The 112,172-nt window shown below is 41.8% G+C and overlaps 4 protein-coding genes across 9 annotated transcripts in view; 1 reads left to right on the top strand and 3 right to left on the bottom strand.

Moving 5' to 3' along the window:
• Positions 1–13,101: 13,101 nt before the first annotated feature.
• On the bottom strand, positions 13,102–19,114 carry LOC133611018 (uncharacterized). The gene is made up of 5 exons (XM_061967864.1): positions 18,931–19,114; positions 14,948–15,114; positions 14,783–14,872; positions 14,543–14,710; positions 13,102–14,031 (listed from the first exon to the last, which is right to left on the bottom strand). The coding sequence occupies exons 1-5, from the start codon at positions 19,112–19,114 to the stop codon at positions 13,858–13,860; spliced, it is 783 nt and encodes a 260-aa protein (XP_061823848.1). The 3' UTR covers positions 13,102–13,857.
• A 1,241-nt stretch (positions 19,115–20,355) lies between these two features.
• Positions 20,356–66,516, bottom strand: styk1a (serine/threonine/tyrosine kinase 1a). Its single transcript, XM_061966879.1, has 10 exons — positions 66,476–66,516; positions 63,454–63,512; positions 54,290–54,472; positions 46,246–46,473; positions 45,982–46,163; positions 45,667–45,735; positions 30,243–30,448; positions 30,133–30,173; positions 21,285–21,381; positions 20,356–21,214 (listed from the first exon to the last, which is right to left on the bottom strand). The coding sequence occupies exons 2-10, from the start codon at positions 63,509–63,511 to the stop codon at positions 21,019–21,021; spliced, it is 1,260 nt and encodes a 419-aa protein (XP_061822863.1). The 5' UTR covers position 63,512; positions 66,476–66,516; the 3' UTR covers positions 20,356–21,018.
• Positions 66,517–67,877: 1,361 nt separating this feature from the next.
• LOC133611019 (chloride channel protein 1-like) lies at positions 67,878–100,420 on the top strand. The gene is made up of 23 exons (XM_061967865.1): positions 67,878–67,952; positions 75,234–75,522; positions 75,597–75,728; positions 75,815–75,943; positions 76,020–76,231; positions 76,301–76,379; positions 76,473–76,598; positions 81,395–81,479; positions 81,568–81,669; positions 81,733–81,817; positions 84,569–84,721; positions 87,730–87,799; positions 87,861–87,971; positions 88,226–88,439; positions 88,500–88,633; positions 88,710–88,822; positions 89,042–89,104; positions 96,164–96,245; positions 96,394–96,464; positions 96,530–96,574; positions 96,672–96,776; positions 100,027–100,113; positions 100,211–100,420. The coding sequence occupies exons 1-23, from the start codon at positions 67,902–67,904 to the stop codon at positions 100,418–100,420; spliced, it is 2,748 nt and encodes a 915-aa protein (XP_061823849.1). The 5' UTR covers positions 67,878–67,901.
• An 11,435-nt stretch (positions 100,421–111,855) lies between these two features.
• The window catches only part of LOC133610530 (uncharacterized), a 33,361-nt gene continuing 33,044 nt past the window's right edge, over positions 111,856–112,172 (bottom strand). For all 6 annotated transcript variants that reach the window (XM_061966878.2, XM_061966875.2, XM_061966873.2 and 3 more), the window contains one exon: positions 111,856–112,172. This exon is cut by the window's right edge and continues 268 nt beyond it. The gene's annotated coding sequence lies outside the window, so the exon portion shown is untranslated.

Below are 112,172 nucleotides of genomic sequence, written 5' to 3'. Positions count from 1 at the left end.
AAACGTCTAAGTGGAGGAGCTAGAAAAAAAATTCAGCAAGAAAAGAAAAAAAAGGAATCAGTTTTACTTGAGAGTGTTCCAAATATCTCCAGCTTCTTCAGTACAAAGACATCTGCTGAAAGCAATTCTATAAATGCTACTGCAAATTCAGCTAAGGTTAGCAATGCACCTGAGCTAGCATGTAGCTCCCAAGATCCTGAGACCACTACAAGTGTACGCACTGAACCAAATGCTTCGGATGCTAATGATTCAACCAACTCAGCAGTAGCCAGTTGCTCGGATGAATGTGAGGTCACTGCATCTCTGGACAGCATAGAAAATGAGTTGAATCTTTCTTCAACACCATCTACAGCAGTGGTTCTCAAACTTTTTTTGTCATCCCCCACTTTGGACAAGGGCGAGTTTTCAAGCCCCACCTGCCCCCATCGCCCCAACAGAACGCTAACGCCAAGCTTAACATTTTCAAATTTATTGAACATCAAGTAACATCAAGTTGTATATATTCAAACTCAATAACATAAAATAACATCAAGTTCAATAATAAATAAAATAACTGTGCAGCTGTGGTATAACTTGCCCATCCATCCATTTTCTACCGCTTATTCCCTTTGTGGTCGCGGGGGGCGCTGGAGCCTATCTCAGCTACAATCGGGCGGAAGGCGGGGTACATCCTGGACAAGTCGCCACCTCATCGCAGGGCCAACACAGATAGACAGACAACATTCACATTCACATCCACACACTAGGGCCAATTTAGTGTTGCCAATCAACCTATCCCCAGGTGCATGTCTTTGGAGGTGGGAGGAAGCCGGAGTACCCGGAGGGAACCCACGCAGTCACGGGGAGAACATACAAACTCCACGCAGAAAGATCCCGAGCCCGGGATTGAACCCGAGACTACTCAGGACCTTCGTATTGTGAGGCAGATGCACTAACCCCTCTCCCACCGTGCTGCCTGGTATAACTTGCATCAAGTTCAATAATAAATAAAATAACTTGCATCAAGTTCAATAATAAATAAAACAAAAGTGTTATAACTTGCATCAAGTTCAATAATAAATCAAAAAAAGTGTTTTTACTTGCATCAAGTTCAATAATAAATCAAAAAAAGTGTTATAACTTGCATCAAGTTCAATAATAAATCAAATAAAAGTGTTATAACTTGCATCAAGTTCAATAATAAATCAAATAACTTGCATCAAGTTCAAAATAAATAAAATAAAAGTGCCACTTTGCAATCTTTGCAAAAAAAAAAAGGAGGAGCTATGCATTTGGGAAGACAGGGCAAGTGACAGCACTTTGCCCCGGGAGAGCCACCTTGCTTCACTGTGAAACACATACTTGCCAACCCTCCCGGATTTTCCGGTAGACTCCCGAAATTCAGCGCTTCTCCCGAAAACCTCCCGGGACATATTTTCTCCTGAAAATCTCCCGAAATTCAGGCGTACCTGAGTGACGTGTCGACAGCATGTTTTCACGTCCGCTTTCCCACAATATAAACAGCGTGCCTGCCCAATCACGTTATAACTGTAGAATGATCGAGGGCGAGGTCTTGGTTTCTTATGTGGGTTTATTGTTAGGCAGTTTCATTAACGTCCTCCCAGCATGGCAACAACACACAACAACAGCAGTCACGTTTTCGTCTACCGTAAAGCAGTTCGTCTGCCGTAAACAGCAATGTTGTGACACTCTTAAACAGGGCAATACTGCCATCTAATGTACATGCATATGTGACATTAACATCTAGGGCTTTTAGAGAGTGCAGTGCACAACTGCGCACACAACAAGGAGACGAAGCATAATTCATCATCAGAGAGGGTGTTCAGCATGGTTAGAAAAATAATGACAGAGAATAGAACAAGGATGGACAATTCAACCCTTAACTCAACAATGAGTAGATGAGTGTTATGTGTGTGTATATGTGTAAATAAATGAACACTGAAATTCAAGTATTTCTCTTATGTATATATATATATATATATATATATATATATATATATATATATATATATATATATATATATATAGCTAGAATTCACTGAAAGTCAAGTATTTCTTATATATATATATATATATATATATATATATATATATATATATATATATATATATATATATATATATATATATATATATATATATATATATATATATATATATATGTGTGTGTGTGTGTGTGTGTGTGTGTGTGTGTGAAATACTTGACTTGGTGAATTCTAGCTGTAAATATACTCCTCCACGCCCCCACCCCCAACCGCGCCCCCCACCCCCACCTCCCGAAATCGGAGGTCTCAAGGTTGGCAAGTATGGTGAAACAGCACGGCTGTATGATCAGCTCCCATTTCCTCACACAGTGCAGAGAATAGTCGCGCTTTCAGTGGTCGTGTTTTGATCAAATTTACCGCGCTCACATCTGTTAAAACCTCATTGAGTTCGGGGCTGAGCTGCCTTGACGCGAGTGCTTCCCAGTGAATGACAAAGTGTGTCCAATGCGCATTTGGCGCAACCCTCTTTATTAGAGCCTGCAGCTTGTTTCTTGACCCTGCCATCAGAGCAAAAGCCCACACAGTTTTCCCATTTAAGGTCGTGTTCTTTGAGGAAACTGTCCATTATCTTGAACAGCTCATCAGCAGAGGCTCTATTTTTGATGTATTTGCAAAACAGCAAATCCTCGCACAGTGACTCGCCATTCACAAAGCGGACGTATGCGATGAACAGGCAGTCTTTATTGCTGTCAGTAGCTTCGTCCACTTGTAAAGCAAAACGACTTTATTTTCATTTGTCTCCGAGTTGTTCCTCAAGATCACTTGCAATGTCGCATATACGTCTCGCAACTGTGTCGTTTGACAGTGGGACAGCTTTTCATTTTGCTGCGCTTGTCTCGTCAAGTTTGTTCCGCTTAGCCCCGCCCCCATTAGTTACTGTTGCTATGTCTGTCAAACTTTTGCTCCTACCTAGAAATGTAAAGCCTACAGGAAAAATAAGTAATTTACATTTATTTATAAAGCGGATTTCACAGACAGAATCACAAAGTGATTTACAGTGTGTATAGAAAATGAAAGCATAGTAAAAAAAAAAATCTAAAAAAAAAAAAAAAAAAAATGTAAAGTGAAATTCCCTCCCGTTCCTCGCGCCCCACCTGTCATGTCTCTATTCCCCACCAGTGGGGCGCGCCCCACACTTTGAGAAAGGCTGATCTACAGTGACAACTCTACCTAGTGATCCCGCTAAATGGGCTGATACCCTCACTGAGTCAATGAAGGAAGTTCTTATTCAAAGAGGTGCAAAATCATTTCACAACCGTCACAGCCATTATCCAGCTTCTGTGAGGAACAGTGGGCTAGGAGGCAAAACCCGATGCCTAAACAATGAACATTTTACTTCACACCTGCCCAATGGACAACGAGTACAAAGAGAGTGGATGATGTACTCTCCCTCTACTGGTAATGTTTACTGCTTTGCATGCAAACTGTTTTCCCCAAAAACGCATTCTTTTGTGACAGGCTATTGTGATTGGAAACACTCAGAAAGATTTGGTGAACATGAGCGAAGTGCTGAGCACATAACCTGCATGCAAGCAGTCTTGAACCGCGCCACAGGTGCCACAGTTGATGCAGACCTGTTCAAACAGTTTCAGGCAGAGAGCAGCTATTGGAGGCAGGTGTTACAAAGAGTTGTTGCAGTCATTAAATTCCTTGCAGAAAGGGGCCTTGCATTTAGGGGTAAAAATGAATCGTTAGGGTCTCCTCTCAATGGGAACTACCTTGGTATTCTGGAGGTCCTGGCTGAATTTGATCCCTTTCTAAAGGATCACATCAGAAAGTTTGGGCAGATGGGTCGAGGTAATACCTCATATCTGTCCTCCACCATTTGTGAGGAATTCATTGAATTGATGGGTGCAAAAACCAAACAGGCTATAGCAGATGAACTGCAAGCAAGCAAATACTACTCTATCATTGTGGATTCAACCCCAGATTTATCTCATGTGGACCAATTGACATTCATATTCCGTTTTGTTAGCAAAGAGGGCAGTGTTGTTGAACGCTTTGTGGGTTTTGAGCCCATTACTAGCCATACAGGTGAAAGTTTGGCTAACTGTGTCATGTCTGTGTTGGAAAATCTAGGGTTAGAGCTGTCAAATTGCAGGGGGCAGGCTTATGATAATGCCAGCAACATGTCAGGGAGGTATAATGGGTTGCAGGCTCACTTAAAGAAAAACAACCCATTAATACACTATATTCCATGTGCAGCTCACTCTTTGAATTTGGTGGGAGTCAACAGCATTGACAGATGTGGAAATGAAGTCTCTAAGTATTTTGACTTGATTCAGTCTATTTACAACTTCACAACTGCATCCACACACCGATGGGACAGGGTATTTGGCAATTCCAACATAGATCTCACACTTAAAGCTTTATCCAACACGCGTTGGAGTTGCCGTGCAGAATCTACCAAAGCACTGTGGCAGAACTACAGTAAAGTAAGAGCAGCACTACAGGGTATTTCCACTGATGACACAGAGAAACGAGACACACAAACTGAAGCTGACAGTCTAGTGCGGAAGCTGGATTCACTTGAGATGGCCTTCATGGCAGGCTTTTGGGACACTGTTCTGTCCAGATTTCAGGCCACAAGTCTGCAACTTCAAAAAGCAGACATGGACCTTGGTACAGCAGTTAGATTGCTGGAATCTCTGCGCACCTTTGTTCTCTCCCAAAGAGATCTATTTGATCATTTTGAGCAGAAAGCCTTAAACATGTTGGGTGGCACCCCATCTTACAGGGCTGAACGGACGAAGAAACGTAAAAAGTTTGCTGATGAATCAGCATCCCCAGATGTTGTGCTTGAGGGAAGGCAACTGTTTCACATAGAGACATTTATTGCCTCTATTGATCAACTGAGTTCAAGCCTTAATCACCGTCTGGAGGCCTACAAACATCTGAACAATTTGTTCAGTGTCCTTTTCTCTTTGGATACAGAGTCCAATGCTTCAGTCCTTCACAAGGCCAAGATTCTCACTGAATCATACTCATCTGACCTCAATGAAAGTCTTGGACAGGAGCTTATACAGTTCATATCTTTTATACAGCTCAACAACACTGATGAGGAGAGGACCCCTTCAGGACTGCTCAAAACAATAATACATTTTGGACTACAGCCTACGTTTCCTAATACATACATTGCGCTACAGATTTTTCTCACTCTACCGGTCAGTAACTGTGAGGGAGAACGCTCATTCTCTCTTTTGTCAAGAGTCAAAAATGAGCTGCGCACAAGAATGACTCAGAAAAGATTAAATGCGTTATCTCTAATGGCAATTGAGAGTGAGCTGACAAGAGAGTTGGACTTCAATGATGTGGTGGATGATTTTGCGAAATTGAAAGCACGAAAGAAACCCCTTGCTTAAAGGTGCACTGTGTAAGATTTTTAGGTTGTTATTTCCAGAATTCACCCATTCACTAATGTTAGGCTACCTGTTTTCATGAATACTTACCACCACCATAAAATTCTAAGTCTCCATTATGACTGGGAGAATTGCACTTTCGCCATTTCTGGGAACTGTCTGTCACCTGGATTCTGAAGATAGGATTGACTTTAGGCAGAAGCTTGGTGCTTTCTCTGGCAAACTGAACCTCAAGCTTCATTCTCTGCAGCTTTGCATTCTTGTTCAGACTTTCATCGACAAGGAACTTTTCAACTTCCCCACTATCGTGAAGGGGCCACCAAAAGATTTCAGTGTGTCCAGCATGTCTAGTCTCTTCTTCTCCTGTCTTTGAGCCATCTCTTGTTTCTCGTCAGCCCAACTCTCGAATTTTGCCTTCATGAGTTTACTCCAGTTGAGTTCAACCTCTCTTTTTGCTTGTGCTGCTGCCTTGAAACCTCTGAAGCTCCCGGCTCTTCTGTAAAATTATTGACCTATTGACTGCGTTCAGTGTGCCCAACTTCTTCAGTCTGTAGTCCACCTTGCCACATTGTCTCTCCATCCCAATGTTGTGCACAGGGGTGCCATCAATGTTACTAGCCTGTTCACTGACAGGGTCCATTGGGAAGGTCTCCTCATCCATCCCATAGTCCATCCTCTGCCTGGCCAGGACAGTCTTCAGATGGGGCAGCATGAGATCTGTCAGCTGCTTCACTTCATCCAAGTATTCGGCAGCCACGTCTGACACTGAGTTCAGGACATGTCCAGTGCCTGTCCAGCCACTATAGCATTCTTGCTGTCTACATCCAGATCCACCATGAAACTCTGTAGCACTTGCTCCATCTTCATATCGGCCTCCGCCCTACCGCATCACTTTATTCATGGCACTGCTGAAGCCCAGTGTAGTGTGGGTGCCACAAAAGATCTGCCCTGCTGGTTTTTCCAAGTTGTTCATCTCTGCCAACAGCTTTGAAAAGCCTTTGTTGTGCTCTGTGCTGTCAGTCATATGTGCATCTACAAGTTTATAAACATCCTCCACATTGACTCCTCTGACCGACGCCAGTATTTCGAACCCCATATCCACTTGCATTTCTATGTCCTCAGTGGTCTCTCGGTGAATGGGTAAGACAGGCAGAGGAAATGGGCTATCTTGACCTGCATGCAGCCCTTGTACCATGAACTGGCCTACACCTTTCTTTGTGGTGCTCTCCGATGCATGTGTTATCATTTTACCTTTCTCCTTCTCCTCCTCAAGCTTTCCCACAAAATAGATACAGACTTTGAGCCTCAATTTGCTGCACAGCTGCCGTTATGCCAAAGTGTTTTCCTAAGATATTATTTTATTTTTAATGATAGAAGGGAGGAAAAGGGGGCAAAAATCATGTCCAATTTAGTTTTTTGGGTGGGGTAGGGGGTTTATTTCATGATAGGTACCAACTTCCAATACATAATATCTCTCAAATGACCCAATGCACCATCACTGAAGTGGGCGTAATCATTTTCCAAAATGTTTATTTTTAGGCCATTTATCCCCTCCCCCTACCTGTGTCTGTGTGAAACCTGTGCTTGTCTGTGTGGTATACCTAATAGTGTGTGTGCAGTATGTGCACTCTTCTGTACAGTACAGTGTGCATGTCTGTTCACAGTATACAGTATTTCTTGCATAGTGCGTGCGTGTGTGTGCGCGTGCACGCGCGGGGTTGAGGGGCCAAGACCATGTCAGGCCCAGGGGGCCAAAATTTCTTAATCCGCCCCTGGGGTCAAACCATCATGGCATGGGGGAAACTCTGGGTTTATGGTAAGGAATGGAATAGCCTACTTAATTTGATGTTCAGTTTATGAACTTACATTACATTACATACCCCCAGGGGTGCGCGTACCCCCATTTGAGAACCACTGCTTTACAGCATGGTACACCTTGCACAGCTCCGCAGCGGTTATCTTGTAATCCAGGGGCGACGAAACTTCACGAAAAAATGTCCTCATTGAAGAGGTACCTGCCGCATGTTTATTACTTTTATGTTTATCCGCGCACCCGCATGCCGTTCAATTGCAGCATTCCCCTGACTACTTACGTCGACATCACATCGACAAAGTGTGCAGAAGCCATGGAATGAGTCTCGACTGCTTTTCGTTATAAATTCGTTCTCTTTTATCCATTCAGAATTAAACGAGGTCTTGCGTTTTGGCATGATGCTAACTTTCTGTCAATGTCATGTCGCAACAGCACATGGACCCTTGTTTACTTTTTTAACCAATGATAATCAGATTTGTATCCGACACAGCTCTTAGCCAATCATTTGATACGTTACTGCGTTGGGGGCATTTTTCACGGTCTTTGATTGGCTATTGGGCTGCAGCCCAGCAAAGATGAAAGAACTCCGCTCTTCAAGCCTAGTGCCTCAAAAAGGAGGACAAATACGTGTCTGGCTTGATGCTGCGCCGGACGCCGGACAGGGCATTAAAAATCCGGACTGTCCGGCCTAAATCCGGACACCTGGTCACCCTAATTCACACGCATTTGCTCAGATTGTAGTTCTTTTTAGTTTAGTGCAGTTATTTTCAAACTGTGGTCCGTGTACCACTAATCACTCCCCTTTATATGTTAGACTTAAACTTAGACTTCCTTTTTATTGTCATTCAAATTTGAACTTTACAGCACAGATAAGAATGACATTTCGTTACATAAGCTCATGGTAGTGCAGGATAAAAAAGCAATAAGGTGCATATATAAATAAATATATATATATATATATATAAATATATATAAATAAAGAAAGAAATTACTGTACAGATAAATATATTGCACTTTCTCACGTGTCCACGTTTATGGATGTATGTTATATTGCCTTTATATTCCAGCGAGTTAATCCATTTTTGGGGGGAGTTGAGGGGATAATTTAATTATGATGCGTTCAAGAGTCTTACGACCTGAGGGAAGAAGCTGTTACAGAACCTGGAGGTTCTGCTTCGGAGGCTGCGGAACCTCTTTCTAGAGTCTAGCAGTGAAAACAGTCCTTGGTGTTGGTATATGTCCATCTCACACTGCCTGTACTTACGGGATTTTTGTTTGCTGCACGCGACAGTTGTGGTTTCCATTTTTTGCCACTCTTAAGTGTCAGGAAGTGGTGGCGACAAACCCCAAGATGCAGAGATGGCAGGCTTGGTGCTGGAAAACATGGTTGTAATGTCCAAAAAAATGCAGGTAAAACACAAACCAGGAACCAGGAGACAGCAAACAGGAACAGGAATCAGGAACCAGGGAATAGTTCACAGCATACAAGAAACAGCAAACAAGAGAAGAGGAACCAGGGAGAACTGGAGACAGCAAGCCGTCCACAGCATACGGCACACAATACTCCAGCCCTGACTGGAGGGCGAGGCAGGTATAAATAGGAGCCTGATTGGCAATTGCCACCAGGTGCGCCAGACTGCCAATCAGGTAAAGGTGAGGGAAACAAGCGCTCAGGGAGACATGCAGGAAAAGGAACCAAAATAAGAGCGCTGACAGGAAATAAAACAAACACACAAAAAAAAAAACATAACTCAACAGTCAGTGACAATCCTGACATTAAGACTTTCTTGCTGTTCGCCACCGACGACTTTCATGCTTATTCAAGCCCTGTTTACAGTAACTTTTCATGTTTGCTGACATTACAACATTCTTTGTGATTTTGCTAAGCTGAGGTTTCCTCAAGCTTTTTGTGCATTTCGAGGGGCACAACCTCTTTTTGTATTTTGCCACGTCACTGGAATAAAGAGGGCAGCACGGTGGCACAGGGGTTAGTGCATGTGCCTCACAATACGAAGGTCCTGAGTAGTCCTGAGTTCAATCCCGGGCTCGGGATCTTTCTGTGTGGAGTTTGCATGTTCTCCCCGTGATTGCGTGGGTTCCTTCCTCCCACCTCCAAAGACATGCACCTGGGGATAGGTTGATTGGCAACACTAAATGGACCCTAGTGTGTGAATGTGAGTGTGAATGTTGTCTGTCTATCTGTGTTGGCCCTGCGATGAAGTGGCAACTTATCCAGGGTGTACACCGCCTTCCGCCCGAATGCAGCTGAGATAGATCCCAAAAGGGACAAGCGGTAGAAAATGGATGGATGGATGGACTGGAATAAAGACTCATCTTGCCTGCTGATTCCTGTCCATCCGCAACGTGAGAACACAAGTTCAATAGGTTCCTCTCTTTAAAAACCACAATGGCCTACTTCTGTTGTGCCCATGAAACATGGGAAGACTGGCATGAACACTCTATGAACCACAACTGGCCAGACTGAACTTATTTCTTTGGACAAACCCCAACAAATCGCAGCTTTCCAGGACCTCTAGCATGTTCTGTCCACATCAACAACAGTTATTAGGCTTGCATAAGAAATAAGGCTGCAAACTGTTTGTCCCTTACAGAGAATACTGAAATCCTAATGCTGTGTGAATTTGCATGAAATAAGTGTGGCACTCCTCTGTCAACAAGGTATCTTGTGTCGTTTTGTCGCTGCTCGTCTCTCGGTCAGCTGCTGCGAGAGTGCAAACTTCACTCCAAGACTCCCAGGGGGGCCGGCGGGCTTTTCAGGGACGGTGAGTGTGTGAGGGAGTGACGCGTCGGGTCAGAGGCCGCATGCCAACATGTTGACATCATGCAAGCTGATATAAAAGGGGACACTTTAGCTCTTAATACATGCTCGCGCTCCTGCTACGCTTCTAGGATCCTGCCAACGACGGCTCGATTGCATCTTCAAAATATTTGGACTAAATAAAGACAAAAATGCTAATACTAGATTATGTCCAACTGTTATTCGGAGACACGTTTATGATTGGGGCAATGGTCAATAGGGAGCGGTGTTCTACCCCATTGCTGATGAACTGCTACTGCCACCTGTCCATCATTTCTTGTTACTACAAACTAATTCACTTACACCTTTTTCCATCCATCCATCCATTTTCTACCGCTTATTCCCTTTGGGGTCGCGGGGGGCGCTGGAGCCTATCTCAGCTACAATCGGGCGGAAGGCGGGGTACACCCTGGACAAGTCGCCACCTCATCACAGGGCCAACACAGATAGACAGACAACATTCACACTCACATCCACACACTAGGGCCAATTTAGTGTTGCCAATCAACTTATCCCCAGGTGCATGTCTTTGGAAGTGGGAGGAAGCCGGAGTACCCGGGGGGAACCCACGCAGTCACGGGGAGAACATGCAAACTCCACACAGAAAGATCCCGAGCCCGGGATTGAACCCAAGACTACTCAGGACCTTCGTATTGTGAGGCAGATGCACTAACCCCTCTGCCACCGTGAAGCCCTCCTTTTTCCATCCATCCATTCATTTTCAATAGCACAGGTCAGGGGGTAGAGGTATTCCATTAGGGCAGGGGTTGGCAACCCAACATGTTGAAAGAACCATATTGGACCAAAAATACAAAAAACTAATCTGTCGTGAACCGCAAAAAGTTAAAAGCCTTATGTAAGTGCTATAATGAAGGCAACACATTAAGTAAGTGTCTCGGAGGATTAGATAACACCTGGAAAAAACTATGTTAAAACTGCCAAATGTATACATGTGTGTGCCCAAGTTAAAGGAAAGGACAGGCTGTCTTCTTATAATGGATTTATTACAATCTTTGCAAGTTGGGTAACGTTTGCTGTGGTCCAGAACAACATGGTTACGTTTGCTGTGGTCTAGAACAACATGGCACACAATCAGACATACAGATAATGTGTCATGAGACATGCAAATATAAATTAAATACACAGAGGACATAAGTAAAGGAAATTAAATGAACTTAAATATACCTACCAAACGAGGCATAATGAAGCAATATGTACACACAGCTAGCCTAAATAGCATGTTAGCATGGATTATTAGCACTCCAAGCAAGTCAATAACATCAACACAGCATAAAACGTTTGGTGGACAAAATGAGACAAAGAAGGAGTGGCATAAAACACGTCTTTCTGTGGCGGCGACTGAGAAAGTTGTACATGTAAACCAGGGGTTACCAACCTTTTTGAAACCAAGAGCTACTTCTTGGGTACTGATTAATGCGAAGGGCTACCAGTTTGATACACACTTAAATAAATTGCCAGAAATAGCCAATTTGCTCAATTTACCTTTAACTCTATGTTATTATTAATAATTAATTATATTTATCTTTGTGGAAAAACTGATCATCTTAATGATTTCTCACAATAAATATATATAGAAACAGATAAATATCAATATGCAACACTTTATTTTTATATTTTCTCTAAGTGCACATTTTTCAATATGAACATTTTCAAATGATCACTTCGGGGCAGTATAGCTCGGTTGGTAGAGTGGCCGTGCCAGCAACTTGAGGGTTGCAGGTTCGATCCCCGCTTCCGCCATCCTAGTCACTGCCGCTGTGTCCTTGGGCAAGACACTTTACCCCCCTGCTCCCAGTGCCACCCACACTAGTTTAAATGTAACTTAGATATTGGGTTTCACTATGTAAAGCGCTTTGAGTCACTTGAGAAAAAGTGCTATATAAATGTAATTCACTTCAAAGACAGTCTTGTGAAATCACAATATCCCATTTTAACTAGCTAGCCACTAACATTTTTTTTAACAAATCATGAATTACTTTGCACCATATTTGTACAAATAATAACTCATGTAAAATACAAAAGTCAACTCTCAAATGTTTAAATAAATCATGTCACACTTTGAACTGGACACCAAATCTGTTATCTGTTTCTTTGTCAGTTAGTGAAGACCAAGTCTTTAAAATATTTTCATGGATTTTCAAATTCTATTTGAGTTTTGTCTCTCTTAGAATTAAAAATGTCGAGCAAAGCGAGACCAGCTTGCTAGTAAATAAATAAAATTAAAAAAATAGAGGCAGCTCACTGGTAAGTGCTGCTATTTGAGCTATTTTTAGAACAGGCCAGCGGGCTACTCATCTGTACCTTACGGGCTACCTGGTGCCCGCGGGCACCGCGTTGGTGAACCCTGATGTAAACCAACTACGGTCAGTTCAAGGACTGCCAAAATTAGTAGGACAAAACGGCGCTGGCCAAATACTGTCATCAGTGAAGCATAAACACAAACATATTAAACTAAATTATGTTTGTCCTCCTACAGAAACATTATTAAAACAAATGTTTTTCCCCTGTCTTTTTCGCGAGTTGCTGACCGCTTCCTTAGGGATATTAGCATGATCGGTGTACGTGTTCAGTCTAGTCCAGGCAAAAATGGGGAAAATAGAGCAAAAAGGAAAAGCATAAACAGGGTTGTTATTTTTTAATTTTTACAAAACTAAAAAAAATATATACGAAAATATCAAAGTGTCTAACATCCACCAGCTCTGTCACGGAGTATGGAAGAGGATTCCAGAATCAACCTGGAAGCCTTGGTGAAATGGAAAATAAGGGTCGCCATACAAAATAGTGATACTCAATTAGGGGTGTACTCACTTTTGTTGCCAGTCAGTTTAACAATTATTATCTCTGTGTTGAGTTATATTGATTAATTTGACTCCTGTCATACAGGCTGCACACTAACTACTTCACATTATCTCAAAGTGTTATTCCTTTAGTTTTGTCCTATGAAAAGATACACTATTGTGTTGAGGTACTTATAAGGCAGACAAAGTTGTGTCTTGCAAGAATGATCAATAAAACTGTGGTGTATTCAATGACTGTCGGAAAAAGTTTGAAATCTCAGTCCTTTATTTACATGTAAATTTAAACAAACAAATAAATATGTAACATGTTTATTAACTCCATGAAAAAAACATAAATAATACATAATATAAAATTATTAAATATCAGACGTGAGATGCCGGCATCTCTGCGTCGCCATAAATAAACATCAGTATAAAAATATCACAATTGTTCCAGGCACCGTCATTGCAAACAGCTTTGCGTAACGACTGTATGCAAATGTAACATAGTTTCCTTATTAAAACATACATTCTGTTGGTTGTCTGAGGTGACGGAGTTCAGTGTAAACCAGGAAGTTGCTCTCTATTATTCCAGCATTCGGAGTGCGTACGTGCGACAAAATGCAGTACGCCGCCAGTACCTGAATGTTGCACTCAACAGGCCAGGGAGTAAGTGTGTAAATATTGCGATGGTCATTTCCGATAAGTGCGCGACGGATGGATATAAGACCGTCGAAAATCAAGCCCTCAGGAATGAAGTACACAGTAAGTGTAAGTGCGCTATTTAGAAAACAGCCCTTGTTTCTCTAACTGCTTCGCTGGAGGTGAGTTCAAGTACACTTTCTTGTCTCGGTCGTGTTGACGCTGAGTGTGAACATGTGTGAATTGATAGAAAATAATGAGTGATAATAGAAGACAGGGGCTGTGTCCAAAAGGGAAAGTTGAGATGCCGGGACTTGAGGTCACACGTGCAAGCAGTGGTTTCCAGCGAGAAGCTTCCGTGCTCGACCGTCGCCCAGACGGCTCATCTTCGAGGACAGCGAGATGCTTTCTGGACATGGCGAACGACTCGTTTCGACCAGCTGCAGAAGACCTTCAAGTTCTGAGACACCTCCACTGAGTATCGGAGCGCCTCGAATGCCGTGGAGACGACCGGGAGGGAAGGGGGACGCATTGGCTGAGGGACGGGCTCTTTCACCTGAAGACAGTGTTCATGTTTCTTTAAATATCTCTTATTCCATTTCAAGCTGTCATACATCGCAAAAAGCCGCTGCCTGACCAGGGCTCAGAAATTCTGTAGAGACTACTCCCACCCCCACCAAGGACTGCTTTCACTGCTGGACTCTGGAAAGAGGTTCCGCAACCTCCATAACAGAACCTCCAGGTTCTGCAACATCTTCTTCCCTCAGGCCATAAGAGTCTTGAACGCATCATAATAATCCCCTCAATTCCCCCAAAAAACGGATTAACTCGCTGGAATATAAAAACAATATAACATTCATCCGTAAGCATGGATGCATATGCAAAAGTGCAATATATTGATCTGTACAGTAAATCTATTTATATCTGCACCTTATTGCTCTTTTATCCTGCACTACCACGAGCTAATGCAACAAAATGTTGTTCCTATATGTACTGTAAAGTTCAAATTTGAATGACAATAAAGGAAGTCTGAGTCTAAATATGTCGAGCTACAATCATGGTCTCACCTGGTGCAGGGACACCTTGATGAGGTTGGCCAGCTGCAGCAGCTGAGCGCTGGCGCCCCCCGCAGCCTCGGTGGCCAAACTAACATTTTCTTGGACCGTCTTCAGCCAGTCCACGTGCGCTTTGAAAGTCCGGGTGTGCACGTAGAGCAGGGAGAGAGACTCGTTGACCTGCGGGGACAGACGGCGGGCACACTGAGAGGCGATGCTTGACGTTTATGGTCAGGACTGCTGAGACGTTACCTTCAGTAGGTGCAGCTGAGCAGCAGTGGTCTGAATGACGGGAAGACTTTCCAATCTGTCCTCCAGCAAGTCCACCAGAAGCTCGCTGGACTGTGGAAACAAAGCAAAAAATTTGCTTTTGCGCGTCTCTCTTGGAGAAAAATGTGTGGCGATGACGGGGCTCACCAGGTCGTGGAAGTGACCGGACGACTTCACCAGCTGGTCCAAATGAGGAACGGCGGACCTGAGCACGTTGCACAGGACGACGTTGTGGGCGGGCCGACACCACGAAGGCCGCAGCAGCCCTACCAGAAGCAGCAAGGACAGAAGATTGGAGGCGGAGTCACGGGTCGCTGAGGAGGAGAGCGAAAGAGAAGTCGCTTTCAGCATCTCGGCAGATGATTGTGGTTCAAAAATGAAAAGTGGCGATAAGACTTGGCTTTGTGGATGTTCATCAAAGTCAACAAAAGACAGAGGTTAGTAACAAGAGGGGGCGTGGCCGTCTTGAACATGCGATGTCATGTTCAAGACCCACTTTGGATTCTTTAAGTATTAATGATTGATTGATACAAATAATTGAAAATGTAAACATAATTCTGAAAAGATGACACACATGACATCTCATAAAAATGTAAATTAAAAAACAGGAGGACAGGGGACGCGTTCACACCTGATGAACAGATCAATTCATGAACGACAGCATGCTTTGTATGAAATTGTACTGCAAATGTATTCCTGGGCCCTTCCTGCTCTGTCTCTGATAGGACTATAATGGCAAATTTCTCCCAATATTCTCAAAGGCCGGGGGTCAGCAACTCTTGAGCCGCATGCGGCTCTTTAGTGCCTCCTTAGTGGCTCCTTGGAGCATTTTTAAAAAAGGATTGAAAATGGAAAAAGACGGGGGAAAATTTTTTTTTTGTTTGTCTCATTTTGTCCACCAAAAGTTTCATGCTGTACGTGAATGCACAAAGGTGCGCTTTGTTGATGTTATTGACTTGTTGGAGTGCTAATCAGGCATATTTGGTCAGTACATGACTGTAAGCTAATCAACGCTAACAGGCTATTTAGGCTAGCTGTATGTACATATTGCATCATTATGCCTCATTTGTAGGTATATTTGAGCTCATTTAATATCCTTTACTTTTATCCTCTTTGTATACAATTTAGTTTTGCATGTCTCATGACACATTATCTGCATTTCAGATAGTTGTTTGTGTGCCATGTTGTTCCAGACCACAGCAAACATTACCCAGCTTGCCAAAGATTGTAATAAATCTATTAAAAGAAGACAGCCTGCTGTTTCCTTTAACTTGGACACACACATCTATACCTTTGGCCATTAAATGCCAGTAATTTCCAGGGGTTTTCTCACCTTCGGAGTAGCCGTTGATTTACTAATGTTTACCAATGTTGTAAAAATGTGTAGAATAAATATTACATTTCAACATTTCTGTCAATGAAGATTTGCGACATGTGCCTGCGACACATAGTCATTTTGATAGTAGGCTATTATAGCTAATATAGACATTTACGTCATGTGTTGCCTTCATCATTTTTTGCGGCTCAGACAGGTTTGTTTTTTGTATTTTTGGCTCTTTCAACATTTTGGGTTGCCGACCCCTGCCATAGCCGCACAGCGTTAGTGCTCAACTTGAAAGACAGTAGTATCAAAGTTTTAATCTTGGTCAAAATTGTCAATCAGTCAAAGTTTTATTTTTACCGCCCTTAATCACAAGTGCCTCAAATGGCTTCACAAACCACAATGACATCCGTAAATGACCGCCATAACCACAACACCAGAGGGAGCTCCACTAACCACGTTAAACCCCGATTCCGAACTAACAGAGGTCTTAACTCATTCTCCTTCTATGCCACATCAATATGGAATGCACTCCCAACAGGTGTAAAAGAAAGGGCATCTCTATCCTCCTTCAAAACCGCACTAAAAGAACACCTCCAGGCAACTACAACCCTAAACTAACACCCTCCCTTCCACATCATACTTCTTCGGATTGTAAATAATCAAATGTAGACACTTTTTCTTATACTTTCTGATCTCTCTCTCTCTCTGCCCACTACTTGCTGTACATATCCTACCAAGTCAGTCCTACACTGTTTCAATATCCATTTCTCTGATGATGCAATTGTTGATGACTGATTGTTGATGACTGTGTTGGTATCAACCAAACCTAACCCCCCCATATCCCATACCCCGGATTGTAACTAATGTAAATAATTCAATGTATATACTCTGATGATTATCTTGTGTGATGACTGTATTATGATGTTAGTATATATTTGATAGTATATATCTGTATCATGGACCCCGACTTAAACAAGTTGAAAAACTTATTCGGGTGTTACCATTTAGTGGTCAATTGTACGGAATATGTACTTCACTGTGCAACCTACTAATAAAAATTTCAATCAATCAATCAATCCCCTGATCTGAAACCCACATCCGGGCAAGGAAATACAATTTAGCCTGGGCGGCCCCGTAAGTCAATAGTAATTAGCCTAAATGAAAAAAAAAAAGTCTCAAAAGCAAAGTGACTGATGCCTGAAACTAGAGATGTCCGATAAATGCGTTAAAATGTAATATCGGAAATTATCAATATCGATTTTATTATTATCGGTATCGTTTATTTTATTTATTTTTTTATTAAATCAACATAAAAAACACAAGATACACTTACAATTAGTGCACCTACCCAAAAAAAACTCCCCCCCCCCCCCCCCCCCATTTACACTCATTCACACAAAAGGGTTGTTTCTTTCTGTTATTAATGTTCTGGTTCCTACATTATATATCAATATATATCAATACAGTCTGCAAGGGATACAGTCCGTAAGCACACATGATTGTGCGTGCTGCTGGTTCACTAATAGTACTAACCTTTAACAGTTAATTTGACTCATTTTCATTCATTACTAATTTCTATGTAACTGTTTTTATATTGTTTTACTTTCTTTTTTATTCAAGAAAAGGTTTTTAATTTAATTATCTTATTTAATTTTATTAATATTTTTTTTAAAGTACCTTATCTTCACCATACATGGTTGTCCAAATTAGGCATAATAATATGTTAATTTCACGACTGTATATATCGGTTGATATCGGTATCGGTAATTAAAGGAGTTGGACGATATCGGAATATCGGCAAAAAGCCATTATCGGACATCCCTACCTGAAACAGGTCACTGTCTCAGCGCACACACGCACACGCACACACACACACACACACACACACACACACACACACACACACACACACACACACACACACACACACACACACACACACACACACACACACACACACACACACACATACACAGACAGAGAGAGAGTTCGTCTTTGCTGAGTCAGGACTGCACACAAACGTTGGACTTTCCACATTTCTGCCGCTGGATTTTTACCTGATGACCAGCCAAAACAGGAAGTGGTCCTCAAGTTCAAACATCTGGGTTCAGCTTTCAGTGCCGAGCTGAGTCAAACTAAACTAGAACTTAACCAGGACTGAACTGTCAAACCTTACCGAGTGCGACAACCTGCTTTGAGAACACTAGACCGACACACGTATTATTTCGAATTATTTTGTTTTCATTTGACTTCCGGATAGTCTGCGCTGCAACCGAACACTTCCTGACCTGACATCGACCAATCAACTGCTTGGCAGCCGAGCGAGGCCCCGCCTCTCGCCCAATAGCGGCGCGGTTCAGACGGTTAGTAAAAGTGCACGCGGGCTTGCAGTAGTCTTAAAAAAAACAAAAACTTGATGACGTCACAACGAAAGTGTGACTACTAACAACACACTACTTCCTGTTTGAAGACGAGATACACGCGTACAGTAGAACACACTGTAAGTGTACTATTATGTATACTACATAGGCTACTGGACGTGTTACAACACTTTAGATCTTGGATGACATCACAAAGATCTCTTGTCTAGACGTTGGAAAGGCTTACACTCGGTGACCTACTAATTAATGTATTCATGAGTGTGCTCAGAGTCTATTACTGATGATGTGACGTGATGACATCACTGTCTGCTAGTAACACACGCACACACACACACACACACACACACACACACACACACACACACACACACACACACACACACACACACTGTCACATTCACGTCAAAAAGGGGTGTGTGGCTGACAGGCGCCAGGAAGAAAAGGTAGCGGGCCAAAGCGTGAATCATGTTGGCCCTCTTCTGACAAGAACACGCCCACACATGTTGTTAGTATGTCTGCCTCCTCTAAGCTCCGCCTACAGCGCCATGTGACTCTTGAGTCCTGGGCCTTCAGAGGTGGGTCAACAGTCGCCGCGGACACGACTCCCATACCTCGAATGCATAGCGGAGCAACGCCGAAGAACCTGTTGAGTACTGACGACAACGAAAGAGTACGGGGGTCCCACCCGAGTCACAGGTTTTAACCCGTGACCCCTGACCCCGATGGTACGACTTCGGTCTTGTAAAGTTATAATCTTACATGCTAACATTGCTACAAACATTGTCAGGCAGTGTGACACAACAAGGGTGTGTGTCTGCTGTAACATCACATCACCAACGCCCCCCAACCCCACCCCGGACCCCCCGCCCCCCTCTCTCCATCTTTTCATTCATTCTAACATCCTATTACACACACACACACAGCCGCTGAAGGCATCCATCCCAATAAAAGCATAAACTTACGTCTCATGTTGTGGTAAACAAAGGTGTCCAGCTCCAATGTGTGGTCCAGTGTGTGTGTGTTGTGTGTGTGTGTGTGTACAGTAAGTGTGTGTTTGAGTGTTTGAGTGAAAGTTCCCCTTTATAGCGTTAGACTATGACACATCACCTGAGTCATCAGCCACCGTCGCCATTCAAGCTCTACGCCCAGCCCCCAACACACACACACACGCACACACACAGACACCCCCATGACCCTCCCCTAGTCTGACAAAAAAAAAATCGACATTCTTAGTTTTTAAATCCAGTAAATCCCAAATAAAAGTAAAGTTGAGTGAAGCAGAAAATACAGTGAGTAATATCCCCGCCGCCACCCCCGGGGTGATGTCATGGCCTTGCGCCCCCCGGCTTCCATATGATGCAACCTAGTAAGAAAGTGGAAAGTTCTTGACTCGCCAGCCTGCGCAGCGAGCGGTGAAGGGACACAAAGACAAAAAGGAGGGAGGGGAGGAAATGTCACTTCCTTTGACGTCTCCAGAGTGGACGCACTCGCGGAATTTCTGGACAACGTAACGTCGGACGTCTTTGTCATGCAGGAAGTCTCCGACAGCTCAGCAAGTTTTGGTTTTCCCTTACTTTGTCATACTTTGTATTTCTCCTACGGAGGGACAACATCCCCAAAGGTCAGCAAGAACAAAAAAAAAACCCCATAAACATGACATGTTCCACCCCAACGCAAGTGGACTGGAACACCTGCGTTTCCCACAGTATTTACGGCAGTGGGTTACGGATGGTGTGTGCCCGTGTGCATGTACTTTTTATGGACACTGTGAGCGCAAAAAACATGAAAAGCAAAACAAATATGTTTAAAAACAAATTAAATGTTGTTTTCTTCATGATCACATGCTATGTCTTTTTATTCTCTGGCAGACAATGCAATCTATTGTACAGAAAATCTCCTTACACAGACAGTCCCATTATAAAGTGTTCATGAGCGAGATAATCAATGTGCTGCCTTGGCGGAGGTGTGCTTTTGTCATTAAGAGTGCGTCATTGTGACAGGACCCTCGGCCACATGGGTCAAAGTGCCAATAAACGACGGTTCGGCGTTTCTCGAGAAGCAGTCTGGTTTCCGGCTTCCTGAGAATTATGCGGCCGTTAAGCCCATCCGACTGCAGAAGTGCTGCGTGCTGATAGCAAACATTTCTGAAGGCCACAAATAGGGGCGGGGCTTCTGTCTACAAGCGGTTTCATCACTTCCTCAGCCACCCACAGACCGGATACGTCAGCCTGGAAGCATTCTCCCCAAAGTGGCGGGGGGGAATGTGAGGAATGTGTACAGGGGCGAGGTAGCAGGGGGTGGAGGGTGCGTAGGGCTAAAAAAAGAACTTAAACAAAAAGTGTGACGCTTTCATTCCTGAAGCTCCTCGACCTCCCGTGACATTTTGTGATTTTCTACAGTTTATGATAAATAAATATATTTAGGATTTCATATACAGTCGAAGTCTGCTGTGAGATCTTCCTCTTCTATCCACACTATGTACAAGTATAAAAGTGTCTAAAACTGTCAGCCAATCACAGCACAGCGTAGTTGTAGGCCTCGCCGTATCCGGCCTCCCGCAGGTACTTCCCCGTGTCCAGGGGCTCGGACACTCGAATGACCGTCCTCCCGTTGGCCGACCTCTGCCCCGCCTGGAGCTTCCCGACGAGTGTCGCCACGGAGACGCGCCGCTGGGGGCTCCAATGGCAGCACGACGTGATGATGGCGAAGCTGTGGGCGGAACGCGTTGACTCGTTATGCTGTCCTGCGGCCATGTTGTCAGCGTGTTGCGGATACTTACAGTGAGCCGGAGCAGCTGGGCGGACGTTTGAGGCGTCTCCCTCTCTGGAGCTGCTGCAGGAGCTCTGTGGTCGGCAGCTCGGCAAACGGTGGATCACCTGAAGGCATAGAGTTCTGTTTACTTCAGCTCAGAACCAGAACCACTTCATGTTTTACTTGGAGAAGCACTGCACCGGGAAATGCTGCCATCAGGCCACCGCTAGGTGGAGCCACAGCACAGCATTTGAATTGAATTGAATAAGAGATGAAACTTAAGCCCTTAATTGTCCCTGAATTTTCTGTCTTCTTCAGTTGTCTTATTTGTGGAACACTTTGCACAAAAGCTTAGAGTGGGTCCAACATCAGTGACCTTTGACCCCATGAATAGACACAGTCCAACAACTTGTAAAAAGTCCAGAAGAGCCACACTGACCTAATTGCATATTTAATAGAGATGTCCGATAATGGCTTTTTTGCCGATATCCGATATTCCGATATTGTCCAACTCTTAATTACCGATTCTGATATCAACCGATACCGATATATACAGTCGTGGAATTAACACATTATTATGCCTCATTTTGTTGTGATGCCCCGCTGGATGCATTAAACAATGTAACAAGGTTTTCCAAAATAAATCAACTCAAGTTATGGAAAAAAATGCCAACATGGCACTGCCATATTTATTATTGAAGTCACAAAGTGCATTATTTTTTTTAACATGCCTCAAAACAGCAGCTTGGAATTTGAGACATGCTCTCCCTGAGCAGGGCCGGCCCGTGGCATAGGCCGTATAGGCAAATGCTAAGGGCGCCGTCCATCAGGGGGCGCCACGCCAGTGCCACAAATGTTGGAGAGAAGAAAAAAAAAAAAAAAAAAAAAATTGGTACTATTATTTCTAAATACAAAAAAATAATCCCACGTTAATTAAAATGTAAAGTAAAGCCTATTTAATAGAAATATTATTTGTTACAACATTACGCCCCCCCCCCCCTTCCCCCCGCACGGTGCGCCCCTCCCTTCCCGTATCATGACTCGGACGTCACCACATCAAAAAATCAACACAAGATGTCAAAACGGCCAAAACTGTCAGGTGCCCAGGGAAGAAAAAAGAGAAAAGAAGAGGAGGAGAAACGAGAAAAGACAGAGGTAGCAGGTAGGTAACGTTAGCCTACATGAAATTATTTGTCTGTTAAAGAATGTGATAGTAACCTGCTTTTTAGCATTAAGCTAATGTTACATGATTCGGCAATTGCTAATCAATAAATAGCTAGTTCTGTTTTAACGTCGGGTTAATATTGTGGAGGGGGCTAAATTGTTATGGAAAATAATAATGTAACGTTAGGTAATTACAGTACTCCCACCTTACATTCCTCAGGGACGTTTGTATTAGATCTTTTAAGCAGGTGTTTTTTGTTTACATTGTTATTGCCTTCTGGTTAGCTAATGTTTGCCCTGCAGGTAATAGTCACTTTTCCACCCCTTTATATATTAGGTATAGTTGTAAAACGAGTTGTTAAAGTGCACATCAATAATGTTAATTAAGCAATATCACATGAGAGGGAATGCTGTTTTTTAATTTAAGCACTGCTGTGATTCGGTTAAAGATAATCATAACATAACATTCTCATATAATATATTATACTGTTACTTTGCATTCTGCTATTCAGCATTTCACTGTAATGATGACAATAAATTGAATCTAATCTAATTTGCATATCAGTTAACATCATACATATATCTCTTTGGTTTTTCATCTATATTATATCATTTCATTTTTATTCCTGGAATCATATGTTTTTATTATTAAACTGTAATACTCAATGGTGTCACATACTCCTCTCTTCAGATGCACTGTTGAAGTTTCTAAATCCCACCCCTGGGCCATCTACCACATCTACCGCTGCTGCCTCCACTTCAGCAGCACAACCCACCAGTGATGCAGCATTAGCAGCACAACCCACCAGTTTTGCAGCAGCAAAACATACAGCCATCTCTTCACTTGATGAGAGATTTCAGAGCTTTGGAGAGGTGAATGACAAGTTTGGAGTACTCCTCAATTCCACAACTTACAAAAAGAAGAGCTGCTACAGCCCTGAGTACTACTCTGACCCATGACAGCCAGCTGGACATTAATGGCACAGAACTTGCAATGGAAATGCAGAATTTCCCACCATTGCCATCAAAGAACATGACAAACATGGAACTCTTGACCTTCCTGCATGAGAAGAAGCTGGCAGAAATGTACCCCAACATGTGGGTTGCTCTGAAAATCTCTATTAAAAAGCACACATAGAGAACTCTGTAGGATCCCCTTTTTTTGTAATATAGTTGTTAAAGTAATACTAGTTTGATATCTTGTTTTGTGCAGTGCCTTATTTATATTGTATTTTTAATTTATTTTATGCAACTTGTTGACATGTTTTATTTTGTGTTTATGTATGTAAAAAATATTGTATTTCATATATTCATTTTTTATTTTTTGTATTCATTTATTTATTCTTTTTTTTTTTTAATCTTGTTAACTATTCTGATTGTTAATTTGCTTTCTTTAAGTAAAAAAAAAGGTCAAAGACAAAGCTATTCGGTTTCTTGTGAGTATATACACTTCACTGCCGATGTGGGGGGGCGCCACCTAAAATCTTGCCTAGGGCGCCAGATTGGTTAGGGCCGGGCCTGTCCCTGAGAGAGTATGAGGAGGTTGAGGTGGGCGGGGGTGGGGGGTGGGGTGGCGGGGTTGAGGTGTGTGTGCGTGTGTGTGTGTGGGGGGGGGTAAGCAGGGGTGTATATTGTAGCGTCCCGGAAGAGTTAGTGCTGCAAGGGGTTCTGGGTATTTGTTCTGTTGTGTTTATGTTGTGTTACGGTGCGGATGTTCTCCCGAAATGTTTGTCATTATTGTTTGGTGTGGGTTCACAGTGTGGCGCATATTTGTAACAGTGTTAAAGTGGTTTATACGGCCACCCTCAGTGTGACCTGTATGGCTGTTGACCAAGTATGCATGGATTCACTTGTGTGTGTGTGAAAAGCCACAGATATTATGTGACTGGGCCGGCACGCAAAGGCAGTGCCTTTAAGGTTAATTGGCGCTCTGTACTCCTCCCTACGTCCGTGTACACAGCGGTGTTTAAAAGTCATAAATTTTACTTTTTGAAACCGATACCGATAATTTTGAAACCGATACCGATAATTTCCGAAGCATTTGAAGCATTTATCGGCCGATAATATCGGCAGTCTGAAATTATCGGACATCTCTAATATTTAATGATTATAATTTAAAATATGAATTTAAACGACCTTGCACACTTCTTGCCTGTCCCCACTTCCTAAAGAAAGACTCTACTATTAACTATAATCATTTAAATCACAGATGTAAAATTGAAGGCCCGGGCGGCATATCTTGACCGCCACATTGTTTTATGTGGCCCGCAAAAACCTGGAAATAATGTGTGTCAATAAAGCACTTCATCTAGGTAGTATCTAGGTACAATTTTGGACAATAAATTGACCTTTCACGCCAACACTGACCGTATTTGCAAGAAGGCCAATCAGAGGCTGTTTCTCTTGAGGAAACTGAGGGGCTTTCAGGTTGATGGGAAACTGATGAGGATGTTCTATTCATCTTGTATGCAGTCTATTTTAACTTATTCTATAACTTCCTGGTTTGGTAACCTCAGTGTGGCCAATAAAAACAGACTCAATGTTATAATCAAGATGTGCCAAAAGACCATAGGCAGTACCTTGAACCCCCTGAACCAGATCTATCAGGCCAGAGTCATCCAGAAGGCAAAGGCCATTCTGGTCAACCCTCGGCACCCTCTCTTCTCAGAGTTTAGATAGGAAGGCCAAAAACAACATATACACAAGATCCTTTGTTCCCTCAGCTGTTGACTTTATAAATGAGCTTCTTAAACAAGCTCAGCTGCTATGCACAGTCACTTTAGTGGGAAGCGACGTGTGATGATTAGTTTTTATTGTATTACAAATGTTTTTTAGTTTTTAGCTCAATGCTTTCATGATGGTTTGTATGTTGTATGTATTTTTTGTAACTTGTTTTTACTGTTGTACCTTGTTTTTAATGACTACTGCTGCAAACCAAATTGCCCCTCGGGGACAATAAAGATTTTCTAAGTCTAAGTCATCTTTCTTACTTATATTCATATTCAAAAAATTGCTTGTACTGCATGCAATTGAATGTCTTTTAACTTTAATATTATCTAATCATGCAGCACACATATATTCCAAATACTTAAATATCTTCTTGTCGCCCTGACTCATTAAATCAAAGCAAGTTATCCATCAATTTGTATGTAGAAAAACACAATGAAATGCATAGGGAATTGGGTAATAACATCATTCATATATATAGCCACTGTTACAATGGGCCATCTGAGGGCAGCCACTACTGCGACGGGGCCCTCAATGATTTGACACCCCTGATTTAAATCAGAAATATCCATCTCTACTCTGTAAATATTTTTCTTTAAAAAAACAACTTAGTTAAAATTCATACTTAAGTCGTATCCCTGGGGTTTCTACTCGGCCTGGTTACTGTAATAGATTCTCTGAAAAGTGTGGGATACTCCACAAGTCACATGTTAAACAGGAAGTTGCATCTTTTAGATCAGGGGTCTCAAACACGCGCCCCGCGGGCCGTATTTTGCGGCCCGCACCTTAATATGAAAATTTAATGTTAGTGCGGCCCGCTAGTTTTATATGAATGGCGCTTGACAGCGTCATACTTGTAAACCCTTCCGATTTTTCCGGGAGACTCACGAATTTCAGTGCCCCTCCCAGAAATCTCCAGGAGCAACCATTCTCCCGATTTTCACCCAGACGACAATATTAAGGGCGTACCGTGACGGCACTGACTTTAGCATCCTCTACAGCCTGTACAAACAGTATGCCAGCCCAGTCACATGTTGTATTTGACTTTTGTAGACACACGTAAGCGACTGCAAGACATACTTGATCAACAGCCACACAGGTCACACTGAGGGTGGCCGTATAAACAACTTTAAACTTTAACACTGTTACAAATATGCGCTACACTGTGAACCCACACCAAACAAGAATGACAAACACATTTCGGGAGAACATCTGCACCGTAACACAACACAAACACAACAGAACAAATACCCAGAATCCCATGCAGCCCTAACTCTTCCGGGCTACCACCAAACCCCACCCCGCCCCGCCCCGAGTTAGGGCTGCAAGGTGTTCTGGGTATTTGTTCTGTTGTGTTTGTTGTGTTACGGTGCGGATGTTCTCCCGAAATGTGTTTGTCATTCTTGTTTGGTGTGGGTTCACAGTGTGGCACATATTTGTAACAGTGATAAAGTTGTTTATACGGCCACCCTCAGTTTGACCTGTATGGCTGTTGATCAAGTATGTATGGCATTCACTTACATGTGTCTGCAGAAGCCGCTTACAACATGTGACTGGGCCGGCACGCTGTTTGTATGGTGAAAAAGCGGACGCAACGACAGGTTGTAGAGGACGCTAAAGGCAGTGCCATCACGGCACGCCCTTAAAGGGGAACATTATCACAATTTCAGAATTGTTAAAACCATTAAAAATCAGTTCCCAGTGGCTTATTATATTTTTCGAAGTTTTTTTCAAAATTTTAACCATCACGCAATATCCCTAAAAAATGCTTCAAAGTGCCTGATTTTAACCACGCGTCCATTTTCCTGTGACGTCACATAGTGACGCCAACACAAACAAACATGGCGGAAAGAACAGCAAGGTATAGCGACATTAGCTCGGATTCGGACTCGGATTTCAGCAGCTTAAGCGATTCAACAGATTACGAATGTATTGAAACGGATGGTTGTAGTGTGGAGGCAGGTAGCGAAAACGAAATTGAAGAAGAAACTGAAGCTATTGAGCCATATCGGTTTGAACCATATGCAAGGGAAACCGACGAAAACGACACGACAGCCAGCGACACGGGAGAAAGCGAGGACGAATTTGGCGATCGCCTTCTAACCAATCTATGTGTTTGTTTGGCATTAAAGGAAACTAACAACTATGAACTAGGTTTACAGCATATGAAATACATTTGGCAACAACATGCACTTTGAGAGTGCAGACAGCCCAATTTTCATCAATTAATATATTCTGCAGACATACCCTCATGTCAGCAGGCCAGGAAAGCTAGGGTCGATATTCTTCTCTTGATCATCTTGGGACGGTGTGAGCCAAGACATCCAGGGGGGTTTAGCTCGCTCGTCTGCGGGAACAAACTGCCGCCATTGCTTGCCGTGCTACCGAGGTCCTTTGTCCCTGAATTGCTCACACACTCCGGCAGATTCAATGGGGGTCTGGCGGCAGATTTCTTTGACTTTATCGTTGGAAATGCATCTGCTTTGAGTGTCGCAGGATATCCACACATTCTTGCCATCTCTGTCGTAGCATAGCTTTCGTCGGTAAAGTGTGCGGAACAAATGTCCAATTTCTTGCCACTTTCGCATCTTTGGGCCACTGGTGCAACTTGAATCCGTCCCTGTTCGTGTTGTTACACCCTCCGACAACACACCGACGAGGCATGATGTCTCCAAGGTACGGAAAACAGTCGAAAAAACGGAAAATAATAGAGCTGTTTTGACCCGGTGTTTGAGAAAATGGCGGATTGCTCCCCGATGCGACGTCACGTTGTGACGTCATCACTCCGAGAGCAAATATTAGAAAGGCGTTTAATTCGCCAAAATTCACCCATTTAGAGTTCGGAAATCGGTTAAAAAAAAAAAAGATCTTTTTTCTGCAACATCAAGGTATATATTGACGCTTACATAGGTCTGGTGATAATGTTCCCCTTTAATATTGTTGTCCGGGTGAAAATCGGGAGAAATTCGGGAGAATGGTTTCCCCGGGAGATTATCGGGAGGGGCACTGTAATTCGGGAGTTTCCCGGAAAAACCGGGAGGGTTGGAAAGTATGTTGCTAGGGCTGGAAAGCCATTCAAAGAAGGTGAATTCATTAAAAAGTGCATGTTAGATTTTTTTAAGAAATCTTTTCTTGCGGCCCAGCCTCACCCAGTTTCTGCATCCAGTGGCCCCCAGGTAAATTGAGTTTGAGACCCCTGATTTAGATGCTTTGCAAGTCATGGCAAGGACAAAAGTAATTTCACACTGTTCTGTACATTCTATCTAGGGATAGGTATTGGTACTTTTATCCACATTATCGATCAAATTATGTTGCTACTACCAGGTATCAATTGACAGAAAATCAAACGGTGCTATATTTCAATACCTTTGTTGCTCATGATGTCATGTCCGGTTGCAGACTAAACACTCAAATACTTGGCAGGGAAACAAGCACTCAAGCAGCACTCAGAGCAGACTCAGCCAAACTGCCCTTAGTTAATCTTGCAATTTTCAACGTCAACAATGCAAGTATGCCCGTTCGAAAACGCTCAAATTTGCAGTAAAGCCCGACTTTCCGAAATGCGCTAGCTTGATGCTAATTTATGTTAGCTTTTCCAAATACATGTTACCGATTAGCATTAGCGATTTATCATGGCGATCTAAACACCTCAACATTTGGTAATGAAAACAACAACCAAAATGTACGTTACAATCAAGTGTGTAATAAATACAATACTTTGTGAAGTGAAGTGAATTATATTTATATAGCGCTTTTTCTCAAGTGACTCAAAGCGCTTTACATAGTGAAACCCAATATCTAAGTTACATTTAAACCAGTGTGGGTGGCACTGGGAGCAGGTGGGTAAAGTGTCTTGCCGAAGGATGGCAGAAGCAGGGATCGAACCTGCAACCCTCAAGTTGCTGGCACGGCCGCTCTACCAACCGAGCTATACCGCCCCCACTTACAGTATAAACACTTCATAGGACTCAACTAAAGACAAGACTGGCACATTCAGCTAAATGGCAAATGCTACATGTTAGCTAAGCAATGCACCAGAGTCTATACACTACTGCCATCTAACGTCTTGGAATTGCAACTGCATGCACGGACTACTATATAATGCTAATAACAACTGCTCAGTGGCCTTGTGGTTAGAGTGTCCGCCCTGAGATCGGTAGGTCGTGAGTTCAAACCCCGGCTGAGTCAGAGCAAAGACTAATAAAATGGGACCTGTTACCTCCCTGCTTGACACTCAGCATCAAGGGGTTGGAATTGGAGGTTATATCACCAAAATGATTCCCAAACGCGCGGCCACCGCTTAGGCTCACTGCTCCCCTCACCTCCCAGGGGGTGGAAATGCAGAGGGTAAATTCACCACATCGTGTGTGTGTGAGACTATCAGTGGTACTTTAACTTTAATAATACTTGCAAATGAGACTCTGAAATGTAATAAGAAAACAAAATATAACACCTGGACAGCACACTTACCACAATCAACAATTATTACATGCATTAAAATTGGGATTTTAATACTAAACAATTAACAGTTAACAGAGTACCAGTATCAATTCCCAGTTACTGGTAATTGGTTGGTTCAAATGTAAAAGGTACCTATCCGTATTTCTATCATACTATTTACCGGTGCCTATGACTGGGGGGTTAAAAAATGTTTCAGCACAGTCCTGTTACCAAAATGTTATTTTATTTGTATATACATATTTTGTTTATTCACTGCAATGTGCTTAGTGACAACATGCTGTTAGCATATATGCCAGGTGCAATATTTCATGTGTTTGCTAGTTTTATGCTAAGAACTCCCCCCTGTTACTTTCAGTCCTGTTACTCTTTGGTTTAGAAAACTTGTAGGAAAATTAAATAGATGGGCATGACACATTTTGAGTGGTTCAATATGTATATTAGAGTTGAAAAAATATGAATGTAAATTTATGTTGAGTTACAACAAATGATATAGTGAAGATGCTCAAAGAGTAGGTGTCTCTTACCTAACGTGACCATTTCATAGAGCAGCGTCCCAAAGGACCACCTAGAAGACAAAGTTTCAACATCAACAAATGTCTTTTTGCGCTTTAGAAGGACGAATGAAGTCACTCACACGTCGCTGCTGGCACTGAACGCTCTGCGCGTCAACACTTCCGGCGCCTGCCACTTCTTCAGCTCCGTGGCTCCGCCCACATCAACCTGGGCTTGCCGGTGGTAGGCGGAGCCTAAACCCCACAGCTTGGCCGTCAGGTCGCCGCCCACCAGCACGCTTCGCGCTGCCACGTTGCCATGAACGCAGCGCTGACCGTGCAGATACTCCTAAAGATTAGTAACATGTTTAGCAACAAAACAAAACAAAACAAAAAAACTATTAAGGATGTGACTCTTAAAATAACTCACGATTCGATATGATGTATATCAATATAAGGCCTCCCTACACAAGACTCCTAACGGGGCCCCCATCCCACCCAACGTCGTCACCACCCATACACACACTACCAGGGGCGGATTAAGAAATTTTGGCCCCCTGGGCCTGACATGGTCTTGGCCCCTCAACCCCGCGTGTGCACGCGCACACACACGCACGCACTATGCAAGAAATACTGTATACTGTGAACAGACATGCACACTGTACTGTACAGAAGAGTGCACATACTGCACACACACTATTAGGTATACCACACAGACAAGCACAGGTTTCACACAGACACAGGTAGGGGGAGGGGATAAATGGCCTAAAAATAAACATTTTGGAAAATGATTACGCCCACTTCAGTGATGGTGCATTGGGTCATTTGAGAGATATTATGTATTGGAAGTTGGTACCTATCATGAAATAAACCCCCCACCCCACCCAAAAAACTAAATTGGACATGATTTTTGCCCCCTTTTCCTCCCTTCTATCATTAAAAATAAAATAATATCTTAGGAAAACACTTTGGCATAACGGCAGCTGTGCAGCAAATTGAGGCTCAAAGTCTGTATCTATTTTGTGGGAAAGCTTGAGGAGGAGAAGGAGAAAGGTAAAATGATAACACATGCATCGGAGAGCACCACAAAGAAAGGTGTAGGCCAGTTCATGGTACAAGGGCTGCATGCAGGTCAAGATAGCCCATTTCCTCTGCCTGTCTTACCCATTCACCGAGAGACCACTGAGGACATAGAAATGCAAGTGGATATGGGGTTCGAAATACTGGCGTCGGTCAGAGGAGTCAATGTGGAGGATGTTTATAAACTTGTAGATGCACATATGACTGACAGCACAGAGCACAACAAAGGCTTTTCAAAGCTGTTGGCAGAGATGAACAACTTGGAAAAACCAGCAGGGCAGATCTTTTGTGGCACCCACACTACACTGGGCTTCAGCAGTGCCATGAATAAAGTGATGCGGTTGGCAGAGGCCGATATGAAGATGGAGCAAGTGCTACAGAGTTTCATGGTGGATCTGGATGTAGACAGCAAGAATGCTATAGTGGCTGGACAGGCACTGGACATGTCCTGAACTCAGTGTCAGACGTGGCTGCCGAATACTTGGATGAAGTGAAGCAGCTGACAGATCTCATGCTGCCCCATCTGAAGACTGTCCTGGCCAGGCAGAGGATGGACTATGGGATGGATGAGGAGACCTTCCCAATGGACCCTGTCAGTGAACAGGCTAGTAACATTGATGGCACCCCTGTGCACAACATTGGGATGGAGAGACAATGTGGCAAGGTGGACTACAGACTGAAGAAGTTGGGCACACTGAACGCAGTCAATAGGTCAATAATTTTACAGAAGAGCCAGGAGCTTCAGAGGTTTCAAGGCAGCAGCACAAGCAAAAAGAGAGGTTGAACTCAACTGGAGTAAACTCATGAAGGCAAAATTCAAGAGTTGGGCTGACGAAAAACAAGAGATGGCTCAAAGACAGGAGAAGAAGAGACTAGACATGCTGGACACACTGAAATCTTTTGGTGGCCCCTTCACGATAGTGGGGAAGTTGAAAAGTTCCTTGTCGATGAAAGTCTGAACAAGAATGCAAAGCTGCAGAGAATGAAGCTTGAGGTTCAGTTTGCCAGAGAAAGCACCAAGCTTCTGCCTAAAGTCAATCCTATCTTCAGAATCCAGGTGACAGACAGTTCCCAGAAATGGCGAAAGTGCAATTCTCCCAGTCATAATGGATACTTAGAATTTTATGGTGGTGGTAAGTATTCATGAAAACAGGTAGCCTAACATTAGTGAATGGGTGAATTCTGGAAATAACAACCTACAAATCTTACACAGTGCACCTTTAAGCAAGGGGTTTCTTTCGTGCTTTCAATTTCGCAAAATCATCCACCACATCATTGAAGTCCAACTCTCTTGTCAGCTCACTCTCAATTGCCATTAGAGATAACGCATTTAATCTTTTCTGAGTCATTCTTGTGCGCAGCTCATTTTTGACTCTTGACAAAAGAGAGAATGAGCGTTCTCCCTCACAGTTACTGACCGGTAGAGTGAGAAAAATCTGTAGCACAATGTATGTATTAGGAAACGTAGGCTGTAGTCCAAAATGTATTATTGTTTTGAGCAGTCCTGAAGGGGTCCTCTCCTCATCAGTGTTGTTGAGCTGTATAAAAGATTTGAACTGTATAAGCTCCTGTCCAAGACTTTCATTGAGGTCAGATGAGTATGATTCAGTGAGAATCTTGGCCTTGTGAAGGACTGAAGCATTGGACTCTGTATCCAAAGAGAAAAGGACACTGAACAAATTGTTCAGATGTTTGTAGGCCTCCAGACGGTGATTAAGGCTTGAACTCAGTTGATCAATAGAGGCAATAAATGTCTCTATGTGAAACAGTTGCCTTCCCTCAAGCACAACATCTGGGGATGCTGATTCATCAGCAAACTTTTTACGTTTCTTCGTCCGTTCAGCCCTGTAAGATGGGGTGCCACCCAACATGTTTAAGGCTTTCTGCTCAAAATGATCAAATAGATCTCTTTGGGAGAGAACAAAGGTGCGCAGAGATTCCAGCAATCTAACTGCTGTACCAAGGTCCATGTCTGCTTTTTGAAGTTGCAGACTTGTGGCCTGAAATCTGGACAGAACAGTGTCCCAAAAGCCTGCCATGAAGGCCATCTCAAGTGAATCCAGCTTCCGCACTAGACTGTCAGCTTCAGTTTGTGTGTCTCGTTTCTCTGTGTCATCAGTGGAAATACCCTGTAGTGCTGCTCTTACTTTACTGTAGTTCTGCCACAGTGCTTTGGTAGATTCTGCACGGCAACTCCAACGCGTGTTGGATAAAGCTTTAAGTGTGAGATCTATGTTGGAATTGCCAAATACCCTGTCCCATCGGTGTGTGGATGCAGTTGTGAAGTTGTAAATAGACTGAATCAAGTCAAAATACTTAGAGACTTCATTTCCACATCTGTCAATGCTGTTGACTCCCACCAAATTCAAAGAGTGAGCTGCACATGGAATATAGTGTATTAATGGGTTGCTTTTCTTTAAGTGAGCCTGCAACCCATTATACCTCCCTGACATGTTGCTGGCATTATCATAAGCCTGCCCCCTGCAATTTGACAGCTCTAACCCTAGATTTTCCAACACAGACATGACACAGTTAGCCAAACTTTCACCTGTATGGCTAGTAATGGGCTCAAAACCCACAAAGCGTTCAACAACACTGCCCTCTTTGCTAACAAAACGGAATATGAATGTCAATTGGTCCACATGAGATAAATCTGGGGTTGAATCCACAATGATAGAGTAGTATTTGCTTGCTTGCAGTTCATCTGCTATAGCCTGTTTGGTTTTTGCACCCATCAATTCAATGAATTCCTCACAAATGGTGGAGGACAGATATGAGGTATTACCTCGACCCATCTGCCCAAACTTTCTGATGTGATCCTTTAGAAAGGGATCAAATTCAGCCAGGACCTCCAGAATACCAAGGTAGTTCCCATTGAGAGGAGACCCTAACGATTATTTTTACCCCTAAATGCAAGGCCCCTTTCTGCAAGGAATTTAATGACTGCAACAACTCTTTGTAACACCTGCCTCCAATAGCTGCTCTCTGCCTGAAACTGTTTGAACAGATCTGCATCAACTGTGGCACCTGTGGCGCGGTTCAAGACTGCTTGCATGCAGGTTATGTGCTCAGCACTTCGCTCATGTTCACCAAATCTTTCTGAGTGTTTCCAATCACAATAGCCTGTCACAAAAGAATGCGTTTTTGGGGAAAACAGTTTGCATGCAAAGCAGTAAACATTACCAGTAGAGGGAGAGTACATCATCCACTCTCTTTGTACTCGTTGTCCATTGGGCAGGTGTGAAGTAAAATGTTCATTGTTTAGGCATCGGGTTTTGCCTCCTAGCCCACTGTTCCTCACAGAAGCCGGATAATGGCTGTGACGGTTGTGAAATGATTTTTCACCTCTTTGAATAAGAACTTCCTTCATTGACTCAGTGAGGGTATCAGCCCATTTAGCGGGATCACTAGGTAGAGTTGTCACTGTAGATCAGCCTTTCTCAAAGTGTGGGGCGCGCCCCACTGGTGGGGAATAGAGACATGACAGGTGGGGCGCGAGGAACGGGAGGGAATTTCACTTTAAATTTTTTTTTTTTTTTTTTTTTTAGATTTTTTTTTTTACTATGCTTTCATTTTCTATACACACTGTAAATCACTTTGTGATTCTGTCTGTGAAATCCGCTTTATAAATAAATGTAAATTACTTATTTTTCCTGTAGGCTTTACATTTCTAGGTAGGAGCAAAAGTTTGACAGACATAGCAACAGTAACTAATGGGGGCGGGGCTAAGCGGAACAAACTTGACGAGACAAGCGCAGCAAAATGAAAAGCTGTCCCACTGTCAAACGACACAGTTGCGAGACGTATATGCGACATTGCAAGTGATCTTGAGGAACAACTCGGAGACAAATGAAAATAAAGTCGTTTTGCTTTACAAGTGGACAAAGCTACTGACAGCAATAAAGACTGCCTGTTCATCGCATACGTCCGCTTTGTGAATGGCGAGTCACTGTGCGAGGATTTGCTGTTTTGCAAATACATCAAAAATAGAGCCTCTGCTGATGAGCTGTTCAAGATAATGGACAGTTTCCTCAAAGAACACGACCTTAAATGGGAAAACTGTGTGGGCTTTTGCTCTGATGGCAGGGTCAAGAAACAAGCTGCAGGCTCTAATAAAGAGGGTTGCGCCAAATGCGCATTGGACACACTTTGTCATTCACTGGGAAGCACTCGCGTCAAGGCAGCTCAGCCCCGAACTCAATGAGGTTTTAACAGATGTGAGCGCGGTAAATTTGATCAAAACACGACCACTGAAAGCGCGACTATTCTCTGCATTGTGTGAGGAAATGGGAGCTGATCATACAACCGTGCTGTTTCACCATACTTGCCAACCTTGAGACCTCTGATTTCGGGAGGTGGGGGTGGGGGGCGCGGTTGGGGGTGGGGGCGTGGAGGAGTATATTTACAGCTAGAATTCACCAAGTCAAGTATTTCACACACACACACACACACACACACATATATATATATATATATATATATATATATATATATATATATATATATATATATATATATATATATATATATATATATATATATATATATATAAGAAATACTTGACTTTCAGTGAATTCTAGCTATATATATATATATACATAAGAGAAATACTTGAATTTCAGTGTTCATTTATTTACACATATACACACACATAACACTCATCTACTCATTGTTGAGTTAAGGGTTGAATTGTCCATCCTTGTTCTATTCTCTGTCATTATTTTTCTAACCATGCTGAACACCCTCTCTGATGATGAATTCTGCTTCGTCTCCTTGTTGTGTGCGCAGTTGTGTACTGCACTCTCTAAAAGCCCTAGATGTTAATGTCACATATGCATGTACATTAGATGGCAGTATTGCCCTGTTTAAGAGTGTCACAACATTGCTGTTTACGGCAGACGAACTGCTTTACGGTAGACGAAAACGTGACTGCTGTTGTTGTGTGTTGTTGCCATGCTGGGAGGACGTTAATGAAACTGCCTAACAATAAACCCACATAAGAAACCAAGAACTCGCCCTCGATCATTCTACAGTTATAACGTGATTGGGCAGGCACGCTGTTTATATTGTGGGAAAGCGGACGTGAAAACATGCTGTCGACACGTCACTCAGGTACGCCTGAATTTCGGGAGATTTTCAGGAGAAAATATGTCCCGGGAGGTTTTCGGGAGAAGCGCTGAATTTCGGGAGTCTACCGGAAAATCCGGGAGGGTTGGCAAGTATGTGTTTCACAGTGAAGCAAGGTGGCTCTCCCGGGGCAAAGTGCTGTCACTTGCCCTGTCTTCCCAAATGCATAGCTCCTCCTTTTTTTTTGCAAAGATTGCAAAGTGGCACTTTTATTTTATTTATTTTGAACTTGATGCAAGTTATTTGATTTATTATTGAACTTGATGCAAGTTATAACACTTTTATTTGATTTATTATTGAACTTGATGCAAGTTATAACACTTTTTTTGATTTATTATTGAACTTGATGCAAGTTATAACACTTTTTTTGATTTATTATTGAACTTGATGCAAGTTATAACACTTTTGTTTTATTTATTATTGAACTTGATGCAAGTTATTTTATTTATTATTGAACTTGATGCAAGTTATACCAGGCAGCACGGTGGGAGAGGGGTTAGTGCATCTGCCTCACAATACGAATGTCCTGAGTAGTCTTGGGTTCAATCCCGGGCTCGGGATCTTTCTGCGTGGAGTTTGTATGTTCTCCCCGTGACTGCGTGGGTTCTCTCCGGGTACTCCGGCTTCCTCCCACCTCCAAAGACATGCACCTGGGGATAGGTTGATTGGCAACACTAAATTGGCCCTAGTGTGTGGATGTGAGTGTGAATGTTGTCTGTCTATCTGTGTTGGCCCTGCGATGAGGTGGCGACTTGTCCAGGGTGTACCCCGCCTTCCGCCCGATTGTAGCTGAGATAGGCTCCAGCGCCCCCCGCGACCACAAAGGGAATAAGCGGTAGAAAATGGATGGATGGGCAAGTTATACCACAGCTGCACAGTTATTTTATTTATTATTGAACTTGATGTTATTTTATGTTATTGAGTTTGAATGTATACAACTTGATGTTACTTGATGTTCAATAAATTTGAAAATGTTAAGCTTGGCGTTAGCGTTCTGTTGGGGCGATGGGGGCAGGTGGGGCTTGAAAACTCGCCCTTGTCCAAAGTGGGGGATGACAAAAAAAGTTTGAGAACCACTGCTGTAGATGGTGTTGAAGAAAGATTCAACTCATTTTCTATGCTGTCCAGAGGTGCAGTGACCTTACATTCATCCGAGCAACTGGCTACTGCTGAGTTGGTTGAATCATTAGCATCCGAAGCATTTGGTTCAGTGCGTACACTTGTAGTGGTCTCAGGATCTTGGGAGCTACATGCTAGCTCAGGTGCATTGCTAACCTTAGCTGAATTTGCAGTAGCATTTATAGAATTGCTTTCAGCAGATGTCTTTGTACTGAAGAAGCTGGAGATATTTGGAACACTCTCAAGTAAAACTGATTCCTTTTTTTTCTTTTCTTGCTGAATTTTTTTTCTAGCTCCTCCACTTAGACGTTTATGATCCATATTTCCCTTCTTTCTGTGCACATTGGCTCTTTGCCTATCACAACAGCTTAACCAACTATGTGTGTGTGTGTGTGTGTGTGTGTGTGTGTGTGTGTGTGTGTGTGTGTGTGTGTGTGAGTGATGCAATTTTCAAAACTAGCAATCTAGCATTAACAGTCAAAAGCAGAAATCAGCTGATTTCTATAAGAACTGATAACAGATTTCCAATCAATGCTAAACTCAGACAGCGAAAGTCACTAGATGACGTTTTGAGTCGCCAGTCATGTATGGCCAAAAGTCTCTAAATCGAATGCCAACGTTGCTTAATCGCCAACACACTGGGACTCACTGAAGGACTGACAGTGAATAAAAAAAGATGATTAAGTTAATTGTGTACTTTTCTCTTCTGATATTTTCACTAAGGACCCCAAGCTATCTGCATGCAGCAACAATGTCTGACAGACAGGAGAGCGGAGTGGTCAGTGATGAATGGCAAGGGAACAGACTGATTTGTACTGAGGAGAAAGAGAGAGCCAATTACAGTGAAATAAATTCCAAAAGAGCCAAGTGACTAGCTGAAGGCAGGGACAAATGCCTTGGAGTGACCAACAAGAGTGCAAAGTACCAAATGGCAAAATGTGGGAAGACCAACAGGCAGATCTGCTTTTACCACTTATCTTCACAACCAAAAAGTCGCTAAATGATGTTTTCAGTCGCTAGCCAGGTATGGCCAAAAGACGCAAAATCTAGCGGTAAAGTCGCTCAATCACACTGACAGTGAAACAAATAATTTTTAAAAAGATAGTAATCGTACAATGTCTTGTACTTTTGTCTTCTTTCTTAATATTTCTCAAAGGACACCAAAATGTCGCTATCTGCAGGCAGCTTGCTAGCTATGATGGCAGCAACAATGTACCTTAGAGTGACTGACCAACAAGAGCTCAAAGTACCTAATGGCAAAATGTGGAGAGACAGACACAATAAATTGCATTAAGATGAGGAGAACTGTTGCTATTATTAATTTTAACAACAACCAGAAAGTCGCTAAATGTCACCAGCCAGGTATGGCCAAAAGTCGCTTAATTGGCCACACACAGTAACAGAGAAACAAACAAACAAAAAAAAGATCATAAAGATAATAGTTGTACAACTTTGTGTACTTTTGTCTACTTTCTAAATATTTTCACAAAGGACACCAAAATGTTGCTATCTGCAGGCAGCTTGCTGGCTATGATGGCAGCAACGATGTCTGCCAGACAGGAGAGAGTGGTCAGTGACGATCGAATCGAGAAAATGACAAAATGGGTCAAAGACCAAAAAGTTATTAACTGACAGCAGTGACAAATGTCAGACTGTAAACTTTTTTGAAAGAAAAGGACAAAATGGGAAGATGCTGATAATAACAGCAAAATGGAAAATATAAGAATTTCCAAGTAATGCTCAACTCAAGTGTGTGTGTGTCGTGTGTGTGTGCGCGTTAAACTTCTTGTGGAATGATTTCAAATTATCTCTGAGTCTGAACTGAGGGAAAGGAAACCAAATTTTGAGCAGTCACTCACGAGTTCAAAGTACCAAATGAGGAGATTCTAAAAGAACAGACCGGTTTATGAAAGACTCGATGGGGGAGGGGCACAGCTAAGAATACTTGAGTGAGATTCTGTGATCCAAATTCGAGATAGAGCTTTTTGATAATGATCATTTGTCAGAGTAAGGTTGTGTAATCAAAATTTGAGAATGAGCTTTGCCAATCAATCAAGAATATTTGCATTAAGTTCTGTGATCAAAATTCAGAAACAACCTTTAATAATTGATAAAGAATATGTGAGTGAGGTTGTGTGATCCAATTTGAGAATTAGCTTTGATAATAATGATTGAGAGCCTCTGGCCCTCTGTGGATCGTGGCCGCGGGGCCAAGTTGGCCTGGCCCCTTGGGGCCTCGACCCTATATGGATCGGGGCCAAGTTGGCATGACCCCTCGGGGCCTCTGGCCCTCTATGGATCGTGGCCGCGGGGCCAAGTTGGCCTGACCCCTTGGGGCCTCAGGCCCTCTGTGGGCCGCGGCCGCGGGGCCAGGTTGACCTGGCCCGTTGGGGCCTCTTACCCTCTATGGATCGTGGCCGCGGGGCCAAGTTGACCTGGCCCCTTGGGGCCTCTGGCCTTCTGTGGGTCGCAGCCGCGGGGCCAAGTTGACCTGGCCCCTTGGGGCCTCTGACCGTCTATGGATCATGGCCGCGGGGCCATGTTGGCCTGGCCCCTTGGGGCCTCTGGCCCTCTGTGGGTCGCGGCCGCGGGGCCAAGTTGACCTGGCCCCTTGGGGCCTCTGACCCTCTATGGGTCATGGCCGCGGGGCCAAGTTGGCCTGGCCCCTTGGTGCCTAAGATTATTATTTTTGCAAAAGTAGTTTTGCATGCGTCGCGGCCGTGGGGCCAAGTTGGCCTGGCCCCTTGGGGCCTCTGGCCCCCTGGGCCTGGGCCCGGTAGGCCCGTTCATTAATCCACCTATGCACACTACTGTTATATTTACATTCACTAATACAAATTAATGCATGGATTTGATTGAAATCTGACTTTTAAAAGACTTGTAAAAATTCTAATTAAGTTTTTGCCTTTTAAAAGATGGGATTAACATATCTAGAGCATATCTACACAACCCCCCCCCCCCCTAATTAATCTGGTTTTGTTTTTTATTTTTTCCCAAAAGGTGCCAACTAATTGTGGAGTGAAGTGAATTACATTTATATAGCGCTTTTTCTCAAGTGACTCAAAGCGCTTTACATTGTGAAACCCAATATCTAAGTTACATTTAAACCAGTGTGGGTGGCACTGGGAGCAGGTGGGTAAAGTGTCTTGCCCAAAGACACAACGGCAGTGACTAGGATGGCGGAAGCGGGGATCGAACTTGGAACCCTCAAGTTGCTGGCACAGCTGCTCTACCAACCGAGCTATACCGCCCCAATTCAATTGAAATGTACCAGAATAGGAATTTAGATAATAAAATAACCTGTCATTACTCACTTTAATACAACTACCGGGTATACATTTCTTCTCTACTTCCGAGTATAAAGTACTAGTAACCTAGTATCATAATAGTACATCATTATTAATGGTGTTATATTATTGTTATTGTTATTAGTGCATCTCGTGGGAATTACATTTCCCTATTTCTTTAAAACCTAGAGATGTTTCTAACTTTAATTAAGGGTCCTTGAATGCACCACAGTTTAGGGCAATGAGATGCAAAAGTAACTTGTACATAACTTTCTCCTATGCTGCCACAGATAGATTCCCTATATTTTTACCTTTTTTCCACCACCGCATCCTTGATGCAAATGCTGGTGCTCTGTGTGAATGTTTAAATTTGAACTTTGATGATGTCTGTCAAATTAGGTTTTACTGCTATCTAGCTGGATAGACTATAGGGCTGTGAATCTTTGGGCACCACACGATTCAATTCGATTCGATTCTTGGGGGTAATGACTCGATCACGAATCAAATGTATAAATACATATATATATATATATATATACCAATGTGTGTGTGTGTGTGTGTGTGTGTGTGTGCGTGCATGCGTGCGTTGCGTGCATCCGTGCGTGCATATGTTATATTTTTTAATTGATTAAGAATCGTTACAAGTAAGAATTGCAATTTCTTCGAAAATCTTTTTTTCCTGACAACCTTAATAGACTACTTTCACTCATTATTCATTTGATAAAAAAACAACAACTATACTGTCACAGCTACAACAATTGTATATTAACATTTATGACATCCTTTATAAAATTAACATACTCTTCATCGCCATCTTCAAACTTAACAAAAGCCCAGAGCAACATCCCCACGTATCCGTCCCTACTCTTCGACACCTCTACAGGTTAAGAAAGCTTCTCTTGGCATAGATGGCCTAAAAAAATACTTAAAAAAAACATTCTTAAAGGGGAACATTATCACCAGACCTATGTAAGCGTCAATATATACCTAGATGTTGCAGAAAAAAGACCATATATTTTTTTAGCCGATTTCCGAACTCTAAATTTTGGCGAATTAAACGCCTTTCTATTATTCGCTCTTGGAGCGATGACGTCACAATGTGACGTCACATCGGGAAGCAATCCGCCATTTTCTCAAACACATTACAAACACCGAGTCAAATCAGCTCTGTTATTTTCCGTTTTTTCGACTGTTTTCCGTACCTTGGAAACATCATGCCTCGTCGGTGTGTTGTCGGAGGGTGTAACAACACAAACAGGGACGGATTCAAGTTGCACCAGTGGCCCAAAGATGCGAAAGTGGCAAGAAATTGGACGCTTGTTCCGCACACTTTACCGACGAAAGCTATGCTACGACAGAGATGGCAAGAATGTGTGGATATCCTGCGACACTCAAAGCAGATGCATTTCCAACTGGACTGGACAGATCAGCTTTCAGGAAAAGAGAGCGGATGAGGGTATGTCTACAGGATATATTAATTGATGAAAACTGGGCTGTCTGCACTCTCAAAGTGCATGTTGTTGCCAAATGTATTTCATATGCTGTAAACCTAGTTCATAGTTGTTAGTTTCCTTTAATGCCAAACAAACACATACCAATCGTTGGTTAGAAGGCGATCGCCAAATTCGTCCTCGCTTTCTCCCGTGTTGCTGGCTGTCGTGTCGTTTTCGTCGGTTTCGCTTGCATACGGTTCAAACTGATATGGCTCAATAGTTTCAGTTTCTTCTTCAATTTCGTTTTCGCTACCTGCCTCCACACTACAACCATCCGTTTCAATACATGCGTAATCTGTTGAATCGCTTAAGCCGCTGAAATCCGAGTCTGAATCCGAGGTAATGTCGCTATTCCTTGCTGTTCTAGCCGCCATGTTTGTTTGTATTGGCATCACTGTGTGACGTCACAGGAAAATGGACGGGTGTATATAACGATGGTTAAAATCAGGCACTTTGAAGCTTTTTTTAGGGATATTGCGTGATGGGTAAAATTTTGAAAAAAACTTCGAAAAGTAAAATAAGCCACTGGGAACTGATTTTTAATGGTTTTAACCCTTCTGAAATTGTGATAATGTTCCCCTTTAAAAAATATGAATCGATTCAGTACTATAATGAATAAGAAACGTGACTAAGACTTGTTAGCAGTGGCGGGCCGTGCGTTTCTCACTCAGTTCGACTTCACCTCTCAAAATACTGTAATTTATGTCACCACATGGACACGGCTGGAGATACTACACAGAAACCCCGCTACTGAGCATTTGTACAACAGTGTACAAAATGCTAAATTTTTTGGCGCATTCAACATTCAATAAACTCGCATCAGCAAATAAAACATATCTTACGTGGTAATGTCAAAATGAGAAGAATTGTATAAAACAAATGAAACATAAAAAAAAAATAGAAATGTAAGATTTGAACTCACAATTTGTAGTACCCATCCGACGCCGTATAAGCCAGTGGTACTGTCATAGTCGTTTGATTCGTGTGAAACGGGCGGGTAAACCATTTCACCAAAATGTGATTGCCTGTCAAAAATGTATTTATTCGCGGGAGTGCGCACCGCTCGCTAAACCTGCATTGCTTGTCTGTCCACAGCCAATTACTAGGTGTAAGACAAACACTTTATCTTCGTGGTTCTTTTACTGGTGAGTTTTCTGTGGCTTTCTATGGCTCGTATGGCTCTGGTGCCACTTCCTGTTTTCGCAACTTGTGATTGGATACTCACTTGGGACTCCCAAGTGAGTATCCAATTACAGGGCACGTAAATGTCAGGGCCAGCTAGAAGGCCTTACCTATAACAACTTGTGTTCTGATTGGCTATTGCAACTGTCTATCAACAGTATGCTGCCGTTCACTTACAGTGCACAGACGCCCGCATTGTTGATTCTGAAGGCCCTGGGCAGATTTCGCACCGCATGGCAACATAAGTGTGAGAATAATTATGTGTTATGATCACACAACTCTTATGCTTAAAGGCCGTTGCTATAGTTATTATCAATTGTGCTGAAGTTGTATTTTTCTATCTGTGCAAAGGGACAACTTGCAATCTTGGATTGCGAGTCGTCTCGTATCAGTGTTTGTGTCCAGAACATCGAGTACCGTGACGCAGACAAAGCTGAGACAGGGCGATATCACGAGTGTCAGCACATTTCCATTTCTGAATAATCATATATTGTGTCTAACTGGGGCTGCTGAAATTACCCCCCTCAGTGATGTAACCAGGGACCTCCCAAATAAATAGTGGAGCACGTGGAGCGTAGGTTGGAACTGTAACTAAGTGCACAGCCCAATACGTCTCTCCTCATTGGGCCAAATTTAACTCTGTCGCTGCATGATTCCTTGCTTCTTGTTTGTTTAATAGATGTCATCAGTGTTTGAACCTGACAATAAGCTATCTGAATTCTGATTGGATACAAACTCTAACCCATACTTGCCAACCTTGAGACCTCCGATTTCGGGAGGGGGGGGTGGGGGGCGTGGTCGGGGGGTGGGGTGGGGGGCGTGGTTGGGGGCGTGGTTAAGATATATATATATAAAACATATTTGACTTTCAGTGAATTCTAGCTATATATATATATATTTTATTACATATATATATATATATATATAATAAATTATTATTTATTTATATATACGTGTATATATATATATATATATATATATATATATATATATATATATATATATATATATATATATATATATATATATATATAAATAAAAGAAATACTTGAATTTCAGTGTTCATTTATTTACACATAAACACACACATAACACTCATCTACTAATTGTTGAGTTAAGGGTTGAATTGTCCATCCTTGTTCTATTCTCTGTCACTATTTCAGAACACACACATTATACAAATATACATTATAAAATCAATAAGAAAACGGGAGCTCTAATTTGGGAGTCTGAATTAGGATCAAAAGTTCATATATAAACATTGCGTACTCAAGTCGCCATTTTGTATTGATTACTGCAGCTGTGCACTGGATTCATTCACAAATACAAACTACAACTCACAAACACTTTAGAGTTAGGCTCCACCATCAGAATGTGTACTTAAACTTATAAAGATCACATGGATATTATTCAGTGAGTTGATTCACCAAAACTAACCTGTTATACAGGAGGAAAAAGCACACAGGACGTTTCAGTTGTTCACAGACTGGTCGCTCTCATCAGAATGACAAGACACTTCCGGTCTGCAGGTGATAGCATTCAATTGGGAAGAAACGCCTACTGCCCCCTACTGACCAATGTGAATACTGATAAATGTGTAATGAAAGCTCCAAAAACGAATTCAAACCACAAAATAAAATAAATAAATCAACACAAAAATGTGACACATTATGGGTGGGTCACATATGCATGTACAGTAGATGGCAGTATTGTCCTGTTTAAAAGTGTCACAACATTGCTGTTTACGGCAGACGAACTGCTTTACGGTAGACGCTGTTGTTGTGTGTTGTTACCGCGCTCGGAGGACGTTAATGAAACTGCCTAACAATAAACACACATAAGAAACCAAGAACTCGCCCTCCATCATTAGCTGTTTAAATTGTGGGAAAGCGGACGTGTGAACAGATTGTCAACACGTCACTCAGGTCCGCATGGAGCTGGAGGGGGCGTGGCCTCCAGCTCCGCCTGAATTTCGGGAGATTTTCGGGAGAAAATTTGTCCCGGGAGGTTTTCGGGAGAGGCGCTGAATTTCGGGAGTCTCCCGGAAAATCCGGGAGGGTTGGCAAGTATGCTCTAACCTAAAAACAACAGTATTTGAAGGAGCATGTTATGACATGAAGAGAATATGAATATGTTTAGATATTTAGGGAAAGTAAATAAAAAATTACTTTTATCTTTAATTATAATCATGATTTCTGGTTATGTTAGGCCAACAGAGAAGGCCTTGCTGGCCCTGACAGCACACCACTGCTTGTTAGTGATCAAATATATGAACCAACCAGAGCAGAAGCCACTTGTGTTGCCATGGTGAAGACTATCCTCTCCGTCATGTCACATGCCGACTCACCCTTTGACAGGGAAAACACATATTTCTGTTAGTGCACGTTTCATAGTAGGAATACTTTGTCTGCTCACTGGACACAACATTGGGTACACCTGCACAATCTCATGAGATCCAATATGAAAAGAGACAATAAAAGCTCTTTCTAATAAACTTTAAAAACGTAGCGTACAATTAGAAACACAACGATCTCATTCGACGGTGTACCTAATGAAGTGGCCAGTGTTAACACTGTCATGAGTGTATAGTTGACCCGTCTGCATCTCCACAGGAAGCCCAGCAGGTCTCGGTGGCGCAGCTCCTCCATCACCATCACCGGGGGCGAAGAGGCGGTAACGACCCCCAAAAGAGCGGGGATGAAGGGGTGGCGCCCGAGTCCTGACACAAAGGAGGCAAAATCCAGGAAGCGTCGCCTCTCGCCGCTGTTTGCCGTGTCTGCGAAAGAGGCCAGGTGGCAAGTGCCGTCACTTGAATGTCACGCTTTGTGTTCGCACTAGAACGTTCCGTTGAAACCCACCTTTGAGCACCCTCAGCACCACGTCCCTGTTGTCCATGCGGGCCTTGTAGATACCCACCATCTTATTGGTTTTGATGGACAGCGTCTGGGGCAGCACGGTGACCTGCTGGAAGGAACCAATACGTCCCCCTGTGGTCACCTGTGGTACTGCTTTGCGGGAGCGCTGCTGGGCTTTATGGACTGCCATGGGAAGCTCCTCATGCTCCAGAGGGTCAATACCAGGGGGCGCTAGAGAGAAGAGAGAATGGTTATGACCACGAGTCACGAAAGGAGTCTCAAATGCAATTAAAGCTGTAAGCACCCTTGTCCAACTCGGGGTTGATGCAAGTTGACGGGTCACGTCATTCCCAATGCTAAGACCCACCATCAAGAAATTCAGGAAAATTTAAGCATGTGGAAAGAAGTTGCGACTGTTATACATTTCTTCCACAAGGCGGTGATACTGGTGTCGATATTGATGTCTTGTCATGAATCTGTTCCCGATCGAAAAGTCCCATATCAGTTTGGAAGTAGCCGATCATTTAAAGTCAAGTAATGACAGTTTGATAAATGGTAAATGAGTTATACTTGTATAGCGCTTTTCTACCTTCAAGGTACTCAAAGCGCTTTGACACTATTTTCACTTTCACCCATTCACACACTGATGGCGGGAGCTGCCGTGCAAGGCCCTAACCACGACCCATCAGGAGCAAGGGTGAAGTGTCTTGCTCAAGGACACAACGGACGTGACGAGGTTGATAGAAGGTGGGGATCGAACCAGGAACCCTCAGGTTGCTGGCACGGCCACTCTCCCAACAGCGCCACGCCGTCCCCTTGATGGTTGATAGTCAGGAGCAGTTGTTTTTAGCCAGGCTTTGCCCAACCACGAATAGGTACTGACCCATCTGGAACTTCAAGGTGCCCTAATCATCATTTGAACAAAATCTTCTCGAGATCTGAATTTGTGGAGCCGAGTTACAAATGTTGAAAATGCGTGGCGAAACCATCAGATCAAAGTTTGGCATCATGCCACGCCAACATCCCATAGTGTAGGCAAAATTCCTTTGCAATTTACTACTGCTCATCTGTCTAATATTTGTCATTTTAACTAGGGATGTCCGATAATGGCTTTTTGCCGATATCCGATATTCCGATATTGTCCAACTCTTTAATTACCGATACCGATATCAACCGATACCGATATCAACCGATATATGCAGTCGTGGAATTAACACATTATTATGCCTAATTTGGACAACCAGGTATGGTGAAGATAAGGTACTTTAAAAAAAAATAAAAAAAATAAGATAAATAAATTAAAAACATTTTCTTGAATAAAAAAGAAAGTAAAACAATATAAAAACAGTTACATAGAAACTAGCAGAGGTGGGACCAAGTCATTGCTTTGCAAGTCACAAGTAAGTCTCAAGTCTTTACCCTCAAGTCTCGAGTCAAGTCCCGAGTCAAGACAGGGCAAGTCCGAGTCAAGTCCAAAGTCAAGACTGGAAAGTCTCAAGTCAAGTCCCAAGTCCTGCATTTTGAGTTTCGAGTCCTTTCAAGTCATTTAACCACAGACTAATATATTTACACAGATTGTGTATGCTTTTAAAACGCTGTATTTATTTATTAAAACAAGTGCATTTGAAATTGCAGGGAAAAAGATAGTGCTGACATTGCACTTCAAAATAGCACTATTAACCAGTCATTTTAAACATGTAACTCATTCCTTTACAGAATAAACACATTTGAAAAAAACAAGTGCAACTGTACTTATTTGCACAAAAGTGTTAACATTGTATTTCCATGGCATATTGCATTGTAACTAGTTCCACAGCAGTTTCTATCCTGTTCTTACCTTATCTCATTGATCTCATCTCATACTGTATGTGTGTTTATGTGTGCGTACACATGAAAAACATAACAAATATATGAACATAACAATGAACAGAGTTGTACTTTTTAGATGTCAGGACCCTATGCAATATGTACACATATTCTTAATACAGTATACATTTTAACTGACCTTTATTTGACTGTTTGTCTTTTTGTAGGTGGCTAAAATACGCGGTGCTGCTGACTGCCGTCTAACGTTACGTTACTGTGTGTGATACATTGACTAACGTAATGTTACTGTGTGTGATACATTGACTAACGTAATGTTACTGTGTGTGATACATTGACTAACGTTACGTTACTGTGTGTGATACATTGACTAACGTTACGTTACTGTGTGTGATACATTGACTAACGTAACGTTATGTATAGGTACCTCATGAAACCCTGCTTAAAAAAAATCACTTGACAAAAAGTATGAATAAGGTAGCAAACTGCAGTGGACGCAACAGATTGCCGTGTTTGCAATGACGTTATAACCATAGACATCTTATAAGTAGACGCAGCATTGGTTGCTGTGACGTGAGCAATTTGCCCGCCATCTTGAAGTGCTGATGAGGAGCCGGCGAGCAGCCTAAACTGACAGTTGACAGGTAGAAAACAAAGATGGTGTTCTGCATTTTCCTGCTCAAATGAGCGGACTGTTGAAAATAGGAATCGGGGGATTACTTTTCACAAGTAAGATTTAACATTAACGTACTATTGGTTGTATTTTATGAAAATAATATTACCACAGAGTTGAGAAGGATCAAAGATCTTCAATATTTGTATGTGAAAATCACAAAGAAATCTTCTGGGGGAGGATGACGCCCCTACAGGGGTTTGGTTTACAAACTTTCAGCCCCACCTAAAACAAAATTCACCAGCCACTACTGATTATGATGCATTCTCATTTTAGGCAAAGTATAAGACAATACTTTCTTAACAGTATAATTGTAACCAGGAATCAGTCTTCAAGTAACAATATTCAAATACTAACATTGTTGGGTTAAACAGATTTTGGTTTTATTCTGAATCCAGTGAAACAGATTGGTGGTTTTAGCTGATATGAAGACTTTCAGGTGTTTATATATGTTGAAGTATTTGGCAGACGCTTTTATCCAAAGCGACTTACATAAAATAATACATATAAAACAATCACTGCAAACATTATCATTTAAGGGAAGAATGTAATAGAAAATATCAATACAAAGTGTCAAGACAGAACAAACTCTCTGCTGCTGAAGCAACAGAGATACAGTCTATAAGATATATAGATATCTAATGTATTCATACATTGTTTATGTAGCATGTATATATAACCTAATCATATTGTTTCTTCAATTTAAAAATAGCTTACCGTTTTTTTTCCCCTTCTCTGGGATTATATTCCCAGTTTTGATCTCGGACGTCTGGTCACTTATAGCGTATAAGAATATTATATTACTGTTAAGCAAACTATGAATAATAAAACACGCCAAAACATGTGTCTGTTACACACGTATGACAAAAAAGCGCGTGAAAATCAGTGGTATTCAGTGAGGTAAAATGAATTAAATGCGCTGACAGTTCATTGCTCCTGCCAAATGAATTGCACTGAGTGGAGCGGATCACCACTCCAAGATGGCGGCCCCGCGCCTCGTCTGCGCCAGTAGGCAGTAGCGCTCTATGCTGCGTACCCTTATAAGATGTCTATGGTTATAACGTTAGCAGTGAGTTTGCAGCCTCACTGATTTAACTACACAGCAAATAAAAGTCACGTTACTTAGCCAATAAATAAATAATATTCGAACTGCGTGATTTGCATACGGCAATTCGTTTTTTGTTGACCAAGTCGTAGTTTTTATACCCGAACGAAACCAACTTTAACATAATTGTTTATCACTGGCACGTTGTTGGACCAACTCTTGTTCATTGGTTGTCCTGCAATTTGATTGGATGAATGCTGTGTGATGAAAACAACGTAGTTCTAATTTGATTGGCTGTTGTACTGACAGCACACCAGCTGACAGGAATAACACGCTGATAGACAGACGAAGAAAATGAAAAATACGAAGCGCTCCCAAATAACTTTTTAAGCTTTGGATTTTGGGGAAAGTGGCAAGTCATGTCAAGTCATGTCAAGTCAAAAGGCTCAAGTCCAAGTGAAGTCACAAGTCATTGATGTTAAAGTCTAAGTCGAGTTGCAAGTCTCTTTACATTTTGTCAAGTCGAGTCTAAAGTCATCAAATTCATGACTCGAGTCTGACTCGAGTCCAAGTCATGTGACTCGAGTCCACACCTCTGGAAACTAGTAATTAATGAAAATTTGTAAAATTAACTGTTAAAGGTTAGTATTATTAGTGGACCAGCAGCGCGCACAATCATGTGTGCTTACGGACTGTATCCCTTGCAGACTGTATTGATATATATTGATATATAATATAGGAACCAGAATATTAATAACAGAAAGAAACAACCCTTTTGTGTGAATGAGTGTGAATGAGTGTAAATGGGGGAGGGAGGTTTTTGGGGTTGGTGCACTAATTGTAAGTGTATCTTGTGTTTTTTATGTTGATTTAATAAAAAAACCAACAAAAAAAAACAACCCGATACCGATAATAAAAAAAACGATACTGATAATTTCCGATATTACATTTTAAGGCATAATATCGGCATTATCGGGCATCTCTAATTTTAACCAAGGTTTATTTGGTAAAAGTCCCTAGGAGGAGTTTGTTAAAGTACAACCCCTGATTTGGGCCTAAAAATGGCCGACGGAAACCAAGATGGCCGACTTCCTGTTTGTTTTCAAATATCCAGCGATTTTCGTGACAATGCGTGAAACTGGTGGCAGGGGCTAACTTTTTCAAATCATCAAAGTGGAGCTAAGAGTCATTTTTGACATTTCGTGTATAGGACCCTGAAAATAAATTTAAAAATCCCCGGACCGGACGTCCTAAATTGGTGAGTTTTTGTACATGCAAAGTGCATGGAATTGGTTGAATAAGGATAAACAAAGCAATTCCAATAGGGCAGTGATTCTTAAACTGTGGTTTGTGCACCACTAAAGAAAATCTTAAACATAAATCTTATGACATTGCTTTTTGTAATTAAAGAATAGTTTTGGCAATAAATAAGATAGTAAACATACTAGACAACTTCTCTTTAGGTCGGGGGTGTCAAACTAATTTTAGATCGGGGGCCACATGGAGAAAAATCTACTCCCAAGTGGGCCCGGTGGTGAATTCACGGCACAATAACTTTTAAAAATAAAGACAACTTCAGATTGTTTTCTTTGTTTAGAAATAGAACAAGCACATTCTGAAAATGTACAAATCATAATGTTGTTGGGTTTTTTTTTTTACACTTACATGTTGCGGGTAATAGTATTCTATCTTTATTTGTCGTCATTTATACTTTCTAAGTTATGTGGTCATTTTTATCAGTCAACTCATTGGTGTTAATTTTCAATCCATCAAGATAAACAAATAATATCAAAATCAAATTACAGGTTGTTATTTATGTAGTTTGCTAATTTTTCTCAACTGGTGCACTAGCATATGGTTTATTTTTTTTACATATGCAGCATAATCTACAAAGATACAAATAATTGCTATTGCGACATCTAGTGGACACATTTAGATCAGCAGTTTCTTTCATTCAAAAATTTCGGCTCATTTTTATACTCAGCAAACTCATCACAGATAAATCCGTACGTTTGACACCCCTGCTTTAGGTAGTACGTAAGCAAACAAAGGCTCCTAATATGGCTGCTGAGTGCTGACATATGCAGTAACATGGGTCATTTCCCATATTTTGTCAAAATTAGGAAGGACAAGAAAATGGTTTATTAATCTACTTGTTCATTTACTGTTAATATCTGCTTACTTTCCATTTTAACATGTTCTATTTACAATTGTGTTAAAATGTAATAATCACTTATTCTTCTTATTATTTGATACTTTGCATACATTTTGGGTGATACTACACATTTTGGTATCAATCCAATACTAAGTAGTTACAGGATCATACTTTGATCATAATTAAAGTCCTCCTGTGTCCTGGGATATATTACATGGGTTTATAATCAATAAAAAAGACAAAAGATTTTGTGTCAGTAAAAAATATCGACACAATCATTGTATCGACTATGTACGGCTCTTGTACTTAGTATCGTTACAGTCTATGTCTGTGTAGACCCACCCTCGGCATTTGTTTACATGCTGTTAGCGGTTAGCTATAGCATCCTCCTATAGTGTGTAGTGAAGTATGTTTAGCTTTTCCTCGTCCTGCAGGGATGATACTTGTAGGAAACTTCCTTTATTTGTCACCATGGCGTCAAAGATTAATGATTTATAATAATAATAATAATAATAATGGATTAGATTTACATAGTGCTTTTCTAGACACTGAAAGCACTTCACAGAGAAGTGAGAACTCATCATTCATTCACACCTGGTGGTGGTAAGCTACATTTGTAGTCACAGCTGCCCTGGGGTAGACTGACGGAAGCGTGACTGCCAGTTTGCGCATTCGGCCCCTTACGACCACCACCTTTCAATCATCATTCATTCACCAGGGTGAGCGGCACTGGGGGCAAGGGTGAAGTGTCCTGCCCAAGGTCACAACGACAGCGATTTGGATGTCAAGAGGCGGGGAGCGAACCTGCAACCCTCAAATTTCTGGCACGGCTGCTCTATCCACTACGCCATGCTGCCCTGACTTGGAAGTAGCTAAAACACCAGCGACTGTGGATGCACGTTAGCTGCTAGTTGGCTAATGACTAACAAGTAACAAGAGCAAGACCTAAGCATCTCAGTGTTTATAACTTCAACGTTATCGTTAGTTTTTAAGCCAAAATGCGTCCATTCTCCCTTTTTTTTTATCTCCACACTGTTTCTGCTTGTTAGTACTCCATGCGTTGCCTAAAATGCGCCTCTGCTCGTTTTACCAGCAAAGTCACAACGTTACGACGGTGCGGCGTCATGTCTGAAAAAAAAGAAAGTACCAGTATTTTCCAGAAGTTGTATTGAACCGTTTTAAATTCATTAGTACCGCGGTGCTTTATTAGTACCGGTATACCGTACAATCATAATTTGAAACAAAATGTTAAATAACATTAATTAACTGTTCAAACTGTGTGTAATGTTACAGTGGCCACAAATGATGAATACACTTCCATCCATCCATCCATCTATCTTCTTCCGCTTATCCGAAGTCGGTTAGCGGGGGCAGCAGCCTAAGCAGGGAAGCCCAGACTTCCCTCTCCCCAGCCACTTCGTCTAGCTCTTCCCGGGGGATCCCGAGGCGTTCCCAGGCCAGCCGGGAGAGATAGTCTTCCCAACGTGTCCTGGGTCTTCCCCGTGGCCTCCTACCAGTTGGACGTGCCCTAAACACCTCCCTAGGGAGGCGTTCGGGTGGCATCCTGACCAGATGCCCGAACCACCTCATCTGGCTCCTCTCGATGTGAAGGAGCAGCGGCTTTACTTTGAGCTCCCCCCGGATGGCAGAGCTTCTCACCCTATCTCTAAGGGAGAGCCCCGCCACCCGGCGGAGGAAACTCATTTCGGCCGCCTGTACCCGTGATCTTGTCCTTTCGGTCATAACCCAAAGCTCATGACCATTGGTGAGGATGGGAACGTAGATCGACCGGTAAATTCAGAGCTTTGCCTTCCGGCTCAGCTCCTCCTTCACCACAACGGATCGATACAGCGTCCGCATTACTGAAGACGCAGCACCGATCCGCCTGTCGATCTCACAATCCACTGTTCCCTCACTCGTGAACAAGACTTCTAGGTACTTGAACTCCTCCACTTGGGGCAGGGTCTCCTCCCCACTTGTTAAATAAAATATCTGCCTTGTTTTTAATGAATACTCAGGCCTACTACGCTGCGGGATTTGCATGTCAGTCCTTACGGTGGTACTTGGAGAGCCAAGTGTTTCCTGAGGTTTCAAGAGCTTTTGCTGCTTCCTCAGTCAACTCCAATTGGTACATTTAATTAAACTACATTTTAAGCGTAGTGTTATCCAAAATCCTTCACTGTTGTTGCGCAAATGACTTCTTATTCTTCTCTCTTTTTGATGGAGCTTTGAAGCAACAGCATTATTTACACATCTGGGTAGTGCCAGTGCACTGCATTTTGCTGTACACTGCACTTGAGCACTTAAAGGTGTGTAAGTGAGGAAGAAGCAGGCATGTTGTTAGACTCACCATCAATGCCCTGCAGGCGGCGTTCTCGCCTGTGCACCGAGCTGCTGTAGCGGGCCGGGACTGTGGTTCTGGTCCGCTTACGGGACAGGTAGGTGTTCACGATCATGAGCAGCGCTGTGATCAGCGTGAACAAGAGAAGCAACGTCGGTACAATAATCAGCGCCTGTTGTTCAGTCCGGACGACTGCAAGAGGAGAGCAAGTTTTCAGTTTGGAGGGTTTTACACACCCTCTAGTGGTCAACGCTGTTTTTCACTTTGCACACTTCTATACTTGCACTTCAATACGTATACTACGCACCATACTTAGTTCCATCCATCCATCCATTTTCTAATCGCTTGTCCCTTTCGGGGTCGCGGGGGGTGCTGGAGCCTATCCCAGCTGCACACGGGTGGAAGGCGGGGTACACCCTGGACAAGTGGCCACCTCATCGCAGGGCCAACACAGATAGACACACAACATTCACACTCACATTCACACACTAGGGCCAATTTAGTGTTGCCAATCAACCTATCCCCAGGTGCATGTCTTTGGAGGTGGGAGGAAGCCGGAGTACCCGGAGGGAACCCACGCAGTCACGGGGAGAACATGCAAACTCCACACGGAAAGATCCCGAGCCTGGGATTGAACTCAGGACCTTTGTATTGTGAGGCACATGCACTAACCCCTGTTGCACCGAGCTGCCCATACTTAGTTCCAGACAGCAACAAATATAACAGTGTGGTGCTGTCCTAAATCCAATATGCCGTTGCACACTTCTTCTCCTTCTCTCCTTTATAATTGTGGTTTGCAAACGCTCCAGTTAGCTCCTCTGTTGAGTACAACATCCAGGTACTGCATTTTGCCGTACTTGTCAATGTGAATGCACTTATGAACTCAAAAAGCCAAGTGTCAATGTGGAAGAAACACAGCCCTGAACTCTAAACAACTAACTAAACTGGGGGTGAGGGTGAGATAACTCCTGGAAATTGCTAGCTTAGTATGATAAAGATGTATGTGTCCAAGTTAAAGGAAACGGCAGGCTGTCTTCTTGTAATGGATTTATTACAATCTGGGTAACGTTTACTGTGGTCTATGACGGCACTCAGACAACTATCAGAAATGCAGCCAATATTACATACAGATAATAGGTAATGAAACATGCAAATATAAATTAAATACATCAAATTATTTTAAATATACCTACAAACAAGACATAATGATGCAATATGTACATACAGATAGCCTAAATAGCATGTTAGCATCGATTACCTTGCAGTCATGCAGTGACAAAATATGCCTGATTAGCACTCCAAAAAGTCTATAACATCAACAAAGCTCACTTTTGTGCATTCACGCACAGCATCAAAAGTTTGGTGGACAAAATGAGACAAAGAAGGAGTGGCATAAAACACGTCTTGCTAGAATTTTAATTATTACCTTCTTAAATGAGGTTATGTTTTCTCCAGGTTTACTTTGTTTGTCTGTGAGTTAGCAACATAAATACCTTTCTAAATGCCCCTTTGGATATCAAATAACGCTGCCATTGTAGAATTGCTGTTTTTTTCCTCCCAAAATGCCAGGGTTTGTATGTGACTTAGCAACATAGTAGGAACAGATTTTGATCATATTTTCAGAAAATGTCTGAAAGAGGTCTTTGAACAAGTGCTTTTGTAGTTTTTATTATTCCTAAATGAGCTTGTCAAAGCACTTATTGTTGGAAGTAATTTTCGCCACCGTACAGTTGAGACCAGACCTGGGCAAATTAAGGCCCGGGCCCCGCATGCGTAGCTGCCATTATGATGTGCATAATAATAATGTGCATAATAATAATGATGTTTTCAAATTACCGTAAATCTTGAACTATACAAAGTATTTCAATGATACGAATCTGCGCTTTTGCATGATGTACTAGTTACTATGGTAATCTAAGTCACAGCAGCTCAGACTAGCAGTGTGGGTGGGTAGCTTTTCCACAGAGTGTTCCCAGAGCGGCCAGCCTGGGTGTCAGGGACAAACGCGGAAGGAGATATTTACAACAAAGTTCTAAAGCTTAGTGATACATCAGATATATCAGATCGTAGGTGGGTTTATTTTTTACCCTAAGCGTTCATATTTCGATGAGTTTGTTGCATTTTTGTTGCGTTTCGCTTTATTGTAAAGTATGTCGATCGAGAGGGGGTGTGACATTCATATGTTGTCAATATTCAGTGTTTTATCGTGAATAGTTAATCCCACATTCTTCATTTTCATGTACATTCTGGGTGTCTCAATCAGTAAATAAAATTCAAATTCCATTCCGTCATTATTGTTTTTAGCATTCAATCAGACATTGTTGTGAGGTTTTAGATATATATATATATAGATATACCGGCCCCCAGACAAATTTTTTTCTCAAAATTTGGCCCCCCGAGTCAAAATAAAAGTTAAAGTTAAAAGTTAAAGTACCAATGATTGTCACACACACACTAGGTGTGGCGAAATTATTCTCTGCATTTGACCCATCACCCTTGATCACCCCCTGGGAGGTGAGGGGAGCAGTGGGCAGCAGCGGTGGCCGCGCCCGGGAATCATTTTTGGTGATTTAACCCCCAATTCCAACCCTTGATACTGAGTGCCAAGCAGGGAGGTAATGGGTCCCATTTTTATAGTCTTTGGTATGACTCGGCCGGGGTTTGAACCCACAACCTACCGATCTCAGGGCGGACACTCTAACCACTAGGCCACTGAGTAGGTCTGAGTAGGCCTGGCTTAGACAAGCAACCGTCCATGCATTTTAGATTAATCAAGGTTTATACAGTTTTTATCTTGGTTTGTTTTCTTGAATGTCAAATAATGCTAAAAATTACCACAATAAAAGTGTTATTTATTCTTATTGTGCAGAGGAAACAGATGATCTGATCTATGGTCTTCTGCTGACCTCTGTTGGCTAATGGCATATGCTGTTCATCAGTGATGCTTTGGCGCAAGTTTGCACTCTCTGAGTGTATTTCTAGTTTAATAATTAACGGTGTAGAAAAAGCACATTTTGACAGGCATATTTAACCATCAAATAACGCCCCTACGACCTCACCGGATATTGGATAGATTAAACATGGGACAAAATCAAATCAAGGGAACTTTATTAAGGTAGTGCAGCGGCGAGAACATGCTGCCCAGCTGGTGGGAGTCGACTAGAGCTTGGTGTCAATAGCGCAAGTGTGTCAGCACGCTCTTTTGCGCCATAAAAAAAACTAAACAAAATCAGTAGAGGACGGAGCAAAAACAGCAAATATGTATTATGTGTGGGAGGATTCTAAGACTCAACAGTTAACTGTCCGTTAATATACAATGTTAACCACCTCACGCTATAATTGTCTACAAAATGTACAAACCCCGTTTCCATATGAGTTGGGAAATTGTGTTAGATGTAAATATAAACGGAATAAAATGATTTGCAAATCATTTTCAACCCATATCCAGTTGAATTCAAACTGATAAAGATTTTTTTTTTTGCAAATAATCATTAACTTTAGAATTTCATGCCAGCAACACGTGACAAAGAAGTTGGGAAAGGTGGCAATAAATACTGATAAAGTTGAGGAATGCTCATCAAACACTTATTTGGAACATCCCACAGGTGAACAGGCAAATTAGGAACAGGTGGGTGCCATGATTGGGTGTAAAAGTAGGTTCCATGAAATGCTCAGTCATTCACAAACAAGGATGGGGCGAGGGTCACCACTTTGTCAACAAATGCGTGAGCAAATTGTTGAACATTTTAAGAAAAACATTTTTCAACCAACTATTGCAAGGAATTTAGGGATTTCACCATCTACGGTCCGTAATATCATCAAAGGGTTCAGAGAATCTGGAGAAATCACTGCACGTAAGCAGCTAAGCCCGTGACCTTCGATTCCTCAGGCTGTACTGCATCAACAAGCGACATCAGTGTGTAAAGGATATCACCACATGGGCTCAGGAACACTTCAGAAACCCACTACAGTTGGTCCCTACATCTGTAAGTGCAAGTTAAAACTCTCCTATGCAAGGCGAAAACCGTTTATCAACAACACCCAGAAACGTCGTCTGCTTCGCTGGGCCTGAGCTCATCTAAGATGGACTGATACAAAGTGGAAGTGTTCTGTGGTCTGATGAGTCCACATTTTTAAATTGTTTTTGGAAACTGTGGACGTCGTGTCCTCCGGACCAAAGAGGAAAAGAACCATCCGGATTGTTATAGGCGCAAAGTTGAAAAGCCAGCATTTGTGATGGTATGGGGGTGTATTAGTGCCCAAGACATGGGTAACTTACACATCTGTGAAGGCGCCATTAATGCTGAAAGGTACATACAGATTTTAGAGCAACATATGTTGCCATCCAAACAACGTTACCATGGACGCCCCTGCTTATTTCAGCAAGACAATGCCAAGCCACGTGTTACATCAACGTGGCTTCATAGTAAAAGAGTGCGGGTACTAGACTGGCCTGCCTGTAGTCCAGACCGTCTCCCATTGAAAATGTGTGGCGCATTATGAAGCCTAAAATACCACAACGGAGACACCGGACTGTTGAACAACTTAAGCTGTACATCAAGCAAGAATGGGAAAGAATTCCACCTGAGAAGCTTCAAAAATGTGTCTCCTCAGTTCCCAAACGTTTACTGAGTGTTGTTAAAAGGAAAGGCCATGTAACACAGTGGTGAACATGCCCTTTCCCAACTACTTTGGCACGTGTTGCAGCCATGAAATTCTAAGTGAATTATTATTTGCAAAAAAAAACAAAGTTTATGAGTTTGAACATCAAATATATTGTCTTTGTAGTGCATTCAATTGAATATGGGTTGAAAAGGATTTGCAAATCATTGTATTCCGTTTATATTTACATCTAACACAATTTCCCAACTCATATGGAAACGGGGTTTGTATATTCCTGTTCAAACGGTGATTAAAACAAAAAAGGTAAATGTAGAAGATATTTCAATGCAATATAATTTAAAATGACTACTTGTGGAGGAATGTATACACTAGGGAGCTGCTAGTTTCGATGGGTATTTTGTTCAAGGACAATAGGTGAAATATTTGCATTTGTTGCAGTGGGTTGCAGCTATCGCTGGCTTACAGACATCGACACAACACCAGCAGGGTTACCAACACAAGGCAGGCGTGGACGGTAGTGTTGACACACCTTGTTGGAATTATGGCCACGTCCACTCGATCACGGATACTTAATAAACGCATACTTATCTCTACGTTTAGGCCTCTTGTCCACATGCAAACACATACTTTTGTCCTTAAAAACGCAGACTTTTGCAAACGCTGGCCAAAGTGGAGAGTTCTAAAACTCTCCGCTTAGCGCGGGGGTCAGCAACCCGCGGCTCTCAAGCCGCAAGCGGCTCTTTAGTGCCGCCCTAGTGGCTCCCTGGAGCATTTTTAAAAAAGGATTGAAAATGGAAAAAGATGGCGGAAAAATACTTTTTTTGTTTTAATATGTTTTTTGTTTGAGGACAAACATGATGCAAACCGTTCCAATTGTTAGAAAGTCCACTGTTTAATATGTTGGTGTGTATGCTTCACTGATGAGACTATTTGGTGAACATCGTTTTGTCTTACTAATTTTTGCGGTTCCTGAACTCTGCATAGTGTGGAATGTGACGCAACAGTTTGTTTACATATAAAATCTTTCACTACTTCTTTGTCTCATTTTGTCCACCAAACATTTTTTGCTGTGCATGAATACACAAAGGTGCGCTTTGTTGTTGTTATTCACTTGTTGGAGTGCTAATCAGGCATATTTGGTCAGTGCATGACTGCAAGCTAATCAATGCTAACATGCTATTTAGGCTACCTGTATCTACATATTGCATCACTCTGCCTCGTTTGTAGGTATATTTGAGCTCATTTAATATTCTTTACTTTACTCTTTATACATCATGTAGTTTTGCATGTCTCATGACACATTATCTGTATGTAATACTGGCTGCATTTCAGATAGTTGTTTGTGTGCCATGTTGTTCCAGACCACAGCAAACATTACCAAGCTTGCCAAAGATTGTAATAAATCTATTAAAAGAAGACAGCCTGTCATTTCCTTTAACTTGGACACACACATCTATACCTTTGGCCATTAAAAGCCAGTCATTTCCAGGAGTTATTTCGTCTTCTGAGTAGCCTCTGATTTACTAATGGTTTCTAATGTTAAAATGTGTAGAATAAATATTACATTTCAACATTTCTGTCAACAAAGATTTGCTTCAGCCTGCGACACATAGTCATTTTGATAGTAGGCTATTATAGCTAATATAGACACTTACGTCATGTGTTGCCTTCATTATAAGACTTATACACGGCTTTTAATTTTTTGCGGCTCCAGACAGATTTGTTTTTTGTATTTTTGGTTCGATATGGCTCTTTCAACGTTTTGGGTTGCCGACCCGTGGCTTAGCGTATGTGTGCGCACGGCACAAACAGAGACTTGTGATGACGTCACTGTTGTGCCCTGTCATTTCTAAAGCTCAACAACACTGCCCTGCTGGCTTTACACCATGTAAAAGGACTTAATAAATGTTTGAACGTAAACATGCTGCTGTTTTCACTCAACATTAATAAAAAAAAGACACCTCAAAATGGGCTTTGCATCACTATGCCAGGTTTTTTTTTTTTTTTTTTTTTTTTTTGGTCATAAAAAAATACAATCATGTGTGCTTACGGGCTGTATCCCTGCAGACTGTATTGATTTATATTGATATCTTGAGTTTTTTATGTTGATTTAATAAGAATAAAAAAAATTTAAAAAAAAATGTATTTATTATTTTTTCAATTTATTCCTTGTACGGCCCGGTACCAATCGATCCACGGACCGGTACTGGGCCGCGGCCCGGTGGTTGGGGACCACTGGTGTAGATGGAGCCAGGCGCGTAAAAAGCGACCGAGTAACTGTAATATATTGTATGTATCGATTATTAAAGCTTATTTATATAGGCACTTAAACATGCAAAAGGGTTTCCTTGGCTCCTTAGTGTACATAGTGTATATACCCCCACCCCCCCATTTTTTGTATATATTATTTTTCAAATCACCTGACATGTATATTGTGTATATGTACATCATTTATCCATTTTTTTAATGTAGTTTTTTATATACATGTTACAGGTTATACATATTTTATTATTGAATGTATCAAATGTGATGCATATTTAATGGTCCACAATGGAAACAAACCTTTTGGCTTTTCGTGCCATCCATTTGCCTTTTGAAAGCATTACATGGATTCAATTATTTAAGATGTCAATAAACTTCTCAATCAATCAATCAAAGTATGTGCTGATTTTAGAAATAATGTACACATCATTGCACATGTAATATCTCACCATGTTACAGTTTAATTCTTTGAGTTTTGGGTTTCAGCAGCACAGGCGTGCTTGCAAGCTTTAAACACTGGCAAAAAAAGATATATACTGTTCCCAGGGCTCTTGTGTAAGTGCAGGCTGGTTTTAAAGATAATGTACATGTCGATGTACGTCTAGTATATCAAAATAAACATTATAATAACAGAGGTGTAATACCACCAAGTCAGGCTTCTGATTGGACAAAATGTGCATGACAGCAGGTGTCTGCATTTGTGTGCAGACAGAGACAGTTTTGAGACCACACTTGTGTGGATGGAGATGGTTTTAACCTTGGATATGCGTTTTTCAAACTCTCTGTGTTGGTGTGGACATGGCTTAAGGCTTCTGTGGTTGTTCGAGGTTAACAAAGCAACAACAGAGCATATAGCACTACCCACAATGGAAGTGACCACATATCCAACGCTGATTGAGAGTTAGGTCGAGCCCTGGGCTGTCAACTCATGGTTCGGCGCGGCTCTTAAAGGGGAACTGCACGTTTTTTGTAATTCACAATCCTTGTGTAAGACAAGAAAACATATGTTATTACTTTTTTTAATGCATTCTAAATAGTAAATCAATGCAATTAAAAGTATGCTTACAATAGAGCGTATGTAAGTCGCTATATTTTGCCTATAAAACGCTTAAAGAAACATCCAAACATTTCCATCAAGGTTTTATTTACATATATGTAATGTAGTAACGGGCACATTTCATAATGACATTTAATATTTATGTATTTTGCTCATTTTAAGCATATGCGGCGCGTTGATTTAAAAATTGCATCTCTTAGTTTGCTTTTTCCTACAACATCACTGTCCTACAAATCTCACTGTCCCTTTATTTAAACTGTCCACCATGGGTGCCCGAGCTTTCAGCCGCTCTGCCCCACATCTTTGGAACTCTTTGCCACCAGACCTTCGTAACTTACACTCAATATCCCTCTTCAAATCAAGACTCAATACACACCTATTCCTGACTGCTTATTCATTGTAATAATCTTTTCTTCTCTATCTTTGTTGTAGTTATTATTGTTGTTTTTATCCAATTTGATTTTATTGTTTTGATTTTGTATGGTGTCCTTGAGTGCCCAGAAAGGTGCCTTATAAATAAAATGTATTATTATTATTATTATTACTCACTGCAGACTTCGTGAGAGCCAACAAGCGTAACAAAACATCACTTACTGTTTAATGTCTGCTCTCACTGGGATGCTGACTGCTGCAATGTTGATATATTCCTATTTAAATGAAGAATGACTAAAAACAAAAGTGGGGTGGGGTGAAACCAAGCGGTGAAACAAAGTCTTTCTTGCCATTTCTTGGATGTCAAAGTTGACAAACTTCTCAGATTATGTCCTGATCCTTCTATTATGCAGGTGAGAGACATTATTCATGATCTAGAATTAACTAGTTAAATTTGTCTTTGATCACAGCGCCACTATGGATAGTTTGTCTGCGTTAGCGCTTATAATAACAATATCACCAATAGTTGGTTAATATTCAAGTCACAAAATGTAAATGGAGTATTGTTGGCGCTTTTTGGGTGATTATTTGTATGGGCGGAAAAAAGGACTTCCCATTGACTCTGTTGTAGGCAGACTTTTATTTACATTTATTTACGATTTAGAATTTATACAAAAAAATACATTCTTTTTTTTGGTCTCTCATAATGATTGTGAGTGATAGGTAACAATTTTTTTAATGTGCAGTTCCCCTTTAAGGCGCCGGGGAGTGACATACTGGTGCATACAACATACTGGTGCACATGGCGCTCATTACACAGAGAAAGGCAAAGAAGATGATGATGAAGATGAGGTCTTACTGCACAGGTTGTCGCCAGTTGCACACGTGTCACTCGAATTTGTTGAGTTGTTGGCCATGCTGGAGTGGACGACAAAAACATGTTAACAATTGTCAAAAAATAAAATCCCATGGCGTTAACATCAAGTTCAGCAGGATATATTTTTAATATATTTATAGGCTGTAAATATAGTTTTAATTTTATAAATTTTATGTGGTATTGTTTTCACATTTATTTTAAGTTACAATTTCTTTTTCCGGTATCTATTATTAAAATGTACATTTGACTCTGTTGTACATTACTTTTAATCAACCGATAATAAAAAAAACGATACCGATAATTTCCGATATTACATTAATTTATCGATATTACATTAATTTATCGGCCGATAATATCGGCCTACTCTAATCAGGGGTGTCCAAAGTGTGGCCTGGGAGCCATATTTAGCCCATGGCTCTTTTTCTTTTACTGGCCACTGCAATATTCTTAAAATAGAATACATTCATTATCAGTGTTGGGACTAACGCGTTACAAAGTAACGCGTTACTGTAACGCCGTTAGTTTCGGCGGTAACTAGTAATCTAACGCGTTATTTTTTTTTATTCAGTAATTTAGTTACCGTTACTACATGATGCGTTACTGCGTTATTTTACGTTACTTTTGATGTAGTATCGGCTAGAAACAGAAGCGCTGCGGTGTCGTTCTTCTGAATCTTCCTCTGTCACAAGCCGGAGAGAAGAAAAGAGGCGCGGTCTATGTGTGTGTGTGTGTGGGTGTGGGGAGGGGATGAGGCACACAAGTTTTTTTTTGTTTCATACATCAAACCGCGGATCACGTGATCCGCGGTTTGATATATGAAACTAAAAAAAAGTTGTTGGCACGTTCAGTCCACACACAGCGTGGTCATGGCGAGCGGAGTAACGGAGGAGCTTGAACGCCCCCGCCATTGAATCGGTGTGTTTATAAGTGCAGACTCGGTTGTGCAAAACGAGGGTTTTAAACACATGCTGAACGTGCTTGAACCACGTTACGACATCCCGTCGCGCACCAACTTCAGCAATAAGATTGTGCCAGATCTTTATGAGCAGGAGAAGAAAAAAGTTGTGGATGAACTATCCCGAGCATCATCTGTTGCGCTCATGACAGACGGGTGGACGTCCAGCGGAACTATAAGCGCTCACTTCATCACAGCAGACTGGGAGATGAGAAGACACGCCCCCTCTACGAGAGTCACCTTGCGCAGGTACTGACACAAGCAGTGGAGGAATGGAAGATAAAGATATCCCAGTCACACGTGATAATGCCAAAAATCAAATAATTACAGAGAATGAGGCAGGACTGGGACCACAGATAGGTGCTTTGCACATGTAGTGAATTTGGCATCACAGAAGGGAATCTCAGTCAATAGGATGGAGCGCCTCTTTGGGAGGATCAGGAAGGTTTCTTACTTCCACCCAAGCACAACAGCTGCTCATGTGCTTAAGACAAAGCAAGAAATGCTAAAGCTGCCTGCTCATACATGATGTCCCAACGAGGTGGAACTCCACTTATGATATGTTGGAGCAGCAGGCAGCTATATACTCTGCATTGACCCACAACACCCTGAAGACAAATGTCACCCTGTCTGATGATGATGTGAGAGTGGCAGGTGAGGTCCTCCAGGTGCTTAAACCCCTCAAAAGTGTTCCATCTCTACTGAGCACTGAAACTTCACCATCTGTGTCAATGATCCTGCCACTGAAAACAAGTATTCTACAATCCATGGCTCCAAGTGTGGAAGACAGCAGCATCACTCCAGATGTCAGGCTTTATGTTTCAAGGAAGATGATGTGCCTTCTTATGTTGCACTTTAACTTGTTTTTTATTCATGGTCATTGGTCCAAGTTTAAAGAAAGGAGGAATGCCTTTTTATGTTGCACTGTTTTTCATTAATTATGTTAAAAGGAAAATAAAAATGTATGTCAAGTTGATCAACAGATTGTATTATTCTCCAGTGCAATAACAGTACTGAAATGAAGGCAAAAAGGGCATTAATGGGAGCTTTAAAAAAAAAAGAAGAAAAAAAGAAGTAACTAAATAGTTACTTTTCACAGTAACGCATTACTTTTTGGTGTAAGTAACTGAGTTAGTAACTGAGTTACTTTTGAAATAAAGTAACTAGTAACTGTAACTAGTTACTGGTTTTCAGTAACTAACCCAACACTGTTCATTATTAATTATTATCCAATATTACAGTTATAAACAGCTTAGCATTCATTGACATACATTGGGGCTGGTTTTAGCATTTTCCACAAAATGTAATTGTTATGTGTACAAAGGCTCAGGAGACATCTCTACTAAAAAATTAATACAAATCAAAATATTATTAATGTCTCATACTAGTTCAAAAGCCGAGCGTAATAGGGGAGTCGGCAAAGGATTGAAAAGTGGACAATCATAGCAAAAAGGAAATATTCAATGGTCCCCTTCTAACCCCGCCCAGTGGGACAACACAACATGTCTCACTCTAACATTAGGACACAAGAAAGTTTGTCAATGTAATCTATTACAGGCATTCGTTAAACCTTTAGCCTTGCCTCCTGCAATTTATTTACCACGATGCATTTGTGTTGGCATAAATACTGCCACATTTCTTCCTGACTAGTTTCCTCAATGGATGTGACGGAACCAGTTTGCCTGCCGCCTTCTCTCACGCTCATTAGTGCATGAGCTTACACAACAAGAGACGAGGCGTGCCACACACATGAAAACACACGCCAGACGAAACTAAACCCCTCGTTGAAAGCAGCGAGACGCAACAAAGTCAAGCATTATGTCCCTCGTCCCGCGTTGTTGCTCAAACAAGGGTGTCCAAAGTGAGGCCCAGGTTCCAAAAAAAAAACATTATAACCAATATCTGAAGCAAATAACTTGAATTGTCTTAGTCCATCAGATATCCGGGAAAACATGACCTTGCTGAGCTTAATCATCAGGTGTGGTTGAGAGTGGAAGAAGACATAATAATGACGCATTAGTAGGGGTGAACAAGAGCTCGCCATCTTACCTGTGCGTCCACTCAGGTGTCAAACATCGTTGTCTGTGCTCATGTTGCGTCCACACCGGCATGTATTGTCACTGTGCTTGGCCACGCCCCCCCTCCTCATCAGCTGAAGACCGAGCCGACTGCTGATTGTTAGGCCGCGTGGTCATGTGACCTTTTGAGTCACGACACACCCGAGGCAGCAGTATCACCACAGGCCGGTTCCACCACATGCTGGGATTGATTGAGTGAAGTCCGGTGAGTCAGCCAAAAACGTGAGGGCTCTCTTGAGCAAGGCAGTATAGGTGACATTTCTGTTTAGAAGCCATAAAATAAAATAAAAATGTGCAGCTAATATTGTGACAGTGAGCTGAGCCACGATCAACTACTGGAACAAGATGATTATAGCATTCTGATGTAATATCCACTCTGTGTGTGTAGAATAGAATAGAATAGAATAGAATAAAACGTACTTTATTGATCCCTGGGGGAAATTCAGCACAACAGTTCGCTCACAATAGACAAGAATAATAATAAATATAATAATATAATATATATAATATATTATTAGGGATGTCCGATAATGGCTTTTTGCCGATATCCGATATTCCGATATTGTCCAACTCTTTAATTACCGATACCGATATCAACCGATACCGATATATACAGTCGTGGAATTAACACATTATTATGCCTAATTTGGACAACCACGTATGGTTAAGATAATGTCCTTTTTTAAAAAAAAATAAAATAAAAAATAAGATAAATAAATTAAAAACATTTTCTTGAATAAAAAAAAAGAGAAACAATATAAAAAACGGTTACATAGAAACTAGTAATTAATGAAAATTAGCAAAATTAACTGTTAAAGGTTAGTACTATTAGTGGACCAGCAGCACGCACAATCATGTGTGCTTACGGACTGTATCCCTTGCAGACTGTATTGATATATATTGATATATAATGTAGGAACCAGAATATTAATAACAGAAAGAAACAACCCTTTTGTGTGAATGAGTGTGAATGAGTGTAAATGGGGGAGGGAGGTTTTTTGGGTTGGTACACTAATTGTAAGTGTATCTTGTGTTTTTATGTTGATTTAATTAAAAAAAAATATATAAATACAACGATACCGATAATAAAAAAAACGATTCCGATATTTTCCGATATTACATCTCTATATATTATATATATAATATATAGTGTATAAATAATATAAATATATTCTACATATACTACATATACTCTACATTTAAGTGCAGTCAAGAAGGAACATATGCATTATACATGTATGTGTGTGTGTGTGTGTGTGTGTGTGTGTGTGTGTGTGTGTGTGTGTGTGTGTGTGTGTGTGTGTGTGTGTGTGTGTGTGTGTGTGTGTGTGTGTGTGTCCGGTCACATTGAGGCGGTCAGTGCTGAGGTTTATTTTAGACTCAGTGACGGCGTGTCAATGGCCGCAGATACATCCGACTGGAAGGGTCTGAGATACAAACCAACGCTGGTCAGTGTTGTTGTTGTTGTTGCCATTGTTGCCAAGATGAGACGCCATGTTGGAAACCATCCTTTGCATATACTTGAGCAAAAGCTGCATGTCATTCTCGCACGGCACTCCTGCGCTTGCAAAACTACTGAGCCTGTTTGACTTGTTGCTGTGTGTGTGTGTGTGTGTGTGTGTGTGTGTGTGTGTGTGTGTGTGTGTGTGTGTGTGTGTGTGTGTGTGTGTGTGTGTGTGTACAGTTGGACTTCAGCCCGTCTTAACATCTTACATATCCACATGACACACGCACACACAGTCTAGTTGTTTCCTTCTGTGGCCTCCTCCAGCTGCACCTTGTTTCCTCTTCAGACTTGCTGAAGAGGAAACAAGGTGCTTAATGGCCATTAAGCCATTAAGTCATGTCTTAATGGCCCTCACATAGTCATGTGAGTAAGATGCTATGTCAGGTCTCTGACAACATCTGGATTAGCAGACACATGTTGATAGGTCACCATTGAGACGTCATCTAGCCAAGTCGTGGCGCTCCATGACGGCGCTCGACGAGCGCGGCGCAGCTGTCCTGAGGTCAGTTTGCCCTGAGGTCAGTTTGCAAGCCGCACGGCAGTAGTGGACGGGAGAGAAGATGAAACACGATGAGAGTTCACCAGCAATATTGGATCACACCCCGACTAAATTTAGCCGCCGCTTCACTTTCATCAAGTCGAGGAAGGAAAGACGAGGAAGACGTTGGCTGGATCACGATCAATATGCTGAAGGGGGAGTAGGTCGACATCATATGTGTGTTTCTTTTAGACTAGAAACAACAATATAAGATAAAGTATAACTATAAACTAATAACTACACTGCAAAAAGTCAGTGTTCAAAAACAAGAAAAAAAAAATACAAAAATGAGGTGTATTTTATTTGAACTAAGCAAAATTATCTGCCAATAGAACAAGAATTTTATTTTTTTTATTTTTTTGCCCTGTCCAGCTTCTCAGGCAAATCATATAGTTGATGTAGATGCCCATGTCGGCTGTTCAGATTTACTTTACAAAAGAGAAGTGTAGGATACTTCTCTTGTTGCCTTATTTGTATTTGACTTTATTAAATGTATTTATATTATCATTTAGTGCAGCCGGGCCGCAGCAGGAGGGGATAGAAAGAGAAAAAAAAGAAGACAGAGGGGGAAATTGTGGGGACAAGAGGGGGATTAGACAGAGAGACAAAAACAACAACAGCAAACAACAACAACAACAACAACAACAACAATAGAGCAACATCAGCAAATACGACATGTACAAATATGATGGTAAAAGTAATAGCAAATAAGCAGTTAGCGAAAATAAAAAAATAATACAGAAATGACAATGAGCATTATTACACTACAAATGGAGCAATTCAAATACCAATAGAAATAGCACGATTGATAATGAACAATACCAATACTTTACCTTTATTATCAACAATACAGTTGTTCAAATGCAACAATACATATACGTAATGATAACTTGAGATACGAAAGAATGCAGAAAAATGGAGGGGGAGAAAGAGAAGCAACCTACATTAACCTTGTAGATTGTTATAGTAACAATAGGTTAAGCTTTGTCCGTGTGCCATGTGTTATACCCAGTTTACCCTAGGGCAACAACGTTAATATATGTTTGATGAAACGTGATTATGTGCATGAGTATGCATATGTACTTGTATATGTACAGAATGTGTATATGTGTTTGTACAGTGAGTGTATATGTACAGTATGTGTATGTGTATGTTTGTATATTGAATGTGCGTGTGGGTGTACGAACTTTATGTAAATATGTACTATATTTGTGTATGTATGTGGGAGCGTATGTATGTATGTATGTATGTGAGCATATGTGAATTTGTATGTACAATATATTCGACTCCAAGAGTGCGTGGGAGCCAGAGCACGGCCCCAGCCCCCCCGAGAGCCCAACCCACAAACAGTAGGCGTGGTGCCCAGGGAACCAGGGACCACCGCCCCCACGAAGCCAAGCCGGCCAGCGACAGGAGCCCGGTCCACCGCACCGCCCACAAGGGCCAGCAGCAGGCCGCAGACAGACGCACCCGGCAGAGGACAGGGCACGAGAAAAGCAGGGGACAGCCAGACCCCAAGCCAGCGAGAGACCACACCCCACACGGGAAGAATGGCGGGACGGGAAGACCGCCCCCGCCCCACCGGCAACCGGGCCCCCACGAGCCCACCCCCCACCCCCGGAGAGCGCGGCGAGGCCATCCCCCGGCCACCCCACCCAAATCGGCCGCCGCAGGACCACCCGGCACGGGGCCACGGGAACCACCCACCCCACCTGCAGGGACCCCAACGATGGAGATGGAACAACCAGCAACCGCCCCGCCGAGTTCCCCTCCTGAGGGAGGGGAAAAATTAAAAAATAATATTAATAAAATATATTAAAAAATAAATAAATAAAAAATAAATAAAAAATTTAAAAAAAGATCACAGACATGCTGACACACAAGGTCACTACCCCAGCAACTGGCCGACTCGCAGCACCTCGGAATACCTTGCAGCACCAAGCTACCACAATAGACGCAGGGACTAGACCCAGCAGGCCCCAACCAAGACGGGCACCCGGAAGGGATGGACGGTGGGACCCAGGAGCTCCAGACACGCAGTTCGGATGCAGTAGCCTGAGGCGTCGACCCCCGCCTGACAGGCAGGCCCAGAGCGTACCCCCAGAAATATACATACATACATATATACATATACATACACATACACATACACATATACATATACATGTACACATACACACACATACACATATATACATATACATACACATACATACACATATGTACACATACACATATATATATATATATACATACATACATACACATACACACACATATACATACATATACACAGTTAGTCAGCCCCGACAACCACCACGCGTGCGCGCTGCCACCAGTCACAACATCAGCCACACCCCTGCACCAGACCCAGCAGCCACGGGCGCCCACACCACAAACAAACGGCAGCAGAAACAGCAGCCGCAATACCCCCAGACAGCCAGCACCAGCCAATCAAATCAAAGCGATCAAAAAAAACTGCGACCGGCAACCACACGCCAACAGGACCACGGAGACCAACCGGCGCCAGCCCGCCAGTCAGCCCAAACGCCAACACGCAAACAAGAGACACCAACACCCCCCCCCCCCCCCCCCCCACCCCCACCACCAAAATACCCCACCACCCCAACCCAAACCCGCACAAACACACCACCGCCCAAACAACCGAGACACAGCATCTAGACCAGACATGGGGGCCACGCCGTCACCACATCAAGTCACCAACAGAGACCCCACAGCGCAAGGTCGGGCCACACGGGCACGGACCCCACCCAACAGGAAGTGAGACCCGCGCTACGCCACACACAAATAAATAATACGATTTTAAAAATAATTTAAAAAAATAAAATAAAAATAAGTAAATAATAAAAATAAAAGTAATAAATACATTAAAAATAATAATAATAATAATAATAATAATAATAAATGAATAAAAGCCTGGCAGGCCACCAGACCACAGTCCCCGCCGGCCGACGAGGCAATGAGGGGTGCGCCGAACCCCAAGCCCCCCATGCATGTGTACAAGGCCCCCAGAGTGTCTATTGTGTAGTTAAAATTAGGAAGTCAGCCGTTACAGCCGACCTCCAGTCCCTATTGATGTGTGTACTGTAGCGTGAGTGAGATATGTATGCTTGTGGGAACTAATAATGCGATTAAAATTGGGGGACATCAAGGTCATGGTGGGTCCCAACCAAGCCGAGCCCCCCAAATCCTAAGTGTCTAATATGCAGCTAAAAAAAAAAAGAACAAGAAAATTCGACTTGTCAAGACTTTCCAAAACAAGTAAAATTAGCTAATCTCAATAAACCCCAAAATACCTTAAAATAAGTATATTCTCACTAATAACAAGTGCACTTTTCTTGGTCGAAAAAAAATTATTACACCTTTTTGCTCAATATGTTGAAAAATATTCTTAAATTCAAGATTCAAGATGATTTATTGTCAATTCTTAACATGCACAAGACACTTAAGAACTGAAAAGTATATTTTCGGCACAGTCCCACTAAGAGCAGACATACGTTACAGGGAGACAAATGGGTTGTACTTGTATAGCGCTTTTCTACCTTCAAGGTACTCAAAGCGCTTTGACACTACTTCCACATTTACACACTGATGGAGGGAGCTGCCATGCAAGGCGCTAACCAGCACCCATCAGGAGCAAGGGTGAAGTGTCTTGCTCAGGACACAACGGACATGACGAGGTTGGTACTAGGTGGGGATTGAACCAGGGACCCTCGGGTCGCGCACGGCCACTCTTCCACTGCGCCACGACAAGACAAGACCGCCGATGACGCAGCCGTTTTTACGGCGCTAAGTAAATGCTAGTGCCATTAACTTGACATAATGATATGTGCTCGGCATTACATTTCTTGAAACCAGCAAACTTATACTAAAAACTAGTTAATTTTTCTTAATGGAAAGGCAACAAGGCAACCGCTTGTTACTCTCAGGGTCTCCTAGCCGCTCAGGCAAATCATTTGGTCTAAAGATGCATTTTTCCATTGATAACATGACATCATCGCGCCAAGTGCGTGCTCTTTCGGTCAATTAGTGCGCATATTTACAGCCCGGCCCCCGGACAAAAAAATTTTTTATTGTAATTTTGAAGAATTATCTGAATGTGCATGAACTATTTCTGTTCAAAATTGTTAGAAATGTCACATGTTAAATGTTTAAATATTAACTGTCAGTTTACTGTACTGTGCCAACTGTACTACTATATGATTACGTATTTTCTATTGTGTCATTGAAAATAAAACAGCAAAGTTCACTTGGCTGTCATCTGTTTTAATTATGAGACACATTTGTGTCAAAATCATGATTTTTTTTTTACACGCTTGAAGTAAGAAATTATTACTTTAAAAAAGTAGTTTTCTACTTGTGAGTGTTGATGACACGGCTTTGCAACAGTTGATATTCTAGTTCAAGCATGTTTTACTCAATATAGGTCATAAAATCTCAGCAACAAGCTGTAATATCTTACTGAGATAATTTAGGCCTGCGATGAGGTGGCGACTTGTCCAGGGTGTACCCCGCCTTCCGCCCGATTGTAGCTGAGATAGGCTCCAGCGCCCCCCGCGACCCCAAAGGGAATAAGCGGTAGAAAATGGATGGATGGATAATTTAGGACCAAAACCCTTAAAACAAGTAAAACACTCTAACATAAAATCTGCTTTGTGAGAAGAATTATCTTATCTGACAGAAAATAAGCAAATATGATCCTTATTTGAGATATTTAATCTTACTTAGATTTCAGTTTTTGCAGTGTAATGCTGTTCTTGCTGACTGTGCTCTAATGACATCATTGACCATCATTAACCATCACAAACAACTTTATTAAATTACTAATCCATGTCCACCTCTCAGCGACCACTAGGAATTTAGTTTTTCCCCCTCGTGAGTGCGCTTTCTTTGTTTATATTAAAGAGTATTATTTTGACTCACTATCTGTCTCTCGCCTGCTGCATCTTGAGATCACGTAACTGAATGGTAAATGGGTTATACTTGTAATGCGCTTTTCTACCTTCAAAGTACTCAAAGTGCTTAGACACTATTTCCACATTCACCCATTCACACACACATTCACACACTGCTAACCACGACCTATCAGGAGCAAGGGTGAAGAGTCTTGCCCAAGGACACAACGGACGTGACGAGGTTGGTAGAAGGTGGGGATCGAACCAGGTACCCTCACGGCCACTCTCCCAACCGCGCCACGCCGTCCCCTGAAGCTGAAGCCGTACTCCTCGCTTCAACTCCTGGCAAGAACGACCAGGCTAACAATCGAGGCATTGGGATTCATCTACTCTGCTTAATGCTCTAAAAAATATCCAAAACCCGATCCATTTACATGCCGTGACATGAATATCAACCAAGCTAAAGCGACATTGTTATTGTAAGAGATAACACAGAGGCACTACTTTTCTGGCGGAGTGACACATTGCCTTGTTCACACTGCGCCTCTAACTCCGAGGGAGTAGTCAGTTACGAGCTGGCTTAAACTGCTAATAACATTGGTTGCAACCCGCCACAAAATAAAATAAAGAAGACAAAGCTTGAGCTGCTCCTTTGAATTAAGAAAAGTTCCTGCTAGGTTATAAATCATGTATTGTAGAGAGCTGTGGTACCAAGCCAAACCTTAACAACTTGATACTAGATGGGTCTCAACTAATAGAACACAGTGTAAGATCCAACAACATCCAACAAAATTTGAGGAGTGAGGATTATTCTGAATTTACCAGCTCAAGGGGAGTACTGTAAATACAAATACATAATACTATAAATATGACATGTTATTATGAATGTGCATGTTACTACATTGCATATATACTTGCAGCATGTACTCTATGTACAATACCGTTTGGGATGTTTTTAGAGTGCCTTATAGGCAGAATACCCATTATTGTTAGTCACTTCTTAGTAGCAGTTTTGTACTATTTTGAATGCACAAAAAAGGAAAATATGTGTGCTCTTGTCTCAAATACGGATTGTGGCTAATGGGTCAAATTACGAAAAAAGTGCAGCTTTCTTTCAAAAAGGTACACATCCAGTTTGTATGCATCTACTGTATGAGATCTATCATCTACGTACAGCAGGGAAGGGATTCGTATGGCCCCATTGTTGGGTGGATCTTCTGTGAGAGGAAGAGGGAGGTTAATCATTTTGCAATGCAATCTGCTGAAAATGATGGAAAGCGCTACTTTATATAGCAACTGGCGCAGCATTCAAAGTTTAAATTGCCACAAAACACATTTGAAAATATTCAACACTCTACTGCCATCTAGCAGCGAAAGTGGATAGTGATTCCCCAATACGTCACGTTTTATGTGTCAGGTAAACCGCAACGAATGGGGCCATATGAATCCCCTTAGCATAGTGTCTTTCTCCGTTGCAATAAACCTACCATAAAAGTTCTGCACTGTTTGTATCTTTGTAAAGGGTAAATTTAGGAAAATCAGCAAATACTATTTGTCACCACCTTATGTGTACTCTTCTGGCTTAAGTTACCTTTCCTTGCACATACCACAAAATATGGCCATACATCTCAATGTTGTAGTTATATGTCTTCCCCAGATGTCAAGTGGTGATAACTGTAGAGTGGTCACGTGGTCATGTCTACTTTGAAAGCAGCCGGTCTCTGCCAGGTTGTGGACTCAGTAGTCGTCTTGCTTTGCTGCTTGTCAGCTCTATGGCGAGTACCAGGAGCAACAAAGAGGTCCCGGTGAGCGGGAGGCCAGGCGACTGCTGACGGAGCAACAAATCAAAAAGCATGGCCACCATCCTAAGGCCCGTCTGCATGGGTTTAGCCGCGGGAGTCAAAATGGCTTCCAGGGCCACCGACGCAGCTTCCAGCAGAATTGGCAGAAGAAGCGGCGGCAGTCAGGCGTGGCGGCAGACGCTGCCGAGGATCCAAGTTCCGAGTCTAAACTAAGTTCCTCAATAAAGAACAGACGCACCTACCCCAAGTGTAGAGGTGAGCCTTAAGAAGAAAGCATCCACAAAGACTTTGCCACTTAAATGTTGGTTTCTCTCGCTTGGTGTCACTAGATTGCGTCGTGCATGTGCAGAACTTCCTGGTGAACCGGGTTGGAGAAGACTGGATCTTCTTGGTCCTTCTCGGCATCACCATGGCACTCGTGAGCTGGACCATGGACTACGCCAGCGCCAAGAGTCTGCAAGGTAAGACCACACAAACGGCGAGCTGAAACTAAACGTGCTATCAACTTGACTCTGTGCTCTGTGGTTCTTCCTGTTTGCTCCCTCAGCCTACAAGTGGATCCACGACCAGCTGAGCGAGAACGTCCCCATGCAGTTTGTGGCCTGGGTATCCTACCCGATGGTCCTCATCCTCTTCTCTTCTGTCTTCTGTCAGCTAATCGCTCCTCAAGCTGTCGGTGCGTACCTCTTCATATCACTAGCATGAATGGATCTTCTGGAAGAGCTTAGCCGTGATTGAAAGCTCGCCTTTAGGTTCAGGCATCCCAGAGCTGAAGACCATCTTGAGAGGTGTGGTCCTGAAGGAGTATCTGACCTTAAGGGCCTTTGTTGCTAAGGTTATTGGTCTGACGGCCACGCTGGGCAGCGGCATGCCGGTTGGCAAAGAGGGTCCGTTTGTGCACATCGCCAGTATCTGTGCCGCCGTGCTCTGCAGGTTCATGTCTTTCTTTTCTGACATCTACCAGGTGAGCTCATTCTCCTCCTCTCACGCACCTCCTCGTGCTCCTCCCCTAATCCTCCTTTCTCATCAGTAGAACCCGAACTGTTACGCCGACATCTTGACAGTGGGCTGCGCTGTAGGAGTGGGCTGCTGTTTCGGAACGCCACTTGGAGGTGTCCTCTTTCTCCGTCTCTTGGACCAATGCATGTGTCCATTTTTGTCTTGTTGCTATGGCGCTAATGCTTCTTTTGTCTTTCCACTGGCAGGTGTGCTCTTCAGCATCGAGGTCACGTCCACCTACTTTGCCGTCAGAAACTATTGGAGGGGATATTTTGCCGCCACATTCAGTGCCTTCATATTCAGAGTTTTATCCGTCTTCAACAAAGATGCTGGTCAGTCATTAGATGGTGTCCTCCTCCACTGTGCAACATTTACAGTAGTTTCTAATGCAGATTTAGTTGTGTCCAGAATTGTTCAACATCCAAATCAAATCAAATCAAATCAACTTTATTTATAAAGTACATTCAAAATTTACCACAGGGGTAGCCAAAGTGCTGTACAATAGGCAGGTTAAAAGATAATACGAGAACCGAGCAAACACAACACAACACAAACAGAGCACGATAAAAAGTAAATAACTAAAATAAATAGAACATAAACATTAAAAACAGGTTCACAGCAGGTGTACTATGGGGCGCCACAGCAGGATGGATATCACTCAGTGTTAAAAGCCATGGAATAAAAGTATGTTTTTAAGAGAGATTTAAAAACAGGAAGAGAGGAGGCCTGTCTAACACTCAGAGGTAGGTCGTTCCAGAGCTTGGGAGCAGCAGCGGCGAAAGCTCTGTCACCTCTAAGCTTCAGCCTTGTGTCAGGGACCGTCAGTAGCAGCTGATCGGCTGATCTTAGGGATCGGGTGGGGCAGTAAGGCTGAAGGAGGTCGGAGAGATATGTTGGAGCGAGGTTGTTTAGACATTTAAAAACAAATAGAAGGAGTTTAAAATTGATTCGGTAACGCACAGGGAGCCAGTGAAGGGACGCTAATATAGGGGTGATGTGCTCACGTCTGCGGGTCTGTGTTAGCAGACGAGCAGCAGAGTTCTGCACGAGCTGCAGGCGGGCGAGGGAGGCCTGGCTAATGCCTACGTACAGAGCATATCAGTAGTCTAGAAGAGTCGAGATAAAGGCGTGGATTAATTTCTCGAGATTATGTCCTGATAGAAACGGTTTCACTTTCGCTATTTGCCGTGATTGATAAAAGCTTTTTTGTACGACACTGCTGATTTGTTTTTCGAATTGAAAATCTGAGTCGAACAAACATGCAGTTATGATAAACAAACTGAACTGTTACAAAAATCATGTCCAATACATTCAGTTAAGTACCGTGTGCCCCTTACCACTTACGCACCTGTTCTGCCAGAGAATAAGAAAACAAAGCAGGACGGATCAGTAACCAGCAGGTCTTTGGATCCCTCCAAATTATCCTTTTAAAAACACTACCCACAAATCTAACAACTTTTTCTTGTGTTTTGATTACGATGGGTACTGAATTCAGTAATTTTATAGACTCCAACAAAAGTTTGCTGGTAATCCTGGGTCAACTCAAACAGTACCGTTTTTGGATACCTTGGTTGCGCTCGACATTGCGTCCTGTGGGAAACAAGCAGTCAAGCACTCAGAGTGGCCTCAGCCTGACTGCCTCTAGGTAATATTACACTTTTTTTTATTCCAGGCACTTAAAGTACCAGTAGAGGGGGAAAATAAGTCGACTTTTTTCTCGGCCCTGTCTACATTAAGCCTGATAACTCCTTAAACGGATACTTATTGAGCCTAAGCCCTGTGTCAGCCACACTAAACCATCGTTTAGGATTCCACTCCTTGGATAATTTTTTACGGGTAAGTGCGCCGTTCTTAGCTTCGTGTAAACTCATTGATCGTTTACAAAATGAGTTCGGAGAGGAAGTGACGTCAGAAAGACCGCGCCCCACACAGGAAGTGACGTCAGAAAGAACGCACCACAGCCCGCTTCATAACAAGCGGCTTTGTAACTCGGAGGCAACCACTGGAAAGATGGAGGCGAGTCATTCAGACATGCCCGTGTTTCTCCTTCTTGTACGTGTACAGACGCTTGTGGAAATCCCACATTAATACCTTAAGAGAAGGAAACGCGCAATTCCAGCTATTTCAGATACACCACATCTCAGACGGCAACATAGCAATGTTGAGAGATGGCTTTGGATAAGGCCTGGAAGAACGGCAGCCTGGTGGGATATGTTTGTCACCGAGTGTGTTGTGTCAGAGGAATGGCAAGAGAACTTTCGAATGTCCAGGTCAGCTGTGATTCTACGTCGCGAAAAACTTTGTCGATTTGTCGAAGGGGAGCCAACGAGAATGCGGGCTCCCGTGGACGAGGGAAGACTACGGAAAACAGTGAATGCATTTGAACTGGCAAAGCAGACTATCAGTTTTTGTCTGCAATTTATGTCGAGCAATTACTCAACGTCTAGTTTTGTACTCCATAATTAATGTGAAGCCATGAAGTGGTTGTGGTCGTTAAGTACGACCGCCAATTTCAGCCTACAAGCACAGGAAGGATTGCAAGAAGGGACAATGAAGGTGAAGGCAAAATAATGAGGAATGTCCTGACCATATATCTACATCCCTAGATTTATTGTTGTAAAATGTTCTTTATCACATTGTATACTTTCACATGTGCATTAAAGATATGATTCATGTATGATGGCTCAGGTGTGATTCACTACAATAGTCTAACAGCTGCTGATGGTGAGGCAAGCAAGGTTGGCTGTTAAGAGAAATGTGGCAATAGTCTACATTGAAACACAAATTAAGGATACACTTCCAGGTCAGAGGTAACTATGACGTAATATATATGCGCACCTGCCATTTTCCGCGCATGCGTACTAGGTCTGTGGGGGGGCGGGGTTGGGGGGCGGGGTTTGGTGGTAACGGTGGTGTATAATGTAGCCCGGAAGAGTTAGAGCTGCATGAGATTCTGGGTATTTGTTCTGCTGTGTTTATGTTGTGTTACGGTGCGGATGTTCTCCCGAAATGTGTTTGTCATTCTTGTTTGGTGTGGGTTCACAGTGTGGCGCATATTAGTAAGAGTGTTAAAGTTGTTTATACGGCCACCCTCAGTGTGACCTGTATGGCTGTTGACCAAAAATGCCTTGCAGTCACTCATGTGTGTCTGTAGAAGCCGCATACAACATGTGACTGGACTGGCACGCTGTTTGTACAGGTTGTAGAGGGCGCTAAAGGCAGTGCCATCACGGCACGCCCTTATTATTGTTGTTAGGGTGAAAATCAGCAGACATTCGAGAGAATAGTTGCCCTGAAATTCGGGAGTCTCCCGGAAAAATCGGGAGGGTTGGCAAGTATGACGCTGTCAAGCGCCATTCATGTAAAACTCGCAGGCCGCACTAATATTACATTTTCATATCAAGGTGCGGGCCGCGTGTCTGAGACCATTGGTTTATACATAGCACAAAGCAAAAAAAAAACTTTGTATGCAGTGTTATTTCATTTTAAATTTCAAAAGAGTTTTGTGGCTCCCATTGTTTTCTTTAATTTGTGAAACGGGTCAAAATGGCTCTTTGAGTGATAAAGGTTGCCGACCCCTGGGCTAAGGTTATCCAGGGTAAATCCCACCTAACCTTATCCTTGTCCACACACACACAATGGTCGTTTAAGACCCCCTGCCCCCCTCCGTCAGCCGGTGCAACACGACCTAATACGCGTGCGCGTAAAATGCGCACGTCATAGTCACCTCCAGTGTTGCTTTGTGCACAAGTTCTTAAATGTAACTTATCTGAACAATATCCAGTGTTGTGGTATTTCAATTAACTGGAATCCAGTGTGCTGTGGGGCCCTATTGTAGTGAATCACACCTGAGACATCATAAATGAATCAAATCTTTAATGGACATGTGAAAGTAAATAATGTGATAAAGAACATTTTACATCAATCAATCTAGGGATCTAGATATCTGGTCAGGACACTCCTCACTCTTTTGCCTTCATCTTCATTGTCCATTCCTTTTTGGTGACTTTATATACTCTGGACCTAGACGTTAAGACATGGCGGACAATAACTGATATAGTCTGCTTTGCCAGTCCAAAAGCATTCACCGTTTCTCGTAGTCTTCCCTCGACGGCCAGGTAATACAAAGCACACGCTACCTTTTTTTTATCACATCCACAGGAGCTTGCATTCTCGTTGACTCTCCTTTGACAAATGGACAATGTTTTTCGCTAAGTAGAATCACAGCTGACATTCGAAAGTTCTCTTGCTGTCTGAGAAGTGTTGTATCCCAAATAGCTGCAATGGCTTTCTCTTAAGGTATTCATGTGTGATTTCTACAAGCGTCTGTACAGATGGAAGGAGAAACACTGGCATGTCTGGATGACTCGCCTCCATATTTCCAGTGGTTAGCTCCGAGTTACGAAAGCGCTTTATTATGAAGCTGGCTGTGGCGCGTTCTTTCTGACGTCACTTCCTGTGTGGGGCGCGGTCTTTCTGGCGTCACTTCCTCTCTGAATTCAGTTTGTAAAGGATCAATGAGTCCATACAAAGCTAAGAGCTGGAGATTCAAGGAATACACGTAAAAAATTGTCCAAGGAGGGGGACCTTAAACGATAGTTTAGTGTGGCTGAAACGATGCTTAGGCTAAATAATTATTCGTTTAAGGGGTTAAATGACTTAGTGTAGAAGCAGCCTAACAGGGGAGCTCATTGCATTACACCGCTCCTCACAGGGTGAAGTTGGAGTTGCAGACGGTTAATACTGTTTCTTTCATGCTTGAAGCAAGAGCTTAATGACTTAAAAACATGTTATTTCTGACCAAACAACTTTAAAAGCATAATCTTATCCAAAATGTAAAATGTTGGTAACAAGTTAAAATGACTGAGTGTTTGAAATAAACTAAGCAAAAACAACTTTGTTTTATCCCCCTAAATATAAGCATACTATACACTGTTTCAATATTTTAAAATATCCCTTCTTTACTATAAAATAGTAAAAAAAAAAATTGTGTTTCTTAAATTTGTGCAAGTTTGTGAAGTGTATTCGATGCAATGTTAACCTTGACATGTTTCGACCGTCATCTGCAGTCTTCCTCAGAAGTTTTAAAGATGGTGCTTCAGGTTCTCCCGCACTTTTTGCCTTCCAGGCACCATCACTGCTCTCTTCAGGACAAACTTCAGACTGGATTTCCCCTTTGACCTCCAGGAGCTTCCTGCCTTTGCTATCATTGGGTGAGAGAAGTGCGAGCAGGATGCTAACCGTATCAGTCGCATCTGGCGCCGCCGTTAACCCTCCCCCCACTTTGACATGTTTGTGCAGCATCACCTGCGGGTTCCTGGGGGCGTTCTTTGTCTACCTCAACAGACAGGTGGTGCAGCTGATGAGACGGCCCAACACCGTCACACGTTTCCTCAACAAACAGTGAGTGTGTGCGTGAGTGTGCGACGGCGTCACTCCTGGTCCTGCTCTCTGTCTCCCTCCCAGCCGTCTGGTCTTTCCTGCCGGGGTCACCCTGCTGATCGCCACGCTGACCTTCCCTGCCGGGTTCGGACAGTTCATGGCCGGAGAGGTCAGAGGTCATACTGTACCTTTACAACGCCGCAAAACTCACTGACATGTTTTAGAGCCCGATTGTGTGACGGACGTTTACCTTATTGGACCGACATGCAGAAACGAGAGTCGTGGAGACATATATTTTGTTGCTACGGAGCACGAAATACACAAATATGCAGCTACTAGGCAATTTAGGAACACGCAAGCGGAGCAACGAGGCAATCCAGGAAAAAGTATTAACGCACTTGTGCATCAAAAAAGTTAAGTACGAAAGAGGAATAGCCTCAAAAATGGCGGATGGAAAGTAGTGAAGCAAAGAAAAAAAAACGAGTAAATATGGCGATCGTCATTACCAGCAAGTGTGAATCCACAGTAACGGTTCTAGGACAAAAAGACACTCATTCTACAAACCCCGTTTCCATATGAGTTGGGAAATTGTGTTAGATGTAAATATAAACAGAATACAATGATTTGCAAATCATTTTCAACCCATATTCAATTGAATGCACTACAAAGACAAGATATTTGATGTTCAAACTCATAAACTTAATTTTTTTTTTGCAAATAATAATTAACTTAGAATTTCATGGCTGAAAAAAAAAAGAGATTACTCCCTATATGTGTATATGTATGTACCGTATGTATATATATGTATGTATATATTTATATATATGTATGTGTGGGTATATGTATATATATATATATATATATATATATATATATATATATATATATATATATATATATATATATATATATATATATATATATATATCTGATTATATATTTTTTTATTTCTGATTACTATTATTATTAATGTATTATTATTTATTTTTCTTTTTTTTTCTTTTTTTTCTTTGTTTATTTAATTGATGTATTTGTAGATATTACTTTGTTTTTTTTTGTTGTTTCTTTCTTTTGGGGGGGTGGTATGGGTGGGATTTAAACAAAAATATTTTGACATTTAGGGCAGACAATAGATATATGACTTATGTGAATATGATGTAATGGATAGGAATGTCTGATGCAGGATGTCAATCAAAAAAAAAAAAAATAAAAAAAAAAAAATTCATGGCTGCAACACGTGCCAAAGTAGTTGGGAAAGGGCATGTTCACCACTGTGTTACATCACCTTTTCTTTTAACAACACTCAATAAACAATTGGGAACTGAGGAAACTAATTGTTGAAGCTTTGAAAGTGGAATTCTTTCCCATTCTTGTTTTATGTAGAGCTTCAGTCGTTCAACAGTCTGGGGTCTCCGCTGTCGTATTTTACGCTTCATAATGCGCCACACATTTTCGATGGGAGACAGGTCTGGACTGCAGGCAGACCAGGAAAGTACCCGCACTCTTTTTTTACAAAGCCACGCTGTTGAACACGTGCTGAATGTGGCTTGGCATTGTCTTGCTGAAATAAGCAGGGGCGTCCATGAAAAAGACGGCGCTTAGATGGCAGCATATGTTGTTCCAAAACCTGTATGTACCTTTCAGCATTAATGGTGCCTTCACAGATGTGTAAGTTACCCATGCCTTGGGCACTAATGCACCCCCATATCATCACAGATGCTGGCTTTTGAACTTTTCGTCGATAACAGTCTGGATGGTTCGCTTCCCCTTTGGTCCGGATGACACGATGTCGAATATTTCCAAAAACAATTTGAAATGTGGACTCGTCAGACCACAGAACACTTTTCCACTTTGCCTGAGTCCATCTTAGCCGGCGACGTTTCTGGACGGTGTTGATAAATGGCTTTCGCTTTGCATAGTAGAGCTTTAACTTGCACTTACAGATGTAGCGACAAACTGTATTTAGTGACAGTGGTTTTCTGAAGTGTTCCTGAGCCCATGTGGTGATATCCTTTAGAGATTGATGTCGGTTTTTGATACAGTGCAGTCTGAGGGATCGAAGGTCACGGTCATTCAATGTTGGTTTCCGGCCATGCCACTTACATGGAGTGATTTCTGCAGATTCTCTGAACCTTTTGATGATATTATGGACCGTAGATGTTGAAATCCCTACATTTCTTGCAATTGCACGTTGTTCTTAAACTGTTTGACTATTTGCTCACGCAGTTGTGGACAAAGGGGTGTACCTCGCCCCAGCCTTTCTTGTGAAAGACTGACCATTTTTTGGGAAGCTGTTTTTATACCCAATCATGGCACCCACCTGTTCCCAATTAGCCTGCACACCTGTGGGATGTTCCAAATAAGTGTTTGATGAGCATTCCTCAACTTTATCAGTATTTATTGCCACCTTTCCTAACTTCTTTGTCACGTGTTGCTGGCATCAAATTCTAAAGTTAATGATTATTTGCAAAGAAAAAAAAACTTTATCAGTTTGAACATCAAATATGTTGTCTTTGCAGTGTATTCAACTGAATATGGGTTGAAAAGGATTTGCAAATCATTGTATTCCGTTTATATTTACATCTAACACAATTTCCCAACTCATATGGAAACGGGGTTTGTTGTATAATTATTGAAATGTACTAATGGAAGAATGAATCAGACTAATTGCATATCACTTCCTTTGCCGCACCCACTAGATATTAAGCTGCTTGCAATGCAAACAGGAAATGCAGGCAGAAACGAGAAACAATAAAATCCCATGACACTATTGGTTGGTGAATTAATAATGTCATCTTCCTCTTCATTTATCTCGTCCTCGTGGCAAGTTCACATGTCAATGGAATGATGATACTTTGTGTGCTGAAGGTCAAAGGTCAACTCCATCCTCACTGCCCCTCTCTCCGCCCTCCCCTCCCAGCTGATGCCCAGGGATTGCATCAACTCTCTGTTTGACAACTACACTTGGACTAAGATCTCCACGTCGCCACCAGCCGGCCTGGGCCTGTCCAGGGCGTGGCTTCACCCCGACGTCAGCGTCTTCGTCGTCTTGCTGCTCTTCTTCCTCATGAAGGTGCGTGACACCACGTGGTCATTCTTCTTCTTCTTTTTTTCTGCACATCGAAAGTACGAGCAGCTTCAGCAGCTTCCCGAAGCAACACACACACACACACACACACACACACACACACACACACACACACACACACACACACACACACCTCAGATTGTGAGACAATGATTGGTGAAAGGAGCCTTAAGGTCTCCACTGTTGCTAAGCAACGCACCATCTTAGATGAGATCTGTTTACTATGGAGGCGGGGGGTCAGGGGGGTGTAACCTGCAGCATGAAGATGAATTATAAACAGCATTCATCTTTATCCTTTTTGTGCCCTATTTTTGGACGTTCAACTACAAAACACAAAACCAAAACAGTTGGCATGTTGTGTAATTCGTAAATAAAAACATAATACAATGATTTGCAAATCCTATTCATCCATCCATCCATCCATTTTCTACCGCTTATCCCCTTCGGGGTCACGGGGGGCGCTGGAGCCTATCTCAGCTACAATCGGGCGGAAGGCGGGGTACACCCTGGACAAGTCGCCACCTATTCAACTTATATTCAATTGAATAGACTGCAAAGATAAGATACTTAATGTTTAAACTGAGAAACCTCTTTTTTTTTTGGCAAATAATCATTAACTTAGAATTTAATGGTAGCAACACATTGAAAAAAAGTTGTTACAGGGGCATTTTTACCACTGTGTTACCGGTACATGGCCTTTCCTTTTAACAATACTCAGTAAATGTTTGGGAACTGAGGACACCAATTTTTTAAGTTTTTCAGGTGGAATTCTTTCCCATTCTTGTTTGATGTACAGCTTAAGTTGTTCAACAGTCCGGGGTCTCCCTTGGGGTATTTTAGGTTTCATATTGCGCCACACATTTTCAATGGGAGACAGGTCTGGACTACAGGCAGGCCAGTCTAGTACCTGCACTCTTTTACTATGAAGCCACGCTTGGCATTGTCTTGCTGAAATAAGCAGGGGCGTCCATGAAAAAGACGTTGCCTGGATGGCAACATATGTTGCTCCAAAACCTGTGTGTACCTTTCAGCATTAATGGCGCCTTCACAGATGTGTAAGTTACTCATGCCTTGGGCACTAATACACCCCCATACCATCACAGATACTGGCTTTTGAACTTTGCGCCTAGAACAATCCGGATGGTTCTTTTCCTCTTTGGTACGAAGGAAACCACGTCCACAGTTTCCAAAAACAATTTGAAATGTGGACTCGTCAGACCACAGAACACTTTTCCACTTTGCATCAGTCCATCTTAGATGAGCTCAGGCCCAGCAAAGCCGGTGGTGTTTCTGGGTGTTGTTGATAAATGGCTTTTGCTTTGCATAGTAGAGTTTTAACTTGCACTTACAGATGTAGTGACGAACTGTAGTTACTGACAGTGGTTTTCAGAAGTGGTCCAGAGCCCATGTGGTGATATTCTTTACACGCTGATCTCGTTTTTTGATGCAGTACAGCCTGAGGGATCAATGGTCACGGGCATTCAATGTTGGTTTTCAGCCTTGCTGCTTACGTGCAGTTATTTCTGCAAATTCTCTGAACCTTTTGATGATATTATAGACTGTATATGGTGAAATCCCTAAATTCCTTGCAATAGCTCGTTAAGACATGTTGTTCCTAAACTGTTCGACAATTTGTTCACAAAGTGGTGACCCTCTCCCTATTCTTGTTTGTGAATGACTGAGCATTTCTTGGAAGCTGCTTTTATACCCAATCATGGCACCCACCTGTTCCCAATTAGCATTTTCACCTGTGGGATGTTCCAAATAAGTGTTTGATGAGCATTCCTCAACTTTCTCAGTCTTTTTTGCCACTCGTGCCAGCTTTTCTGAAACATGCTGCAGGCATCAAATTCCAAATGAGCTAATATTTGCAAAAAATAACAAAGTTTTCCAGTTCGAACGTAAAGTATATTGTCTTTGCAGTCTACTCAATTTAACATAGGTTGAAATGGATTTGCGAATGATTGTATTCTGTTTTTATTTACAATTTACACAACATGCCAACTTCACTGGTTTTGCGGTTTGTACTTCCACATTTCCTAACCGATTCAAAGCATTCCAACATGAATACGTTCAGCTATTTGGGGACGTAATGGCTATTTGTTGACATTTTCCCCCAAAATTCCCCCATTCAGCCCAATTTTCCATGACAAAATTCCCAGAGAAGATGAATAGGCAATTTCCAAGTTCCCACATTTGTCAACAGATTTAAACCATTCCAGTCTTGAAACATTCACTCATTTAGAAAATCCCATCGTTCATTATCAATAGCGCTATTTCTATTGGTATTTGAATTGCTCCATTTGTAGTGTAATAATGCTCATTGTCATTTCTGTATTATTTTTTATTTTCGCTAACTGCTTAATTGCTATTACTTTTACCATCATATTTGTACATGTCGTATTTGCTGATGTTGTTCTATTGTTGTTGTTGTTGTTGTTGTTTGCTGTTGTTGTTTTTGTCTCTCTGTCTAATCCCCCTCTTGTCCCCACAATTTCCCCCTATGTCTTCTTTTTTTTCTCTTTCTATCCCCTCCTGCTCCGGCCTGGCTGCACCAAATGATAATATAAATACATTTAATAAAGTCAAATACAAATAAGGCAACAAGAGAAGTATCCTACACTTCTCTTTTGTAAAGTAAATCTGAACAGCCGACATGGGCATCTACATCAACTATATGATTTGCCTGAGAAGCTGGACAGGACAAAAAAAAAGGAAAAAAAAGAAAAAAAAAAAAAAAAAAGAAAATCCCATCTTTCCTGAAATTCCACAGTTTCTAAGCACAAATGATCTGTGGTTTTACTCATTCTTACTACTTACACATTTCTCAACTGATTCAACACATTACAATATGGAAGCATGAGGTTATTTCATTCAAAAAAAATATTTGTAAGATTCCATTAATATCCACATATTCTCACAGTTCCATATTTTCTGTGTCTGTATCTTCACAAATGTCCTTTTTTGTCAATAAAAACATTCTTCTACTGCAGTTTTGGATGTCGGCGGTGGCGACAGCCATGCCCGTCCCGTCTGGAGCCTTCATGCCCGTCTTCATCCTGGGTGAGCGCTCGCTGCTCAACTTCCGATGGGCGTGGCTTAATCACCGCCTCCTTCTCCGCAGGGGCCGCCTTTGGCCGCTTGGTGGGGGAGGTCATGGCCGCCATCTTTCCTCAGGGCATCGTCTTTGACGGCATCCTTTACCGCATCATCCCTGGAGGTTACGCTGTCATTGGTCAGTCTGCACCCCCCCCCCCACCCCACCCCACCCCCCCTCCCCCTTCCACCACATCCTCCTCAGCTGTCCATTTCCTGTGTCCTCCACCTGTCCATGGTCTTTTTTCTCCCTTCACTTGTCAACACCTCCTTTCCCTGAGCTGTCTCCTACAGCACATGGCGGCCTCACCTGAGTCACTGACCCAGAAACTCTCTCCCTGTCGCCCACCCCACCTCCTTCACTCCTGTAACCCCGCCCCCTCATCCTGGCAGGGGCGGCGGCCTTGAGCGGGGCAGTGACCCACACGGTGTCCACCGCGGTGATCTGCTTCGAGCTGACGGGTCAGATCTCCCACGTGCTGCCCATGATGGTGGCGGTGATCCTGGCCAACATGGTGGCTCAGGGCCTGCAGCCCTCGCTCTACGACTCCATCATTCAGGTCAAGAAGCTGCCATACCTGCCCGAGCTCGGCTTCCGTCACGTCAGGTGTGTATAGTACAAGACTGAAAATCAGTCATGAGGACAGGAGTGTTGTGTGTTGCACAGCCTCTACAACATCTTTGTGGAGGACATCATGGTGAAGGAGGTGAAGTCCATCTCCTGTCAGTCCACCTACAGGGAAGTCCAACTCTTGCTCGACTCGTCCTCGCTGGAAACCATCCCTCTGGTCGCCTCCAAAGGTCAAAAGTTGCCACATGTCCATGATTAGCTCTAATGAAGTGTCCGCTGACCGAGCGTTGTCACCCCTGGGCGCAGACTCGATGATCCTGCTGGGAAGCATTGACCGTGTGGAGCTGCTGGCGCTCTGCGATTGGTGGTTGTCGCCCGAGAGACGCCACCTGATGCAGGTGATCGTCAGGTTCCGTCCCGTACCCAAAGAGCTTGATTAAAGTTCAAGTTAAAGTACCAATGATTGTCACACACACACTAGGTGTGGTGAAATGTGTCCTCTGCATTTGACCCATCCCCTTGTTCACCCCCTGGGAGGGGAGGGGAGCAGTGGGCAGTAGCGGTGGCCGCGCCCGGGAATCATTTCGGTTATTTAACCCCCAACTCCAACCCTTTGTGACCAGCTGTGTTGTATTCAGGGTCCCGACCAGAGGAAGGATATTCCATCGCCCACAATCAGCAGGGAACAGGAGGGCGACAAGGTTGGTAAAAATGCAGAAGATTAAGGATGTTCCGATCAGTGTTTTATGCTGCCGATTCTGATACCGATCCTCCATTAGTGAGATCGGTCAATACCAATACCGATCACATGTATTAACTGTAAAAAAAAATATTTTTTTAAGGTGTGTGCTATTGACAGTTTAATAATATCAACAACATTTTCAAACAAATTACTTATTATCTTTTTTTTTTTTTTACATACAATTGTTTGAGCAAAACAAAGTTAATAGCACACAATAAGTCAACACGTGCAAAAAAAAACTATTTTTGCCTTTAAAGTTCAAAGTCCAGGGAATTATTCCCTGCACAATAAACAATGATTTTGAGAAAATAAAAATATCGATGTAATCACTATAATATCAATAATATACTCATACCACCAGTTTATGGATCAATCCACCCTCCCCAGTTGTTGTTATATTATCCTCTCTCTAGACCACAGGTGTCAAACTCAAGGCCCGGGGGCCAGATCTGGTTGTGGGGGGGTTTATTGGCGATCTGAACTTCTCCCTACGTCCGTGTACACAGCTGCGTTTTAAAAAGTCACAAATTTGTGAAACCGATACCGGTAATTTCCGATATTACATATTTAAAGCATTTATCGGCCGATAATATTGGCAGTCCGATATTATCGGACATCCCTAAAAAAAAATACTACCGTTTTTTCCGTTAAAATTCTGTTGACTGAGCTGCCAGTTTTTGACTGTAAAATTGACGCTAATTTACAGTAAAATTGTGTAAATGTAAAGTTTTTACTGTAAAATCGACAGTCTACTTAAAACAATTTATATAATTAATAATGAAATCCAGAGGCAACTTCATACATTATTCACTGGTACAAGCGACCCTCTGATGGCATCCATAACTGCCACGTGGCCCTCAATGAAAACCAGTTTGACATCCCTGCTCTAAACCTTTATTCATCTATTTAAAATGTTTTGTTAATAACTCTAATAAGTACTTATTTGTTGGTGTTGTTTAAATCTAGCTTAGCGGTAAGCTTAGCTATTAGCATGCCTGCTCCTGTTTGCTCTCAAAAACTGAAATCTAAGTAAGATGAAATATCTCAAAAAAGGGTGATATTTGCTTATTTTCTGTCTGATAAGATAATTCTTCTCACTAAGCAGATTTTAAGTTAGAGTGTTTTACTTGTTTTAAGGGTTTTGGTCCTAAGTTATCTCAGTAAGATATTACAGCTTGTTGCTGAGATTTGATGACTTATTTTGAGTAAAACATGCTTGAAACTAGAATATCAACTGATGCAAAGCTGTGTCATCAACACTCACAAGTATAAAACTACTTTTTTAAAGTAATAATTTCTTACTTCAAGCATGAAAAAAAAAAGTTATGTCAAGATAATGGCACTAGCATTTGCTTAATTTAAGAATATTTTTCAACATATTGAGCAAAAAGGTCTCGTTTTTTTTCTATCAAGAAAAGAGCACTTTTTATTAGTGAGAATATACTTATTTTAAGGTATTTTTTTTCATTGAGGTTAGCTAATTTTACTTGTTTTGGAAAGTCTTGACGAGCCGAATTTTCTTGTTCTATTGGCAGATAATTTTGCTTAGTTCAAGTAAAATACCCCTCATTTTTGTTTTTTTTTTCTTGTTTTTGAACACTGACTTTTTGCAGTGTGTGTAACATGTCAGTCTCGTCCTCCAGTTATAATAGTAGTAATGACAGTAATGATACTTAAAGCGGAACATTATCACAATTTCAGAAGGGTTAAAACCATTAAAAATCAGTTCCCAGTTTTATTTTCCGAAGTTTTTTTCAAAATTTTACCCATCACGCAATATCCCTAAAAAAAGCTTCAAAGTGCCTGATTTTAACCATCGTTATATACACCCGTCCATTTTCCTGTGACGTCACACAGTGATGCCAACACAAACAAACAGAGGTGGGACCAAGTCATTGCTTTGCAAGTCACAAGTAAGTCTCAAGTCTTTGCCCTCAAGTCTCGAGTCAAGTCCCGAGTCAAGACAGGCAAGTCCGAGTCAAGTCCAAAGTCAAGACTGGAAAGTCTCAAGTCAAGTCCCAAGTCCTGCATTTTGAGTTTCGAGTCCTTTAAAGTCATTTTAACCACAGACTAATATATTTACACAGATTGTGTATGCTTTTAAAACGCTGTATTTATTTATTAAAACAAGTGCATTTGAAATTGCAGGGAAAAAGATAGTGGTGACATTGCACTTCAAAATAGCACTATTAACCAGTCATTTTAAACATGTAACTCATTCCTTTACAGAATAAACACATTTGAAAAAACAAGTGCAACTGGACTTTTTGCACAAAAGTGTTAACATTGTATTTCCATGGCATATTGCATTGTAACTACCGTATTTTTTGGACTATAAGTCGCTCCGGAGTATACGTCGCACCGGCCGAAAATGCACAATAAAGAAGGAAAAAAACATATATAAGTCGCACTGGAGTATAAGTCGCATTTTTGGGGGAAATTTATTTGATAAAATCCAACACAAAGAATAGACATTAGAAAGGTAATTTAAATAAATAAAGAATAGTAAACAACAGGCTGAATAAGTGTACGTTATATGAGGCATAAATAACCAACTGGTATGTTAACGTAACATATTATGGTAAGAGTCATTCAAATAACTATAACATATAGAACATGCTATACGTTTACCAAACAATCTGTCACTCCTAATCGCTAAATCCCATGAAATCTTCCTCCCCGGTGTCGCTCCTGGTATGTGCCGCTAGCGTCCATTCTTTCTGCTGCTCGATCGCCGTTTTCTGGTGCATATTTCACTACGTCCAGCTTGTAATCGGCAGTATATGATTTCCTTTTCGGTGCCATTTTAGTTCAGTCCTCCTCAGTTTTTATAAGTTACCGCCAATGTTGATGTGATCCATTTTAATAGCTACAGCAGTAGCGTATAGCATATAGCAGTTAGCATTCCAAAACCCACAATGCACTTCTGCCATGACCCGCCAAATTCTTATTGGTTGGCGTGTGAGTGACGATCGCTGACGTGTGTGTGACGATTGCGGACATTTTCTCTGTCGCTCACGCGAATGAGATAAATAATATTATTTGATATTTTACGGTAATATGTTTATAATTTCACACATAAGTCGCTCCGGAGTATACGTCGCACCCACAGCCAAACTATGAAAAAAACGTCGACTTATAGTCCGAAAAATACGGTAGTTCCACAGCAGTTTCTATCCTGTTCTTACCTTATCTCATTGTTCTCATCTCATACTGTATGTGTGTTGATGTGTGCGTACACATGAAAAACATAACAAATATATGAACATAACAATGAACAGAGTTGTACTTTTTAGATGTCAGGGCCCTATGCAATATGTACACATATTGTTAATATAGTATACATTTTAACTGACCTTTATTTGACTATGTTTGTCTTTTTGTAGGTGGTTAAAATACGCGGTGCTGCTGACAGCCGTCTAAAGTTACGTTACTGTGTGTGATACATTGACTAACGTAATGTTACTGTGTGTGATACATTGACTAACGTTATGTTACTGTGTGTGATACATTGACTAACGTAATGTTACTGTGTGTGATACATTGACTAACGTTACGTTACTGTGTGTGATACATTGACTAACGTAACGTTATGTGTTGGTACCTCATGCAACCCTGCTTAAAAAAAATCACTTGACAAAAAGTATGAATAAGGTAGCGAACTGCAGTGGACACAACATATTGCCGTGTTTGCAATGACATTATAACCATAGACATCTTTTAAGTAGACGCAGCATTAGTTGCTGTGACGTGAACAATTTGGCCGCCATCTTTAAGTGGTGATGAGGAGCCGGCGAGGAGCCTAAACTGACAGTTGACAGGTAGAAAACAAAGATGCCGGGCTGGTGTTCAGCGTTTTCCTGCTCAAATGAGCGGACTGTTGAAAATGAGAATCGGGGGATTACTTTTCACAAGTAAGATTTAACATTAACATACTATTGGTTGTATTTTATGAAAATAATATTACCACAGAGTTGAGAAGGAGCAAAGATCTTCAATATTTGTATGTGAAAATCACAAAGAAATCTTCTGGGGGAGGATGACGCTCCTACAGGGGTTTGCTTTACAAACTTTCTGCCCCACCTATAACAAAATTCACCAGCCACCACTGATTATGATGCATTCTCATTTTAGGCAAAGTATAAGACAATACTTTCTTAACAGTATAATTGTAACCAGGAATAAGTCTTCAAGTAACAATATTCAAATACTAACATTGTTGGGTAAGACATAATTTGGTTTTATTCTGAATCCAGTGAAACAGATTGGTGGTTTTAGCTGATATAAAGACTTTCAGGTGTTTATATATGTTTAAGTATTTGGCAGACGCTTTTATCCAAAGCGACTTACATAAAATATACATATAAAACAATCACTGTAAACATTATCATTTAAGGGAAGAATGTAATGGAAAATATCAATACAAAGTGTCAAGACAGAATAAACTCTCTGCTGCTGCAGCAACAGAGATACAGTCTATAAGATATATAGATATCTAATGTATTCATACATTGTTTATGTAGGATATACGCATGTATATATAACCTAATCATATTGTTTCCTCAACTTAAAAATAGCTTACCATTTTTTCCCCCTTCTCTGGGATTATATTCCCAGTTTTGATCTCGGACGTCTGGTCACTTATAGCATATAAGAATATTACATTACTGTTAAGCAAACTATGAATAATAAAACACGCCAAAACATGTGTCCTTTATCATAGCTACACGTATGACAAAAAGGGGGTGAAAATCAGTGGTATTCAGTGAGGTAAGATGAATTAAATGCGCTGACAGTTCATTGCTCCTGCCAAATGAATTGCACTGAGTGGAGCGGATCACCACTCCAAGATGGCGGCCACACGTCTCGTCTGCGCCAGTAGGCAGTAGCGCTCGATGCTGCGTCTACTTATAAGATGTCTATGGTTATAACGTTAGCAGTGAGTTTATAGCCTCACTGATTTAACTACACAGCAAATTAAAGTCACGTTACTTAGCCAATAAACGTTATCTTACATTCAAAACTTACCCTTCTTTGTGCAACTTCAAATGTCGAACGAAGTTGGAAGTCGTTGCGTCTCCGTCTGTAATATTCGAACTGCGTGATTTGCATACGGCAATTCGTTTTTTGTTGACCAAGTCGTAGTTTTTATACCCGAACGAAACTAACTTTGGCATAAGTGTTTCTCACTGGCACGTTGTTGGACAACTCTTGTTCATTGGTTGTCCTGCAATTTGATTGGATGAATGCTGTGTGATGAAAACAGCGTACATCTAATTTGATTGGCTGTTGTACTGAGAGCACACCAGCTAACAGGAACAACACGCTGATCGACACAGACGAAGAAAATGAAAAATACGGAGCGCTCCCAAATAACTTTAAGCTTTGGATTTTGGGGAAAGTAGCAAGTCATGTCAAGTCAAAAGGCTCAAGTCCAAGTGAAGTCACAAGTCATTGATGTTAAAGTCTAAGTCGAGTTGCAAGTCTCTTTACATTTTGTCAAGTCGAGTCTAAAGTCATGAAATTCATGACTCAAGTCTGACTCGAGTCCAAGTCATGTGACTCGAGTCCACACCTCTGCAAACAAACATGGCGGAAAGAACAGCAAGGTATAGCGACAATAGCTCGGATTCAGACTCGGATTTCAGCGGCTTAAGCGATTCAACAGATTACGCATGTATTGAAACGGATGGTTGTAGTGTGGAGGCAGGTAGCGAAAACGATATTGAAGAAGAAACTGAAGCTATTGAGCCATATCGGTTTGAACCGTATGCAAGCGAAACCGACAAAAACGACACGACAGCCAGCGACACGGGAGAAAGCGAGGACGAATTCGGCGATCGCCTTCTAACCAACGATTGGTATGTGTTTGTTTGGCATTAAAGGAAACTAACAACTATGAACTAGGTTTACAGCATATGAAATACATTTGGCAACAACATGCACTTTGAGAGTGCAGACAGCCCATTTCAGGCGCGCTAAGAACATATATTTTTCCACGATTTCAGCACTCAGGTTAACCATACCTAAATAGACACAAAATACTGCATTACACAAGACTACCCAAATGTACTCGAATGATTGAAAAAAATTAATGTTTTTAAGCTAAATTATTGGTAAACACAGTTTATGTATAATAATTTACGTAAAACCGCGAGTAATGAATAAAGTTTTCATCAATTAATATATTCTGTAGACATACCCTCATCCGCTCATTTCCTGAAAGCTGATCTGTCCAGTTTTGGAGTTGATGTCAGCATCTGCTTTGAGTGTCGCAGGATATCCACACATTCTTGCCATCTCTGTCGTAGCATAGCTTTCGTCGGTAAAGTGTGCGGAACAAACGACTGACCATTTCGTCGGCTTTCCCCACAGCCTCGTATTTTGAACAAATTTCGTCCAATTTCTTGCCACTTTCGCATCTTTGGGCCACTGGTGCAACTTGAATCCGTCCCTGTTTGTGTTGTTACACCCTCCGACAACACACCGACGAAAGTGAGAAAATGGCAGATTGCTTCCCGATGTGACGTCACGTTCTGACGTCATCGCTCCGAGAGCGAATAATAGAAAGGCGTTTCATTCGCCAAAATTCACCCATTTAGAGTTCGGAAATCGGTTAAAAAAATATATGGTCTTTTTTCTGCAACATCAAGGTATATATTGACGCTTACATAGGTCTGGTGATAATGTTCCCCTTTAAAATACTAAGAAATTTAGTTTATTTTACGTAATGGGGGTGATTGTTATTATCTTAGCTAAGCTGTTCCACACTTTGTAAAGAGATACATAATTAACTGCTATCTTGTCAGCCGGGGGACTAAAAAATAAACACTCTGTCAGTCAGAGGGGATTGGCATTAAAATACATTAATCGGCAATGGCGATCACTTACTTTTTTATGGCAATCAGTAGACACTGATTGATCGGCACATCCCTAGTGAAGATGTCCGGAAGCGCTGAAGGACAGTAGAGTAGTTGGAGATGAAATGCATATGATGGCATCATATGACTTCCTGCAGGGGGGCGCCGTTCGACCGGAGAGGAACGGTCCACTTCCTCCTGGCGGACATCAGGACTCCTACTCCACTCTTCCACTTCCTGGTGAGTACTTCCGAAATGAGCTGGAATAAACCAGATTATGGGTGTCACACACAAACACACACACACACGGCGGTATCTAGGCAACAGCATAAATTATGACAAGGATGCTCGGGTCCCCTGTCGTCTTTTGTCTCGTTTCTTGACGTAGACAAACGTGTGAGGCGAACACTCAGGAGCTTCTTCAGCCTGCAGCAAGGCCGTGCAGAGCGTTCCCTTCAGGTAGGCCTTGTGTGCTCGTTTGTGATCACAGGATGACAAAGTGATGGACTGTTGCGGTCCTTCAGGAGCCCCGCCCCCCTCTTGGTTCAATCACCACGTCACCAGAAGAAGTACGTAGGCCTCCATGAGCGTGATGTTCATGTCGACCCAGTTGGAGACATATTTTGGAAGCAATGCGCCCTATGGTTGATCCTCGTCATGATGCAGGTCAAAGCGTGGGAAGAGGCAGAGATGGACAAGCCGATGGAGATCGATGAGATCCGAGTCGACCCCTCCCCCTTCCAACTGGTGGAGAGAACGTCGCTGCAAAAGGTTGGTGAAGACTGGAGCGTTAAAAAGTTGAAGACAGTGGAACCCGCTTAACTTATTTCGACGCTCATAACTCCCATGAAGAAATATTGCTGCAACACACATCCTGCTCGTGCCTGTAAAAAGTCAGGCCTTCAAAAGTAAAACATGGTAGGGCATGACAGGCTGGATTTAATCAAATCGACAGCATGAGCGAGACAAAGGAGTGATTTAAAATCTTTAATTTTTCCGCTCTTCAACAACCTTTATTGCCCCCTATAAGCCAACCTCTGCCTCACAGTATAGAACCATACACTGTAAAGTTAAAATTAAAGTACCACTGATAGTCACATACACTAAGTGTGGTGAAATTTATATCTGCATTTGACCAATTCCCTTGTTCCACCCCTTGGGAGGTGAAGGGAGCAGTGAGCAGCAGCAGTAGCCGCGCTCGGGAATCATTTTGGTGATACAACCCCCAATTCCAACCTTTGATGCTGAGTGCCAAGCACGGAGGTAATGGGTCCCATTTTTATAGTCTTTGGTATGACTCGCCGTGGTCTGAAATCACGACCTACCGATCTCAGTTTGTAGACTCTATCCACAAGGTTAACATCTTTATTGTAAATTCACAGCAAATTGCTGGCTAACATTTGCATTACTGTGAAATAGCAGGTTATATTCATTTTTACAGTCATTTGTTTTATTGTAACAGTACATTTGGATGGCAGTATTTTACTATGAAAAAATACTGGTCAATGCTGTGAAATTCGGATAATTTTTTACAGCATACACAATCTACTGTTGCTTTAAAATACCCAGTGATGGGTAGTAACAAGCTACGTAGCTTAACTAGATTTCCAGTATTTTGGCGGTAGCTTCACTACGTTTTGAACGAGTAGCGATTCCTGTAGCTTAGCTACTTTTAGACCCATGTAGCACGGTAGCTTACATCAAAGCTACAAGCTACAAAGAGAGAAAAAGGACTGGGGACCACTGATCTAGATGAATGAGAACATCCATACATACGGAGAAATCCATGATGATTGTTGGTTGGTGTTTGTATGATGAGTCACAGTTGGCTAAGGTTAGGGCGAAACATTACAGACTGGCCAATCAGAGGCAGGATAAGGCGAAAATAGAAAGCAAAATCCCAACAGTCACGCACTCATGTCACATGACCACGAGGGAGTCGGAGAAAGAGGGAGGCTTCAAGCTGACCACTCAAAAAAAACCAACTACCGTATTTTTCGGAGTATAAGTCGCACCCGAGTATAAGTCGCACTGGCCGAAAATGCATAATAAAGAAGGGAAAAAACATATATAAGTCGCATTTTTGGGGGAAATGTATTTGATAAAACCCAACACCAAGAATAGACATTTGAAAGGCAATATAAAATAAATAAAGAATAGTGAACAACAGGTTGAATAAGTGTACGTTATATGAGGCATAAATTACCAACTGAGAACGTGCCTGGTATGTTAACGTAACATATTATGGTAAGAGTCATTCAAATAACTATAACATATAGAACATGCTATACGTTTACCAAACAATCTGTTTTTTGGTAATGTGTTAATAATTTCACACATAAGTCGCTCCTGAGTATAAGTTGCAACCCCGGCCAAACTATGAAAAAAACTGCGACCTGTAGTCCGAAAAATACGGTACTTGAAAATGGCAGAGAAATTATCTAATAATTCTCTAATAATCTAATCCACAGGTTAGATTTTTCCTTTAGTGATGAAGATGACGTGCAGGAAACCCACAATAATGCGTGTCCTTGGCCTTATTTAGACAAATGTATGCATTTAAAGAAATCAATGCCCAAAACCTTATTTTTTAGTTGTTTACTCTGTAAACCAAAATCATAACTGCTCTCTTCATCGAAGACGTCCAACACAAATTTAGGAACACAAATTAAGGTGAGTTGAGTTCATAAAAAGTTTCACTGCACATAACCATTACCAACTGTTCCAAACAACACACAAGCCATTGTTTTTTTTGTCAATATATATATATAGATGATGTTTTTTGTTTTTTTTACTGTCGGCTGACAAAATGAATAATATTATAGGGGTGGGCCAAAGAAAAGGCAAACTAAGTAAATACATACAGTAGGGTGTGGGGACCCCTACAGGTAGTTGTAGGGAGCCATCCATCCATTTTCTTACGCTTATCTGAGGTCAGGTCGCGGGGGAAGCAGCCTAAGCAGGAAAGCCCAGACTTCCTTCTCCCCAGCCACTTCGTCCAGCTCCTCCCGGGGGATCCCGAGGCGTTCCCAGGCCAGCCGGGAGACATAGTCTCCCCAACGTGTCCTCGGTCTTCTCCGTGGCCTCCTACCGGTCGGACGTGCCCTAAACACCTCCCTAGGGAGGCATTCGGGTAGCGTCCTGACCAGATGCCCGAACCACCTCATCTGGCTCCTCTCGATGAACTGGTTCCAGAGCCCTTGCTGTGCATCAAAGTGAGTCCGACTATATTAAGCCGGAACTTCTCCACCTCGCGCACCAGCTCTGGGTTCCCTCCCAGCGAGGTGATGTTCCACGTCCCAAGAGTTGGCTTAGTCCCCAGCTAAATGACAGATAGTTAATAGTAATGGACTCTTATTGGGTACACTCTCAGTTACATTAATATTGATATTATACATGTAGGCTCATAGATATAAACGCGTTTAAATGTAGTTTTGATGTAGCGAGCTACTTTTGCCGTGTAGCTTATAGTGTCGCTTGCTACAATTTTTAGGGGATAGCTTCCCCTGTAGCTTAGCTACATTTAATCGAGAGTAACTTGTGTGATGACTGTATTATGCTGATAGTATATATTGATACCATGAATTGATAAACGTGGATCCCGACTTAAACAAGTTGAAAAACGTATTCGGGTGTTACCATTTAGTGGTCAATTGTACGGAATATGTGTTGTACTGTGCAATCTACTAGTAAAAGTCTCAATGAATCCATCAAATTGTATCTTAGCTTACTACATTTTCCAGGGAATTGCCCAATACTAATAATATCATATGAAAACACTAGAACGCCATTAAAAATATGGCGGGAAACCATGTCAACTGCTTATGTCGAAGTCCGTCAGCCAGTCCGAGGGGCGTCGAGATTTGTTTGCACATTTAGCATCTTTTGTACCATTGTGTCGCTTCTACCTTCATCCAAAGCATGACGTTTGCTGAGAATGTTCTTTTTCTTCCTCGTTCCCGAGTGCACAGAAGGACGGCTGTTTGAAGTGCGGCGTGACCTTTTGCTTGTGTCTCGGCAGACGCACACGCTCTTCTCCCTGCTGGGCCTAAGCCACGCCTACGTGACCAGCATTGGCAAGCTGGTGGGCGTGGTGGCATTGAAGGAGGTAGGAGGGCGTCCATCTTTAACCACGTGGAGATACAACTAGCATGTTAGCATAGCGGCCTTCATGTCTCCATTGTTCATGAAGTCCTCTCTTACAGCTCCAGAAGGCCATAGAGGGCTCCTCCCACTCCGGCGTGCGGCTACGCCCTCCGCTCGCCAGCCTCCACAAGATAAGCAGCCATAACGCTGTCTCAAGCCCCACCCTTTCCTCATGCTCCGCCCCTTCTTCGCCGGGCGCCACAAGCCCCACCAACCAACCGCACACATACCTCGGCGAAGGCGGGGTGGAGACGTGCCAGGTGGACTGAGGCGAGGGCTACCGCCCATCCGTCGCCTCCGGCCCAACAACTCTGAAAAGCATCATGACGGGGGCGGAGACAGCGGGGATGAGCAGATGGTGTGAGGAAGTGAAACAGGAAGTGACATTTTAAAGCTGGCGACTTTTCATTTTGCGCACTTCCGTACTTACACTCTGCATTTTGACTTGAAGTGAATTAGTTAACTCGTATTTGTCATGTCTGTGTGATCATGTTTTGTTTTGGTTATGTTCGGTTTGGTTTTTGGACTCTTTGTGCACTCTTGTTTGTTTTGTTTCCATGACAACCCATTAGTTTTCACCTGTCCTCATGTCACGCATCTGATTCATTTGGACTCACACACCTGTCACCAATCATGTCACTGTTATTTAAAGCCTGTCTTTTTCTGTTGGTGGGCCTGGCGACATTAACTCTGTTACCCCCTTGACATGCATGTTACCTGATTATACCTCTGAAATCCATCCCATAGTTCCCTACGTTCCAAGTAAGTTTTTGTTTATTGTCCATAGTTTTGCCTTTGTGCTAGTTTTGTTTTCTTAGCCGAGTTTCTACTTCCGCCTTTTGCGCGCCTTTTGTTTGTACCTTTTTATAGTCATTATTATTTTATTCATTTATTTATTTTTTTTAATTATGAAATTATTAATCAATCAACAAAACAAGACACAACAACATCACAACAATGCAATCCAATTCCAAAACCAAACCCGTCCCAGCAACATTAAGAACAACAATAAACAGAGCAATTGAGAGCAATTGAGGACACACAAATCCAAAGGTAGTGAAACAAAAATGAACGTTATCGACAGCAGCATCAATATTAGTAACAATTTCAAAATAGCAGTGATTAAAAAAAACCCATTGGTATCATCATTAAAAACATTAATAAAAAATAACAAAAAAAATTAGAAATGAACAATAGTGTCACACTTGCATCACATCCTATAAGCCCGATAGTCATTATTAAATCATGTACCTACCTTCATCCGATGTCCACTCCAACTATTCTTGCATCTCGGGAAAACGAACAACCCATAGTCCTCGTCCTGACAGTATTATGTTCTACATATGGTGAATGTTTATATTCACCTTGGAGAAAGCAAACTATCAAATTTAGAGGCCTACTGAAATGCGATTTTCTTATTTAAACGGGGATAGCAGGTCCATTCTATGTGTCATACTTGATCATTTCGCGATATTGCCATATTTTTACTGAAAGGATTTAGTAGAGAACATCGACGATAAAGTTCGCAACTTTTGGTCGCTGATAAAAAAGCCTTGCCTGTACCGGAAGTAGCAGACGAGTAGCGTGACGTCACAGGTTGTGGAGCTCCTCACATCTGCACATTGTTTACAATCATGGCCACCAGCAGCGAGAGCGATTCGGACCGAGAAAGCGACGATTTCCCCATTAATTTGAGCGAGGATGAAAGATTTGTGGATGAGGAAAGTGAGAGTGAAGGACTAGAGGGCAGTGGGAGCGATTCAGATAGGGAAGATGCTGTGAGAGGCGGGTGGGACCTGATATTCAGCTGGGAATGACTAAAACAGTAAATAAACACAAGACATATATATACTCTATTAGCCACAACACAACCAGGCTTATATTTAATATGCCACAAATTAATCCCGCATAACAAACACCTCCCCCCTCCCGTCCATATAACCCGTCAATACAACTCAAACACCTGCACAACACACTCAATCCCACAGCCCAAAGTACCGTTCACCTCCCCAAAGTTCATACAGCACATATATTTCCCCAAAGTCCCCAAAGTTACGTACGTGAGACTTTTATTAGTAGGTTGCGCAGTGAAGTACATATTCCGTACAATTGACCACTAAATGGTAACACCCGAATAAGTTTTTCAACTTGTTTAAGTCGGGGTCCACTTAAATTGATTCATGATACAGATACATACTATCATATATACTATCATCATAATACAGTCATCACACAAGATAATCATCAGGGTGTATACATTGAATTATTTACGTGACATGCACATAGCGGCACGCACGTACGGGCAAGCGATCAAATGTTTGGAAGCGTACTCACGGTACCGTGTCTGCGTATCCAACTCAAGTCCTCCTGGTAAGAGTCTCTGTTGTCCCAGTTCTCCACAGGCCAATGGTAAAGCTTGACTGTCATCTTTCGGGAATATAAACAATGAAACACGTGTTTGTGTTGCTGCAGTCGGCCGCAATACACCGCTTCCCTCCTACAGCTTTCTTCTTTGCTGTCTCCATTGTTCATGGAACAAATTGTAAAAGATTCACCAACACAGATGTCCAGAATACTGTGGAATTTTGCGATGAAAACAGACGACTTAATAGCTGGCCACCATGCTGTCTCAAAATGTCCTCCACAATCCGCGACGTCACGCGCTGACGACATCATACGGAGACGTTTTCAGCAGGATATGTCGCGCGAAATTTCAAATTGCACTTTAGTAAGCTAACCCGACCGTATTGGCATGTGTTGCAATGTTAAGATTTCATCATTGATATATAAACTATCAGACTGCGTGGTCGGTAGTAGTGGGTTTCAGTAGGCCTTTAAGTAAATAGTGGGATAATTTAGTTTGAGCACAAAATAAGATAAGGCCCCTTAGTTTGACATTCGCAGGTGGATTGGATCACTTCTCGTCAGAAAGAGGCCCTAATTGGGACTTCGGAATGCAAAAGTGATAACCATATCCTTGAGAAAAGACTACCTGTCTAGCTCAACGCCAACATTTGAGTTATGACTTAAAGCAGTTTTCCAGACACTTACACATGAACATCAAGTTGTGCTGTCCTGACTTAGCACACACCCAGACAGAGAAAGAAGGAATAAAAGACTGGTGGAGTCCTTCATTTTTTTGACCTAGGTTCCTCCGGGTACTGCAGACCTGTTTAATGACGCTCGCTTGTAATAAAGCAACTTTTGGTTCAGTAAAGCATCTCCGACGTCTCTTCTGATCCAGCCGCACTGCCGTGTCATCCTTCTGTCCGGACAAGGATGACAAGACCAGAAATACACTTCAGAGTGCCTACAGTAGGGAAGGGATTCATATGGCCCCATTCCTAGGTAGATCTCACGTGAGAGGAAGAGCCCCCCTCTTAATCATTAATCGTTTTGCAATGCAGTCTGCTGAAAATGATGGAAAACACCACTCTGCAGAGCAACTGATGCGGTGGTCAAAGTTCAAATTGCCACGAAACACACTTTAAGATATTCATCACTCTACTGCCATCTGGCGACGAAAGTGGATGGTGCACCCCCCAATTCGTCACGTTTCATGTGTCAGGTAAACAGTGACGAATGGGGCCATATGAATCCCCTTCCTACTGCAAGTGCATTCACATTGAGAAGAAGCAGTGCTCTCACGATTGTCGCCTTAGCGGAAGTGTTCACAATTAAAAAGAAGACAGGAAGTGTGTATGGACAGTGCTTGAATGTGCATTACACTCTTAACATTTGCACCAACAGGAAATAAGTATGCAGTGTACAAAGTAATAATAATAATGGATTAGATTTGTATAGCATTTTTTAGACACTCAACGTGCTTCACAGAGAACTGACAACCCATCATTCCAAAATGGTGGTAAGCTACATTTGTAGCCACAGTTGCCCTGGGGTAGACTGATAGATGTGTGGCTGCCAATTTGCACCAATGGCCCCTTCGATCACCACCCAACATTCACATTCATACACCAGTGTGAGCAGTGGGTGAAGTGTCTTGCCCGAGGACACAACGGCCGTGACGAGGTTGGCGGCAGCTCGTATCAAACCTGGAGCCCTCAAGTTGCGGGCACGGCAGCTCTACCATCTGAGCCACGCCGTCCCTTGGTACTGTTTACAATCCATCCATCCATCCATCTTCTACCGCTTATTCCCTTAATCAGTTTGCAAATTCAAAGCACACAACCTGCTGGTAGAGTGTCGCCCTCTAGTGGTGCCAATGTGTTTAGTTGGCTACAACAAGCTTTTAGAAGCAAAACGAGTTGTGAATATCTTCTTTTTCATTTGCGTAGATTAAACTACTGCGCACACATTACTGCAGTGTACGGTTTTTAAAAAATCAAAAAATACTTGAGCACTTGGACTATTGATTTTTTTTGCTCCTCGGGCATCAGAACATGTCCAATATTGGAGCTGCTCGGTCCAGTGTGGAGCCCTACAAGCACTTCTAGATTGTGTGACGACCTTGTGGCTGCAGCCTGGCGAGCTCATCTCATTTCACTTAAGTTGATGGACGATGGCGCTTAACGTGCCTGACAAGGGCCTGGCCGAAAAGCTCGCAGCTAAATGCGCTCAAAAAAGCACAAACAAGAACGCTGTCTTCTCTAATGACTTCTTTTATACTCATTTTCTCACCGTTCTGTCAATTAAAGGGGAAATGCACTTTTTTTAATTTTTTTTGCTGATTGTTCAAAATCATTATGAGAGACAAGAACACACATGTTTTGTTTTTTTATGATTCTTAAGATGATAAAAAGATGTGGCTAATGGTAGTCACCCTCCATCAACGTTTTGTATACTGAAAGTATATATATATATATATATATATATATATATATATATATATATATATATATATATATATATATATATATATATATATATATATATATATATATATATATGTCAAGCGAGCACGGACAGAAGGCAAAAGGTTGGAGCAGACGGAAGCCGCGAGAGTGAGGTCGGCGTGACTTTTTAGTATAAATGTGGAACTTGCACTTTTTGGGAGAATTTTGCCTATTGTTCACAATCATTATGCGACAAGAACACACATGTTTTTTTTAGGATCCTTAAGATGATAAAAAACGCTTGAAAGATGTGGCTGATGGTAGTCACCCTCCATCAACGTTTTGTATACTGAAAGTAAATATATATATATATATATATATATATATATATATATATATATATATATATATATATATATAATCTAGTAACAGACTCATTCATAACAATATGTAATATGTCCAATATTAACAGTATTTTGGTAATTTTAATACATTACTGGAACGTTTTCCTCAGCACAACAAAGACAACTATTTTTGGACAAATGAGGATTCACAACCTTATCTGTCAGGACTTGAACTTTGGCGTGGTTTGTTTTCCCATGGTGCAAATGATTTGGACCGGACATGGCGTGAAGGTAAATACATATTTAATTTTAACACTCAAAAAACGAACAAACAAAAGGCACTCACAGTGGAGGCACAAAACTTAACGCAGGGAAGAAAAACTTGGACGACGTATAACTATGAACATGGCAAAACAAAAGACACTAACTGTGGCATAAATAAACACAACTTACTTGCGGAAGCAAAGAGCAGCATGAATGTGTCAAGAGTGATGTCGCCAGGCTGACTGCCTGGCAACTACAGGCTTAAATAGTGATAACATGATTAGTGGAAACAGGTGCGTGACTCAAAATGTGAAAACGTGAGACAGGTGCGTGACATGACGATGTGAACCAGGTGAAACTAATGGTTACTATTGTGACAAAGGGAGTGAAGACAAGAACTAAAAAGTGTCCAAAAACCAATCAAAACATAACTAAACAAAACATGATCACAGACATGACATTATCTTTTTGAAGCTGAATATATCGAGGATGAACTGCTGGTCAGACAAGCGAGCACGAACAGAGGGTAAAAGGTTGGAGCAGACGGAAACCACGAGAGTGACTTTTTGATATAAATGTGGAACTTGCACTCTTTTGGGTAATTTTGCCTATTGTTCACAATCATTATGGGAGACAAGAACCCACGTGTTTTTTAGGATCTTTAAGATGATAAAAAAACGCTTGAAAGATGTGGCTAATGGTAGTCACCCTCCATCAACGTTTTGTATACTATATATATATATATATATATATATATATATATATATATATATATATATATATATATATATATATACATATATATATATATATATATACTTTCAGTATACAAAACATTGAACATACTCATTCATAACAATATGTATATTAGCAGTATTTTGGTCATTTTAATAAATTACTGGAACTTTTTCCTCAGCACAACGAAGACAACTATTTTTGGACAAATGAGGATTCACAACCTTATCTTTTTGAAGCTGAATATATGGGGGATGAACTGCTGGTCATACAAGCGAGCACGAACAGAGGGTAAAAGGTTGGAGCAGACGGAAACCAGGAGAGTGACTTTTTGGTATAAATGTGGAACTTACACTCTCTTTTGGGGAATTTTGCCTATTGTTCACAATCATTATGAGAGACAAGAACACATATTTTTTTAGGATCCTTAAGATGATAAAAAAACGCTTGAAAGATGTGGCTAATGGTAGTCACCCTCCATCAACGTTTTGTATACTATATATATATATATATATATATATATATATATATATATATATATATATATATATATATATATATATATATATATATATATATATATATATATATAAAAATCTAGTAACAGACTCATTCATAACAATATGTAATATGTCCAATATTAACAGTATTTTAATACATTACTGGAACTTCTTTCCTCAGCACAACAAAGACAACTATTTTTGGACAAATGAGGATTCACAACATTATCTTTTTGAAGCTGAATATACGGAAGATGAACTGCTGGATACAGAAGCGAGCATGAACAGAGGATGAAACAAAAGACAAAAGAGCAGATGGAAGTCGCGAGAGTGAGGTCGGTGTGACTTGTCAGTATAAATGTGGAACTTCAAGGCAAGCTTTGCCGACATAAATGGCGTGCTTACCCAAATCAGGTGGAAAAAAACTCCCCGGCCAGTTGGACCAAACAGACAACAGACGCAGAAGTTAGTTTACTTCTTGCCATAGCTAGCTATGCTGAAGCATGCCATTGCAAGACAATGTGTGACTACGTTAGAAAAAGAGTTACTCTGCGTTCGCTCTTACAATAACAATGTTGCTACATCTTGGTTATTATACAGGTTACAGAACGTAAATGAAGTATTGTTGGCGGTTTTTCGGATGCCTTTTTAAAGTGACTTAGAGGCAGAAGGGATGAATCCCATTACCTGCATTGCTTGCCACCTACGAGCCGATTGTTACAAATTAGAATGCAAAAAAACCAAAACCTTTGTCTTCTTGTATCTCCTTACAATTGTGCACGAGTGCAAAGCCGTATATAAGCCACACCCACTAAGTTTTAGGGGGGAAAAATTCCCATATATTAGCCGCACCGTACAGTATATACGTTGTGAAATGAGTTATTTTTTTACAGAAATACTTTGTAAATCCTTTAATTGTTTCCAAACGGTGTCTGTAACATGGCAGTAAAACGGCTGATCAAACAAAACAGAAGTCATTGTCATGGACCCACAAGCTGTGCAAGCTAGCTCTCCAATCAGCTTAACCAGACTCAATCACTCTACGGTGACGTTTTGGTGAGATTACTGAGGAATTTGTTAAACTGAAACAATAGAAAAAGAATGCTGTTGTAAGTTAATAGTACTAACACAGACACTCATAAACGTGTTAGCATATCAGCTAATGCTAAGGGCTCGAGCTTGATTACATGACGATAGCACGTACAAATATGCATGAAAACACTCCTACGGACATCATAAATGGGCCGGTTTAGTGAGTAAGAATAAGTTTAGTTATAATGTAAAACTTTCAAACGATGCTTGGAGTGATGAATGAAGAATCTGTGCAAGTAGAAACACTATGGACTGCTAGAAGACGAACACTGCACTCCAGTTGAAAAAATTTAAAAAAAGCACTACCCATAAATGAAAAGATACCTGCAGTGAGAAACCCCGTCCACAAGATGGCGCCATAGCACAAACAATAATATACTTTCGAGGTGTATTTTTTAAATATATGTTTTTATAAAGTTAAAGTTAAAGTACCAATGATTGTCACACACACACTAGGTGTGGCGAGATTATTCTCTGCATTTGACCCATCACCCTTGATCACCCCCTGGGAGGTGAGGGGAGCAGTGGGCAGCAGCTGTGGCCGCGCCCGGGAATCATTTTGGTGATTTAACCCCCAATTCCAACCCTTGATGCTGAGTGCCAAGCAGGGAGGTAATGGGTCCCATTTTTATAGTCTTTGGTATGACTCGGCCGGGATTTGAACTCACAACCTACCGATCTCAGGGCGGACACTCTAACCACTAGGCCACTGAGTAGGTTATGGCTGTTACCAAAGAAAAAGCACAAATTAGCCGAAAGATTCCGCCCCAAAATGCAGTTCCCCTCTAATGCTAACTATATTGGCACTTATTTATGTCATAGTTCTGGAACAAAAAATGCTATCTAGAGGAAAAATCCCAAAATGGACACAGTAGGGATTTTAGCAAGGAGTTTTAGCACATTGTGGAACACCCACTTTTAGCTCTAAAATGTGGGCGGGCCTGCATCGGCCTGCTGACGTCACCGACACTATTTCATTTGCGTGAGAATCTCGTTATTTTCACAGAGTTTGAAGGAATGATCAAATATGTTGCAGGTTGTGGCAATACAACTATGATGGGATGATGGGAATACGAGGATAGTGCGGACATCTCCAGTCCAAATGGGATGGACCAAGCGAAAGGAATGTAATTTGCATGATTTAATGAATCTGACTTTTGGGATGGAAAAAAAATGTAAAAGACTCAAACCAAATGCAATCCCCGAAAATCAAGAGCACCCTGGAGTGGAGAAAGACTGAGTCAGAGAATGCGGGAAAGCGGGGAAAGAAGAACAGATCAAGAGAAAAAGAAGGTAAGTCGCTGCGGTTCTTTTTTGCATCCTCTTTTACTGATGTTTTCCTGAAGATGCTTGAGGGAATGCTCAAAGAGCACGAGGAAACACTAAGGAAGAGGAGCTGGAATATATTTCTTTTTTGCTCATGTTAATAATATCAGTTTTGAAGTAACCATGGACCAGGGTGACAAAAACATGTAATGAAAGGGTCAAAAAATAGTTTTACATGCTTTTATCCACACTGTCTTTGCGGGGAAAAGGGCTCCAGGCATAATGGGCGGGACATGGAAAAGGGGCGTGTGTGTGTGTGTGTGTGTGTGTGTGTGTGTGTGTGTGTGTGTGTGTGTGTGTGTGTGTGTGTGTGTGTGTGTGTGTGTGAGACATACGTCTGCCTCTGCTCCTCCAATGAATAAAAGGCAGTTGATCAAGAGGATGCTTGCAAATATTCAGACTACCTAAAGCTACAAACCTGTAAAACCCATTATACCTATTATGTATTATTTAAAAAATACGTGTAACGTGTTTGTATACACCTTAAAAAGTAGGTATTTTTGCCCATGACTCTGACTGTTAGACGAATAGGCTTTCATAGAGTCGCAGTGCTTTTAAAAAAAATAGCTATGGCTGCAAAAGAAGCCACCATGGGGCCAAAGAAAGTTGCAAGTGTTTGCATTTTGATGAAGAAGGCGAGAAACACTTTTGAATTTAACAAAGAACTTGTAGCAATTTCATTTCTCATTCATGGTTGTACGTCAATTACTGCTTGTAAAACCTTTTCTATAAAAAGAGGTTTTGTGTCAATATTTTGTGCGTGTGGAACTGATTAATTGGCTTTGCGGTATTTCTGATAGAAAAACTGCTGCAGTTTCTGATTCGGTCTTTGAAAACCGATGTACCACTGTAGATGTATAAATATAAAGTATACGGACAAAAGTAATGGGGAAATCAATGAATGGATTAATTAGACATTTTGGGAACACTTTGGGGAAGACCCTCTTCTATTAGACATGCTTAGAGAAGTTTGGTGTGGAAGAACCACAACAGGTCTAACAGAATCCATCCATCCATTTTTTACGGCTTGTCCCTCTCGTAATGACCACTGCTTTTGCAGGGAAATCCCGTTTTTGTCATTTACCAGTATTTAGGAATAATAGGGAATAATTAATAATAATTAGTAAAGTACATCATAATGACCACTGCTTTTGCCGGGAAATCCAGCTTTTGTCCTTCTTTCCTGGCTTCTTTCCAATTCCGTCTATCAGTATTTAGCAATAATAAAGAATAATTTGTAAAGCACATCGTAATGACTACTGCTTCTGCAGGGAAATCCAGTTTTTGTCGCATTTGGGCGGAAGGCGGCGTACACCCTGGATAAGTCGCCACCTCATCACAGGACCAACACAGATAGACAAACAACATCCCCACTCACATTCACACACTAGGGCCAATTTAGTGTTGCCAGTCAACCTATCCCCAGGTGCATGTTTTTGGAGGTGGGAGGAAGCCGGAGTACCCGGAGGGAACCCACCATACTTGCCAACCTTGAGACCTCCGATTTCGGGAGGTGTGGGGTGGGGGCGTGGTCGGGGGTGGGGCGGGGCGTGGTTAAGAGGGGAGGAGTATATTGACAGCTAGAATTCACCAAGTCAAGTATTACATATATATATATATATATATATATATATATATATATATATATATATATATATATATATATATATGTATATATATATGTATATATATATATATATGTATATATATATATATATATATATATATATATATATATATATATATATATATATATATATATATATATATGTGTATATATATATATATATATATATATATATATATATATATATATATATATATATATATATATATATCTACATCCTGTTTGGATAATTGATACTTCAAACTTGCATAAATAAATATTAAGGAGTATAACATAACTTGGCTTCTGAGAGCTTCAAAATGTAATGAATAAAATGCTAAAGTTGTTGATAAACAAGCAATTATTTTAATAATTAAATATGGCCATTTTAAATGAATTATTATGATAATTTAAAATCAATTATTTCAAATATGTTTATTTTAATGTATAATTCTATGACTGGATGTAATATGGAGTCAGGAAAAAATACAAAGAAAAATACAATTAATTTTGATGTTTTTAGCAAAATATAGTAAAAATATATATATATATTTTTTTAATTAATAAATATATTTATTTTTAGGTAAGATAAACATAATAATACAATTTATCTCTAGTCTGGATGATTTAGTTCTTGTCACCCTGTTGTCCTCCCGTCATGAAAAAAGGCTGTCCTCACTCAGGTCCGCATGGAGCTGGAGGGGGCGTGGCTTCCAGCTCCGGCTGAAAACCGGGAGATTTTCGGGAGAATATTTGTCCCGGGAGGTTTTCGGGAGAGGCGTTGAATTTCGGGAGTCTCCCGGAAAATTCGGGAGGGTTGGCAAGTATGGAACCCACGCAGTCAACATGCAAACTCCACACAAAAAGACCCAGAGCCGAGGAATAGAACCCAGGACCTTCTTTTTGTGAGGCACCAGCACTAACCCCTGTACCACCGCCGGGGGACAATAATTCCCACAGACACGCACCAGAAACCTGCAGAGGGTGTCCCAATACTTTTGTCCCACCAGTGTATTGACATGCATTCATACACATCATTACACGTTCATGTTTTACCCTTTTATTACAAAAAGGATATGTTATTACTTTGTATAGCGTGTAATATGGTGAGGGCGGCGTCGTGTCGGCTTCAAGTTGCACTGGGGGCGTGGTCTCAGCAGGAAGTTCAACTTGAAGCAAACACGTTGTGTTCTTGTTGTGGGCAGGTTCTGTCCTGCCAGACTTAAGTCTCCATGTTCTTTTATTGCGATGCTTTTTCAAATCTGCTGCCTGAGGTCCAAAAGTTTGTTTGATATTCCTCACGTCCACTTTCTGGTTAATCCGACAAAAAAGGGGGCGGGGGCTTGGATAATAGCTCGATT

The sequence above is a fragment of the Nerophis lumbriciformis genome, linkage group LG11 (assembly GCF_033978685.3).
Source record: "Nerophis lumbriciformis linkage group LG11, RoL_Nlum_v2.1, whole genome shotgun sequence".
NCBI classification, from domain to species: Eukaryota; Metazoa; Chordata; class Actinopteri; order Syngnathiformes; family Syngnathidae; genus Nerophis; species Nerophis lumbriciformis.
This window is presented reverse-complemented; position numbering and strand designations above follow the sequence as displayed.

Excerpts from the sequence above, each read along its gene's own strand:
- LOC133611018 (XM_061967864.1), bottom strand. The coding sequence starts at position 19,114 with ATGGGAGTCGTGTCCGCGGCGACTGTTGACCCACCTCTGAAGGCCCAG. Across the intron at positions 14,873-14,947 it reads CCGGTCACTTCCACGACCTG|TCCAGCGAGCTTCTGGTGGA; the intron begins GTGAGCCCCGTC and ends TTGTTTCCACAG. Across the intron at positions 14,032-14,542 it reads TCAAGGTGTCCCTGCACCAG|GTGAAAGAGCCCGTCCCTCA; the intron begins GTGAGACCATGA and ends CACTGTCTTCAG.
- styk1a (XM_061966879.1), bottom strand. The coding sequence starts at position 63,511 with ATGGCCAACAACTCAACAAATTCGAGTGACACGTGTGCAACTGGCGAC. Across the intron at positions 45,736-45,981 it reads TCCTGTGGAGATGCAGACGG|GGTGAGTCGGCATGTGACAT; the intron begins GTCAACTATACA and ends TCCCTGTCAAAG. Across the intron at positions 30,174-30,242 it reads TTCAGTGCCAGCAGCGACGT|GTGGTCCTTTGGGACGCTGC; the intron begins GTGAGTGACTTC and ends TTTGTCTTCTAG.
- LOC133611019 (XM_061967865.1), top strand. The coding sequence starts at position 67,902 with ATGGCCGCAGATACATCCGACTGGAAGGGTCTGAGATACAAACCAACG. Across the intron at positions 96,246-96,393 it reads CTCCACTCTTCCACTTCCTG|ACAAACGTGTGAGGCGAACA; the intron begins GTGAGTACTTCC and ends TTCTTGACGTAG. Across the intron at positions 96,465-96,529 it reads GTGCAGAGCGTTCCCTTCAG|GAGCCCCGCCCCCCTCTTGG; the intron begins GTAGGCCTTGTG and ends GCGGTCCTTCAG.